Source organism: Marmota monax, unplaced genomic scaffold (genome assembly GCF_021218885.2).
Source record: "Marmota monax isolate L192 unplaced genomic scaffold, Marmota_monax_Labrador192_F-V1.1 WCK01_AAM20220418_F8-fsc00033, whole genome shotgun sequence".
NCBI lineage: Eukaryota > Metazoa > Chordata > Mammalia > Rodentia > Sciuridae > Marmota > Marmota monax.
This window is the reverse complement of record NW_026694282.1, coordinates 15,241,405-15,385,583: the sequence shown is the minus strand read 5'-3', so window position 1 is coordinate 15,385,583 and position 144,179 is coordinate 15,241,405.

Sequence of the window (144,179 nt, the reverse complement as noted above, 5' to 3'; positions counted from 1 at the left end):
TGTCAAAATCATTTCATTTCATAAAAAAAGTACAAACTAAAATTACACACCCAAGAAGTAGTGATTATGAAACAATACATAATGAAATCTATGGAATATATTCAAAGTAGTGTATAATGGAGTATTTTAAAAGCATGAAAGGAAAATTGGTAGTGAAATGAATATGATAATCCAGTTGAGCTCTATTCACCCATAACCTAACAAGATTTGCAAAAAAAATATAGAACAATGCCAGTCTTCTAATAAATTTTGGAAAATATAGGTAATTGTATAAAATATGCTGTTTGAATTAACAAGTTAATATAATGAATTAATAAAACCTCTTTAGTCTTAATTTCTAATAACTTGAATATAAAACTATCTTAAATAAATTTTTTTCTGAGTTCTTTGTAAGAATTTTTAAAGCTATTATGCTACTTTGAAACTAGATGTTTTGAGAACAGCTAGACTACCACTGCCAAATGCTTTAGAAACTCCTGTTTTAATGAGCAGGTAGTAGAGGTACTGTTCCTCTTTATGTTCCTAGGACTTCAAGCTTTTGAGGCCTCCTCTCTAATTTCCATTTTGATTTGGATGAAGATGACTTTCAAGAAGCACACATACAGACACATGCACATAAAAGTAATAATGGTAAAAGGATACACTCTCCTTGGAAAATAGGTTTATTAGTCCTTCAAAATAAATACACCTTGGGGCTGGGGTTGTGGTTCAGCGGTAGGCCCTGGGTTCGATCCTCAGCAACACATAAAAATAAATAAAATAAATGTATTGTGTCCAACTACAAATAAAAAATAAGCATTTTTTTAAAAAAATAAAAATAAATAAATAAATACACCAAAGTAAAACACTGATCATTTTTCTACTTTTGGTCCCTGGGAAGCCTGCTTCTTCTTATTTTTATAGAACATTACAACATTTTTAGGACATGCCATGATATAATGTAGAAGCAGAAAAGTTCACTCATCTCTCCTCCAAGTATAATTTATACAGTATTTTTATTGGTAATGAAATCAGACAAGACTACACACAAGGTTACATTGTTCAAACTAACAGCAACATTATTTTGCAGCAAATAAGTAATCAGACTTTGCTTGCAAAGCAATTTCTAAATGTTTCTTTTTTAAAAACTGTAATATTAAGAATCATTTATAGGGACATATATACTTAACTAATCCAACACTCTACATTTAGAAAATGTTAAATAAAATTTATACATTTTGGGTGAATTGTATACAATATAATGTTTTCTCTTAAACACTGCAAAAAATAATATGCAGAGTAAAAACGAGAAAAGATAATTTCATATTTCATGCAATATATATTCTAGCCAGAAAAAGACAACTACACATGATAAGTTTAAATATGTTTTCAAATGAAGAAAGTATCTTTTCTTCAGGAAATAAACATTATTGTTATCCCATGTAAGTGATGACAGGTTATATGTTGATATAGTCAATGATCTAACTTGGATTCATACATACACCAATGACGGTCTTCCCTGTACACAGGATAACATTTACAATTAAAAAATTATTAGCTGTTTTTCTACATATACTTATTCAGGAGAACAAATATGACTCCAGAAAGCTTCACAGGTTTTTTTGTTATTGTTGTTAATGGACACATTAATTAGTGTGCCTAGACGGCCAGACTTTCTTCCCTCATCTGTAAATTGGGGTAATATTATCACCTAAACCTTATGAAGTTGTGAAGATTGCCAGAGATGGACCAATTAAAGTGTGTAGAACAAGTACTTGATGCAAGTTAATTGTTACTTAGTTGCAATGTTGTTTGCAATTGTGTATTTACTTTTCTAGAATTTTATATCCTTAATTGTGGCAGTCTGGAGGGGGCAATAATAATACTTTATGTGTTGACCAATATAATGTGAAGGTGGAAAGATTACAACCATCAAAACCTAAAGGAAAAATTTTAAAGCAGGAGTAACATATCATATTTTACTATAATTGCAATAACTTTTGCAAAAAGGATACCAGTTATATAATATTCAGTTAATATTCACTACAGAATCTTTTGCTCATAAAAGACGTAAAGACATTTAGTCTCCTTCTGAAAATGTGCCATGTGCCAAGTCTCATTCCTCAGACTGAGATCACTGTCATATTTTACCTTACCAAGTCGTCCTAGGAAAGTTTCACTCTTCTGAAAAGCAGTAGAAGGTAATATGAAGAGGGAATTAAGTGTAGAAGATGTTCTCTCATATGTCAATGTCAGGTCAGTGGGTAAGAAGGAAAACAGTGCCCAAAACTTGACAGCAATAATCCAGAATTATGTGAAATCCGGAGAGATTCAACCAGAACATTAAGTAGCTTCAGATAGTCTAAGAGCAGAAGATTGCCATTTTAGTTTTGATTTTGCTGTTGCCATGATTTTCTTCACTGATGTAAGCTTTTATAGGACTTCTAAGGAGGGTGAGCGGTGGCTGCTGACTAGCCCGCTGCTTTCTATTGATTGTTTCAATCTGTGAATCTTTCCTGTATTGAGCCAACAAGGAGTGTAGCATTAAGATGCCATGTTTACCAAAATTGCTTCTCAGCAGTTTAAGACCCTGGTTTGAAAAGTCTGGTTTGAAAACTGACCTTGTGTAGTCCAGCACTATCCAAAGACTATCACAGGCAGCTCTTTAAAAGGAAAGAAAACCAAGATTGATTCTCCTATTAAAGAAAAAGGGTCTGTGCTATCTTAAAACCAGCACACAGCACATTTTTGATATAAAAAATTTCAGTGCTACTTGTTCAAACTTCATAGGGAAAAAGGAAGCTAAATGATTTCTAAAAAGAATCACACCAAGTATGCTTTAAATGTAACACAGAAAATATGAGGTTTTTCCAGTTTAGCACAATGAAATACCAGTCTCACTATTCTCAATGCAGGAAATTTTTTTTTTAAAAAAGCACACTTTCAAATAAAAAAAAAAAAGCATTTTTTCCATATCCTCACAAAATCCAAGAAGTTGCATGGATTTGTTTTACATTTTGTAATCTACAGAGGAATAATCAGAATATGTAACATTTGATACTCATATTTGAAATCTAGATTTTGTAGGACTGTTATTTCCCTTATCAAGATTTAGTTTCTTCATCTGTAATACTGAAATGGCAATGCCTATGTCAAAGTTTTCTCTTAACCAGGAAATGTAAAGCTAAATGTTAGAATAAATTTTCATTATAAGAAATACTAATATATATTCATGAAATTTTAATCTTAGAACAGTAACATAATCTTATGGCTTTTTAGAGACATTTGTTAGCATTTGATTTCCGGTTGTTTTATAGCATCCATATGCTGTGAATCTTAAATGTTGAATCTAACCTTATTGATTTTTTTAGTTGTCTACTGATACTTGCATGCATTGATGTACAGTGTACTGACAACTTGATGTCCAAGAATGTTCTCTCCTCTCATATACCATACAGTATTTATGAACTTGTGAGACTGCTGATTAGATAATATCTTATAAGAAATTATATAATGTATCATTTAACAAGAGCTCTGAAGCTTAGAAGAGTGCATAAAACTTTCTTCCCAAGTCTGTTGATAGGATAAAGTACTAGGCTATATATTAAATGCAATACTGAATTATAGAAGAATATATGAATATTTAGTCAATTATCATGTTGAAGAATTTAAATATCTGTCTCACCTTCTTTTTTTTAATTATAATGTGCCAGATTGGTTTATATACAGAATTCTTGATGAAGACTTCCAACTATGTCTCTTGACTAAAGGAAAATTGGCATTTAAAATAATCCAAGAAAAGTGCTAGCCATTGAGCATGCACTAGAAAATGTAAGAGAAACAAAAACTTAGCTTCTATTTGAATGACATTTAAGATAAGCAGATCACACTTGCCAAAGAATCAGAAGTATTGAAGAAATATATCGAACAATAGTAATGTTACTATTGCTGGATAGTGCAACTAGTGCTTTTGTGTGTGTGTGTGTGTGTGTGTGTGTTGCTTGTTTGTTTGTTTTGTTTTGTTTTTGTTTTACTGCAGTGAATCCAGTAACTTGAGCCTTCTAAGCAAGTTCTCTACCCCTGTGTACATCTCCATCCTCATCCTGGAAAGTGTTAGTTTGCAGACATGCTACTACCTATGCAAAACAATGACTGCAATTCAGGGAAATATATAATCAATTTTGCACTGGATTATAGACCAACAAAGGAATAGCCCCTAAACTAGCCCAAAGCAAGAATTAGGCAAACATGAAATTGAGGGGTAAGGAAAAAGGGATGATAGCTGAAAAGAGTTGTAGATTGACCAAATACTGCTGTTATTATTTTAATAAGAAGAGCAGGTTCATACATCATGTAGAAGTTTCACCCAAACTTAGAAACTTGTATTCCATATATGAATGGAGCATGTCCAGTGGAATTTGCTACACTTGAGTACAGTCTGTTAAAACTACTGGTTTTTTACAGATGGGAAAATTGGACTCAATATCAGGCAGAAAACTATTGATATGCCTGCAATAACCCTTTCAGGAAGAGGAGGAGACATATTGTGGCAAAGTTGTATAAATAAAGAATTTTTTATAGCCTTATTTTGCTGGGACTAGAAGATATAAGATCTCTCAATTTTCATAAAGTTTAGAAAAGGATGGAATTTAATTCACAAAATTCCATTACTAAACTGAAGAATATTTCATAAACATTTTTCTTTTGTACTGGGGATTGAACTCAGGAACTCTACTACTGAGCCACATCCCCAAGCCTACGTTATATTTTATTTCGAGACAGGGTCTCACCAAATTGCTTAGAGCCTTTCTAAATTTCTGAGGCTGACCTCAAATTTGCTATCTTTCAGCCTCAACCTCCTGAATGGCTGGAATTATAGGCAGGCATCACCACGCACTGCTTCATAAACATATTTAACATGAATAACCAAAGTAATATTAAGTAACTCAAATATTAAGTAAAATGATATCAAAGCAAAACAAATATCTCATAGTTTTAGACACTTGAGAACCTTGTTCATCTCAGAATATAAACCAAGTCAGACATGATGGATGGCACACGCTTGTGATCCCAGTGATTTAGGATGCTGAGGCAGGGGAACCCAAGTTTGAAGTCAGTCACAGCAACTAACCAAGGTCCTAAGTAACTTAGCAAGATCCTTATTGAAAATGAAAAAAAATAAAATAAAATAAAAAGGGCTGGGGATGTAGTTCAGTTGTACAGGGCCTCCAGGTTCATCCTCAGTACAAAAAAAAAAAAAAAGAATTCTTTGTTTTTTCCATTTGCCTACTAGAGAACATCAGCTGTGTTAATTGTTAATTGATATGATTAACCATTATTCATGATGCTCTCAGGAAAGAGATGACAAATTCTAACTAGGAATTTCACAAGAATATAACAAATGAATTATATGAATATAATCAGGGCCTAGAATCAATTATTGCTGGTGTCTAATCCTCACATGCAAAAGTAGGGAAGTGGGAGTCAAATTTTTTCTGTTCTAAATTCATCCAGAATGTGTGATTAATAATGTTAGCAAAAATACCTTCACTCATGTAGAATATTCAAAATTAAATTTTGCCATTGTCTTCAGCTCAAAATCACCTAGAGGTTTAACACTTGAGTGACAAAATCATGGACTCAAGAATTGTACACCTACTTAGCAATAACCCCACTTACTGGTCATATGACCTAAGCAAAGGCAATTGTGTGACACATAAGTCAACCTCTGCTTCCTTATGTATCTACTTGTAAACCTAATAGTCTTTCTATCATGAGGAGTACATAACACACTGTTTGTTTTTAGTGTAAGACTTGGCATAAAACTATTATTGGTATTACCTAGGATTTCCCACAGCTCAATAAAATATTATTTGTTTCTTCACTCAATGAATGACATAACCATTTCAATTGAATATATTAAGACATCAACTGAGTACTAATCCACAAAATATTTCAAGATATGATACTATGACAATTCATAGTGTGTGACTCAAGAAAAAAGAATAAAGCCTACTTGGTGCTTTTCAAGCAGTTGGTACTTACTGTGTTCAAGATGGAGTAAAGTATGATTGTGTCTATAAAATGCATGCTGCATAAGGTTTTTTTTTTTTTTTGTGTGTGTGTGTGTGTGTGTGTGGTGCTGGGGATTGAACCCAGGGCTTTTTGTATGGGAGGCAAGCACTCTACCAACTGAGCTACATCCCCTGCCCCAAACAGATGCAATTTAAATTGTAGCTTTGTTACCATGTGCAAAGTGCTTAAGCTATTCTCAACTGTTCTTCCATAAAGTAGAAAGAAAAAAAAATCTATTCAACAGGGTAGTTGTAGGAATAAAATATTCAATGCTTAGCACAAATAATAAGTGACATTCTTCTAGTTATTATCAATCCATTGTCATAGTTATTATCATCATAATTTTGTTGGAAAAAATATCAGGTTTTTTTTTTCCTAAAGAAACTAAAATTCTTTCATGATATTTTCTCCCAAATTGTAGGCATAACAGTGCCATTTCTTTCTCATGAATGTAAAAGCAGAGGTCAAAAGAGCAAGAAATTTGTGACACACTGGATGCATCCAAGTTTCCAGACAGGAAACCAGTGTCTTCTACTCAACTGACAAATGTGAGATTTTGTCTATATTTTTATTTTCCAATTCTATTATATAAGAGACTCCTTAAGTCATAAAGACATAATGCTAGAGATTTCCAGTGAAAAATGATTATAATATGTATTCACATGAACCCCTTTAAAACATGAGTTAATAGAAAATTATTTTAAAATATATTAGAAATAGGTAACTGCATCCTTCTCCCCTCAAAAGGCAAATATCTCCATTGATTAGAAACATGACAGAAATCATCAGGGAATATTGGACATAAATGCCTATGTCCTTTATATTCTAAGGACAGAAATAAGGTAAGTAATAAAAATTACAAAGCTTTAGGGTAGAATACTTCCCTTGGTGGAGTACTAGAGTTACTCACAGACCACAAGAGTCTGCTCTTGACATCAAGAAATCAAGCTGTTGGTCAGCATCCATACCCTAAATTCCCCACGGGCTTCAAGCCAACACCAGCATATAAATCCTTTCTTTGCTTTGAATCTCTGAATTCCACATCTCTGACCACTCGACTCATATTTAAAGGGCTCCTGAGATTAGTAAGGTACATCCACATAATTTCCTTATTTTAAGGGCAATTACTTTGTGATCTTAGTTACATTTGAAAAATCCCTTCACAGTATTACTGCCTATATTTCCCCTTCTTCAAAGTCAAGATTTGCTTTATTATGTATTTTTATAACTAAAAAAACCCCTCATGATTAGAAATTAATTCATAAAATTGTTTTTCCCATTCATTAACATTGTTTTTTTATTGGTTCATACTAATTATATAAAATAGTGGGTTTCAGTTGGGCATATTTGTACTTGTATATAACATAATTGATTAATTTTACCTCCCAATATATTGTGCCCCACTCTCCCCTAGACTCCTTTCCTGTACACTAATGATCTCCCTCTTACATCCATGAATTGTTTGAGTGAATAACTGGTAGAAATTATGCATATACCAGGTGTTAGGAATTTAGGGACCATTCTACCTACCACAGTTAGGTTAAAAGACAAAACCCTTAGCCAGGGCATGATGACTTTCCCCTATTATCCCAGGAACTCAGGAGGCTGAAGCAGGAGAATTGCAAGTTCAAGGCCAGCCTTAGCAACTTAGTGAGGCCCCAAGCAATTTAATAAGACCCTGTCTCAAAAAAATAGAAAGGACTGGGATGTCACTCAGTGGTTAAGAGCATCCCTTGATTTAATTACTGGTAAAACAAACAAAACAAAACAAAACAAAAAAAAACACTTAAACTCACATACACACATACATAGTCTACAAACAACATCCAAAGTTAATGAAAAGGACAATCCACTATTAAAGATATGTTCAAGAGAATAAAGGTAAAAATGTTCATAAGTGAGCCTGGAGACTGTGAAAATTATCAGAAAGATATTATGAAACAATATTACATAAAATGCTAGTTCTAAGTGGATACATGTTTACTTTTCATTATGTTAGGAATTGCTAAATATTTAAATATTATATAATAAATTCAAAGACAACATCTAGGAATTTATTGTACAATGCCCATTTTGCAAACATTTCTCTTTAGAGTCTTACTATTTTTAAAGAAGCTATAGAAATCTCATGAGTGAAAAACATATTTTTTTCCACTCTGCAAAATATAAGTGATAATGTCTAACTAAAAAAGCTCCGAAAATATATTTTAAAATATAGATATCTAAAGGTTAGTTGAAGGCCACTTCGGCATGTAGAATGTGCTTATTCTGCCGTTTTCTTTCTCTTCATTTTGAACTCTAGTATCATAAAGTATTTTCCTTTTTTTCTTTCTTTTGATGATTTTTATAGGTATCAAATGAACCTTAACAACTTATCAAACACCAATTCTTTAACTATATGTACATATGCATATATATGTATATTTATTTAGTCAAATGTATATATTTAATATAATATTAGATTATATTATTAATGGTTCTATCCATCAAATAGACTTTTTCCAAAAATTGTTCAGTACAAATATGCATTTATGCATTTGTGTTAATTTTAAACAAAGTAAAAATGAACTTTCTATGTTCAATTTCTTAAGAAAAATTTAATGTTATGTGATTACCATCTAGCTGTAAAACAAACCTAGATAAATTAAACTACTTTTTAAAAAATTCCTTTCCTTTCTGAATACTATGCTTATGCATTTATGTATACATCTATAAATTTATTAGCATATTTTCTGAATGTCTGAGCATTTATAATAATGGAGAATTGAGGGAGATCAGTTCAAAATTCAAAATTAGAATGATTTTAAAAGTAAACAGTAGTTAGCACCTGATACATATTTATACACACCATAGGTCCTCTACTGGCACATGTGGAGTCACTGATCTATTAATTAATTCATTCCAGTTTATTAATAGTCTTTACACCTTGGTACAATCATGAAGTTAAAATGAGATTATGAAGAAAAAATTATTCATGCTTCACTTAGTGTCATGTTTTATCTATTTTAGAGTCCTTAAATGCTATACAAATATGGTAAAATTGAAAACTATTCATGAAAATACAAAGTTAAAAAAAAATTATTACCTGAACTATAAGCAAAAAGGAAAAGAAGCCTATTATACCATGAGCCAAATTCTGTAGTAACTGTTGTTATGGGCTAAATAGTGTCACCCCAAAATTCAAATGTTAAAGAGCTATCTCCAGTAAAACCTATTTTTAGAGATGAGGCCTTTGGGAGATAAATGGGTTTAGATAAAGTCCTGAGAGTGAAGTCTTCCTGATGAGATTATTACCTTTGCCTAAAGAAAAGAAAGCTTGCAAGTTGTTTATCCTCTTTGTCTCTCTCTCACTCCCAGACTCTCTCCTGTCTCCTCTTTCTCTTTCTCTCTCTCTCTATTAGGTGAGGACACAAGGAGAAGAGTGCCATCTACAAGCTAGTGAGAAATCCCTCTCCAAGTATGGACCTTGCTGGCACTTTGATTATGACTTCTAATCTATGGAACTTAGAAAAAATAAATTCCTGCTGTTTGAGCCACCCAATCCAGGATATTTTGCTACGGATGCCCAAATAGACTAAGTTAACCCCATTTAATGAGAGAACTACAATGAGTGCATTCATCATCTAACAATTCAGTTCTGGGAACTAACCGATTGTCACAATATTGTGTTAATTGAAATATGAAGTTATAAATAATATTTTGTACTCAAATGTATGGACCTTAAAGTTCTCTCACTTTTTTTCATAATGTGCTTATAAAAATCAAACATAATGTATGTTTCTTTAATAAAATACTTGATGCACAAATCAAAATAAAAATACATTTGGGCTATTTAAAAAAATGTGCTATCTTGCAGATTTATCAACATAAATTAGAAAATGAATCACAGCATGAATGCAATGTAAGAAAAAAAAGTGTTAAGGTGATTTAGATAAGGTGATATAGAAATAAATTCAATTAATTGCAGAGATATAATCTTTATATTTTATAGGATTTAGTTATTGAAATTCTAAACATAGGGAATATTAAAATATGCTTAGTTGATACATCTGTTAAAAAATAAAACTATTTGTTAAAAATATCTCTAGTATAACTTCTCTGGGCAAATTTATAAACAGCTTGTTTCTACTATAATAAGTTGTATCACTAGTTGACAATGTTATATCCTTACCATATTTAAATAAAAATTTAATTTTAAATTTATAATTATTCATTAAAAAATTGAATCTTTAATACATTAAAAAACCTGAAACATATTTTAATATTATAAGTCATTTGATCCCATTCTGCTGTTTGCTGGCAGTCAGGCCATAAGCATTTACATAAGCTCTTTAAGCTTCAGCTTCCTCATGTATAATATTGGGACACCTAATGCAAGCTGTGTGTGTGTGTGTGTGTGTATGCATGCATCTCCTAGATCAAGATACATATTTATATGAACAACTGTGGAACTCTGCCTTTGTGGACCTTCTCTCTAACTAGAAGTATACACTATCATCTCTTCTGTCACCGTAAATTATGGTTGCCTTGTTTTGATCTTCATATAAATAGAATTATTTATTATTTTCTTTTTTTGAGGAGGTACCCTGGATGAACTCAGGGGCACTCACTCGACCACTGAGCCACATCCCCAACCCTATTTTGTATTTTATTTAGAGACAGGGTCTCACTGGGTTGCTCAGGGGCCACATTTTAGGCTGGCTTTGCACTCATGAGGGAACCTCCTGCCTCAACTTCCCAAGCTGCAATGATTAGTTTCATAGCTACATTCCTTTAAGTATTATTATAAATGTAAGATGATTTATGTGGTACAACCCCAATGACTTTTTATTTATTGCTTAGTAATATTCCATTGTTTGAGTATATTGAATATGCTTTCCCTCCTTCGGTAATGAACATGTGGCTTATTTCCAGGTATTGGCAGTTAATGATGAACTTGGTATGAACGTTCTCATATATGTCCTTGGTGGTCACCGACACTCATTCTTCTTGAGTATTTAGGAGTACAGCTGCTGCACCATGGGTAAGTATATTATTTCAGTGGTTGTGAGTTTAGGTTAACTTACTCTCACATGTTGCAGGAACAAATCTAAGAATGAAGTTTACAGAAATACTTTATTAGTGTTAAAATTGCAAATATGTCTCAAATATTTTTTTTCTACTACTAATAAGCCTTCCACGAAATAAAATAGATTCATATAATTAGAGGGAGGTAATAGTCATGTAAATAAGGATTTTTTTCCATAGGCATCTGCTTCTACCTTCACCTACTGAACTGTTCAATCTCTTATTTAATATTGTGCTATCAGATATCACAGGATTCTAGGACAGGTCTTTAAAAACCTAAGCTCTAGGTTTTATAAAGAAGATTGCAGATAATAACTATTATTTTATTTTCCCAGTCATAAACTCATTTACAGAGGGATTTTACTTGGTCCAAATACTGAATACTATTTTTGTGATTGAGGTAAAATCCATTATGTTGACAAATGGTTGTGTTCATATCATTCTGCCTTTAAGTGATCTTTTGAGTGTAGGGGAAAGGAAAGAATTATAAAAATACTTCATTTTATCTGAGTTTATATTCATTATATTCCAGTACTACATCTCTGAGTGAGGAAAGTAAAATTCATTGAAAGTCATCTAATTCACAAGCTTCCCACTCAGAGTTCCGAAGGGAAAGAGAAACAACATCTTTCTATTATAGAATTCTATTTCACAATATAGTAAAAGAGCTACTTGTTCTTACCTTGTACAGTGCCTACTGCCATTCATTAATTTATGTTAGACAGCAGGATATATGCTTCATCATTACCATTGTTTCAAACACAAACATCTATTACTGCAAAATTTATATTACTTTTCTTTAAAAGTTATCTTTAGATTTATTTTAGTTTTAAAGTCAAGTTTATTTTGTATTAATGGATAGTAAATTTCTGCTTTTATATGATAATATAATAATTTTTCACCATACTAGCAATTCCAAGTGTGGATCCTGCAATAGAAGATAGGTGTGCTTAAAAGAAAAAAAAGTAAAAATCAGTTAAAAATAAATTTACAAGATGCTTAATATTAGGATTCAATAATACCCACACTTAAAATATAATTTCATGATAATAAAGTGACTAATGTTATTACAAGGCATTCATTTAATACAGCACTTAAGTAAGTTAAGCAATTTGAAGTCTTCATGTTGGGAATGTTTCCTGAAAAGAATAGATTAGTACTTTATTAGAAATAAAGAATGAAATTTATTTGCCTGGATTTATTGTAGTATTAGGCATATCATCTTATAATATGTTCATAGACTTTTTTTAATATTTATTTTTTGGTTGTAGTTGGATACAATACCTTTATTTTATTTATTTATTTTTATGTGGTGCTGAGGATCAAACCCAAGGCCCCGCAGGTGCTAGGTGAGCGTTCTACCACTGAGCTACAACCCCAGCCCTGATATGTTCACAGTGTTAAGGTGTATCATAGTGAACAAGATCTAAGAAAGTTGTAAGAAATACCAAATGCTAATGCTGCTTTCTGACAACTCATACATATGTAATATTGAGGAAAAACTCCAGTAGAAAGTCCATTTACTTTCTCAAGATTTCTCCAAGTTCCCTAGGCTTCAATCTGTTTTTCCGCATGCTTCTCTCTGTTCTGCTTTGTGGGATATTCCTTTATCTCTAGGATAAACAAGAATATGGAAAGCAGCCCATTTTTTGATTTATAATACAAAAAAAACCCTTTCAAAATACATGCAGATTTTTCATGAATAGTATAATTTGTTTAAAATTTAGTAGAGGAATCTCTGGTTATTCTGCAACATTTCAAGTGATTTTAAAATATCATTCAACATTCACCCTTTTACAGTTTGTGTTCTCTTTTCGGGTGAAATGATATATTATGACTATGCTCTTTCTTGTTCCTCATTTCCTTATCCCCATACACACTCAAATTTCTACTTATCAAAAATACATATATAGCTGAAATATATATACACACACATATATGTTTATTGCCTCATAATTTATACTATCAGTGCATCTTTTAATCCAAGAAATATTTATGTTTTTCTAAAAAGAGTTTTTTTGCCATGATATTAATTATAAAGTGAGATATTTAAATAGTTTTCCTTATGCTGCTATAATTCTGTTTTTTATAACAATAAAATTTAAAGATAAGGGTCACATTTCAGTTCAAAAAACATGAAGATTGAACTAACCCTAAAAATGAAGAGGTAAAAGTGATAAAGTAGAAAATGTATAAACTGCATAAAATTACAATAAAAGAATAACAAAGCACAAGAGAATCTAGAAAATTTAGTGCGAAAGTTAGAGTAAAATTTTTAAAAACTATAAATTTTAAAAATTTGTTCTAATTCATTATACATGAGAGCAAAATGCATTTTGATTCATTGTACACAAATGGAGCACAACTTTTCATTTCTCTGATTGTACCTGATGTAGTCATACATGTACCTAGGGTAATGATGTCCATCTCATTCCATCATCTTTCCTGTTCCCATTCCCGCTTCCTTCCCCTAAAACTATAATATTATGGTATACTATTATACTGTAATATAGTATGGTATATGCAATGTGTTACAAAATATTTTGTGTAAAACATTCTTACAAGTGGTTGTTTTTTTTTCCTATTCAAAAATTTAATTTATTCTGTTAAGAGTAAATAAAAATGGAGATCAGGCCTGAAGAATCTCTGGATAGACAAACCTATCAGTCCTCATGACTGTGATCTTGCTTGATTTGCAATTACAAATGAAACTTACCATTATTTCTGTAAATGCCTATAAGAAAATCAGAAAGTACCCTTAAAAATCCAAAATAACCACCAATCTTATAAAACCAATGACTCTCCAAAAAGTTGACTATAATAAGGCAATGGTATATCTGAAATCTAACAAATATTTTCTTTGTTTCAGGTCTGTAGACTTAAAGAAACCTGTCCCCTTGGTGGAACTCCTAAACAACATCTTGCACAGAATGCTAGATTCATGAATAGTTGTTTGTTCAAATAAACTTTTTAAAACTTTTATTGCTTCAGTTTACTATCTAACAATTCTTAACAAGATAGGTGTTTGAGATGAAGTATAGGAATTCAACTTGTGTTGAATATCTTGATTTAAGTTGCATAGAATCTAAATAAAAATGCAATTACATTTTCTTTATTGTTTACTAAATAATGACAATTTCTTTCCAATTTGAAAACTTACAAAACATTATTTGAGGAGTGAATGTAAAAATATAAGAACTGAGTTCATAAACTTAACACCATTATCTGAACAAAAAATGCTGGAGATAAGACAGAGTGATTTTAATATACACAGATATTATAGAGAAATGTGAAAAAGTAAACCAGTGGATTCCATCTGGAATAAATAAGACATTTTAGAGTTCATATATTTAAATATTAACAATCCTGTTAATACATTTAATTGAACAACTGTAAAAAGTCAGACTATCTTGTTAAAATGTGTTTAGATACATTTCAAACATTAGTAGAAAAATATAATTTATTTTTTCTAAAGAGGATGCATCAATTAATTGTTTTGATTTGGAGAAGTTGGCTAATGATGAATATTGTACCTCTGTATAACCAAAAATTAAATTAAAAAAAAATTAAAATGTGTATTTGTAAATAAGTAATTATTTGGTTTGAATATCGAAATAGTTTTGATTATATTTTTTATGTAAATGATTTCAGTCATACAATGTGATCTACACAGCATGATGTGTCTTTAAATATTTTGTTAATATCCTGATATTCCTCTGAAATTCAATTTTTAAAATAATCTCTAGAGAAAAGAAATTTATTTTAGTTTCCTTTTTACTATTCATGAAAACTAGACTTTCTTCTAATACACACATATCACACACACACACACACACTCACACACACACATGCACATTTCAAGCACAAACACATCATTGAGTGTAGACATAAGCCCTTGGAAGCAGAGGTTATAACAGTCTCTGATATGTATTTACCTTCCTAGGAGAGCACTATCCTTTTAAAAGCACATTGTGGTTTTCAATAGAGATGAATCATTTGTGATAACTTATCCACAAGTGTCATGGAATCATTCAGTCATGTTTGAAAGTTTTAGTTCTCTCCACCAGTACATTTTATTTGTAATGTCATGTCAGCATTGCATATATTTCCCTACCTGTGGACAAATGTCAAAACTATGAGTATAACATTTTGTAGCTTCTGTTGAGGTCTGGCATTTCTTATTCTTCACAAATCCCCAGAAGCTGTTTGTAAGCAGGCAGAATTTGAGCAGATGGTAGTCAAACCATCAGTTAGTTTGCAAGTAAAATATACATGTAAAATGAGTTCAGCTATTAACTTTGTCACACCAGAACATAGAAGAATTTTAAATGGGTCAACAAAGCATCTCTGGAATATTTTAAATGCATTTTGAACACACTCTGCCTGACTCTTCTGCCACACATCCTCCAGAAGATAATAAATGTTGAAGAGTTATGGTGACAAATTGACTTTTAGTAACATTGAGTGTGCTTATAGTTAATAATACATATATATGATTTAGTCATATATATGTATTATATGTCTCTCTCTTTCTCTCAGAATGGTTTCTTCACCTCAGCATGCATAGCGACCTCAAAACAATTACGATTTAAAGGAGTTGATACATATCACAGATGTGGAGATTCTTAAGGTGGAATTTTATCCATATACATAACATTTTTTTGAAAAATGGTTGAGATGATTTCAAGTCATTTCACCTATGAAGCACATAATACTTTCTATAAGCCATTCAAACAATCACAAATTTATTCTGTAGCTGTAAAAACAAAGAAAAGAAAGGGGAAAAAAGTGAAAATCACATTTAAATAGTCTTATCTTCTTAGGTCCCTTTTGGCTATGACAATTACCCAGATTTTCCTTATTCTTGATGAAATTTCCTCATTCTGCCAACTTTGAATAGTAGTGATGAGAGATACATTGTAGAATGTCCCTCATGAGTAATGCTTTTCTGGAGATGAGGAAGGGATGATGTCATTTCAGGAGAAAGGTCACACAGGTAAACTGACATTTCCCTGACATCACATTTACCATAGATTCCGATTACATACTTTGTCACTTTGAACACCTGGCTGAGATGGCATTTTTCTGGGTTTCTCCATTGCAGTTTTCCTTTCTCCACCTTGTGCACTGCACTCCTTGATCCAGCTCTTGTTTAAGGCATGGAGAAGACTGCAAAATGCATTGAAACTATCTTTTCGACAAAAGTCATTTGAAATTCTGCAAGGGGGTTTTGTCTATTTCATCCTTTATTCATATTAGTGTGGATTCTGTAATATTTATTTTATTCCTTGAATTATAATTTAATAAAAATATATTTTATTGATGAAATTGTTTTAGTTTTGGCCATTAAGAGAACTTCCAGTTGTTTCCTATGCCCCTGTTACATTTAAATCATCATGAAATTTTTTGTAATTTTGGAGATTTTAATGTTTTATTAATTTATATTTTTATTGATAATTTAAATATTTTGCAACATTGTTAGTCTATAACTTACACAATTATATTTCAAAATAAAGTAAACTATTCTTATCTTCTTCACTTTTTAAATTTATTTTGCTCTTTTTTAATTTTACTGTGGCAAGAACTCTTTGGTCTACCTGTTGAACAAATTTTAAATGTTCAGTACAGTATTGAAAACTATGTAAAGAGTAAGATTGGGTCTCTATACTTATTCATCTTACACAATTGAGAGTTATGCCTATTAGAAAGTAATTTCCCATTTCTCTTCCTTCAACCTCTGGCAATGAACAATCTAGTCTTTGATTCTGAATTTGATTATTTCAGGTAGATGGAATCATAGAGTATTTTGTCATTCTGCGACTGGTCTATTTCACTTACATAATGACATCAAGGTTTATCTAGGTAGTTATATATTGTGGGATTTCCTACTTTTTTAATACTGAGTAACATTTGTTTTACATGTATACCACATTTTCTTTGTCCATTTATGTGTCAATGGAAATTTTGGTTGTTTCTACATCTTGGTTATTATGAACAATGTTTTAGTGAGCCTATGGGATCATCCAAATCTGTTGATGCACAACCTCACCAATGTTTTTTTTTTTTTTTTTTTTAACTTTTTAACATGAACCATCCTAATAGGTGTTAGGTGATAAGTCATTGTGTTTTTGTTTGCATCTTCCTGAAGATTAGTAACTTTGATCATATTTTTATACAGCTGGTGTTGGCTATCATAAGTTCTTATAGGAATGTCTATTCAAGTAATTACCCCAGTTTTTAATGTGATGTTATTCATTATTCTAGTAATTTACTTTCAGGAGTTCCTTATATTTTCAAAAATAACCTATTATCTGATATATGGTTTGCAAATTTTTTCTCTCACTGTGTAAGTTGTATTTTTACTCTATAATTATTTCCATTACTAGGTAAAAGCTTTTTAGTTTGATGTATTCCTATTTGTCTATTTTTCTTTTGTTGCTGTGCTGTTTATATTATACATATGAAATTATTGTTGAGATTAATAGCAAGAAGTCTTTTCCTATATTTTTTCCTAAGCATTTTAGTTTTAATCTTTACATTTAAAGTATAATCCATTTTGAGTTAATTTTATATATGTCATAAAGTTCAACTTCACTATTTTGCAATTGAATATCAAGTTTTCCCACTGCCATTTGTTGAAATGTCTGTCCTTTTCTCATTTTCTGTTCCTGTAAATCATTTGGTCATACATACATAGATTGATTTCTGGGCTTTCTGTTCAATTATATTGGTCTATAAATTTGTTTATGAAAGTGAAATATTATTTTAATTATTATATTTTGAAATATATTTATGGAATATATTTTGAAATCAGGGAGTCTGATATCTATAGATTTTCACTTCTTATAGTATTTTGGCTATTTGGAGCCTTTTTTGTTTATACAGAATTGTACTACGTGTGTGTGTGTGTGCATTTTTTTGTTTGTTTGTTTTTAATTAGTTCTGTAAAAAATTTAAGGAGTTTATCATTGTGGGTTGTTTGGTACTGGGATTGAATTGGAGGACACTTTACTGCTTAGCTCTATCTCTAATTCTTTTTGCTTTTTAATTTAAGACAGTGTCCCACCAAGTAGCCCAGGCTGGCCAGGAACCTCTGATCTTCCTGCCTCAGCTTCCCAAATCCCTGCATTTGCAGACATGTACCATTACATCCAGCTAAAAGAATTCTTTTACTTTATGACAGTTCCAAGTGTTCCAGGACCATTTATAAATTTAATGCCCACTTCCTAAAACTGGCCATTTCTCTAAGCAACCAGGTTTCCTTTTATTGGAATTTGATACTAGAATCCAAGTTCTCAGAGCTACCTCTTGCTCTTGAAGTGGTCTTGCTTCTAAGGTCTTCTCACTGACAGAATGAGGAAATTCAGGTGTGTATACTAACCCATGTATACTCATATACCTCTAACAATTTCTGTGTTTAAATATATATTTCTGCATTAAGCTAACATGAGTTCATATTTATGTCTCAAATTAATTCATTCCTACATGGGTAATTCTAACTTTCTCTATTTTCTCATCTGTAACCTACCACTCCACCAATGAGAAACATGCTGCCATTTATTTACTTGATTTTTCCATTCAATTGATGTGCACTGTATCAGAATTTTTAAGATGTACCCTATGAGAAAAAAAAAATTATCAACTATAGCACTAGTGTAGTTATTTATTTTTCCTTTAGTCATAGAGAGTCTACTCATTCTCAATTACTTAGGTGAGAAGCTTTTTGTCTCCCCTCTTTAGTGAAGTCATTCTGTAGATTTGTTAACAAGTTGCTTTGTCACATTCTACATTCAATCCTGGGATGTTAAATTTCAAATAACGAGGTTCATTTTCTACTCTTAAACTCATAAGTTTTGATGAATGCATAACGCTATACGTTCACCACCACAGAATCATGCAGAATAACTTCATTGCCTTAAATATCTCTTGTGCTTTGTCCATTAAAAGATCGCCTCTCCCTGAGTTCCTGGAAACCACTGATCACTTCATTATTTTCACATTTTTGCTTTTAACAAAATGTTATATAAATGGAATAATATATTATAAAGTCTTTTCAGATTTGTTTCTTTCATTTAACAATATACATTTATATTTTATCCCAGTCTTAGTTTATTCTGTTAATTGTACCCCTTTGGAGAGTATGGTGTCATAATTCAATGTATGAATTCCATGTGTAATTATAATAGCAGTTAGCATTTCCATCTTTTAAAATATTCCTTTAAATTTTTATTAACATAATAATTGTGCATATTCATGAGGAGTAGTGTGATAACTACTACTATATAAATTCATGTTTACAATGTATATTGATCAAATGTGGGTAATTAACATTTTCGTATCATTACTTTGTGACTACAGCCTTTATGTTTCTTTCTGCTAATAATGAAAAAGTATGTGATAAGTTATTGGGAACCTATTAATTAATGAATTAATTCATTCATTTGTAAAACTGGGGATTGAACCTAGGGCCTTGCACATGCTAGGGCATGCTCTACCACTAAGTTACATTCCCAGTCTTTTTTCTTTCTTTCTCTTCTTTTTTTTTCTTTAATGAGGTCTAAGTTTCCCCAACTGGCCTTCAATTTGTGCTTTTGCAACCGTCTTGCCTCAGTCTCTTGAATAATTGGGATTAATGGTATCTACCACTATGCCCTGTTTTATTATTTTTTTAAATCATTGAATAATATTCCATTGTTCCATATTTTATTCACCTGCTGAAATACATCTCCTTTACTTCCGGTTTTAGGTTACTATAAAAATAGCTTTTATAAACAATATGTAGGTTTTTACAAATTAATATATTTTCCATTAAGTTACACTAGGGGCAAGATTTAGGAGAATGATTGCTGGGTCGATAATATTATGTTGAGCTTTGTAAAACACAGCCAAATTGTCTTCCAAAGTATTATAACATTTTTATAGCATTTTGTCTTTCCAGAAGCAATAAATGACTCCATACTTTCATGAAGAAATATTATCAGGTATGTTTTGTTTTGTTTTGTTGTTTTATTTTGTTTCTTTTAGTTTGGTTTGCTTTGGTTTAACCATATTAATAGATAATTATTAGTCATATCTCCTTGTTTTAATTTGTAGGACCATATTTTGTATGGATCAAAGTATAAAATATTTTCTTGAAATGGTTCTGTGTATTTACTACTTTTTACACCTTTGACAAATTTTGAAACAAAGTGGTTGGAACAGAATGAATATAATCTCATGTTGTAGTTTAGGTGATATTAGGACCAAGCACACATTTCTGTTTCTGTGTTCAATAACACTAAGGGTAAAATATTAGATATATTTTCTAGAACATACTTATTTCCAAAGATTAGATTATCCCAATATCCCAATATTTTCTCTATGAGGATGAGTATGTGAAATAACTTTCTGCTTTACTTTCAGAGTAGATTTCATTTCTGATTTCTCATTATTTTATTTTGTGGTATGAATGTTGAATTGTATAGTTTAATGTTTTGTCCTTTGCAGTGGTAACTAATTTGTCTTCCATCAATAGAAAATTGAAAAAGAAAGAAATATATCAAACTCTTAAAGTTAAATTTAATATTAAGATTAATCTTTTTTGAGCAGGGGTGATGGGCAGGTATCAGGGACTGAACTCAGGGGCAGCTGAACACTGAGCCACATTGCAGCCCTACTTTTTTGTATTTTATTTGAAGACAGGGTCTCACTGAGTTGCTTAGCACCTTTCAGTTGCTGAGACTGGGTTTTGAACTCTTGATCATCCTGCTTCAGCCTCCAAAACTGCTGGGATTACAGGTGTGTGCCAAGGCACCTGGCTTATTGTTAATCTTAACGTTAAAGATGTTAAACTCTTAATTTTATGCTATAGTCATGTTTGATTTTTACCTTACTTTCCAGACAGAGTTTCATATTCTCAATTACAAATTATGGTTTAATGTAGTTTATCAGGTTTATGTCTGCTATACTTACTTCTTCACTAATAGTCTGCCATATGCCTCTTCCCACTTTCAGGGATGGCTGACTCCACTGCCTTCCTCTCCCTAGTTCCACGAACACTGCTCCATGAACATGGTTGTTCGTGCCCCCTTCTGGAATGACATAAGAAGTTAACTGTGAAGAATGATCCTTATTCAATTTTATTGTTGTTGATCTTTTAACTTTACTTTTAACTTTTACTTTTAACTGTTGTTGTTGATCTTTTAACTTTTAGTGAATTTAATATGGAATTCACTTTATTTCATCCACATTTACAGTTTTATATGTTTTTCCTCTATAATGAGTCAATTTTTTAACATCTCTAAAAATCTTTTCATTTTCTTGTTAATTTATGAGGTCAATCTTCACTTCTACTAATTTTCCATGCACATATAAATGTACCTTTACAGTTTTTACTCTGCTCCATGTCTGTTTCCCTGTGCTTGCTCTGCTTCAGCATCATTGCTATTGCTATGGCTTTACAATATATCTTAATATCCAGCACAAAAGTCAACTGGTATCATACTACTCATTTTCATTTTATAATCTGTTTTTAAGCTTCACTTAGCTATTTCTCTTCCTTATGTCTTCATAAAATCTTACTAGGTGTATTTTACTAATGCTAAGGTTTATTTTAATAAATAACATATATGTGCATTTTTCAGTATTGCCATTGTTTAATTTTTGCTTATATACACAATGCTAATATTTATATGAATGTTATACATATATACACAATGCAATATACACATATATATATACTCATATATATATTCAGTTCTAAATCATTATTATATGTAATAATATTATCATATCATAGTACAGAAAAGTGTCATCATTCCAGGTTATTATCTACAGTGTTTGAGGAGACAGTTAGGAACTGATTATCCCACTATAGTTTATTATCAATTCTTATTTTCTCAATGCTTTATGCCAGCAAGGTTTATTTTTTTTTCAATCCTTCCTATGCTGTTACCAACCTTGGTAATACACTTCAGTAAGGAAAAGCAATAATTGCCCAAACTAGGAGAAAAATAAGAGAAACTAAAATTTTATGTCAGCTCTTACTGCTGAATGTTGGTCATCATCTGCCCCAGGTTTAAACTTTTAACTAACTCCCATACCAAGTCTACATAGTATTCAATTTTCTAAAACTCTTAAACTAATCGTTAAATTTTTCTTTGTTGTTTTTGTTTTTTGTTCCGATTAAGTTTGATTGGTTATAGTTTGGTTGATCCTAAAATGATAATATAACTTGATTCTGTTGGTTTGTACATGATCAAAATTGGCAGTCTTCACCTTTTACTGACCAAATGACTAAATAATTCAATCAATTGAGTATTATCATATTTACCCTCCATCATTTCATTAAGTTTAAAATTGTTTATCTGAAGAACCAAATTTTTTATTTTGCTTCTGTGTTTTCATGTTCAAAGCATTAAAGTTCTCTCCTGAACTTCTTTATATTTACTTTTTCATGAAATAGAACTCCTGATTTTCAAGTGTTTCTTTTTATTGTTAAAAAGAAAGTTTCAGAAGACTTGTACATTGAAAGATTATTGGAAATTCAGCAGTTGAGAATAAGAAGGAGATAATATAATGCTCCCAATATCCATTAAAAATCAGGTAATTAGTTTAAACAAATTATGATTTTCAATGTCCTTTATTAATAATTGGCATAAAAAGGAGAATTAGTCTGAATTATGGCAGAGATAAGTGAAAGAAAATCTCATTTGTCACATAAGTGAGGTTACTTTTTTCTAAGGAAAAATTATAGAAAGAGCTATTACGTTACTTCACTTTCAACTGTTTCTTCTCTAGGTGTAATGCATAGAACTAGTGAAATTATCTTAATATCAGAAAGAAAGTAGAGTCAAATTGAGGAATGTACAGTGAAGATGCAGAGAACATTTTTGTAGCCAAGTCAGCGAAATCTAGAACTCAACTTATATCTGGAATTATTAGGAAAGTTCCTGTATGAAGAAAAAAAATTAATTGACTAGGATTGATTAGATATCTAAGATAAATCATTGAATTTAGGTACCAATGAAATGTCAGTTTTACCTTAAGGTTGAAATTTCTAACTGTGATTTGAAATGCTACAAGTCAGAAAATAAACCAGAAAAATTATTACAAATTTGAAATATTAAATCTTATGGGCAAATGTAAAAAGTAAAAATAATTCCAATGTAGTATTTAAGAAGAAAAAGTTCATAAAATTAAAAATGGCAATGCCCAATTTTTTCACCTAGAAAGAGAAAATAATATTTAGGAGTTGCCAGAAGAGAACTAGAATTTTCCAGTATGGCAGAACAAAAAATAAACACATTCTCAGAGGTATAGGACAGCTAAAAGTATTTAAATAATATCATAAAATGGAATTTACAAAAAAGTGATAGATTTTATTCAAGGCATGACAGAGACTCTTTGAAAGAACTTAAAATTTTGCATCTAACCTCTACTAATGGAAAATTTTGAGGATGATAAACACACTAAGAAGTACACACACACACACACACAAAAAAAAAAAAAAAAAACACAGATATCTAGGAATTTTTTTTCTTAGTCTTCTAAGAAAATCATAGTCATTTAAATTTTGATCCAGAAAAGAATTTTCCAGAAATATATTTTAAATGTATCAAATGTCTATTCTTAGGACAGGAAGATATAGAACTGACTACTGATCTGTTCAAAGGACACTCACTATATTCTATCCAACATCCTAATTTCTAAATTTAGATTTTCCTTCTGTTCTTGCATGCATTAGGTAAAGCCTTGCACTGCTGGGAATGTGAGTTGAATTTTACCTTAACAGATGGTTGCTGTTGAGGCAGATTGAAATTAGCAATATGCACTTGCTTTAACATGTTATTTTTATTTTAAGAGCACACCAGGAACCTAATAAACAAAAATTCCCTTGGGCTAACCTGATGAGTGTGCTGGTGTGTATTTGTGTGTGTCTCCTCTACATTTTTCTGGTGCTGCAAGTTCTGGAGCAAATACAAAATATTGATAATAATAATCATGTACTGAAACACACTGAGCATGTATTCCATTGGTCACCATGTTATCATTTGGACATGAGGTGTCTCCCAAAACATTCTGTGTCACTGAAGGAATAGTCAGGTGAACTGAAGATGATTGGAAGCCTTGGGTTACTGGAGGATTTCCCTGGAAGGGATTGCCTCCTTTATAACCACTTTCCCCTTTCTCCCCCGCGCCCTCCCTCCTGAAAGTCATTAGCAAAGCAGTGCTCCTCTACCAGGCCTTTCCACCATGATGTTCTGCTTCACCTTAGGCCCAGAGCAATGGAATTAGCTGACCATGGACTGAATGCCTGAAACTGTGAGACAAAATAAATGTTTTCTCCTCTAAATTTTTCTTGTCGAATATTTTGGTCACAGCAATAAAAACTAAACGCACACACACACATACACACACAAAAAAAATGGTAGCAAGAAGCAGGTTCTTTGTTGTAACTAACGTAGTTCAGAGGTCTTTTCAACCAGTTTGTAAGAGGATATTGAAAAAAGTTCAAAGATGCGTGCTAGTGGAGCATTAGATCATTGTATGTGGAGCTTAATGGGTGATTCTTACGGGCATTCAGAAGACCAGAATGCCAAGAGGATGTGGACACTAAAAGATTTTGCTCATGAGGCTTCAGGGGGTAAAAAAGATTCTATTTGGAATTAGGTTAGTGGCCATTCATGATATATTCTGCCAAAACTTATCTACATTTTGCCCTTATCCTGAGACTTTGTATGAGGTCAAGTTTAAAGATGATAAGCTTAATTTATGGAGAAAATTTCAAGGCAGCATGGTATTTAGGCAGTGGCATGGAGCTGTGGAAGTGAAAATGAAGTTGGAATAAAGACCCCAGTAATTAAGAGATCCAGTAACATGGATTGTCTGCCAAGAATGTTGCTTGATAGAGAGAGGGACAGATCATGAAAGAGGTTATGATACCCTCAACTAATAGGCCAAAGGGACAAGACTTCCCAAACACTTCAGAAATCACTGGGGGCCACAGAACTTGTTTGTCTAGCTGGGTTTTGGACTTGTTTTGATGCTAATTGCTTTTCTTTTCTTTCTCTTCTTTTCTTTTCTTTTTTTTTTTTTTTTTATACCAGAGATTGAACTCAGGGGCATTCAACCACTGAGCCACATCCTTAGCCATTTTTGTGTATTTTATTTAGAGACAGGATCTTACTGAGTTGCTTAGTGCCTTGCTTTTTGCTGAGGTTGGTTTTGAAATCATGATCTTCCTGCATCAGCCTCCTGAGCCTCTGGGATTACAGGTATATTGTACTGTATCCAGCTCCCATCTCATCTTTCTATTTATTTCCCTATTCCTCTACCTAGGAATGAGAATGGTTACTCTCTGTTATTGTATATTGGTTACATAGACAACTTGATTTTGATCATTACAGGTATTCACAGCCATGAGTTTGCCTTGATTCTCAGAAAAGACTTTAGACTTGGACTTTTGGGCTATATTGCAACATTAAGACTATGGAGACTCTTGGAGATGGGCTAAATGGGTTTTGCAGGTCCTTGAAATAGACATGGGTTTCTGAGGTCCAATGGTGTAATGTTATGGTTTGGTTAGATGTACTCCTAGTTTACTGAGTCAATGCAAGAATGTTCAGAAGTGAAATGCAGATAGAGTGTGGCTGGAGTGGTTGGACCACTGAGGGAATTCTCTGGACAACAATGGACTGAATCTTTGAAATCATGGGTCAAAATAAACTATTTCTTGTTTAAGCTGTTGTTCTAAGAGATGTTAGTCACAGAAAAAAAGAGAGAGAGAGAGAGACTAATACACAATAAAAAGAACTTTGGGTTAAGATGATATAAGAAGAAAGAGAGAAGTGTAGATAACAGAAGACAATAACTTCTTGAGATTCCAACATTTATGTAAGGGAGGAAATCAGAAACATATATGTGATTAAAAACACAGAATATGTAAATGAAGAAGAAATGACAGAGTCATGTCTCTAATGATCAAAATATGCTTGTGTGGTCAGCCTCCAAGCATTCATATTAATGTTTACATAGTTGATCTAAATCCTTTAGCAAAAGGAGATTGCAGAGACAATCTAAGTTAAAGCTATATCTACCATTCCATTTTCTTCCCACTACAATGTGAAAAGGTGGCCAGAGACTTTAGTTAAAACATAAAATATGCATGACCTTCATGAGATCAATTTAAAATCTACTCCTCTAGGTCTACATTTGAAGATACAAATAAATAACTTGCTAAGAAGTAAAAACACAACTTTATTGATATCTATTTTAGATTATAGTCTCTCCTTCTCTGTGGTTTTGTTTTCTATAGTTTCATTTACCCACAGTCAACTGTAGTGAGAAAAAGGGAGAGCACAGTACAAAAATATCATTTTCAGAGAGAAAAACAAAGAAATGGATAGACCACTTACACATAATTTTAAGGTATTGTCATGATTTTTCTTTTCTTTACTAGCTATTATTTATTCTCTTATTCTGTCTGATTTATAAATTAAACTTTATTTTCCAAAGGCAGCATGTATAAAAATTTGACACAATATCTACTGTTTTAGGCATCCCCTGGGGGTCTTTGAATATATCTCATGTGGCTAAGTGGGGTACTATGTAGTATTTTAATATAAATTAACATTTCTGAACTAGAAGGAAGAAACCTACAAGGCATGCTGCTGGTGCTTCTTCTTCTTCTTCTTCTTCTTCTTCTTCTTCTTCTTCTTCTTCTTCTTCTTCTTCTTCTTTTTTTGCACCTGGGAAAAGATGAATGGAAAAACCGTGGACTGAGCTTCTAATCTGACCTTAGTTCAACTCTATTATTTCCCAAGATAGGTATTATCCCATGATAAAGTATTCAAATATTAGTTTCTTCAGCTATAAATGTTGTATAAGAATAATAATGTGCCTTACAAGGTTGTTTTAATTAGCAAATAAAGAAAAACATATACAAAGAATCTACCTCAGTACTCAATGATGAATAGGTCTTCTATAAATTTTTTATGTGTTTATTTTTTTAGTTGTAGATGGACACAAAACCTTTATTTTTTATTTACTTTTTATGTGGTGCTTAGGATCAAACTCAGTGTGTCACACATGCTATGCAAGTGCTGTACCACTGAACTATAGCCCAGCTCCTCTTCTATAGATTTTGGATTTTTTTCTCTCATATATTATGAAGTGGTTAGTAACTAAATTGATTCCATATACTTAATTTCAAGTTTTCAGGTTGCTGTTGAATTAAAATAATATTAATATGATCATATTTGAGGGCATTCTGATTCAGGTATAATAATAGTGGGACTACCATACCACACTTGGAGCAGAAATTATTTTTAAATTAAAAAAAGAAAAATACCTAGATAAAAACACGTTGCATTTTATTTGTATGTTTACTACAAAGGTAGCTAGCACCCACAGTATATTGCTCCTTCATTTGTACTGTCTGAGCTGGTATAGTAAAAATTTTTCATCATGGAGAACATAAGCCTATATACAACCTAATACTGACTCTTCCCAGCAAATATTAATATCATGATTGGGAGAAGAACTAAGACAGATGATGAGCCCACCACTCCCTGTTCTATATTTATTTTTATATACTATTTGAATACCCATTTGATGTCCAATTTGAACATTGGTTTGATGCATTTAGTGAAGATAAATTGCATTTTCAGAACAAGTGGTCTCAATATTGCAATTTCATATATCTCTGTCTTTCTGTCTGTATCTCAAAGACAAGATTTGTAAATTATTCATAGATCAATATAAATATTGATAGACAATACATAACACAAACAGGTATATTTTCAAATGGACCTTGCTATAGTGTTCTGAAGAAAGAAAGAGATTGGTGTTTTTGTTTGTTTGTTTTTCTATACACTCTATGTTAAAGAGGAGATTCATAATATGACCTTGTCAAGGAAGATTCAGGTTATATAATGTATTTGAGAAGCTTTCTTAGACTCCTTTGGAAACATAATATTTCAATCTAAAATTGAAGTAAGTTCCCTGAGAACCAAGGCATAATTACAAACTACTTTGTATCACTCAAACCTAGTATAGACACAGACATGAACTAAAGATTCAGCCAACAACCACTGAACACTGGTCAAGAGTAGATTTGTGTAAGTTATGTTAGGCACATTGACATCATGGGAAGCAATTTAAAAAATCTTTAAATAAAATGCAAGTAAAATGAAATTTACTTTGACATTGTAGCAGAGCCTAATGACACATTTCTGCTGAGAAAATATAAGGAAAAGAATCATTTTTCTGGGTCATGAAGCAAACCAGCTATATTTTGTTCTATTGCTAGTATTGTAGAGACAGCTTTTATAGCTTTAATTTTTAAAGGACAATACATGTTCAACTCTGTTCCTGAGACATCAGTCAAATGATAAAGGATCAACTATTTCAAGTGTCCATGAAACCATTTTCATTAAATTTACAGATATCTTTAAACAGGGGTCATAAACCCAAATGCTACCAGATGCCGGGCTGGTAATGAAAGGAATGAAATAATTGGATTTAAGTCTATTGGGAATAGGAGAAACGGTGATTAACTAAAATCCATATGTTTATTATAAAGACATTCTTAGAAATTTTAACACTATGCATATAAAAATGTCAGTAGAATGAGTTCTTCCAACAATCTGATTGCCAATTTTCAACATTTTAAGAACTAATATTCTGTGTGGTAAACACTTATCTCTTCTCCAATTATTTCTTCATCTTTTCTTTAACCCATTTTTACTTAGTTAAATTAAAGTGCATTTAATATTTCATTAAAACTTTAAAGAGTTTTATTCCATTATTTTCTGCATGTTTTCTATATAAATTGACTTTCTCTTAAGGGTTTATACACAAAAATGACTAAATATTATATTTGCGCATTTTGGGGTGGAATATTTAAGACAATTATTTTCCTTTATTCATTAATTAATTTTTACCATATATACAGTGCTCATTTATTTATGCAACACATATTTATTATTAATTTGCTATTTATCAGTATTCAAGTCACTGTGAATGTAGTGACTGAGCACAGCATTTGAAAAGCTGTTTCCCCAAAATTTACATTTTGGTAACAAGAGATACAGGAAAAATAATAATGAGAAGGAAACTACTATGGATAATAAATACAAAGAGGAAATAAAGAAGAGCGGAGATAGAAAATATGGCAATTACAATTTTTTAGTTAGGTTTTAATGGCATAGGTCTAGTCATGAGGCATAATCACATCAGTTACAATAAGGAAAGAAATTACTATAAAGTATTACTTAACTAGTTAAAGAATGATCCAAAAAGATTAGCTGGAATCACTAAGGTATTATAGTGATAACAACTGTAGGAAATAACTACCTCCTTGCAGTGGTTGGAATAAAGATAAAAATTATTGAAACCAAGACATTTTCCAGAGGGAATTCTAAAATCCTGGAATATGGTTTAAGGAGAGGGAGATGCTGCCCCTTCTTTATTAATATTTCTGAGATTAGAGCAAAGATGGCTTAGACCTGCAAATCTGACTCCTGAGGATGAAGTTTCCCTTTAGGAGTTGGTTCTTTTCCCATGAGTACTGGGAAAAATGCAAGCTGGAATCAACTCTGCCTTCTGGATAGACTTACCGTCAGAATGAGGTGCTGCTGTAGTGCCACTGATAGAACTGGGAGTCTAAAGTGCAGAAAGGAATTAGGAGCAGAGAGCAACAGGAAAAGCGTTTTCCATCTCCCTCCCTTGGCTTCACTGTTACTGTACTCCCTGTCATGTAAAGGTCAAGGAAGAGCTGCCTGACAAAGAAGAAATACAATTGGTGGAGTTCTCCACCTGTACCCTCAAGCATAAAAAGTATAGGCTCAACATTGAGAGACAATATCTTCATAAGCCCCGGTTTCATTATATTTTTAAAAATCATATGGAATCGTTCACACACATTTTCTTATAAACACGAATGTACCAAAGGGATAAGAGGAAAATGAGAGAAAAACCACCTGGGTTAGTCTCTGGAATCTGGCTCATTGTCATAATATTCTCTTTATTATACCAATTTGCTCTAATCCAGGCAGTCCAAAATATACAAAATGATAGGTTGATAGCCCTTATTTATTTTCCATTCTGAAATAAATTGTCCTTTAAACTCTCTCTCTCTCTCTCAGTTAGGAGGCATAAGAATAAACATGGTCATTCCAATCTGGGAATGTTAGTCTAAAATGTATATGTCCTTACTTCCAGGCGTCTGACCAGACATCATTGCTACCTTCTGAGTTTCATTATATTTGCCCTTAGAAGTAAATTGGTTGATATGAAGAAATTCCTAAACCACTTAACATGGAGGAGGTGGATTCGTCTTATTTTTCTTTGTCACTGATTTATAGTATTTCACAATGATACATTTGTGTACTGTCAAGAAAAAAAAATTAGTGTATATGTGTGTTTATAATTGAATGAGACAGTTTACTTACCCAATCTTTAGCAATCTCTTAACTTTCTAAATTATATAAGAAAAGGAAAAGATACTATCAAATACAACATTCAACTTTAAAAAGATGCCATCTTTCCAACTTGCAACCAGTCACTAGAAAAATACCATCTCTCTATGCATAAAATTTTCAGTAAAATATTTAGCTCCCAAACCATGAATATTTGGAAATTAGGGAGTCACTGAATAAAAGTAAGAAAATGTGTCATTTAGCTAGATTAAACATAGCTTTACAGCATATGTATAGATCAAAACATCAAGTTACACAGCTTAAATATATAAAATATTTATTCGTCAATTATATCTCAATATACTGAAAAATCATTTATAATCTTATGTAACCAAATACAATGTCTTGCATATCAATATGAATATGTATTTGGGGAAAGTAATGGAAAAAACTCAGAAAAGTAAGAATGATGGAGAAGCCAGGAGAATAGAAGAAAGAAAAAATGGACAAATAAATGGTGAAATGAAGGATGAAAAATAAGCAGGAAAGCTAGGATAGGGAGAGAAGGAAGGAGAAAATGAATGGAGGGAATAGTGTAATATTTTAATTAAAATATTTTAATGAAATCACCAGACATAACAGTCAAAATATGATAGCCTAAGTACATAAAATGAGATAATAACAATTTATATATATATATATATATATATATATATATATATATATATATATATATATATATATATAGATATATAGATATATATTTTGTTGTTGTTGTTTCTAAAATATTTAAAAATTATTAGTTTTACTTCATTTTATGCACTAACAGATCATGAAATAGTTTTGGAGTGTTATTAAACAATTTTTTAAAAATTTCCTGGTTCATTTAAAGCTTAGCTTGAGCCCTAGGGAAGTTTAGTACTATTCCATTCATGTTTATCCAAGCATGTCTCAGTGACACAATATGAATGAAAAGATTTTGACTGAGGAGATCTTGCAATTAGAAACTTGAATTTTGTTTTCCTTTAATTGCTGAGCATCATTGGTGCTCCTCACATGAATACAAAATAAGTGAAATGTATGTTTATGATGAAAGAATGTACATTACAGCACCTGGGAAGATATATAACCTAAGTTCACTAGGTCTTTTCCTTTTTAAATGTCTGATGGGCATTTTTACACAGTAAAAAAATGGCATAGTTGGCATAGTTTTATGGGATTGTTTTAATTAATTTTTCAATTGTTATATCTAATAGCTTTAGAATTAGTTCTCAAAACTTTAAACTTATTGTAACTTAATAATTACCTAAAAAGTAAGATCAGTAATTTGACTTGATTTCAATTTATGTTCAACTTTATATTTCAGAGATTGAAATTGGTTTAAACATTTACCTCTATTTATGTATATGCTTAATTCAACAAGTTCACTTACCTGTCAATTTACAATCAACAATTTAATCTATCTGATTATATTGATCATTTCAAAGATTTCACAAGGCAAATCCACATACACACATACCAATATACTGAGCAAAATATTCCCATGCATTTAGACAACAATTGCATAAGCCACATTTGTAAATTTAATAACAATTAAGTTAAACCTTTGAATGAATTTTAAACAAACTATCTACACCCAATGCAATGATTCTATTATTGTTCTTAGATTATAAACATGAGGTGCATAAAATTTTCAATAATAGAATCATTTTGTTCAGCCCATACAAATGCATTTCTTTTTTGTTCGGTCCTGGCAATTAAAGTCAGGGGCACTCATCTACTGAGCCACATCTCTGACCTTATTTTGTATTTTATTTAAAGATAGGGTCTCACTGAGTTGCTTAGTACCTCACTGTTTCTGAGACTGGTTTTGAACTCAGTTCTCCTGCCTCAGCCTCCTGAGATGCTGGGATTACAGGAGTGTGCCAGGGAACTGGCACAAATGCATTTCTTAATGACTACCTCATGCTTGCTATGGCAAATTTGATTCTGCCATGGATTTAATGGCCCAGGACTCCGTCTCTGGGATCTCTGTAGATTTAAGGAAGATTCAACAAAATTTGATTTTACTGACAATTTTAATTGCTGAAATCTATAGTGATGCCTTTCCTTTAGCCTAGGTAATCCCAAACCTCTCATAAACTTATACATAGCATGCTCTTATAATCTCTTGTGTGTGTGTGTGTGTGTGTGTGTGTGAGAGAGAGAGAGAGAGAGAGAGAGAGAGAGAGAGAGAGAGAGAGAGAGAGAGATTGAGATTGAAGAGTAAAGGAGTGTCAAATAAAATCCATTTTCTTACACCAATATTTACCCAGTTTCTAAATTATACATGCAAAATTATAATAACATCATGAGAATTTAACCAAGTAAAACTTTAAATCTTGAGGATGCAATTTACCCACTGTGGAATTAACAGATGAAGAAACACAGTTCCATAGTTTTCACAGCTTCAGTGTTAATCTTTACATTGTTTTTAACCTTTTCATTACTTGATTTTAGCCATTTCCATTTTTGTTAACACAACTAGACATTGAACTGGTCACTTTCCATTAAGTGTAACAAAATTTAAGTACTAATTAAAATAAGATAAGCATACAGTTCTGATATGCCCATAATCAGCAATTTCTGTAAACACCTGAAATTCATTTGTATATGACAAAACTTTAAAACATTTTTCAGCATCATTATGGATTCATAGCTTTTCAAAGAATTATTATTTTCTCACTCAATTTTTAGAGGATCACTTTTTGTGCAGGGAAAGTACTTTAAGCTGCTTCTTTGCATCCCTGAAAGTGTTCTTACTGTCTAGCAACAGCTCAAGTTTCATGTCCCATATTTGTTTTCCTGTTTTAAGATGCAGACAGTTCTTTTGATGGAGAATAAAATTAGCCTCAGGAAATTGTACATAAATAAAAATTTGCAGTAATGGATACATCATTTGTTAAGCAAACTTGGAGAACTGTAAAATATTATTTATAAAGAACCTTAATTGATATCTTAAATTTAATTTACCATATGTATTTATTTGAATATGATGTTTTTAACCTAGTTTATCTTTCTTTTCTTCTTCTTCATTATATCTTTTCCCAAAATTTGTTAAATAAAATATCTGTTTAAATTATAGTATTACATAATTAATTACAATAGGAATGTACCTACTTAAGTTTCAGAATTTTTAATGCATGTCCAATTTTTCTTTCTTTTTTATAATGTTAATATATTTCATTGTTCATCATTCCATAGTTACCTATTGATATTTCATGAGCTCTGTGGGAAAAAAAAATTAATGGGGGTTTCAATTTCTGAAGTACAAGTGTCTATTTATATATATGTATATATATATGTATATGTATATACATATACATATATATATATATATGCATTGCTTAATTTCTTAGCCTAATGAATGTGGTTTTAGATGTTCTAGGGGATGTAGTACTCTATTCTCATTAGCATTTTTATTTGTCATTATTATTCATCAACTATAGAGCCACTTGTCATATAATGCTTTTCTTCATTTGTGTTTCTGCTGTGATAGGTTGATTGGCTGCAACATGCTGTTTTTAATTCCTCAAAATTCATTTTCTCGATGAATATTCAATGTTACAGAGAAATATATGTTTTTTACTAAATTATGTTGAAATTAGGCAGTTCTCTAGAGAGCCCAGTACATTTATCATAGAAGATATATTTACATGAATAAAATGGGCTATGTAGCCAAAATTCTACAGTTATTTAAATTACTTTAATCCATTTCTCTGTTTTCTTGTTTGTACAAATAAAAACAAGAAATGATACAATTAAAGCACCAGGAGGTTCAAGGTCCCAGAAAACCAGTTGGGACACAATGGCACACATAAATAAAACAAGTATATTACTGACATACCCAAAATTAGTAGTTTGAATAATTCCTTTCACCAGTTAAAAAATACAAAATATGAGGAAACACTTCATATGAGAAGCAGGGACCAGAGGCTATATATCCAGTACTATTACAGTCAGGGTTACATCTAATAATTCACTTGCATGTGATTACTGTGGTAAACTTTCTTTATTCTTCTTGTTATCAGTTCACAGACTGATAATCTGTAACCAGATACATTTACAGTAACCACATTTCATTATACAAATGAAAATAAAGACTATAAGGAAAAGTATTATTTTTACAACAACAAAAAAAATACATGGTTTTCACTGGTTTGCTTTGTCTTCATATTTTCTAAACCCCAAATATTGTATTTACAATAAATCACTAATCCCATTTTTCAAATCTTGAGGAGATTAGCCATCTGAAAGATTACACTCTGTCATCTCAAATCCATTAAAGAAATAAATGGATTAATTATCTTGAATGATCAGCTTCTCCTTTTTCTTGTAGTCATTATAAATATGGCTGTAATTTTATTGTAATAAGAGTTTGAGAGCACATATTCATGATATTTCTGGAAATAAGTAAGTGGCTTGATGAGAAATTTGATTATATCAGTAATTAAAACTGTAAGGAATTAAAAAGAGATTTTTTATAGTTTGGATTTTGTATTTCCACAAAGGTCATGTGTTGAAGCCTTGATCCCCACCCAGTTGGTGCCATTGGGAGATGGTGGAAACTTTTAAGACGTGGGACCAAATGGAAGAAAGTTGGATCACTGGGGTGTGCCCTTGAAGGTAGTAATTTGACTCTGGCCCCTTCTTTTCTTCTGGCTTTCTTTGGCTTCTGTGCCACCATGAAGTGACAAGAAATTTTCTCCACTATGTGCTCCCACCATGATGTACTAAGTCACCACGGGCCCAATGCAACAGGGCCAAGCCACCATCGCCTGAAAACATGAGCCAAAGTCACTCATTCTTCCCTTTAAGATTTTTATCTGAAGTATTTGCAACAATGACAGGAAACTGACTAATACAGAAGCACTTCATGAAAATAATTTTATTTACAACGATATTATGTAATGTATTTTTAAAATTCAATGTGTCCTGAGTATGTCGATTAAAATGTGTGTTTCATTAAAACATGTTTCATGAAAACATGTTTGTGAAAATAATTTCAGAAGAATTTCAGAAACCAATGTATAACTATATGTTTTAACACATTTTCTGAAATTAAACTGATTTAAAAAAAATATAATTAAAAAGTATAAGAAAAATTTAAGGAGGGGGCTGGGATTGTGGTTCAATGGTAGAGCACTTGCCTAGCATGGTCTGGACCCGGGTTCGATTCTCAGCACCACATAAAAATAAAGGCATTGTGCTGTGTCCATCTACACCTTAAAAAAGAGAGAGAGAAAAAAAAGACAAAAAAAGACTTAAAAAATTTTAAGAGAATATAAATTTTTTCTATTAATATTCTGAGACATAACTCAGACCATACATATTACAAATATTTTATTAAAATAAAAATAATCATAATAATAAACATTTATTGAATATTTAATATGTGCTAGAAACTGTCACATTTTTTACTTTATCTCAATATCTGATTTCCTTTTCAAACATTATGAGCACCCCACTATGATTTCAGACAATGAAAGTAAACCTTAAATTGTTATAAAGTGACACACTTCTTTTTTTTTCTCCTTACAACATCATACATGTATTCTGTATAACGATGAGGGTCTCCTTCAATCTTCTGTGCAAATCCCCTTCTCCCTCCTTTCCCCTCCCACCTCTCTTCCCTATTTAGTGGTAATCTTCTTCTCATGCCCTTCCTCCCTATCCCATTTTGAGTCACCCCCCCTTATATCAGAGAAGACATTCACATTTGTATTTTAGGGATTGGCTAACTTCACTTAGCATAATCTACTCTAATGCCATCCATTTCCCTGCAAATGCCATGATCTTATTATTTTTTAGTGCTGCGTAATATTCCATTGTGTATAAATGCCATATTTTTTTTATACATTCATATATTGAAGGGCATCTAGGTTGGTTTCAGTCTAGCTATTGTGAATTGTGCTGCTATAAACATTGATGTGGCTGTGTCCCTGTAGTATGCTCTTTTTATGTCTTTGGGGTATAGTCCGAGAAAGGGAATAGCTGGGTTAAATGGTGGTTCCATTCTACATTAGATTGGGTAGAAAGATGTGATGGGAGGGGAGGGGAGGGGAAGAGGGGATAGGAAGGGCAGCAGAATAAAACAGACATTATTATTGCTGTATGTATATAGGTGACTGTATGACCAATGTGATTCTGCAACCTGTACAATCATAAAAATGAGAAGTTATACCCCATTTGATTCAAATGTATGAATTGTCAAGATCATTGTACTGTAATTAAAAAAAAAAATTGGTAGCTTTGAGCTGGGCATGGTGGTGCATGCCTATAGTCCCAATGGCTCAGGAGGTTGAGGCAGGAGGATTGCAAGTTCCAGGACAGCCTTAGTAACTTAGCAAGGCCCTAAGCAACTTAGCGAGATCTTGTCTCAAAAAAGAAGAAAAATAAAGTGTTAGGAATGAGGTTCAGTGGTTGAGAGCCTCTGGGTTCGTCACCAGTACAAAAGAAGAAAAACAAATAATGAAGGGCAGCAGAATAAAATAGACATTAATTTTGCTGTATGTATATACGTGTCTGTATAACCAATGTGATTCTGCAACCTGTACACTCAGAAAAATGAGAAATTATACCCCATTTGATTCAAATGTATGATATGTCAAGATCATTGTATGTGCAACTAATAAAAAAATAAAATAAAATAAAATAAATGTTATAAAGTTTCCAAAGGTTCTATAACTAAGGGGCAGAACTATAATTTAAAATCACATAAAATCCCAGAGGCTTTAATTTTTACCATAACTACTACTTATGGCCCATTTTTATGAAATGCTTAGTTGTTCTGGAATCTTTTCTTTTCAATGTTTTCAATATTTTAATGGAAATATTCTGGAAAACTGCAAGAGATAGTCCTTTATTTAACATCCTCACTCGACCTTCAAATATCTTTGTTCTTATTCAAGCCATCAAAAGCCAAGGTATATCTCTCCCTCTATTTATATTAGTATTTATTTCATAAAATTGGGTTCTCTGATATTTGGGACATCTCTAATTACAATTGTTATATCTTCTCAATGAGTTGTTCCCATTATGAATATGTATTGACCTTCTTTGTGTCTTTAACTGATGTTGGTTTAAAGTATATTTTGTCAGACCTTAATGTGACTACACCATTTTGCTTCCAAATTCCATGTGTTTGGGATATTTTTTATACTTTCATCTTAATAATGTCTCTGTTTTTGCTGAGTTTTATTCAGGCATCTTATTTGGGGGTATTGATTTTATTCCAATCAGTTAGTCTATACTGGAGGATTTGACTGGAGGATTAATTGAATTAACAATGAGGATTTTTAGTAAAAGATATGTATTTGTTCTTTGTCATTTTGTTGATTTCCTTCTCGTTGTTTTGAATATGTTATGCTAATTTCTTCCCATATTCATCTTAGATATTTGACGGCTTACTACCTTGATATTGTTTCATTTTTTCTACTTATTATTTGTAGGTCTATTCTTTCAGTGAGATTTATTCTTTTAATGCTCTCATGATTGCGTTTATCTTTCTTTCTCTTCTGGGTATAGGATTCTCTTAAATATCTTGTATAATGCTGGTTTAGCAGACATGAATTCCCTCAGATTGTTTAACTTGGATTATATTTACTTCTACCTTGGGTATAGTTATCTTGACTGGCAGTTATTTTCTTTCAGAATTTAAAATACATCATTCCATGCCCTAGTGATCTTTATAGTTTCTACTGAGAAATCTGCTGTTCTTCCAATGGGTTTGTCTTTAATTTTGATTTGGTGCTTCTCTCTTACACCTTGTGTGTGTGTGTAAGTGTATGTGTGTGTCAATTTAACTATAATAGTTACGGAGAAGTTCTTTTCTGATCCTCCATATTTGAGATTCTAAATGCCTCCTGTGGCAGTATGTCCAGGTCTTTCCTAAGCTTTGGGAAATTTCTGCTATTATTTTATTTAATAGGTAATCTGTGTCCTCAGCATGAAGGTCTTCTCCCTTCAGGTGATTATGTAGATGTTTCAGCTCTTAATGGTGTCCTGTAGAAATATATGTTTTCTTCATTCTTTTATTCTTTATTTTTTATTTAATACTTCTCATATTCTTTCTTTTCCTTGATTTATACTGTTGTTGAGGCTTTCAATTGACTTTTAATTCTGACTTAATTGAGCTTCTAATTTCTAAGATATCCATTTGCTTCTTTTTCAAATTCTCTTTTTTTACTAAAAATGCTTAATTTTCTTCCTTAATCCATTCAACTGTTTATTTGTATTTTCTTGGATTTCAAAGAGCTTTTTCAAAAATAATTTTTTGAACTTTTGTCTGACATTTCATATATTTTGATATCTTTGAAATTTGTCACTATGAAGTTATAAATTATTAGGTATAATATTGTCTTGCTTATTCATATCTTTTGTGTTGTTCTGTTGAGATCTAGGCATCTATTTAGGATATATATTTCTTCCACAATTAAATGAGGGGGCCTTCTTATCAATTAGTCTTCTTTAATACCTGAAGTACCACTTTTTTCTGTAGGATTAAATTTTCCTGGTTTTTCTTTTGACTATAGTCTCCCTAATTCTTCTTTGTGATTAGTGGGTTTTGACATAATGCATACTATGACAGACACTGTGGGATCTGTTTTTCTGTAAGTCTCAAAACAGTGGAGTCCCTCTAGTAATTCAGCCAGGTGTAGTGTAGACAGCAGATTAAATGGGCTGCAGCCTTTGTGATTACTTCTACAATGAGAGTGGAAACCCTATCAGGTGATGTGGGGTTACTCAGGTATTGTTGATCTTGGTTCTCTTATTTGAAAGCAATTCTGGTACTGACTGCTACAACCATGGTTATATTCTCTGTTTAAACACTGGTTGAGATCATGGTGTTTCCTGGGGTATAAAAAGGTTCAAGGTCAGATCTCCCTTTCTGTGGCATTCACTTCCAGTAAATGTGCCATAGGATATGGCAACCAATGTTTAGAACCTTCATAGGTAGGATATCCATAAATTTATGTTATTTCTCATTGCTTTTTCTGTTGGGGTGAGTGTCTAGGGGCAGGCCATCAGATTCTTCCCCTACCCATACCACTTGGGGATGAGTCTTCAGCTGGGAGGTTTTTCTCTCCTTTTTTTCTTTGAAGTATCCACCAAGGTTTCCGTGGGACTAGATAGTAGCAAGGCAAAATTTCTCTAAGATGAGCTGGGAGTATAGTTCAGTGGCAGAGCACTTGTGCAACATATGCAAAGTCCTGGGTTTGACTCCCAGCACTGTGAAGAAAAATAAATTATTAAGAAGACTAAAATAGGGCTGGGGATGTGGCTCAAGTGGTAGCGCATTTGCCTGGCATGCGTGCTGCCGGGGTTTGATCCTCAGCACCACATTACAAACAAATGTTGTGTCCTCCGAAAAACTAAAAATTAAATATTAAAATTCTCAGTCTCTCTCTCTCTCTCTCTCTCTCTCTCTCTCTCTCTCTCTCTCTTAAAAAAAAGAAGACTAAAATAACAACAAAATCAATATCAAAAACTACACAAAATATAGGGAGGGAAGTGACATAGAACAAAATAAAAATTTACAAATACCATAGAAATAATCTTTTTTGATAAAAGGAAAAAAGAGAAAACAATTAAATGTTAAATAGAAGAAAAGAGAAAAATAGAAGAAAAGCAGATAGAAAGTAAAACAGGGATAAAAAGAAAGAGTAAATTTTAGAAAGAGGAGAGAGTAAAGGAAGACAGAAGGAAATAAACAAAAAAGCACCAACTAAAAATGTATTAGGGGGAAATGAAAATTCTAGCCCATTAAGGCTCTTGAAAGAAGGGATGAAAGTGCATGCTTACAACCTATTCTGATCAAAGCTCCTCTGTGGGTCTTCTTAGACTGGGCATCTAATGATCAGAGCAAAGGATGGGTTTTATTCATCCTTGTCTCCTTTTCTTTGTGGTGCTTCCCCCAGTGACTAGTAGAAGTTATTTATAGCTGTAGTTGGAATTCCTCTCTGATGCTTTTCTCACTATAATAAACTAGAGTGTAAAGTGGAGCTCCCCAGGTAAAGATTTTCTCTGGAGCTTTTTAGACTGTGCTCTGCAGTGGTGGAGAAACTGACCGTGCACCTGGAAAGCAAGAATGAAGGAAAAGCCTGCAGATTCTCTGGAGATTTTGATCTGTATGCTTTAAGGGTGCTGCTTACAACATCCTGGGGCTCATCAGAGTGATAGTGTGAAATGTGCAACTCCACAAAATTTTTCTCCAAAGCTTTTTGGGCTGTGCACTCTGAGGAAGGATGGGGTTAAGGCTGGTTCTGTGGCATACCCCCAAATGTCCCCAAGGGCAGTAAGAAGCAACAAAGTCACAAAATAATTGTGCTGATGTGGGGGTATTTGTGGAGGGGTCTGCATGATCCGCTTCCTACAATTTGGGTACTTCCAGAGTTGCCTCCCACAACAAATCAAAAGTAACTATTTCCTCCCCTTGATTTTCAGAGACAGATTCTCCAACCCAAGATTTAAAGGGAAGCACCTTCAGTTCCTCTCTGCATCACAGACTGGTTTCTTATCTCATATAATTCTGGGGAGTCACGGTCTTTTCCCAAGGCGCCAGACTGACTCTCTGGTGGAAGTCTGCTGAGTAAGTACAGTGTTATATCCTTGTGGGTTCCCAGCCCGGGAAAATGCAGAGGCCCCATTAACTTCCACAGCTACAAGCTCATGGGAAGTGCAGAGAACTTTAGAGCTAGTTCCCTATGCAAATTCCAGGCCCCTTATTCATTTAGTTTTCTTGTCTGTAGGGTAACATCCTGTCCTCTAGATTTCACTGGGACTCCCCCTATTTCACTGTCATTGCACTAAGTGGGTGTACTACCCTTGCTGTTCTGCTCTGCAGAAGGTCGGGGAGGGTTGTTTCTCCCACTGTTCCATCTTCCAATACTTCTCTGTCCACTACTGCATTGCCACCCCAGGTCAGCCTTCTCAATAAGCAGCCACATTCTTGCTTTAATTCTGTTTCCCATAGAACTGGACAAGTTCTGGGTGCCTCTAATCCTACTTCATGGAACTGCCTTTAGTTTTAAAGATTTTCATAAATTTGATTATATACGGGTTATTAAATATAAATAGGTATTCCTTCAGGAGGTTGGTAGATGGTTGTACCAAACCTGTTAAAGATAAAGCCTTGATACTGGGTGAAAATAAATATCTGAAGTTATTCCTTACCCTAAGAGATCAGCCAACAAAAATTTGGCAATGGGTATATCATGGAAATCATCAAATCCTACTAATTTTCTATTTAATAAACTTTTAAATGATAAAACATCGATTGTAGTTATAATTAACTAACAAATTTTTGTTGTTGTTAAAACACTGCATTAGAAACTTAAAGTGATTACAAGAGTTTGGAAAGTAAGGGAATGGGGGGACTCTGATCAATTTCTTGCTGCACAAATAAATTGGTATTCAGAGAAATTGGGGAGTGTTCAGAAAGATCATGGAAATATTTTATGGGCCAAAAAAAAATAAAATACACTGAGAAATGTTGAAGGATGTACAATTGTTTTAACTAAAGTGGAAATTTAGAAAATGACTTTGATAGTGGTCATCAATAATTTCAAGATTTCAGAGTTTGTATATCTACAGAAAGAAAGTTATTTATATTTTTGCCTTGGGTGTTTAAGAAGGAAGTTTCCTTAAAAGAAGTTTGAAAATTGAAAACTCTTAGTTAAAGTGAGAAGTTATAGCAATGCATTCTCTAGAGAATTATAATAAAAGAGAATAGGACGCTTTCTCATTTTTCTGGGGCAGTTTATAGAGAGCCGGGGACAAAATTCATGACCTTTCTTGTGCCCTTTCTAGCCTGGAGGTTCTAAGATGTTCAGTTTATTTAACCATGTGGACATTGGAAAGTTGATTTCATTTCTGTATCATCAACTGGGGAAATAACTATTACCTGATAGATTTTTCCCCCTCAAATTTGTTGTTTCCCAGGTGGTTCTCCAGTTTTATCCAATATTACTCTCTGAACCAATGCAACAATCCAGTAGATATTAGTTAAAATGGTTAAACTACAGGCTGACTTAATAAGCATGAGAACTATTTATTTTTATGGAGAAAAATCAGACATCAAAATTTAGAATTAAATTTTTTTCAATTTTCTCATTATCAATGTATATATTAACAGCGATATTAAGATAGTAATGCTATTTTCAGGGTTTCATTTTATACTTGCAACTTTTCACATACATTTTTTCATACCACACCACTTCTAAATATCATCTTAGTTGTTAGATGATAGTTGGGTTTTGCTTATAGCATAATAACTCAATCCCATTATATGATTTTCCGATTTTTTAACCTGAATATATTAATAGTGCATTTTTATACATAAATTTTCTTTTATACTTTGTAGAAAATTATTTTCATTTCTATTTTATATAATAATATAAGAAAAAAATGTTGAGTCATAAACCCTTAAAAATTCAGATTTTAATCAGATGCTGTGGTACACACCTGTAATCTCTGCTGCTCAGGAGGTTGTGTCAGGAGTACTGCAAGTCAAGGCCACCGTGGCAACTTGGTGGCATCCTCTCCCAATATAAAAAAGAAAAGGGCTTGGGATGTAGTTCAGTGGTCCAGAACCTGTGGATTCAGTCCCCAATGCCAAAAAATGAAAACAGACAAAGATAAAGAAACTTTTCAAATTCTCTGTTGTGGACATTTGAGGTAGTTTCATAACAGTATAATTACTTTTCCAGTGTCCATAACTTTCTTCAAATGTATAGAATATTCTCAAAAAAAAAACAAAGGTTTGCTGATTTTTAAAAGAAAAGTAGTGTATTGATTCATATTTCAGAGTATTAATGAAAAATAATCTGTTGGAAATTGATTACTTTTCAAAGAAAAACAGAATCACTAGCAAACCACACTTTTAAAATTAATTATAGAAGAATTATTCATATATTAATGTGAAATTTTATGTAGAAATTGCCAAGTGAGCTTCTAGGAATTATACTTCTATAAAACTGTTTTCTTAGGACTATATTGAGACATAGTAAGTAATGTAATTACAAGGAGTAATAGAATAAATTTATCATTCTCATATTGAAAGATAAGCATTTCACTGCAGAGAAAGGGAAAACCTAAACATAATTCAACAAAACAAAAAAGGTTCTTCTTTTCCAATGTAAAGGAATAAAGCATCCATCCAGTGCTGGTAGTCTTCTTTATGTGTCTTCTTATTCATTTAACTTGCTTTTCAGACATATGTAAAATCTCTTCATATTCACATGCTAGGTTTTTTTAAGCCTCTAGTTTTTACCTGTTTTCCTTATTCCAAGCTTACTTTATCCTCAAAGAAATTTTGCAGCATAGAACTTGTTTTCCTCGAACATGGAATTCCGTCAACTTGAGAGACTGAGGCAGGAGGACCACAAGGTCAAGGCCAACCTCAGCAGTTTAGCAAGACTCTGTCTCAAAGTAAAAAATAAAAAGGGCTGGGATGTGGCTCAGTAGGTAAGCACTGTTGTGGTGAGTCCCTGGTACCAAACAAACAAACCAAAAAAAAAAAAAAAAAAAAAAAAAAACTAAACCTTTATCCCAACCTTCTATATAAAAATTTTGAATTATGTTAATGTTCAATTCAAGGGACAGAAAACCAATTTGAAATAGATTAAAAAAACTGTATATATTGAGTTAAATGCCAAATTAAAAGAAGATGAAAGTGGGAATGCCTTTAGGAATACCTAAACATTAGGCTTTGACATCATCAAAATCATCATTGTTTTTCTTGCTCAAGCTTTGGTACTTTATTATGAAAGAAAGATGAGGCTGAAAAGGCAGTACATCCTAACTGATTCTCAAATTTTCATAGCTTTGCAAAAAGCAAAGCAAAATGTTTTGATTTCAATTCTTATTTGGAAAAATCTGTCCAGTTAATTATTTTTCATGAGAAAAAATGTTCTTTTTCTGAATTCCCTTACTTTTATTAAGGATATAATCATTTATATTACATTTTGCTTTATATATTTTATATTTTAATAATAAAATTATTTTTATGTATGTCTTTTACCTCTGAGATTTTGTCTTTTAGTTCATGTATCTTCGATACATCAACTAAACAGTTATTTTCAAGTGATTGCAAAAGTTTAAAACATGACTTCTATAAATGACGTCACACAACTAAAATCATATGCTTTCTAAATTTTCATGTTTTTTAATCCATCTACTCCTTTTCTTCACTTATTAACATTAATTTATACAAATGTGAATTAATTGTAATTGTGAAAATGCTTTATTTTTCTTACCTCATACTACCAATTCTTGAGTCAATTTTATATGTTATTACCAGATCAAACTCTGAAAATATAATTTAATCAGATTATTGCTTTGGTTAAGCTTCTTACCAAATTTGGCAGAAGCCTTTTCACCTTCTCTCCTAATATGTTCAATCTACTTTCTTACCTTCATTTCTCCAGCAGGCATACATTCCAGACCCTTCATTGAATCCCTTGTACTGTAACAGTAGGAAGCTAACAAAATTGTTTCAGTAAAACTACCAGTAAATTACAACTATACTCACTGATCCATGATTTTGTGTAGACTTTTCCCACACTTTTTTTGGGTTTGGGTGTGAAGTTTACTTTGGTCAATGAACATTAAAAAAAAATAGAAGAAGAAGCCATATATAACATATTAAGTCTTGCCCTCTATAGCTGCTGGAAACTATTCTGCTACCTTCTGAAAAATCCCACGTTAGCCTTTTTAAGGATAAGAAAATAAATGATTAGAGACCTTACTATCCCAAATATTCCAAGCATTCCAGCCCTAAAACATGTGTCCCAAATTCATGAAGAGCCAAGGAATTTCAAAAGCCTTAAAGTGGGAGCTTAATCCACTTGAACTCCATGGATGAAACTTAGTGAGAATAAGTCAAAAAGCAAGAGATAAGGTCAGAAAGATAGCAGCACCTTGGAAGCCATGACATGTACCTGGGTGGTGCTCTACAGGATAAGGGTAGCAAGTAAATGGCATTATCTGATATAGTTTAAAAGAATTATTTTCACTGCTAATCAGGGAAGAGCCTGTGACAGAATAAAAAGAAAAAAAAGTAAAAAGTTGAATTTAAAAGAAATTACATCAATTCAGGTGAGAGATAACAATGGTTTGGAGAATGAGGAAATGGTAAGGAGGTAAAAAATTTGAGTATCTCAGAGATATTTTGAAATTCAGGAAGACAGTGTTTGCTTCTGATTGAATCTGAGCTGTAAGAGAAGAGAGGTTATCTTATTTGTTAATGTGAGGTAAATTGGGATAACCGAAGATTAGTGGTTTGAGGAGAAGGTAAGTAAATCAGTACTTAGTTCTGAATATGTGATGGGGACATGTCTATTAAACAAAAAGGGGAGTAGGAAGATGTAAAGCCAGACTGAAGTAAGAGAACTATTTGAGATCTTACTTAGGAACCGCCGAATGCATGAAGGATTTATGACCAAGAACAAGGAAAGCTTTCTAGGGAGATTGTGTAGAAAGAGAAGAGGAAAGCTTTGCAGTCCAGCACTGGGACATTGCAAATCTGAGAAAATGTAAAGAAGAGAAGGAACCAGTTTTAGAGAGGAGGCTACAACTGTGTTTCATATTGTATTACATTCCCCATGGTTTAAATGCAAAATCATCATTCAATTCTCTATTTTAAAGATGGGAATAATCGAGATTTGGGAAAGTTAGTTTTTCTGATATCATAAATGAGCTAACAAAGATGAATTCCCTGATTTATTAAATTCCCAAGCCTCAGGTTTTAAACACAGATCCAATTATATGTAAAGAACTGAAACACATAGCTGTAGTTTTCTGTTCTTCTCTCTTGGAAATATTCACTGCAAATTACTAAAGTTTACTTGTCATACACAATGTTATTTGAGATTGAAAATCCCTGGTTGCTCCCTATTTTACTAACCACAAAACGTCTCACAGCTGGGATATGATCCATTATTACTTATTCACTACTATAGAAGATAGTTTATCCAGAGCATAAAAAGGAGTGAATAAGGCTGTTGGAAGAGAACGGTCGCGACACAACAATTCAGATTGCTTATTACTGCATCATTTCTCCCCTGTTGGTTGTATCCCTTCAATTGTGGAGCATTATCTCACACTTTAAGCATCCTTTATATTTGGAGGGACTGCAGAACATTTCATTAAAATTATCATAAAGCTGGCAACCAATGTCAACTGTAAATAATTTTACTCTGAAAGCCAAAGAGATATAAACATTTTCTAGTGTAATATAAATAGTTGATTGGGATGCATAGAGGAGTCTTATTGTTATAAACTCAGTTTACTCTGTTTTCTTCTTATTTTATATGGGAAGAAGGTGGAGAGAGAGAATGCACAGAGTTATTACTGTAATGGGAAGCTTTCAGTGCCCTTAGCTTACGTTAAATTAAACTTCATATGATTGAAAGAATGCTTATACTGACAAAACATCCAAGAGATTTACAATTATCAATATATGAGAACAATTTAGAATCAAAGACCAAACTAAGTCACCATCGATCCACTCGTAAATTAGTGTCTGGAGCCTCTACCAGTTAGACAGTAGACTTGAGAATGACCAGTTGGCCTCCCTACCTACAGCACTGGATTTTCTACACTTTGAACTATCTTTAGGGTTATTGTAATTTAGATTATCTTACTTCCATTCCCCCTTGCAAAGTTCTAAGATGCTTCTGTCTATAGTTACATGCAATCACTGGATGACTTCAGAGTCAAACTGGTTGCTTTAAATAAGCATGTATTTCCATGTTCTTTGTTTGTTTGCAGATACTTATCTAGTGAATACTGAATAGACCAAATAAGTTTTTATTTTTTCTGAGGCTTATTAGAAATTTCTGAAGCCTAGTGCATATTTTCCAAAGTAGTAGTTATACTCTGGAACTTGGCAGTGAATAGGGAGAGAATATTCTTTGAAATATTGAAGGCAATGTTAGATCTTCTATTTTGTCTATGTTTTTTTTGTTTTATACACCCATACACATAATCCTCCCTTGACTAAGTCTCCCGAGTAGATCCAAGGGAAGTAAAAATAATTCTTCTCTAGGAAGGAGTTGAAACCAGCACATATATGGTTTTGTTGTCTCTGGGGACATTGCTAAATATTGATATTAATGCCTGCTCAATTGCATGTATTGGAAGTTTGCATTTAACAGACTTAAATCACATAACTCTTTCCTAATGAAAAAAAATAGCAACACATAAAAACAAAAATTGCCAAACTGTAGATGACATCAATCATGTAAACTTTAGTGAACTGATAATTAATTCCATCTCAAAGCTTCCCTAGTTCAAGGGAAAACATTGATGTAATGTTTCATAAGAAATAAGCTTTATAATAGTATATTGCAAATAGCTTTTTGTATTGAGTATGAATAATAGTAAACTTCACTTATCTATATATTGCCTTTTTAAATTTGTATCATGTATTTCATCTTTACGGATATCATGCATATCATTCATTTCACTGTTTTTACTTCATTAATGTTATTTAATATTAAATAGGCAAATTACTGTACTCAATATATTATAAATAAACAATGATACATTTACAGGTAATATATTCAACTTTTTAAAAATAGGAGCAAAAATTTCTTTAAAAATGTTGAATATGCCTATGGAAGAAAAAAAGCCATACTCCTAGATAAGGTACAGACAGCTTCTCACCATTTGACCTTAAGCTATGTTGAAGGATATTCTCAGAACACTATTTCCTTCTTGTATCAATATGCAAAATACTATGCTAGAACTGTCACACTTGAGGGGAGAGATGAGCAGTCGAGAGTTCACTGAAGAGGGAGAGTCCTATGGTCTGGCCTCACACATTCTAAATCATTATGTCTGGGGTGTGTTTCAAAAATCTGCTCTCATAACAAGTGCCTTTTAAAAATCACTCCTCTAACCATATTCATTATTGGTTATTCCTCTTCTTCTGAACACTTATGTGTTCCATTTCCATGGTTAAGAGTGTTCTTTACCCATTTAGACAATTAACTCAGTGATTTTTAATGCCCATTATCAACATCTTTCTTCTATGTAACTACCTTTAAGCCATTAAGACTTAAACCTGAAAACTGAGTGTTTTAGTCAGCTTTTCTGCTGTTGTGACTAAAAGACCTGATAAAAACAATTAGAGGAAGAAAAGTTTATTTGAGGGCTCATGGTTTCAGAGATTTCAGTCCATAGACAACCAGCTCCTTTCCTCAAGGCTCAAGGTGAGGCAGAACATCATGGTGGAACAGTGTGGTTGGAGGGAAACAGATGAAGATGTGATGATCAAGCAGCATAAAGAGAGAATTCACTTGCCAGAAACAAAATATATACCCTAAGCCACACCCCCAATGTGTACCTTTTCCAGCCACTCTCTACTTGCTTTCAGTTACCACTCAGTTAGTCCTCATCAGGGGACTGATGCACTTGGGTAAAGACTCTCATAACCCAATCATTTCACTCCTCAATATTCTTGCATTGTGTCACACATAATCTTTGGGGGGAACACCTAATATCTAAACCATAACACTGAGGCTGTAATAATTTTGTTCCTATCTATGTTCCACTAGCATTCTGAATGCATCTCTATTTTATTTCATATCCACTACCTACAAAAATGCATAGGTCACAGATCATAAGTATTACCAGATTGTTATTAATGAAGAAACTCGGGCTCCACTCCACATTTACTGCAACAGATAACACTTTAAACAAGAACCCAAGTCAATTTGAAGTTTTAGAACCACTTTCACATTTCACCAATTCTTTTTCTTTCCTTTCCTTTCACTTATCCTCATCCCTTTTTCTTCCTTCTTTTTTTCCTGTCCTTTTTCTCTATTCTGTGACTCTCCCTCTCCCTCTCTGTCTTTTATAATAAAAAAAAAAAATTCTGAACTAGGATTGCATCTTAAAGAACATTTTTTCTTTAGCATTTAACAGAAAATCAAATATGCACTTATTAAGAATTTGTTAAAATGGCAATATGTTTGTGAAATAATTTGTTATTCTACAAAATAAAAAAAAAGAAATGTAGAGATACCAAGAAAAGAGAGAATAAGGATTAATACAAAAAGGGAATAAATGAGTATGTGAAAAATGTGAGATACAGAGAAATTCAAAATACTTCACTTTAAGCTGAAATGTTTTTTTATTTATTTCTGTAGCATAGCAACCTCATAAAAGCAATATTTAATACTGCTTGGTTAACTTGAAAATTGGTATTCTGTCTTACCTTGAGTTTTAATGTCAAAAAGGTGTTCCACTATATTATGAATGGCACAATCTATTGCCATAGAAACATTAACATGCCACTGGTATATCTTTAAAATAGTGATTTTAAAACACATTTGTAAAAGTTGCTTAAAAATCAAATGAGAAGTCTATATCTTTGATAATTCTTATTTATGAGTCATGGAGTATAGCTGCATTATTACCCTGATATCTGGAAGATACTGATGCATATCATTAGGGGGTAGTCAGGGAGGCTGAATATGCAATTAGGTTGAATTTTGTTTCTCTCTCAAAATGAAGTAAGTTAAACTCTTTACTGGTTAATTTATGTGCCAATTTGACTGGGCTAAGGAATGCACAGTCTAGTGAGCATTACCCAATTCACTGAAGGCCCAGTAAAACAAAACATGGAATGTCAGGAGCGGTGGCTGAATTAGGGTCCTTGAGCTGTCCTGCTACAGAGGCAATGCCTCTCCTGGGAACTTTCAGTGAGAATGTGCTAATTAAAGATTGCTCAGTTGCTATGGTGACACCCTGTTCAAAAGGAGGTTCTATGCCAGTCGTGGAGTTATAAGTTCTTGACTTTGAGGTTCAGATACAGCTGCTCTGGGGTAGAAATTTATGGGTGGAAGCTGACAATGATAATTGGGCTGCTCATTCTTATGACCTTGTTTCTGCTTGTTTTGAAGAAACTTTCTCACAATAACCCTTTTTATGATTATACCTGTATAATAAACATGCTGAGCTTGTTTTGGATCACTATCTCCCTTCTAGGGATTTTAGTGAACCACCAAGCCTCAGATTTATCTCTATTTGTGTGTCTGGTTGTTTTATCTTCATCTTCTTATCACCCCTCATCCAGTACCTGAATTAACAGCTGTTCACATCCTGGAAATAAAACAAGACCTAATTTCTCTCTCTTCTTGAGTTAGGATATTTTCTCCAGCCTTGGAACATGAGAGCTTTTCTTCCTCAAACCTTCAAACTCTACGACTTACACCAGCATTCCCAAGTACATAGGACTAGGACTGAGTTACACACAACACAGATTTCTCTGATTCTCCACAGTAGACAACATATGGGACTTGTGGTCTCCACAACCATATAAGCCAGTTCTTGTAATAATCTTTTATCTATTCATCCAATTGTTCATGTCTCTCTGATGAACCCTAATACAAAGGCCTAATCCTCCAGTCCTAGAAATGTGACTTTGTTTGAAAATACAATTGTCCTAGATGTAATTAGGTAAGATGATATCATACTGGAGTAGGGTAGGCCCTTAATCCAATATAAAGAGAGGGATACCTACCAGGAGAATGCCATGTAAAAAAGGAAGGCAGAGAACACAACTACCAATTAGCTATGCATTTACCATTTAAGAAATGCCAAGGACTGTAGCTGTCTGCAGAAGCCAGAGAGAGGCATGAAGTGTATTCTCTCAACACTGTGAGATAACTAATTTTATGGAATCTTAATTTTGGACTTCTAGCCTTCAAAAATGTAAGAGAGTAAGTTTTTGTCTTGTTTATTCACTCAATTTGTAGTCTGTTTTTATAGTAGTCTTAAGAAACTAACACATTCCTGATGCCTTAAAACAAGTTGAGTAGCTCTTGATTTTGTTGTCAGAGGTAGCAATTCTCACACTTGAGTGTACACCAACTATGACCACAATTGCTTAATGTTTTTTTTTTATTTTATTTTACATATTGAACACACACACACACACACACACACACTGACTGAACTGGGCCTCTGCTCCCTTCTGGCATAGCTAACCTGCAGATTACTCTTTAAGGATTGAGTTTGTTAGATGCAAACCTAAGAAGTATTTTCCATTGAATGTTAGTGAGTGAGGCCAATCACAATATACCATTAAATAGTTTTGAATGTCATAGAGGTCAATGAAATGAGACTTCATGACTATATCTTCCTAAATTCAAAGTTTATGCACTTTATTCGCTGTGGCAGAGCTTTATTTTGAAAGCCATTTGCAGCAGAAGTGGGGGTTAATTCCTTGGGTTGGTAAACAAAATTCATTTACAGAACTTTTCTTATGGAGTTTGTTGAAGCTGTAGAAATTTACTTCAGTAGAGGATGATCAGAATAGCTGAAGTAAACAATCTTTTGTGAAAGCCCTGAGTTTGGAGGCACATGTGTTAGGATCCTAGGTTAGAGTCCTTTGCCTTTCTTATACATAGGGTCTGCATCACTGTGGCAAGCAAAAGGGTATAGTAACTTGTGAGAATATCTGGAGGTAGCATTCTTGGCATGACATTGGCAATGCCATCAGGAGAACAAACAAAACTGGCTATAGATATTTTTAAATCAGCTTTCAAGAAATAAATACCAGCTCCATTTCTCATCAGTAATATCTAAACTCAAATGTTACTTCTACAGAGAAGTCAAACTGTGTTACTTTCTGAAATGAGCATGCAGCTCTACTATACCAATGAATCTTGTTTTATTTTCCTCATAACTCCCATGTGTCTTTCTGAATTTTTAATTTGTATTCATTTTTCTGTCTTATACAATATTAGCCTTCCATATTAGATAGAAGTTCTTTCAAATTATATGTATAAATATGGAACATTTAAAGCATATATATGTACACAAATACTTATGAATATACTTATGAATATATACTTATGAATTTTAAGTTATTAAAAAATAAAAACTGAAAGCAAGAACAAGAAATTAATACCAAAAGTAACTGATGCTACTAAGTGGAAATAACTTTTTTTTCATATTTTAAGAATTATCTAGAATAAGCACAAATTTAAGATCAGAAAAAATAGATACTTCAAAACTTTTAGTATTCCTCTCACTATACATTGAGAATGTGCAGTGAAATCCTTTGTTTTTATGGGCTCATGCTTGGGAATTCAAACAAGTAGATATTCATTAAACACACGGTATAGTTAATTACTCTGACAGAGGAAGTAGAAAATGTTATAGGGAGCACATAATATTTAACTAAAAGATACAGAATAAAGCAGAAATAAAAAAATTCCAAGAGCTAATGACGTTTAAGCTGAGATATAAAACAAGTAACAACTATACAAGTGAAGAACATAAGTATGTTATTTTGTGTCATGTGTGTACATTATGTGTATGTACATTTGCATGTGTTTATTTTATGGTTACGTCAGAGGTAGAGATGGTGAAAAACTAGAGATAATAGCAAGAAGTATTCACTCTTGATTGTTACTAAAGAAATGCTGATTCAAATATAAAATAAAATACATTTTTTTTCATTTATTTCATTATCAAAGATTACAATGTTTGACAATATCAAGTTTTATAGCAGACATGGGTTAAGATTATCTCATATATAGCAGGCATGGATGAAATTAGTACACCATTTTAAAAGTTATTATTATTTTATAAATTAATGTTCTCAAATACCTAGCAACTTACATTTTAGGTATGCAGTTCCATCTTGCTAAATGTGTGATATATGCACTGTAAAACAATTACAGATATTTTTATTGAAACAGCCCATGCAGAAAAGTTATAACAGTAAGTCATAGGAAGGGGATTATTATTAATTTAATTTTATGTAACTAAGGTCCTGTGAAAGAGGAAAATATTATGAAGGGACTTTTAATCATAGTGATAGACTGTATGATAATCTTGACTTAGAAGTAAAGGAAATAGAAATAATAGAAATTAGATCCAGTTATTCAGTAAAATTTCTAGGATTTGGTGACAGATTGTGGAGGGTGAGAAAGAAGAAAACAGGGTGATTCAAGTGGCTGACTCAGTTGAAGGTGGTGCCAATTATTGACATTATAAACACAGTAAATGAAGTAAATTTAGGAGGCAGAAAGAGAAGAGATATTGATTTCCTATTGAATAAGATAGCATCAACCACACCATTAGGTATTCTTTTGTATTCTGTGGCCATGTGCGTATTTAATATTTCTTTGGGTGTTTAATAGCCTTGTATACAGTAAAAATAGCATACTAACATATTATCCTGAGCTTTTATTTTCAAATTGTATTTAAAATTGAGGCATAGACAATACCATTATATCTCTTGCAACATGGCTCAATATTTATTTTGCAATATTAAAATAGATTTGTCTATCTACTTGTTACAAAATAAGAGGATTTGTTTTCTGCTGTTCTTGCCATTGTGTATTCATAGATCTCTTTTTTAAAGCTCTCTTATCATTCCAGACACTTCAAAAGAGGATTTTATCCCAAGTTGCACTTAATTTTATCTGCATATGGGTGGTTTGTTTTTCTCTTGTTGATCCTTGAAGACTTTCATTTGTCTTTTCCATATGGCGAAAATGGGTACATATTTTGTGAGCATCTGCAAGGCAACATTTAATACCCTTGCATTCCTAAGAAATTATGTTCAAGCTGACACATGTTTTCATAACCAATGTAGTTAAAATGTGTAATGTCACTCTGCCCGGACAGAATAAGAATCAGTTGTTAGTTTTGCTGAACATTAGGAAGGTTATTTGATGCTTTATAATGCACTTTGGAAAAAAACTCTGTATTAATTAATTTATTTTGCAAATTTATTTGGCCTTTCAATGTCTGTTTTTTCCCCTGTTTGATCCAAATGTTCACCAGAAAGAAAGAAAAAAATAATCAGAATGAAGGCTGATAACCCAAAGTAATATGTTATGATATCACAGATGATACCACAAGCTTTATGTTTATATGTCCTGCTCATACCAGATGTGACTGTTTTCTTGGGTATTACAATTGTGACATTTGAAATCTTGGTAAACAATACACTTTTTTCCCTGATGCTTCTTTTGTTCAAAATGTTTTTAACTGCCTTTTTGATATTACCTTAGAGTCAGATTACAGGTCATGAAAAGTAATAAATATCCGTGTTTCATATTTTCATACAGAAACTGTTGCTAGCTGTCAAAAGCATTATTCTGTAACATGAGCTCTAAAACAATGTTGGATGCTTCCAAAATTTAAACTTACCATTAAAGAACAAATCCATTTGTACTATTGAGGTACATAAATGCATGTGCCACAGAAGATAGCACTCCTTGAGATCTATAAATTCTCAAATTCTTTTCAAAATGTCAGTTGCATAGCACTAAATTCACATTTTCTATACCAAGTTACATATAATGCAGATGATATTTTCCCCAGGAAGTTTTTCTTACTGTAAATAATGCAGAGATTATTAAACATTGCTTTTAAATCTCCATCTTATTCCTCTAATTTAAAGGTCAACAATTTTTATTTTTCTGAGAAGTGCCAGATAGTAAATATTTTAGACTGTGTGGTTCATATAATCTTTATGGCAGCTATGCAATGCAATTACCATGGTTGCAAGAGAGCAGCAATAGACATAACTAAACAAATGAATAGCTCTATTTACGAAAGTGGGATGGAGTGTCTGTGAAACATAGCTTGCCAATTCTTCTGTAACCAATCATATTTACATATTGCATAGGTATAACGAGTATTTTACCCTGATTAAGAAATATTTAGTAAATGATGAAACTGAGCTTTAAGGAGAAATAACAAATATAATAAACATTGAGTAATATATCCACAAAGTTAAATAGTGTTTATGTAATGGAGAGAAGGTTTTAATTCATTTTTTCATTTATCCCACCAATATGTATTGAATGAATAACAAATATCAGCCTTAGTAATAAAAACAAAAGAAACAGTGATTGAAAAAGTAGACATGGTCCTTTTCTAAAAAGCCTGAATTTAATGCTTTCAGAAACACATCTGTGTACTTCAGAACCATGTCCTATACTCTTGGGAAAAACTTAAATAAAGAACACTTAGGTTGCTTTCTTCTATTCTTTTTGTTTCCATTTCAGGTCTCTATATTGTCACATATTCTATGTAACAGATTGAACTATTTATGATAAGAATAAACAAAAAGGTAACATGATAGAAGAGAATATTAATCACTTTGATAACAGAGTGGCATTTCCAAGAACTTACAGGATTTGATCAAAGTCATGCCTCAAGTAATGATGATAGAAACTCATAGTGCAATATGATTTCCCAAGAGAGTGCCATATTGCATATTTTTTCCTAGAAGAAGTTACAAATGATATGGATGAAAAAATAATTCTGAATCACTTATTATTTACTTAGGACAGTTCAACATGCTCTATAAGTCTTCTCCTTGATACTAAACCACAACTGTATTATGTGTTTTAAGTTACTTTCCTTGTTTCGCACTTGAAAAACCTTATCAACCAATAAGAGGCATATATGATTCAAGGTCCAATCAGAATTATCCTATCTGAAACAAAGTGTTGCTTAAACTTGATTATGCATAAGAGATATTAATAATTACATTGAAATGACTATAAATATTATTATAAGAGCAAGCATTCCCACTCATTAAATCATAACATTCAATTTAAACTGTGAACATCACATCTTTTCTCTCAGCTTTTAGAATTTGTTTTCAAGAAAATGTCTTATTTCGTGTGATGTTTCTATTTACCTGTACAGACAATCTGAATAACTATTTAGTTGCAGTAGTACCATATATATTTACTTTATAATTTTATAAATATCAACAGTAACTAATTGAGACTACCTAGAGAACAGTTTATTCAGATACAAATAGTCTGTCACTTACCTGCAATAGAATAGTTTTTTACCCTGGCTAGATGCCAAGTTGTATTAAAATAATGAATACTTATATAGAATAAAACATTCCTGATAGATATGAACTGGTCTACAAAAGGTGAATGTATTCATGTGATCTAAGAGGTTTCTCCAACACTTCTATTTCTAATCTTTGGTATACATTGAAAAAAAAAATCTAGAAATTTGAATATCTTCTAGTTGCAAATCTAAAGGAAAAATCAAATGCTCATAAATGTTATGCTTTAGTTGAAAAAGTTGTTTATATGGGCTAACATTCTGATATTCCTATGTGAGTATACTAATAATACACAATTAAGTAAATGTGGATGGTGTGAGACAGTTTTTTAATTGCTGCAATTGGAATTTACAAATCAATCAAGGGAAGAGTCTGAAATTATGTATCTGGTAATAGATTAGAGCCTCAGACATCAATGAAGCCACATTTACTTTAATAGAGATAGACATGGTTACACATATAAATATTTATATGTCTCAATCACAGGCAGGTAGCCTACATGCATGTCTATGTTGTTCTCTGATATCTTAGAAATAATGACAGCTCCCTAGAAGTGAGCCCCCCTAGCCTTCATATTTTGCTGTCTAATATTATTCTACAATGAAAGGAATCAGTGCTCCTTATAAGTAGCTAATTCTAGGACTGAGTCAGTTAATACACAAGATCAGTCTAGAATATCTCATAATGCCAGAAAATAAGAAAGTGCTTAAAAATAAATGAGTGAGGTAAGATGAACCAATTTTGCAAGCAGAAGAATGCTAAGTAATTTACAAAGATAGCCTTGAAGATCACTTAAATATTTCCCTATTTGATTTTCACCCTTCTTCACTGTTGAAGTGTTGATGCACCTAGTTACTTCATTCAAAAGAGTACAATATGGGAGGGTGGAGTGAAGTAAAACTGACAAACTACCTCATCCAGGTGACCCAGGGTAAATCTAATAAGTGACAAGTCTTATTGCCAGACTGTACTCTCAGTATAATATTATGGAAATGGCACTTTGTCCCTGTGGTCTTCTCTCCTGCATAACCTATAAACCTTCTATTATATCAGACACAGTACAACTGAGGGGAACTACAAAATATCCGACCAGTACCCCTCAAAGCTATCAAGTCATCAAAAAACAAGGAAACTCTGAAAAGCTGTTATGGCTATGAGGACCCCAGGGGAACAAGATGATTAAATGCAATATGGTATTCTGAATGAGATCCTGAATCATCAGAAAGACATAGGTAAAAACTTTGGAAATCATAGTAAGGTATTAGCATTTTCTCACAATAATTAATCTATATTTGTCCATTAATTATAGCAAAGACATCATCCTAATGTAAGATATTCATGATAGGAGAAACTTGGCCTGAGACCTGGGAACTCTACATGAACACTGCAGTTTTTCTATATTTCTGAAATTGTCTTATAATAAATTTTTATTTTAAAAATCCCTTTGGCTGACTCTCATGACATTTAGGTGATTCAGCTTTTCATACTAAATGAGAATGCACAGAGCAGGAATCACATGAAATAGGAGTTATTGAAGTTACACATTTAAATTGGTGTTTCTGTTACCTTCACTTCTCTGGGCCTCATATTAGTTTAAGTCAAAGAATAAAAATGAAAATTTAAGAGTATGAGAGAAATGGTTTAAATCTGGACTGACCTCTTTCAACTCTTGTGAATTTCAGTTAAGTAAATTATGTAAAGTCTCTAATCTTTACATTCCTCCTGTATAAAAAGCCCAAAGTTTAATGCAATAAAGTTGAGCTGAGTATTTTAACTTACACAAAGTCATGTGTTGATTTCTAAAAAAAATGCTAAACTGAAAAGAAAACAACAACACAACAAAAATATAGTAAACTGCCTACCATGCTATTGAATGAGAGATTTCTTTAAAATGATCATTATATGGCAACACGTGTTTGTGATACTGGTGTTTCATGATGTCTATATTTTTTGTAAAACAAGTCAACTACTTATTTGTACTTCTAGATATGATTATCCAACTAATATCAAAGCCATCAGCCTTAGTGGAGACGTTTTGTATTAATATCCCACTTTGGCACTTCCCCTAAGTCCTTTTGTAGAGAAATTTGACTTTACAAAATTTTCACTTTAATTTCCAATGAATTCTGTAGAAGAAATAATTTTATTGTGTCCACTTTAGCAACCTACAAGGATAAGTAAATGTTTAGAATTCAAAGAGAAAATACTTCTCTTGTACTTAGCATTAAATCCTAAGATTTAACAAGTGTTCAAACTCCATCCATTACTGAGAAAACAATACAAGCTACTCATAAGTATGTCTGTTATCTATACAAAAGGAGGGTAAAGTAGAAGAATCCTCATGTTTCTTTCATCATAAAAATTGAATAGTTTGATATTCTATTGCAGTTGTGTAAACAGCAGTGCTTAATAGTTCTTGTTTGTTTCAGTTCTGTCTTATATATGTATAATTTAAGATTATTTTGGTCACATTGCATTTTACCTTATTTAATATTTAGATAACTTCATTATTAAATATTATTTACCTGGATTGTATTTTTTTCTTTGCCTCTTTTTAACTTTAGTGAAGATTATACAGAGCATAGATCTGTTTTGTACTAAGGTCTGTATTGCCATAATGTATGCAAAATGTTCATGATTTAAAACTATCTTAGCATGGAATAAAATAAGGCATAATTTTAATATCATTGTTTTTTTCAGTGTTTGTAACAGCTTGTTACATATGTTATTTTCATCAAACGTAATTACAAATTCAGTTCTCTTTGTTGAGGTTTTATATACAAGGTTGGGTCTCATGCTTTCATGAGGATCTCTACAATTGATAGAGCATTTTAAGATCCTTTTCCAAGTGTAATGAATATTTTCCTATTCTAAAGTATTTTGCAATATATTACCCAAGGGAAAGGTTTATCTTCAGTTCTCCTATCATATTTCTCTGAGTGTACCTGTGAATGACAATGATATATTTTCAAGGTTTGACAAGCATCACTGACTGCCTTCTTGTAAGAGACCTATTATTTGTCTATTCTCTCATAAGGGACATAAGGGACGTTTAGTTCCCGGGGAACTGCTTTTTAAAAATGGTTAATTATCTCTATAAGTATAATGTTGATAATAATCAAACCAAAAATTTGACCTCTTTGCAAGAAGATTTCTGCTAGAGAAAATTCTGATATTCTTGTATGCTGGTTATTTTAAGGATGGTGGCAGAAGCAGTTCTGACATGCCATTGATTTGTGATGGATAATTGTAAACAATTTAAATCAGGTCAGCCAGTGCACTGCATATGAAACCAGAATTTCAATGATGGGAAGAATGATAAATATTCCAATCTCTCTCTTTTAGGGAAGTGGATTATAATCTCATGTGTAGGAGTTACTTTTTTTTCCCCGCTCATTCTTGCTCATATGTATTTTTTCTTTCCTTGCCTTGTATAGCCTCTAGATGATGTCAAAATATCATTGCAAATGTGATAGGTATGATTTGTCAAGGTAAGTCAGGTTCAACCAGTGTTCTCTCTTCTCTTTTCTAGGTCACCATATACACAGTGTGAAGTAACCTTTAAAAATGCCAATGTTCCAAATAACTCCCAAATACTTCTGTTTTTCCCTCTTACAAGGCTTCAAAACTATTGGTTTATAGTGCTATCCTCTTCTCCCCACCAAAATGCTTAGATATTTTCTGAGCTGCATATTTTTCCCTATAAAAGGTATAGATTACCATCTACTGCACATTAATCTGTATATTTCTGTAGTTGTAGGTAATATACTTCATACAAAGTATGGCACAAGGTGTCCATCTGTAATGCACTCCCTTTTTCAAAGCAAGGCTGAGGCATTTCCTTATTGTATAAACTAGTTATCTAGAAAATTGCCATTATTTCAGAAAAGTGCAATTTTTTCAAATTATGTAGGGATTATGTGCTCTTAAGGGTACTTTGAAAATGACGGGTTTTCCAAAGAAAGTCTTAAAAGCGTTTATGGGAGTCCAAAAAAAGTGCTTTCAGTAAGAGGAAAAACACTTTGATTCTGTTAAATAGATAACCCAAATTATTCTCTACACAGCATCTCTCTGGAAAGCCACATTTCCCCTAGTCCTTTTCATTTTCATTCCCATAATTGTCCTTCCTAAGATTATTATATGTAATGTAATTTTGATTATATTAATGGATTAGTTTATAGGAAGTATTCAAAAACAGAAATGTAATATAAAATGAAGAAGGAAGGCCAACTGGAAAATTCACCCTATTAGCAAATTTTAAGTATGAGGCTAGCTTTAGAATTTGCATTTATGATTAAATTATTTTTTGTAATTAATTCTCTAGCAGAAACTTGAAGATAAAGGCATAGTTTCAAAGCTGACTATCTTCACATTACAACAAAACAAAGGGTTGTCTTATAATTTATGAACAAAATTAATACATTTTACTCAGGTTTCTGTTATATAAACCTAGGGATATAAATAGAGACAATTAAATTCACAATACCAAGTTTACAAAAATAGTCAATGGAATTCAGAGGTCATTGGAGTCAACAGTATGAGTGTGTCTAAAGGAAGGACCAGGATGTCATTCCTTTGGTGTACATGCTTCAAAAAAAAGTATTAAAATATCTTCTGAACTGCATCGAATATGGTGTCATTTGCATGGACATAAGACAGAAATAGTAACATACCAAATAATGACTTTCAGAAAAGAAACATTTAAAATATTCAGTGGTAGTATAATCTTTTTATATTAACTAAGTCTTAAAATTTGATAAATCACATCTACACTTCTGATTATGTCTTTTTCAAACATTTAACTGTGGCCAGAAAAAAAAAAAGGAAGAACAGAAGAAAATCAAGATAAAGTGATGATTAAACTCTTCTTAAACCAAAAGTGTATTTCTGAAAACAGAACTATAAATACTGAAATTGTCTGTCACTGAGATTGTTTCACAAGTTGTTTACAATGATGTACCATGTTTTAAGAGTAAAAATGGCCACTGCTAACAGTATATTTAAGAGAATTCACTAATGTATTTTGAGATTTTAAAGTATTTTTCAGGATTTAAGAGCTATTTCATGCAATGTCTTAAAATGAGTGCCTGCTGTAAAGTGATGTATACTGAGCACTTTCAAATTAATATTAAGTTTCTAAAGGCAGATCAATTATGGCTGGTGCCAAAAACTTACATCAACTTACTAATGTGATTACTACAGTTTTTAGTGAAATGATTTTATTATAAATATTTAATAAATTTTCAAATATACTACATATTAATTCATTTTTCTATATATAGTTTTTTTTTCTCTTTTGCTTTTGCAACTTATATGGGTCAGTCTGGTGCAGAAGAAGTGTGTATAGCAGTTGTGTCCTACATTAGTGTTTTTTAATGAAATGAAAATAGCTGAAAGTATTTCATTTTTTATCTATAAAATTGAAACTATAATTTGTCAGGGTAATGTGTCAATGGTAAATGTGAGGATGAAATGATATTTACAATGATAAAAAGCAAAGTGTATGGTAGAGATTAACCTAGAATTATCCTGCTTCATGAACTAAAATACTGAAACATTTCAGAATATTTAATTTTCAATGTTCTCATATCTTTTCTCTGTTTAAACAACAACAAAAAATCATCTCAGAACTCGATATCTATTTAGACAGACATTAGATAAAGAAGACAACACAGATTAAACAGTAAACCCTGATCTTTGACCTTGGTGTCAATCTCAAGAGAGGTTTCTTTGCTTTTTCAAGGTGGTAAAAGACCCAGACTCCTTTAGAAAGCAAGAAAGAGAGAAAGAAAGAAAGAAAAGAAGGAAATAAATTAAGTCTGTTTTTAAATATCTAACTACTTCAAAACCATAGTCACTTGGCTGTCATCCAAAACCTGGATTTTTCAAAAGGTTTCTTTGAAACATAGATAATGGTAATTCAGTTCTATTTATAAAATCATCATAATGCTATTTGTAGCCAAGGCAGCTGAGTCATTTGCCCTACTCCAGAGTTTACAATGGTCATGCTTATTTGGGAATGGTTGCTAAAACTCATGAGTATCTAACTATATACAAGTTAACCTCTTAGAAACTAAACAACAACAACAAACTGGACAGCTTGGTAGCTATAGTCTTTCTAGAAAGATTAATCATAGCTGAAATAGCAATCACATGCATACTCCATGTTTTTAAATATTTGGGAAAAGTGATTTGTCTATTAAAATTAAAATCAGACTGAAAGAATTTATAAACTTAAACAAGTATTCTATATTCTTCCTCTGTGAATTTGTGAGTTATTATAATTCATGGAGGGAGGTCATCTGAAATCATATGGAATTTTTTTAACACCAAAGTTGTGGGTGTGACTCATGATAGACATAGTGAATTGAAGTAAACAGATGTGTCTGATTTGGTAATTCTTATAAATATTGGGTGTCAATTATATGTTCTCAAGGTGCTCTTTGGGAGAAAATTGATTATAAGTAGGGAAAATATTTGGGGTGTACTTAAATTATTTCCTAATGTATTCATTTTAGTGAATCATAGACATTTAAGATAATCAACTTATAGGGAGAAAAGAAATTACTGTAGCTTATGTTTTCATAGATTTCTATCCTCTGTCAATTGGCCCATTGTGTTTGGACCTGAGGCAAAGCAGTACAACATGGTAGAAGCCCAGAGAGTAACAAAGCAGCTCATCTCATCTTGGATGAGAAATGAAAAAGAGAAAAGAGTCAGGAGTCCCAAAGTTCCCTTCTAGAGTATGTCCCAATAACTTAATCTCTTTGTACTGGGCTCCAACTACCAAAGATTCCACTACTTCCCACAGCACCACAGGTTGTGGACCCAACTTTCCACATGTGAACCTTTCAGGGACTGTCAAGATCCAAATTATAAAAGAAAAATAATATAGCACATTGGAATAAATTCATGTTTCAAAATGAGAATTACAGTAGTAATTAGTCTACATGAAAGATGTGACAATTTTTTTTTCTATTTCTTCCCTTGACTCCATTTGAACCCTAGCAAAAATCAATGTCAATAATAATTGAAAAGTTTTGGTAATGTGACTCAAGGCAGAAGAATAGAGACTCTTTGAATACAAATGTGGAAGGATTATGCTAAGAATAAATGAAGATTTTTCTTGTCTTCTAACTTCTAGCCTACTAAAAAGAATGGAAAATACTTTCATAGTGAAATTTACTGAATTGGTCAAAAATCTAGCCATCCAAGCTGTAGTGGAGAAATGCTTGCATCTTCAAGTTAGACATTAAAAAACAAAACGAAGCGCGCGCACACACACACACATACACACACACGGAACAGAAGGATGCTGGAGGTTTAAATTGCCAAAAAAGTATACCCTTAGGATTGCATAAATTTGAATGAAAGCCCTAACTTCTCTTTTATTAAATTAATGGCTACTTAGCATTTGTGTTCCACTTGAAGATTAGATAAAATTAAATATAAGACATTAGTACTTGGTTTGGCCTGATACATTGTTATAAATTAAGCATGAAACCATTATGGCACAGAAAAATTCACATTTCTAAGGCCTCTGCTTTTCAGCATTTTGATGGTGAATATAGAATTATACTAAAAGTATGAGATAACCAAGTAACTGCTTAATATCAAAGATAGTCATTTCTGTATTTTTATTTCAAAATTTACCCAAACATTATCCAATCAAAAGTTTTGATGGTCTATGATAACTAAATGATGAACTCAGCCTTCCCTCTTTCTTTTAGGAACTTAGTTGTTTGAAATCTAGATTCCTTTCCATTATAATTTACTTAAAAAAAAACAAACACCAGCAATAAAAATGTTTCATTTAATGTTCAAAAAAATTCTCTATTTTGTTAATGTCATCTAGTATGGCGATCCCATCAATATGTCCACTAGGACTAATCCACTGCAGTTTAGTTAACTGCATGCATTGCAAGTTTATTTTATTTTATTTTTCCCAGCCATTTCTTTTTCTCCATTGGGAAGACTCCTTGTGCAGAGAAGGATATTCTGCCTTTATGATTTGTTTCTTTACTAATTTCTTTCTCATAGGCAAAATGTCTAATTTTCTTTTTATATCCAATTTACTTTTGTCTTAATGACCACACAGTCCCTTCCTTAAGTAGCAACTGCTAAGAGGTGAGTGTGGTCTCCCTTTCGTGGATTCTATTTCTTTAAGAGTCTGAAGAATCTAGTACTTGAGGCACTGTGTACAACAGGTCACAGTGGCTGGTTTTTCACGGAGATTCCAAGCCAGTGTCCACTGTATGGTTGAGAAAATTGTCCCATTTGAAACCCTATATATAACTGATAGTGTTTTAGCTTTGCTGAAAAAAAAATCCTCAAATTGTCTGTGTATGCTACCACACAAAAGTTGTTGAAATGTACATTTTCTTTTAACTCATGTGCAAAAATGTAGAAATGAAACTATATAATCACTATTATTGCTTTCTTTAAACAATAAAACATTTATTCCTTATACAAAATAATTAGCCAACTACATTAATCTTTTAATTTATTACTTATAGGATAACTGATTTCACCAAAATCCTCTTTGGTAAGTTAATAAGACAAAAGGAGATGTAAGTGGTTATTACACAATTATGAATATAATCTCAAATAAAAAGTTTACTTTTCATTTAACCATACCTATTTTTTTCTTATGTAATTGGATAGGTTTTTTCTTTTTGCATATTGAAGTATAAGAGCGTATTTTATACATAAGAAAATCACAAAAAACGGAAACTCTTTTAACTCTGTAGATGATGCAGAATTTCTAACGTAGCTCATTATTATGTTTTCAGAGCTGAAAATATCATTTTCCATTTTATTTGATCCTGTACTAGTTATCTTTGTCACAAACAAGAAAAAATGTATTTCGGTAATTATGTTGGAATTTTAAACATATTACCCACTAACTTTGAACGTTTTAATTTAGAAAATCAATCATTTAAAAAAAATATAGACGAATGTGGAAATAGGCTTGAATGTATGTCTAATAGCAGAGGTGAAGGTGCTAGAAAATGCCTGGGTCTGTGTCTGGCTTATCTGGCATCCTCAGAACCTCCCATTACTTGTATCTGAGGTCACAACCCTTTCTCCTATAAGATGTACATAGGTTTTAACAGAGTGTTTCAAGTTTCAATATAGAAGAAAGCATATTCATTTTAAAGTTCAGAGCCTAACATTTTTTTAATAAACTTAGATTTAATATTATTTTAATTCTAAGTTTAAACAATATTAATCATTTTAATAGTTCAAACTTTTCTAGGTGAATAGAGAACCCTGGAGACTTGTCAGTATCCTAAAGCCTATAATGCATTTTTAGCTTAAGAATAATCTTGGCTTAATTATATATTATATATAAAAAATGGATTAAGTTCTGATATTATTGATTATTGTAACAAGTTATTTAGAACTATTCGATCTCATTATCAAAGTGGCACTGTTTTCCTTCGTGTTAAACTGAAGCCCACTTTGAGAGATATGACAGAACAAAGAAGCAGTAAAAGAACAAATTGGTTCAATTCTTTGTATACTAGAGGATAAAAAAATAACAATTTTATTTTTAGCTGTTGTTAGAACTTTATTTATTTATTTATTTATTTATTTATTTATTTATTAATGTGAGACACTGTGTTCAATTGAGAATTGAACACAGTGTCTCACACATGCTAGGCAAGTGCTCTACCACTAAGCTAAAACCTCAGCCCCCACAAATAACAAATTTAATCCACATCTTTAGAAGCACTAAAGTGATATCTCAGTAATTGCATCCATTTCAAACGTTTCCTTTCCTTTCTTGATTTTCAACAAATCTCAACCAAAGAGGAAAAAATTTTAAATAATGAAATTCAGTCTCTCAACTGAAGGTATGGGATTTAATGTGTGAAAATGTGATAAGAAATATAACCTCTACACTGTTTTAATACAGACTTCATTTAACAAAAAAACATAAAAAATGAATAATAATATAAACATCATCAAGTTGAAAACTTTAAGGATTCTACAAAATTATTTTAAGTTGATTACAAACTAATCTCGTTAAAGATATGTGATGATCTATCACAATAAGCATATTTAAGCAAAAATTTCTTTAAACAGATAAGCCAGTCACAAAATGCTGAAATGGTATGCTATGGGTATCTTCTGAAAAAATTTATGCAATGTAAAACTGGTAAAATTTTATTTAAAGCATTTTCTTTTAAATGCAGGTAACATGATAAACAGCCAGCCCTTTCTCTTCATTGTCAATTTTGTACTGACTTTTCCTCTCCCTTAAGAAAAACATCACAACTCTGGTATGAAATTCAGTAGGCAAGATATTCAGGTTTACATTTAAAATTTGTTGATCATTGAAAAACAGATGTGTTCCCCTTGGTGCTGTTATACTAGTGATCTACACATTCATGTATAAATTAAGGTAATGATAGGAAATTGTGGAATGACATCCATTTTGATAATGAATTTCTGTATCTTTACCACTAATAGTTTTAGAATGTTTGTCTGTTTAAATCATTCTATAGGACAAGTATTCTCTCATTATTACAAATTTGCAGATTTTCCTATTTTTGACCATGCACTACTGCCTATTTTTTCTGTGAAATACAGAGAACATTTTCATTATCCTCATTAACCAAATTTTGCTAGATATCAAGCTGTTCACAGCCTCAAGTAATTTGTGTTTTCTTTTTCAAATGAAAGTATGGTCAACATGCTGATTTAAATTTGTTTCATTCATGTTATAGTTTTAGAACCATTGAAATATTTTTAGAATTCCAGTAATGACATCAGATGTTCTCTCAGAAAGTGTGTGAATTTGGATTTGTTTATTCATTTGGCTATTTGTTACTTTTTAATTATGGCAATGCTATGCATTGTCAATATATGTGAATGAGTCTATTAGCAGATCTGAAAGCTGCTAAAGTGTTGTTCTGCTCCAAATATCCCTGTGCTTCAGGCAAGGATTTCAATACTACATAAAAACTCACCCTTCTTCATAAATCAGAATTATTTTTAATATCAATCATGAAAAAAATGAATATTAATGATGACTGGAAGAGAAATGCAAAGAGATTTTGTTATTATTGAAAAAAAGTGTATGTGGGCATATGCTTTAAAATCATGAATGGTTACTAGTATACGAAGTATAAAAGAAGCTTATTGTAAATGCCACACAACCATAGCAGTGACATTTTGAAGACTATGTAAATTAAACAATAATTCTTAAAATGTATTTGTATAAGTACATTTGTGTCAAATATCATGCCAGTAAGATTTTTTTATATGAATTTCCTTGGTGCATTAATGTTATAAAATGTCTTTTATGTGCTTATTGGACATTCACATCTCCGTGTTTATCTCATTTATTTATTTGTTTTATTTATTCAATTTTCAGATAAGAATTGAAAATAGTTTTATAGTTCATCATAGACTTAGATGAAAAAGGAATATTCCCCATCTAAGTGCTGCTTTAATTTTCCAAAATTATTTTCTTCTGTAATCATTTTCTACTTTCTTCTGGCATAATCTCCTCCACCTAAACTCCAAATATTGAGTTCATTGGTTTTTTACTCCAATCATAATACTGTTCCAGGAGTGTTTGGCTGACACTTTGTTATTTTCTATATAGGGGTACAAATTCACAAAGATTGCTATGAACTTTCTAATTACTTATAATTGAATTAGTTCAGTATCTATAATCAGCATTTAGAATGGTTTGTGTCTGTGACAATTGAGCATTTGATCAATTACTTTAATTTCAAAAGCAGGGATTCAATTATATGGAAGACACTTTTATTCCATTTTCTCCTGAATCCAAAAAGCATTAGAAGAAGTAGCTTAGCAAAGACAGAGCATCTGGCATTACATGTTGTGTACTACAAATTTTCAAGATCTCTCTTCAAATCCTAATCTGATTAGAAATACCTAAATTATATTAGCATTTATTTAAACAGACTGAACTCTTTTGAGATATTTATTCACTCAGTCGATTTGTTATTACTTGTACTAAGATACTGTGGTACATGCAGCAATATACTGATAAACAAAAGGAGACTTATTCCTTGTCCCCAGTATCTTTGTAGGAGAGAAAATAATATTGTAACCATAAAACAAGAATAGCAGGAAAACAGTTGCTCTCATAGCTATCAGAGTAGGGACTATATTATTCTCATGAGGCCCCCTTATTGTATTATGATGAGACTTCTAAGAAAAATACACTAATTCTTATTTGAACAACCAGAAAATTCTATTTGAGGATTTTCTATAGTATTTTCTATAGTGACTATTTTGAGAAATGAGTGGAGGAGGGTTGAATCAGAACCACTTGGCCAAGAAAAAAATTTAATACTGTGGTAGTCAGGATGAGTGATTAATTTTCCTTAAGGATCCCAACATTCATCTGTGGCTTTGATAATGTAATACACTTGTATTAGCCTTGTTGTTTTTGTTTAGATGTTAGTTTAATAGCCCTTTTCTAATATCAATAATAGAGAAGTTAATAGAAGTGTCAGAATGCTCTCATGAGGCAAAGTTATGTTACTAGTCAGTTTGCTGGAGCTACAAATGTCAAATTATTATGTGCTGTGATTCCAAAGTTCATATTACAAGCATTCTATATATGTTTAGATTATATCTATTTCTGTCCATACGCATCTGTGTATCTATCCATCTGTCTACATATGTATCTATCTAACTAGATAAATCTGAAACCTTTAATTTCAATTATTTGGTACCATTCTTCCTTATGAAATTAAAGTAATTGATCAAATGCTCAATTATCACAGACACAAACCACCATTCTAAATGCTGATTATAGATACTGAACTAATCTTTGTGAATTTGTTCCTCTATATAGAAAATAACAAAGTGACAGCCAAACACCTCTGAATATAATTTCAAAAAATACCCTTCTGTTGATGAAATATATATTTTGCTTCATAAAAACACCCACAAAGCATCAAGAAACCAAAAGTTCATTACATAGATTTGGTCCTTGAGAATTTTCTAGGAGGAAATATTCAACATATTTGTGAGCAGTTTTAATACACAGAGCCCAAACTGTGGATTTCACTAAGTAAATTTGCCACAAACAGTAGCAGTATTGTAGATGTTCTTAAACTTTTTTGTTTCATAAATTCTAAATGTGTAGCTGGTAAAGCCAATAATTTCCCTTATTAGAACAATACTTTTAAAAACATATATATTCCACAGGATTACAAAATAAAGCAATTAAAAATTTAAATTTGTAATTCAATGGCACGTGTTATCCCAAAGCAAACTTCATGGATATGCACATCTTTTATTCAGGAACAGAGTGACACTTCCCTGGTAGAAAATGAGCCTCCACCTGAAGAGGGAGTCAGTGCTTATACTGGTTACACTGAAAGGTGACTTAATTAATGAGCCTATCAATTTGGGCACTCAGGAATTTAGGGTCTATGTTACTAATTAATGAGTTTGTCAGTTTGGGCATTCAGGAATTTGGGGTCTGTTTTACTGGGTGAGATGAGAAGGGGTCTAGGGTTGATACCTCCAGTTACCAGTGACAAGTTCTGCTTCCTCACATGTTGAAGTCTAACTTTAGAGAAACATGCCCAGGCAAGCATATAAAGCAGGGTTTATTTTAAAACAAAGGGGTAACATTGATTTTTTTTTTCCAAGAGGGAGAAGAGAGACACAGTTGCTATCCTGATATCCCAAGAAGTGACAGTGTCCTGCCTTTTTATATCTCATAGGTTTCCTTTGTTCTCCTGATCTCTTACCCTTATCTCTCTCCTTCTTGCATATGTGACTAGGCCCAGGAGATACTCTGTGAGATGGCCATAAGGTGAGAAGCAGAGGGGCCTAGATGGAGTGATCTGGGGAGAAAAGGGGCATAATCTCCAACATCCTGTAGGGAGGGACAATCCCTGGGACAGGTTATTTTAGCAACAGGTTGGAGCAGGGGCAGGTTATCTTGGTAATGGTGGAGGAAGAGCTCTGAAGGAATTAACATTTCAATCCCTCATTCTCTGAATCTGACCCTTGCCTATCTGCCTATCTAATTCTGGCTTTAGGGTCAGTTGTCAGTATCTGGGATATATCTTTACTGGGTCAGATGGAGGGCCTGGGGTCAGTGGTTAGTATCAGGATTTGTTTAGTAAAGATCAGTGCTTTTGGCCCCTGCCCAGAGACTGTCATTTCAGACTTGATGGATATCTTCTTGAGGCCTGCCTTGTCACTGGGAAATAATTTATTAAACAGAAAGGATCAATGTATTGCCATCTCCCTAGTTTCCTCTTTGCAGGCCACACTATTTTGAGGTTTGTCATTTTCCATATCCAACACGTGTCATAATCCCCAGTCCTAAATTTTATTTATTTTTCTGTTGTTGTTGACATTTTTTTTTTTTTATTTTTTAAAGATGATCCTATGAGACATTTACTGACCCTTATAGTTAACATGTCTATGTGTCTTATAACAGTTACACTCTTTAGGAAAGTTAAGAATTCTCACTTGAACTTTCCTGTTCTAAAAATAAATAAAGTAATTGGTTGTAGAGCATTTGAATGCAGCATAGCTATTCATATCATCACTGTGAGAATACATGTCATGAAGATTTAGTTGCTAAATATCTGGTAGGTGTGGAATTTTCACAGTTCTTGAAAGCTTTTATGTTAAATAAACATTTTCAGACAAGAAGACTAGATTTACTTGTGATCTGGGATTTGGCATAATAACTATGAAAGCCTCTTTAGTTATAAGCATAAATTATATGTACAATATCTCTATGTGGAATAGAAACAAACAAATTACATTTGCAGAAGCTTGACCATAGAATAGAAATATCTGTAATATTTTTAATGACTAAGTCATAGTCATTTTTAATAGTCTGTTTGGCAATCTATATTCATAAGAAATTAATGGAAAATTATTCATTTAATTGGCTATCACTAAAAATGAAAGTATGATTCCCCCCCCCCCCCGTGTTCAAGGTCTACCTAGATTCAGTATGTGAAATCTTGGGGAGATCTGATCAATGCCAAAAATAATGCAAGAGTAAGTGAAAAAAAATGCCAACTATTGAAATTTAGTAGGCTATCAGTATATTAGCAAATTTTGCTAGTTAAGGTATTAAATATTTTACTAAAATATGTATTTAATTTTCTTACATTCCACATTTGTCTAAAATTATAGTATTTATTTATATATTATTAGTGACAATACAAATGTCTTGAAAAATCTAGAACTACTGAAAAATAGAGAATAAGGTAAAGTCAAGTCAAAATTTAATTTAAGGTTTAATTAAATTATAAAGTAATTCACACAGATATTGTTAATTTATTAAATGCTACTATGCAAACAGCACTTTGTTAACCCAATGCATACAAAGATAAATGGGCTAAGCCTGAGTTTTGATACCCCCCCAATACTGATGATAAGTTCCATTTTCTGAGCAAAGAAAGCAAGTTTTAATTAAAAAAAAAAAAGTAACATAGTGTTTGGAATGGGCTTAACCTAATAAGGACCTTAGCCTAAGTTGACTCCATTTTAAATATAAATGCAAGTTTTCCCTCTTTTTCTATTTCATGAAGTTGTTTGAGAAGAATTGGTGTTAGTTCTTCTTTAAAGGTCTTGTAGAACTCAGTTGTTAATCTATCTGGTCCTGGACTTTTCTTGGTTGGTAGGCTTCTGATGGTGTCCTCTATTTCATTGCTTGAAGTTGATCTGTTTAAATGGTGTGTATTATCCTGATTTAGTTTGGGCATAACATGCATCTAGAAATATGTCTATTCCTTCTATATTTTCTATTTTATTTGAGTACAAATTTTCAAAATAATTTCTACTTATCTTCTGTATTTCTGTAATGTCCATTATAATATTTTTTTTTTCATCACAGATGTTGATAATTTGAGTTTTGTTTCCTCCTTCTCTTTGTTAGCATGGCTAACAATTTTATTTATTTATTTTTTCAAAGAACCAACTTTTTGTTCTGTCAGTTTTTTCAATTGTTTCTTTTGTTTAAATTTCACTGATTTTAATTTTGATTTTAATTATTTCCTGTCTCCTACTGCTTTGGGGGCTGATTTGATCTTCTTTTTCTAAATCTTTGAGATGTAATGTTAGGTCATTTATTTGTTGACTTTTTCTCCTTTGAAGGAATGAGCTCCATGCAATGTACTTTCCTCTTAGAACTGCCTTCATAGTGTCCCAGAGATTTCCATATGTTGTATTGGTGTTCTTATTTACCTCTAAGAATTTTTTAATCTCCTCCTTGATTTCTTTTGCAACCCATTGTCATTGAATAGCATATATTTAGTCTCCAGTTGTTGGAGTAGTTTTTATTTATTATTTTATTATTTATTTCTAATTTCATTCCATTGTGGTCTGATAGAACACTTCCAAGCGCATTCTATTGTTATGCTCGAATTTGGGACCCCCAAAAGACCACCAGAGACCAAGATTGATGTAAACAGCAAAGAGGTGTTTATTACGAGCTAGCTCGGTCCTCCTCACACACACACAGCAACTGGTGACACTGAGAGGCCCCAAGCCCAGGGTTTTAGCAGTTTTATACATTCTTTGGAGAAGGCAGGGACCCCCATATACATCATAGCATCTCTTAGCAAATCATCACACACCACAGGAAAATCAAATAACAACTCTAAAACATGATTAGCACTTTCACTGGCGGGAACAAGTTGGGTAAAGGTGATTGGTCAGTACAAAAGAGATATTCATTTGAACTGATTGGTTTAAGCCAAGAGGGGTGTTCGTGCTGAACTACATGGTTTCCCAAAACGTTATCAACCACCATAAACTACTGGGAGGGTCATCTGGCATCCCAGGTATTTCCCTGTCTCATGCTGATTGGTGGCTGCTAGGGGGTTGCTATGGCTCCCCACCTAAGCTGACTGAGTCAGGGACACCTGGCGCAGCAGATCTCTCCTGTTATTTGTAGATAAACAACTTAGCAGGGTGGGAATGTGCCTAGGAGTGCTCTGTGGGTCTTTTCATGGACAAAGGTCATGTCCCTTCCTTGGACAGGCTTTGCTCTAAGATAGATGCTGGTTTTTCACTATGTGGCCACTATCACCCTGATTTTCCCAAACCAGACAAAGATACATCAAAGAAAGAAAATTTCAGACCAATATCTCTAATGAATATAGATGCAAAAATTCTCAATAAAATTCTGGCAAATCAAATACAAAAACTTATCAAAAGATAGTACACCATGATCAAGTGGGGTTCATCCAAGGTTCAACATATGAAAATCAATAAATGTAATTCTTCACATAAATAAGATCAAAGATAAAAATTATATGATTATCTCAATAGATGCTGAGAAAGCATTTGATAAAATATGGCAACCTTTCATGTACAAAATGCTAGAAAAACTAGGAGTAAAAGAAACATATGTCAACATTGTAAAAGTTATCTATGCTAAGCCCCAGGCCAACATCTTTCAAAATGGACAAAAATTGAAGGCATTCCTTCTAAAAACTGGAAAAAAGACAGGGATTCCCTCTTTCAACTCTTCTATTTAGCATAATTGTTGAAACTCTAGCCAGAGCAATCAGATGAAAGAAATTAAAGGGATAAAGATAGGAAAATAAGATCTAAAATTATCACTATTTGCAGATGATATGATTCTATACCTAGAAGATGCAAAACATTTCACCAGAAGTCTCTTATAAATTATAAATGAATTCAGCAAAGTAGCTGTATATAAAATCAATACCAATAAATCAAAGGCATTTCAGTACAGCAGTAACAAATCTGTACAGCAGCAACAGAGAAACTAGGAAAATCACCCCATTTACCATAGCCTCAAATAGAAAATACTTTGGAATCAACTTAATGAAATAGGTGAAAGACTTCTACAATGAAAACTACAGAAGGCTAAAGAAAGAAATTAAAGAAGACATTAGAAAATGGAAAGATCTACCTTGTTCTTGAATAGGCAGAAATAATATTGTCAAAATGACCATACTACCAAAAGCACTATACAGATTCAATGTGATCCCAATCAAAATCCCAATGACATTCCTTATAGAAAAAGAAATCATGAAATTCATCTGGAAAAATAAGAGACCCAAAATAGCCAAAGCAGTCCTTAGCAAGAAGAGTAAAGCTGGTGGCATTACTATTTTAGACATTAAACTATACTACAGAGCAATAATAACAAAAACAGCAAGGTAGTGGCATCAAAATAGACCTGTAGACCAATGATATAGAATAGAGGACACGGAGACTAACCCACATAACTACAGTTATCTTATATTAGACAAAGAAGCGAAAAAAATGTACACTGGAGGAAAAATAGCCTCTTTAACAAATGGTACTGGGAAAACTGGAAATCTACATGCAACAAAATTAAATTAAACATCTATCTCTCACCTTGCACAAAACTCAACTCAAAGTGGAACAAGGACCTAAGATTTAAACCAGAGACCTTGTGCCTAATGGAAGTAAAAGGAGGCCCAAATCTTAATTATTTCAGATTAGGCCCTAACTTCCTTACCAAGACTACTATAACACAAGAATTAAAACCAAGAATAAGTGAATGGGATGGATTCAAACTAAAAAGCTTTTTCTCCACAAAAGAAACAATCAGTGAGGCGAATAGAGAGCCTACAGAATGGGAGCAAATCTTTACCACAAGCACATTGGAGAAAGCACTAACCTCTAGGATATATAAAGCACTCAAAAAACTTAACACCAAAAAAATAAGTAATCCAATCAATGGATGGGACAAGGAACTGAACAGACACTTCTCAGAAGAGGATATACAATCAATAAACAAACATATGAAAAAATGTTCAACATCTCTAGCAATTAGAGAAATGCAAATCAAAACTAAGATTTCATCTCTCTCCAGTCAGAATGGCAGCTATCAAGAATACAAACAACAATAAGTATTAATTAGGATGTGGGGGAAAATGCACACTCATACATTGCTGGTTTGACTGTAAATTGCTGCAACCACTCTGGAAAGCAGTATGGAGATTCCCTGGAAAATTGGGAATGCAACCACATTTGACATAGCTATCCCACTCCTCAGTTTATACCCATATTACTTAAAAACAGCATACTAAAGGGACACAGACATATCAATGTTTACAGCAGCACAATTCACAATAGCTAAAGTGTGGAACCAACCCAGATGCTCTTCAGAAGATGAATGTATAGGGAAACTTTGGTATATATACACAATGAAACAGTACTCAGCATTAAAAGAGAATAAAATTGTGGCATTTGCAGGTAAATGGGTGGAGCTGGAGAATATAATGCTAAGTGAAGCAAGCCAATCCCAAAAAAACAAAGTCTTTGATATGTGGATGCTGACTCATAATAACATGGGGGTGGGGGAGCATGGGAGGAATGGAGGAACTTTAGATAAGGCAAAGGGGAGGAGAAGGGAGAGGGCAAGGGGGTAGGAATGATGGTGAAATGAGTTAGACATCATTACCCTAAATACATGTATGAAGACACGAATGGTGTGAAAATGGTTTATGTACAATCAGTGACTTGAAAAATTATGCTCCATATGTGTAATATGAAATGAATTGCATCTTGCTATCATGTATAACAAATTAGAATAAATAAATAATTTAATTAAAAAAAAAAAACAAAAAACAAAATAAAACTGCAATCCCCACCAGGCAAGCCTAGAGAGCCCTCCAATATTGTCATCAGGCATAGCCTGATAAAATAAGTCAGTTTTCACAACCCTGATAAAACTTAGAGTGAAGTCACTGTCATTTGCCTTCACCCTGATAAAGTCAGAGGTGAGAGATCAGGGCAGAAACCACCAGAGCAGATGTCCTGACCCTAGAATGAAAGGCATCACTGAGAAACCTGGTAGCATCTGATAGGATTGAAAGGGCTAATAGAAGCCCCTAAATTTAGCATAAATGATGGAGCAAATGTCTATTCAGCCAGTTGACATTGATGTCCACATGCTGGAGAGCCTGATGAGAACCTGGACTGACATCCCAACTGTTCTCATCATCTGCATTGTCCTCATCACTTTCATAACTATAGCCACATCTTGACCCTGATGAGAAAGAGTGACTTCTCCTTATGACCTTCTCCTCAAAGGGCCATCACCTCCACCAGAGGAGAAGCCTCCATTGGTTCCTGTTCCTAACTGGGATCTGAGTGAGTATGATTCTGCTGGACATAAGGCCTAAGACTCCAGACTTTAGATTTGGCTCTTGATCTTAGCATGCAGAGGGAATATCTGTAATGAGTCTGCCATGATTAAGTGTGTTTGCAGTGCTTAGAATTAACTTAGAATTGTTTGCTGTGAATTGATTATGTCTACTGCAGTATCCAGCATTAAGGATTGTAATTTTCTTGACTAAAAACCTATAGAGTGGAATTATATTGAGTGATTTGAGTGAATACAGCATTGAAAAGGGAAGAAGCACGTGGACATTATTTATTTCTCCCCCTCCACTGCATAAGTTGCACCTTTGCCCTGAAAAACCAGCCTCTATCTCAGAGCAAAGCCTATCCAAGGAAGGGGGCGTGACCCTTGTCCTTGGAAAGAGCCACAGAACACTCCTAGGCACATACACACCCTGCTGAGTTGCTTATCTACAAATAACAGGAGAGATCTGCTGGGCCTGGTGTCCCTGACTCAGTCTGGCTAGGTGGGGAACCATGGCAACCCCCTAGCAGCCACCAATTAGCATGAGATGGGGAAAATACCTGGGATGCCATATGACCCTCCCAGTAGTTTATGGTGGTTGATAACCTGTTGGGAAACCTTGTAGTCTAAGGGTAAAAGAAATTGAAGTTAAAGCGTCTTTGGCTTGGATTAGTTTGGTTGGGTTGGCAGCGTGGCCGTCAGCCGAGAGTGTAAATTCTCCCTGGCAGTGGTGACAGACGTGTCCTAATCCACAGGCCACTCCTCTTAAGGGACGCCTTAGAGGATTGGGCGGGGCAAAAGTGCCCCCAGTTGGTAGAGGGACAAGAGTGCCCTCGTTTGTACTCTGCTGCCAACCCGTTTGGTTTCGCCGGCAATTCTTCTCAGATTGGATTCACAGTCTGTCTTTAATCTTTGCCTCTAAACTTGTGTTAACCGTTTACTGTTTGTCCTTGTCTCTGTGTCACGTTTGTATTGTCCCTGTCTCTGCCTGAGTAACTCCCAGTATGGGACAAAGCCATTCCATGCCTCTGTCCCTGAAGCCTTTCTTGGTCCCTGCCTCCACTCCGACCCCTTCCCCCAAGATCCTATCACTCAATCCTTCTGCTCCTCCCCCTTTTCCCTCCATTCTCCTTGAGTCACAAGATTGTAGATCTTGGGGTTGTGAACGAACGGGAGCTGCATGATGATCTTTGTGTGTCATTTTGTCTGTGTCTCTGTTAAGTGTGATGGCATTGTTTTACTTTGGACCGATGCAGAGTCCCAAATTCCAAATGGCCTTAGATGTGTGGAAGTAACTTTAGCTAAATTTTAACCTAATGCTTCTCCTGTGAGGGACCAAAACTCAATAGAACTGCCAGCTTTTCTGTTCTCACCTTTTACACCTCTCTTAGCTGTGTTTTAAAGAACTTTGATAAACTTTACCCCCCTTTGTTGAGCGAGATTAGGGAAGCAGTGTTTTCTTTTTTTCCCATAGTTGGCTTGAGCACGCCCACTGCAGAGGGAAATGCCTGGGGTCTAAAAACTTTGATATCTCGCTTAAACTTTTCTCAAACTCGAAACAACTGCAAGCAGAAGATGAACTTTGGGAAGCTGACTACTGAAAAGTTAGGAGATGTGAGAAATGCCTAGTGCCTGGGGTCAGACCAAGCCAGAGGAACTAATCCTATAAGTAAAAGGTGGAACTAAGGGGCTCCCAGCAGCTGCCAAAGCCATTTTGCTTTGGGGAGTCTCCTCCTTCCTTACCTGCACTTTAGGGATTACCCCACCTCTGTTTGCTTAACTAATGAGACAATAAATGCAGTAATGTATTGATGTTATAAATTGTTTCTTGGGGATGATCTTGGCTAAATGTGTATCTAAAAGATAATTTTTTTTTATTGTAACAATCTGGTATCTGAATGGGTTTCTAAAGCATTGCACTATCTTGCAGTTAAAAGTTGGGTTTAAGCAATTGTTTAGTTTGATTTCAGATAGTTCATGCTAGAAAACTTAAATACTTAGGGTAAAAAAAAAAATAGAAAGTTTCAATTTTGAACTGGGTAGCCTGAGAAAATTTCACTAGGTATTCCAGTGTATTAACTTGGGCAAAGATAATAAATTATGATATGATATCTGTTCCCCTCAGTGTGTAAGATTCAGGAGAAAAAAAAAGGGTGCTAAATTAAAACGTTGGTCTGGCTTATTGAAATGACATTAATTAGCAACAGTCTCGGAAATTTTTAAGGCTTAATTTTGGATATACATGATAAAACTTAATACTACTTTAGGAACTTCAGAACAAAGGAAGCAGCTTAATGATCCTGAGGAAATTTCCTCTGATGGTGGCCTTTATATTATCAGAAAAAGATCCTATTTTCAGTTTTGTGTGGGCAAGTGTTTCTAATATAAAGAGATATAAAGATATAAAATTTTGAGAATTGCATCTTAAACCTGAAAATTATGACTTATAGCTAAAATGCCTTAGGCATGAGGTTTCTGCTCAGAATTCCAGTTTTCCCAGTTCCTTCCAGACCTCAGCCAGGACTTAAGCTGATATGCAAATAGAAGAAGCTTGGGGCACTCAGCAGGAGACAGATTTCAGGCCCAAGGAAAAAAAAAAAAAGAGTTAAAGTGTCTTTTTACCTGAACTCAAACTAGACCCCAACCAAAAAGTAAATTATATGGTATTTACTAATTACTGGCCAGTCATCTTTTTTAGGACTCTTGCTTTTTCTTAGATTCTGTATTTTTTTTTTTTTTTGAGCTCATGATTTTAATCCCACAGACAGGTTAATGTTTCCTGATCAGTTCTATTTCTGATCAACTGTGGAGTTTTTAAACATTGCAATGGAGATTTCACCTGAAAAAGCTACTAGGGTGTTACACTTGTTATGTGTTGTATATCGGTATGTCTGTATGTGTGTATGTCCATATATCCTGCAGTGATATGACAATTGACAGATGAGGAGCGCTCATAAAAAAAATTTTAAAAATGGATCCAAATATCTTTGATTCACGTGATTCAAATGGTTCAATTTAAATTGGGTAAACAGATAAAATGTTGATGTCTATAAAATAATCTGCTTAAATTCAGAAATTTACAGATATTGTTTTAAAGTGTGAACAAAAGGAGGTTAACAGATGGGGGAAAAAAACTAGAAAGTTTTAGATATGGATTTAATAGAGGGAAAATGTGTTTCTGGATAAGAGAGTCTATGTGATTAAGTAATTAAGAAGGTTTAAGTAAGTGATAAAAAAGGTCTGTGTAAGTTGGTTATGTGTGTAAGTTTTTGAGCAAGTAATCTTAAAGAAATTAAAGATTATACAATTATTGTTAAACAACAGCTGTTATTTTTCAATATTGTAATGTTGTTACTTTAAAAGCTAACCTCGGTTAATATAAAAACATCAATGTAATTATGGTGCTGTTAATGTGTTCATATCTTCCAGGTATACAAGTCTGTAAGGTAGAAGCTTCAAAAGAACATTGTATCAAGCTGGTGTTTTAAAGTTGGTAATTTTAGGCTTAAAAAAACCATGTTGAAGATTTGTTTATATCATTTGTGTTCTACAATTGGACTTGTTATCAATAAGATATGTACGGTTCCATGTTACTTTCTACTCTGAGATACAATTTATGTATTTTTAAGTTAATGAGAGCCTAATCTGTGTGAAGGTTTTATTGTAAAACACCAAAGTACTTTGCTACTTTTCTACAAAAGGTTAAAAGCTTTCAGCCTTTAATTCATGTTTTAGGTGTGATATTATGTTGTGTTAGCTAATGTTCATGTAAACTTGAACAACAATTTATGTAAACTTTGTAAAATGATCAGCTTCAGAACTATAATACTTGAGATTTATAAAGAGCCCTGCCTTACTTGAGATAAGGCTCTGTCCCATCTCACTACATGTGAAAGTGGCTATGAAAGAAGTAAGCCAGATTTCAGTACAGTTAAAGTTGTGTCCAAAAGTAGGTTTTTGCCAAGATTACTAGGATCTCAAATAGGGAATTATGATGTATAACCCTGCCAGAATTCAAGGTAGCTATTATGTAAGCTAAATATGTTTTTACCCTAGTTAGTTTTGTTTTGTAGTTTGCTTATAGATGGTTTAAGGATTGCCTGTTAATGTTTTAAAGAGGTACTGCTTTAAGAACTCACAACCTGGGTCAACTTAAGATAAGGAGTTATCACCTACAGGATAGAGAGATAGACATTAAAGCCCAGTGCTCTTAATAGAAGGCTGTTAACTTATTTGCTGGATGTTTAAGATTAAGTTTTAAAATTAAAAAATTGGCTCTTGCCCTCTGAGTCAGTCTGAATCAGGGAATAGGGGACTTCTCCAAAGGGCTCTGCAACTCTAGGCCACATAACCTCCTGAGCAGAGAGATTAATGAGACAAGTGGAGGGCAGAAAGCCGATCGGTGCATTTACTGTAAAGAGGAGGGTCATCAGAAAGGGGAGACATCCCTGATGCTTCCGAGGGAAGCCACATGGTCAAGCAAGGCCTGGACCCATCCTAAGGTAAATGACACTAGCAGAACTGAGAAGCTGCAATGAAGTTCCCCGAGGACTCCCAGGGAAACTCAGCTGACTGTTGACAATAGATAAGAACAAAAGTCAGTTTGACTTGCTTCATCTTAAACACTTAGCAAAGATAGTTAAAGCCAAAGCACAGCTGTTCCTAGACATTTTAAATGATAATAATAATTAAATGTAACTTCCAAAAATAAGTAAACTGGAGGCTACAAAAGAGATTCTCAGACAGGAATGTCTGATAACTATTAAAAGGAACTGCCAGAGTAGTTTTTAGTTTAAGGCCCACAGATATTCCTAACCTACACAGGTAGGCTTGGTGTTTGCTAGTATGGTTATCCAGCCCTAAGTAGCAAAATTAAAGGTTTCTCTATTAGACTATATCTTAAAGGAAAAGGACATCTGTAAACCTAAATGTTAGTTGTTGTGTTTACATCCCCGACATTTCTGGCAAGGTGACAAAGGTCCTTAAAGATTTACATGCTCAGATAGAAGCCATGTCCTCAGCAACTCTGTCATGGAAACAATATCTTAGCTCCTGGTTCTTGGTACTTCCTGGTGAAAAACATTGTTAGTCTCTGTCTTGGCCATTATACTCATTGGCATATTCCTGTGCTGTGACATTTATTGCTGCATCAATATGGTTCCAGTAAATTAATGAATTCTTGTTTCTCTTATAGACCACCTATCACTAGAATGGCCCTCCAGCCTAATACTTCTCAATTGGACTTTTATCATGGACCACTCGATAGACCCGATATTTTTAAAGGGGGACTCCAAACTGCTTGCCCCACACCGTCCCTTTTCAGCCTGAAGAAGCCGGAAAGATTCTCTTCACCCCCCCTTCCTTACAGCAGTAAGGAGTTCCCAAATTAGAGGGGGAATTGAAGCCAGATTTTAAGTTAGGTAGTCAGTGTAGTTAGATAAATCGGGGTCTAATATCGAGTGGAATCTAAAATGGAGGCCATGCTGAAAATGATTCCAGGGAACGCAAACAACTCATGAAATGTGAAACCCTTCAATAATTGTGATGCATTACTTTTAAGATTAAAAGTAGTCAGAAAAAGGAGTGGGGAATGTAAGGGTAAAAGAAATTGAAGTTAAAGCGTAAAAGTTAAAGGGTAAAAGACCGGGTGTTGTAAAGTTTCTAAGCTGCAAGGTCTGAGTTAAAATGTAAAGGATTAGGTATTGTTAGGTTTCTATGCTACCTGCAAAACCTGAAATTTCTGTAGCTGTTAAGACAATGCTTGGAACTGCCCAGTAAATATTTCCCCTGACTATTTGAATTGTTTAATAAGGGCTCTGTGTGGTCACACATAGGCATTGCGGGGCCTGGACCAATCAGTTTAAATATAACCCCCTCCTTAGGAATGACCTATCACTCCAGCCTGACCTGTTCCCGCCAATGAATGAACCAATCATGTTTAGGAGTTGTTGTTCAATTTTCCCGTGCCTAATGATGATTTGTTCTGATGTATACAAAGCCCTCCGCCCTCCCCAAAAAGTGTACTTAAGCAGTGCTCAGCCCCTGCTCGGGGCTCTGAGCTGCTTTCCCTTCTTGAGTGGGCACGGAGACCCAGCATGCTGGTTCAATAAATCCCCCTTCTGCCAATTGCATGAGTGGTCACTTGGTGGCCTCTTTCTCCGACGTTTCACGGGACCCTTACAGTAGTTCAGCACGTACTCCCCTCGTGGCCTAAACCAATCAGTTCAAATGAATCCCCCTCTTTTACTAGCCAATCACCCCTACCCAACTTGTTCCCGCCAGTGACTTTGCTAATCATATTTTAGAGTTGTTTTATGATTTTCCCGTGGTGTGTGATGATTTGCTAAGAGATGCTATGAGGTATGTGAAGCCCCTGCCTTCCCCAAAGAGTGTATAAAATGCTGCAAACCCTGGGCTTGGGACCTCTCAGAATCACCAGTCACTGTGTGCACGCGGAGGACTGAGCTAGCTCGCAATAAACACCTCTTTGCTGCTTTCATCCATCTTGATCTCTGGTGGTCTTTTGGGGGTCCCGAATTCGAGCATAACAGCCCATGGAGACACATAGACTTCTCCCGGAAGAAGAAGGGGTCCATAGCTGCTACCCCCAAAATGGGTAAATTTTAGATTCTCTTTTTTCTCCTGACCTCTTCCCCCTTATCTGGCCCCATCCTGCTTAGGAGACCAGTAAGGGAGCTGGGAATGAACCAAAAGGCTGAAGCAAATGGGCAAGGGGGAAGAACCAAATGGTTCTTTCAGTGAGCTAACAGTCAGGAGGTATCAATTAACAACTGTCATCACTCCCCACAGGGAGGAACAATTTCTGGGGCAGGTTACCCTAGCAACAGGTTGGAGCTGGATCTGGGGGAAGGGCTTTGAAAGGGGAAAAGGATAGCATTTAATTTTCTTTCCAACCAGCCCCACCTTCCTGATTGAACCCAAGTGTTTATTACCTATATTGACTGCCTTTCTGCTCCCCAGCCTCAGTACCTCTCTGTACTTAATCCAAGGTCAGGTACCACATGACGATTTGAACAGATTAAGTAGAACTTTTGAGCTGAGACACAAAGGATAAGGGATAAGTTAGGTTTTTTTTTTTTTTTCCAGCTATTTAAAGCAAGGATATACATTTTAGAAAAATGGAATAATGCATGGATGACATAGAAAAAGAAAAGTTTATGGTGTTATCATGAATTAGCGACTACTGATGTTATAGCTTGAATGAATTTGCATCCCTCTGTAGCACATTTCTGTTGGAGAAGAATGACAACACTCTTTCTACAATATAAAGGAAATATAGAAGAAAAAACAGTACATAGTGGGAAGTATGTTTCTTCCTCTTCCAATAGTGTTTTGTGTTATCCTCATCACCAAGGAGAAAGATTTGGCTTAAACCTGAATGTCAAATAATTATATCACAAACACCTAATTCTGAGATTCACAAATATATTTTACTTTTAAATTTTCAAAACATTGTCTCATCAATTAAACAGATAAGGAAAAAACAGGAAGAGTTTAAACAGCTATTATAACAAGTGGGAATATCCACAATCAACTGACTTTTCTCTTTTCATTTAAGAACAGGCAATATTTTTTTCCCTACTTCACAATATTCAACCTGTGTTGCCCTTGAATTTGTAAAGGTAATAAGAAAGAAAAGATACAGGTTGCTCATTAAGAGCATATATGGTTTCTTGATCAGGATGGATCTTGGTAATTCCATTTTCTGCTGATGGCCTTGCATGGCAGACTAATTGCTGGCTATAAAGGTTGTACTCATTATGCTACACTTACCAACCCCTGGGGAAAAATGTTATTTTCCTAGCCACCATGCTGCCTAATACTGATTTTTTAAAACAGTCCCATTGATTCGTACAGATTTTGTAATTTGTGTCTTTCCTTTTTATACTCTCCACCTCTCTAGACTTTTAATGTGTGTTTTATGTCTTATCATTTAGTCAAGTCACGATCCTGGGAACTATTGGATGAGCTCAAGGTGTTTAATTGTTGACCTTGCTGAATCCTACTGTGTGAAATCTGGTTGTCAGAAGAATGAAATCACAGCAGTAGCAAAGAGAGTATAGATTATATACAACTGAAGTCAATTGCTTTCTGAGGAAAGAAATCTGAACTCTTAGGGCCCATAACATTGATTGAGACCTTCCTCCTAGAAGGGTGGTGTCATACCCATAAAAAAAACAGAGGATGAGTTGCATAAACTGTCGTCTCCTGTGAAGGGAAAAAGATTAGTCATTTCATTGTGGAGTGAAGAGAGTAGACTCTCAATTTTTCATATTATTTGAGAAAAGCTTAATGCTTTTTAGAATTGAATGTGTGAAAACAAAATGCATTTTCTACATACTAAAAGGCGCCTTCTTTCTCTGTGTGGTATTCAAATTAAACAAGAGACTGACGAATACTTTCAGACTGGTTATTCGCCAGAGTGATTTTCAGACTGGTTATTTGTCACAGTGATTATGAAATAGAGGAAGACAGGAGGGGCCAGATTCAGGAAAGGGAGCCAAGAGAAGAAACAATAGTGATACAGTTCAAAAAAATCATTGCATTACGAGTGTCCCTTGGAGTCCTCTTTGAGTTAAAATGTTTAGAAAAGTGTTGAACTGAATCTATTTGCACAATTATATATTTTAAATAGCATTTGAAAATCATGCTTTAGTTTTCCTATCGAGATTGTCCACTATTTCCTTACACTATTTATAAGATTTGCTCAGTGAAAATGGCACACATTCTTTTATTTAGGCAAGCTATTTGGTACAAAGATCTAAAACTGTATTTTTTTTACTTTATTATAATGCAAGGACCATTTCAAGTAAATTTTAGACCAATGTGAAAATAATAGTTCATAATTTCTTCTCAAAAATAGAATTTTAAAATAAGTCAGTTTGTGCTTAAAATAAATATGGAATCAATATTCTCAGACAAAACAACTAAATCCATGGAGTGTTATATTCAATAATGAACCACAATACATAAAAACAATAATTATGGAAGATATTGATTACAATGATGTATAGTAGAAATTTTTTTTCATTATATCATTAATTCTTATTAAAGAATACGATTTGGGTATAATTTCTATTGTTTAAGTAGCAATGTAACACTTCATCCCCATAGTTTTAAATGACAAGAGTTTAGAAACATTGGAGACTCTCAAAAGAAATCTTGATGTGAGATCTCCTTCTCAGAAGGTTTCATGCAGTAGATGTTCTGCAGAGAGGAGAGAAAGTGATTTTTCTGTCCTCCTCTAGTCAGTGACAAAAACCTGAGCAAGTGGTAAGCATTAGGTGCTCTCCCCAGCCTTCTGTTCTGCTCTGACATTTAGTTTACAAAGCCAGGCTTTCGAAATGCTTCATCATATGATGGAAACAGGCAAGTGGGGAATTTCAACTCTGCCATTCATTGTTTTGTTTGTTTAGAAAATAAATATCATTGATCAGGTTATGTGCTTGGTTCTGAGATTGCCAAAAGGAAAGCTCAGTAGCTTGTCTTCAAGAAACTCTGTCTACTTTTAGAAGAAAAAAATACTTTTAAAAAGTAACCTTAAACTGACAGATGGTATAAAAGAGCACATAGGATGGAAAGATGGATTAGAGGAGACATCCAGAGGACAGATGACAGATTTTTTTTTTTTTTTTTTGGTGTTGGAGATTGAATTCAGGGGTGCTTTACTACTACTGAACTATCCAACCCTTACTCACTAAGTTGCTGAGGCTGGCCTCCAACTTGTGATCCTCTGCCTCAGCCTACCAAATTGATGGGATTATGGTATATGCTACAGCCCCTGGCTTAGCAAGTATATTTGTTTTTACCGGGGGTTGGGGGTGGGGTGGGGGTGTGGATACTGGGAATTGAACTCAGGATCACTTGATCACTGAGCAACAACCAGAGCCCTGTTTTGTATTTTATGTAAAGCCAGGCTCTCACTGAGTTGCTTATTGCCTCACCTTTGCTGAGGTTGGCTTTGAACTCGTGACTCTTCTGGCTAACTCTATAACGTGTCTGTATTATGACAACAATTCCGTTATGGACTCTAATTCATTCTCCCTCTCTTCCTTCTGATTCATCCTAAAACCAGAAACATTAGTCTCCTTTAAATGATATTGATCTCATAGTACTAGCCTCACTTCAGTGGCTGCATAGTGAAATTTATCCAAACTCTTCTGTTTCAGCCTCTGAGATTACAGGCGTGTGCCACCACACCCAGCAATAGGTATGTTTAATAAAAAGATTGTTGACATTACTTAAGAACTCTTGTGGCACAAAAGGGAATATTAAAATATCATCATGGTAGCAATTAACCCCTCAGGCTAAGAAAACAAAAGGAAAAGGCTAAAATTATTATTCAAAAGCACAAAAGGAGGACTTTGTGGATCTGGAATTCTGATTTCCAAGGAGCAGGTAGGTACAGAAGACCTGCTACCAATGCCCCAGGAATTCAAAGGAAAGGGCATCATGGATATGGGATGCAGATTTGAAGAAGGGATGCCAAAAAGATGGTTCTAGTGTCCACAAGGGATCATAGAGAGGTTGGTTCTGGAGTTCTAGAAAAAAAAACAGATGCTAAAATCAACTGACATTACTAAAGTGAGTTATTAATGTGCAGGTCACAGTGCACTGACCCTTGAGTTCTCTCTAACTTGAGTTCTCTCTACTGCCCCTAGTGGCAGAAAACAGTGGAAAGACAACTAGCAAATCCAAAATATGGCTTGTAGAATCCTTGCTGAGCATAGAAGAGTAAGTTTTGATAAAAGGATCTGAGTAACAATACTTCATTATGTGGTACACTGGGTAGGTTTAAGAAAAGGAAGGGGAAGCCTAACAAGAGGGTTTCCTGAACTCAAGTTCAGAGAGTAAGAATTTTGTAGTATGGGGCAAGAAACTTGGTAAGAGCATGATGAAGGCTTTTGGAAAGGGGTGGTTCACAAGGAGAGAAAACTAGACTGTGACCTACCAAGAAAGATAGTACATATTTATACTTGAAGGAAAATGCAAATAAAACTTGGTAGCTAGAAATAAAACTTGAAACTAAAAATGCAGAAAATCAGACAAGTAATTTGGATAAATTTCACTATGCAGCCACTGAAGTGAGGCTAGTACTATGAGATCAATATCATTTAAAGAAGACTAATGTTTCTGGTTTTAGGATGAATCAGAAGGAAGAGAGGGAGAATGAATTAGAGTCCATAAAGGAATTATTGTCATAATACAGACACGTTATAGAGTTAGCCAATGCTGACAAATCCAAACCACTTATAAAAGAAAATTAACCTGACATTCAAATTGTTGAACATAAATGAAGAATAAGGACAGAGTCTTGCAGAGGGAACCATAGTGCACATAATTTTAAACTTAAGATGAATGAATACACTTACATTTGGGGGACTAAAGATGTAGCTTGTAGTCACCAACAAGTGAAGTGATCACTTTGATAATGAAAAATTAATAAATTCCCAAGTGTACATTTTGAAAGAAGAGTTCACATTAACAAAATGGTCAGATACTACAGAGATACCCTCTCAAGGTGGGAGAAGAAAAAGGAAAGTAAATCAAAGACTCAAAAGCCTTTTAAAAAGAAGTATCATGTGGAGCCAGAAGGAGGAGAGCATTTCAAACCAGGAAAGGCGGTTCAGTTTCTATAGTGGTGAACAACCACCAAAGAACATGAAAGAACATGAGGTCTAGAAATGCAATCTTTTTTGTCTAGGAGATGATGTAACCATTGAGAGATAAATTTCTATAGAATATCAGGTTCAGAATCCAAATTGTAAAGTATTGCATTAAAAGAGTCATGCCAAGTGAAAGAAGTCAGATGCAGAGGGTCAAGGGACAAATATTTTCTCTTATATGTGGAAGCTAGCAAGAAATAAGGAATTTAAAAGATGGGGGGTGGTAGAATCTCATGAAAATAGAAGGAAGAACACTAATTCTCCCGGGGGATCCCTTCCAGGAAAGGAATAGAGCAGGAAGTAGGAAGAAAGGAAAGAGGAAGAAAGTGGGAGGAAAATTGACCAAACTACATTATGTGCATGAATATATAACAGTGAATTTCACTTTTAGTTATAACTATAAAGCAACAATTTAAAACCTAAATTAATAGATGGAAGAACCAAATAGAGCAGAAGAAGGGGATCTGGCAGTGATTGCGGGGATAGTACTGAGGACTGAAATGGAGAATATTATGTTATATATATTTATGAATATGCCAAAATAAGTCACACAATTATGTATAACTGTAAAGATTTAATAAAAAGAGAAAAAAGGATAAAAAGATAAAAAATGGAAGATTTTGCAATCAAAAAGAAAATATGGCAACATTCAAGAAAGTAGCTTTCATATTTAGAATGCCATAGTTTTAGAATGGATTTATCTTCTTTGTATGTTGGACAATTAAAAATTTAAATACATATTAGCATTCACTTTTACAGAAATGTTATTAACTGCCCTATAAACTTGCCCTTAACACATAGCAAATACTATCTCATTTGAGCTTTATGTTTACAAATATATCTTATACTTCTTAAAACAACCAGGGCATGAGCTTTAAGAGCTAAAGTAACATAATTAGGGTAACAAATGTAATACATGTTAAAAAACATATATGTTTATGGACTCCACATATTTCATTCATTTTCTTTTCTATGATTTTGAAACTTTCCTTATGAGTTGACTTTTATTTATTTTATATTATCCTCCTTTATTTGTGCCAATATTATTTGAAGGTCCATATTAGGATTAATTTTTTTTTAAAAAAAACCTTCATATATTTACATTTTGAAAGGTATATTTTTTCAACTTTTTTTCAATCTATTTCTATTTTGACATCTCAAACTAATCTCTCTTAGATAACATACAGTCAGGAATACATGTTTTATTTTATCTGAAGATATCTATTTTTAATAGAACTATTAAATAAGAAAAAAGTTATCCATATTTAATACTATAGATTATATTTAGTGGAAGTACTGATGATATTTGATTTACAGAACCATCTAATTGTCATTTTTATGTTCTTTATTTCCTGCTTTCTTTCTTATAAATGAATTTAAAAAAAATATGTTCTGTTCTAATTCCTTTATTGGTGTTTTTAACTATATCTGTGTATTTTTAACTGATAATGTGAAAATTATATTTTTTCTTATCAGAATTAATGTAAGTTAATTCATTCTTCATGTAAAATATACAAATCTTGCATATCAATTTCCTTTAAAGTAACACAGTCTCTAGTTATACTCTTTTCAAATATTTTAAATCCATCTCTTATAAAACTCAGAACAATATAAGTTAAACTGTCAACAGACTTTAACATAAATTAAAAGAATCAAAAATTACATATTATTTTACACTAAATCACCCAGGAATATGTCCCTTTTAATGTGATTTTTTTTCTATAAATGTATATTTTCTTCCACTTAAGTGCAAAGAAATCCTTCTATATTTTCAAATATTCTAATTAGGCAGTTACAAATCTTGCCTGCTAATGTTTATATGAAAAAGTATTTTTTCTTCATTTTCAAAAAAATATCTTCACAGGACATTTAATACAAGCAGTTCTAACTTACATGTTTCTGATATGAATGGATTTGTTACCATAGTTAAATAATGTCATTCACATGAAATTTGATTCAAATTTCAGTTATCATAGTATATTAATTATAATTACATAAAGTACAAATTTCTTTGCTTTCCATCAGTCTACAAGGTACTAGGTGAATAATAGAGATATATCATGGTTATTGGCCAATCACATCACAGAGAGTACAGGGAGTAAATGCAGTAGTTGTATTGCCTTCTTGCCTCTCAGTGTTAAACTCATGACATTCTACAAAACTTGGTACTCAAGAAAGAAATTGGTCAACAAAGATGGAAGTTCATCAAAGAAGCCAAATGGTACAGTGTTTGAAATGAAATTTGAATTGAACATAAAAGGAAGGTGAAATAGAAAAAAAATAAGTGACTGACAGATTGTTGACATTATTATCATTCAAAGCCTCTAGATATGTAGCCAGTGAACAGACAAGATCTTCATTTACAGATATCTTAACATCAAAATTGATTCATTAAACTGTGAAAAGGTAGGGTGACTTCAAAGCCTTTCTTTATATTTGGAAATCAAAATTTCATCTAATAATTTTACAAAAGCTATAGAAAATATTTTAGAAAAATGCACATAATCTTCTACATACAGATTCGAGGACACATGTAAAAACCAAAGTCCAGTTAAAAAATATAAGAAAAAATGAAAAAAAAATCGAAAAATTTTCTTTTTTTTTTCTTTCATTTATCAGGCTAGCTACTTACATTCTTTTTTAAACATTGTGAACCTTCTTCAAAGAACTGTACACATACATCACATACATCAGAAAGTAAATTCACGTACAAAAGAAAAGTAAATTTTTAAAATTTCGACCAAGTGTAGATAAGCCACATTTAAAAAAATCATGATGGTTAAATATATAATTGGCATGAAAGTTGTGTACTTTTAGAAATACACATTTTCAACTGCTTCAAGGAACTCTTGGGTTACATGAGGGCTACTGTTCCTTCAGGAATCCTGCTTAAACGTAGCTGAAAATACTGGCCTCTTATGCCTTTTAAACCTGAGCATATCATGTACTTTAAACAGTGGGATCCCTGCTTCTATTTTAGTTGAATAAAGGCTATCAAAATAAATAAAATAATAATAATAATAATAATAATAATAATAATAATAATAAAATTGCAGTAGGAATGCAATGCAGATTCTATTCTTAATAACCAGAGAATACTTTAAAACATTAGACACCATCACACTGTGATGTGTTTGACTGTGATTATGAAATGGCTCAGCTGAATTCCACCTCTGCACTACCACCCACAGGCAATGAGAAGAGTACATGGACTAGGATGATTTATGTTACTTCTTAAATTGATAAACTCTGAGAGCTCATTCATTTCCAATTAGTATCCTTAAAGAAATCAGTAAGCTTCTCCTTAAGTAACCAGCAAGCAACAAGAATGAACTCAGCAATCAAGTCTCACAACTACATCATTTTGTCAGTTTTTAACCTACCTGATCAAATAAAATATGCTCTCTCTCCAGGATGTGCATGCCATTAACCACTGACTGTAATGCTGTTGAAAATGATCATGAAGCATAGCATTGGTACACTAATATAATCTGAAAGTCTATTTCATTATATGAAGTCCATCTTATCGAATTAGCATCATATCATAGTTAGCTGTTGTTTACCCTAATAGGAGAATTTGTTGAAATTAAATTTCCTCTTCATATTTATAAAAACAGATACAATTTGGGATAGCAAATTAACTCTTATAAAATAACTGAAAATGACTATTACAGGGAAAGTTCACAGGTTAATTTCCCCAGTCACTTTTTATAGGTTCAATTTTACTCTGCAGTGTGTGTGTGTGTGTGTGTGTGTGTGTCCTCACTGAATATGACAGAGAGACATAGAGATATAATTTCTCATTTTCTTTTGCATGTGTGTGTACATTGTATGATGTAGATATGTGCTGTCCTTCAAAAGCTCAGATGTGACACAGTGCAAGAAGGCTTAGAGGTAAAATGATTGGGTTATGAGAGCCTTAACCCAATCAGTGAATTAATTCCCCAATGGGAATTTACTGAGTGATAACTGAAGGCAAGCAAGGTGTGCTGGAAGAGATGGGCCTTTGGGGCCATGCTGTTGGGGTGGGTATTTTGTGCTGAGCTTCCTGATCATCATGTAAGCTGCTTCTCTCTACCACACTCTTTTACCATGATGTTCTGTCTCACCTCGAGTCTTGAGAAATAGAGCCAGCTGTCTATGGACTGAGACCACTGAAACTGTGAACACCCAAATTAACTGTAAAATTGTTCCTGTCCAGGCTTTTAATCACAGCAGCAAAAAAGGTGACTCAAACAATATGTATGTGTGTGTGTGTGCGTGTGTGTATACATATATAGTCACACATATATGCCTCCTTACTGCATGTGAATAAAGAGATTTATGTGTATACCCACACACATAAACAATTTTAACCCTTTATTTCTGATGCAAGAAAGTAGAGAATAAGCTATGCTTTGGGTTAATAAAATATGACTATGACATAGCCAAATTTTAAATCATTTTTTTTCATTTTTTTTCTTAGAAAACTTCATGTTTTACTAAAATACATTATATTCATAAAGTGTATTTGAGATATATATCTTTTAACTTTGAAAGCCATTCTGGGTATAAACTTTCTTAATCATCTAATTCAACATCCAATTATTTTTGAAAATCCCAATTTGCTTGTCACTTGATCATGAGATTTTGTTGTTGTTGTTGTTGCTTGTGCTGGAAATTGACCTCATGGCCTTGGCATGCTAGGCAAATAAGCACTGTACCAGTGAGCTACACCTCCAGCTCCCTAGGGAATTTTGTATTCTATTCCTTGAAATGTTTTAGACTGTAAGGTGTTGTACAACATTTAATCTTGCTTTGATTTATTTTTTCTAATAATGGGTACTTTATTACATGTTAAAACATGTATAATGCAATAACTATAAAACACACTTACTTATTGAATTGTAAGAAGTCTTTATATAATATGGGCACAAGTTCCTTGTCAGATATATTTACTGTGAATATTTTGCACCATTCTATGCCTTATTTTAATTTAATTTGTAGTACCTCTTAAAGAGCAAGTTTTTAATTTTCATAAACTTCCATTTATTATTTTTATAGTTTGTTCTTTTTGTGTCCCAAACCAATATTTGCTATTTGAAATCACAAAGATTGTTTTGTATGTTCTCATCTATAATCTTTACAATTTTAGTTCTACATTTAAATCTGTGATCCAGTTTGAATTTATTTTCAAGTATAATATGAAGTAAGAGTCTATGTTCATTTTATTCTGTATGGGAATTCAATGTTTTCAGCACTATTTGTCAAAGAAAGTTTCTTTTCTTTATTTCATGTGTTATTATGCATAAAAGCAACTGAAAACCCTACATGATTTGGAAAGCATGGACTGAGACCACTGAAACTGTGAACACCCAAATTAACTGTAAAATTGATGCATTTTTTAATTTATAAGTTTGTCGTATCTCTTACCATGAGTTGCTAGGTTTTGTTTGTTATAGCGCTTCGCTGGAATGAGATATGGTAGAAACCAAACTTGGAGGGTTAAAGTAAAAAAAAAAAAGTGGTCATTGGGTAAAGAGTATGGAGAATATTTGAGGTGGTAATTATTAATCATTGCATCAGTTTTCCTTATATGAACGGAATTCCTAAAACTTATGACCATTGGGATCCAAAGAACATAGATGACAAGCAGCAGATAGTAATTTGCCTAAGGAAATTTTAATGTCTACAAATTTCCAAGGAACTAATTGTGACTCATATACTATTTATCACTATTTAATTTACATCATCCATTACATGAGGAACATTGTGGACTGTATTTTTTACATAGGCTTGATATTTTGATGTTTCTAAACTGCCCCTAGTTCCATTTGTTATTTCTTGCTACAGTTGGCAGCTATACTTTTGATCTTTTTTACTTACTTCTGAGATTGGTAAAGGGTATCCTTCACCAGCCCTCACTTCCCTTACAAAAGAAAAAAAACAATAATTTCTCAGGGTCATCATATATAGAAATTCCGCCTCATTTTGAATAAATATTCACATAAGTTACTTATTTCACCAATTTTCTCAGTATTCATAGCTAATAGTCATACTATATGATAACAAAAATCGACTAAGACAAAAAGTTGCATTATAAAATTGTTTCCTGAAAAGGAGAAAGGGGAAATGATAGAATTAAAATTGAGTAATACTGTGATGAAATGATATAATGAATAAAAAAAAAGAATCATTTCTCTTATAAAAAGAGAATCGTGACAGAGTATTCATGGAACATATTCAGCAAACACGATGATACTATAGTAGTAAAAAACATCACTTTTTTCTTTTCTATTCTGAAAATTACTCCATTCACTACTTGATAATTGATATCCTATGGGACTCTTAGCTTGTATGTATAAATTTTTTTACTAAGGTTTCTACATATGTTAAGATCATATAAATGCAATCACTTTTCTCTTAAATGTGTTAAATGTTTTATCATGTATTCATGTAAAAAAAGCTCACTTCTTATAATTTCAATACACATAACTATTGTGTATTGTTTTATAGTTACTTTATATAGTTACATTTTATACAACAATATTTGTTATTAGTATATATACATACTTAGGTAAATTCTTATAATTCATAACATATTTACTACTTCGCATTCATAGGTGAGAAATCCAGCTGAGAGAAACTGATTTGTCCAAAATGATGACATAAGGCATAGATAAATTCAAACCCAAGACTACATAACTCAGTTTTCTGATTTAACCATTATTCACATTGTAATCTTAAAAATAATTCACATTAAATAGTCTCTTTTCTCCATCCAAATTTGAATTGACAGAGAAATGAAATAAGAAATAAAAGACAGGGGTTAGCATATCATCTTTACATACTAAAAAAAAAAATAGCAGAGAGGAGGAGCAGTTTCCTTGAGAACTGCCATCCCTGCTCTCTGAACCAGCTCTGATATCGCTTCATGGGTTGATGGTCCGGCTTAGCCACAGAAAACCCAGGGCCTCAGGAGAATCTCCATAGGCAAGGCCAGTTTTAGAAGCAGAAGAGACATTATTTCTTGTGAAGGTAAATAAGAGGTTAACCTCTATAAGTGCCTTCTCAGGGGCAGAGCATGTTGAGGAAAGCCCTGGGGGTGCATATAAAAAATCTCTCTTGATTGAAATCAGTAATGAGGAAAAGAAGTCCCATGTTAACACTTTACTCTGGGGAGTTTGAAATAAAAGAAAAATATTTCTTACCAAGGAAAAATATTTGTTCCTGAAAATTCTGTGTGAAATTCATTTAATGAAAGGAATATTCTTCATCCTAAGGGGCTTAAACCTCTGGAATGATGGTCCTCATGCAAACCTTATTGAGGGAAAAACATCCAGCTTCTAATTCTCTGAGAAAATATTGAGTAAGAACAATGAAAGGAAAATGAACTATATTAATTGCTTAAAGAACTATTGCTGCAGTCTGGCTGGGCACAAATCACGAGCCACTGAAGCAGGAACAAACTTTATTTTTGAACTGCAAGAAAACACTTCACACACGCTCCAAGGGAATTCTCTCCAATGCCACGCGGCTCCTCTAGGAACCCCCAGCCGGAAAAATTCTCTCCCGGAAATCCCTCCTCCTGCACTTCCCTAACCAATGGGAACTCTCGGAGGAATCCCCGGGAATCTCCAGGAGAACTCCAAAGTAGCAGCGAGGGGGATACTAATGCCTGGCCTGTCAACCAAAACTGTTGGCAAAATGCCAGGGGCCATACAGACTCCACCGTGGCTCTCAGCAAACTATGATATTTTTATTTGCTGTATATTACATTTTTTATATTTGTTTAGAGAAAATGAAATTTTTTAAAAAAAATAGTAAAAATCTTGAGATATCTTGAACTACTGCCATTTTTCTCAGAGCAAACATAAATTGCTGTTTTTGAGGGTGTTAAATTTTTTTCAGCAAGAACTATGTAAAACATTATGAAATAAAAATGAAGCTATAATGAAGTTTGTTTTAATATTGCTATTAATAATTCTTTTCCTTTCTTACCTTTACTCCTCTGGTATTGATATACTAAAAATTCTTCAGAAGGTCAAAAAAAGAAAACGCCTCCAAGGGGTAATCAGTACTAAATTCTTTCCTTTTACTGCCTACTATTGAGACTTTTCCTCACCACACATAAGCACCTCAAGTTTTTTTTTTCAGATATACATTTTTTTCCCTCATTTTAGTAGTTATCAAATTTGGATTCTAACCTATTTGTATTACAATTTATTCCACTCAACCCAAAGTCTTCATTTAATCAGCAAGTCTTTCCTATGGAGATCACAAGACACAGTGGAAATCAACGTGAAAATGAAGAAAATGAAAAGTAATTTGAACCACGAATCTATAATCACTCTATAGTCAATAATTATGCTGAATTTTAGGTGACTATTTAACAAGTAATGTACATCAGACTTTAAGTGAAACAAAGTCTTTATTCACCAGTAGTTAATATTAAATATCAGTTTTATTCAGTTTCTCTGTATCTAATGTCCTCTGTGTCAAAATTCAACAAACATCTAATAATATAAGGAATAAAATGGGGCAATAAGGATACACAATAGTGCTACTCTGGAGGCTGAGGCAGGAAGATGGCAAGTTCAAGGTCAACCTTGGAAACTTAATGAGACCCTGCCTCAAAATACAAAGGGCAGGAGGTGTACCTGAATGGTAGTGTGCTTGCCTGACATGTCCTCAGAGAGAAAATCCAGAGTTGTGTGAGCAAATGGTAACACTGAAACTGGTTTCCTTTCTCCCACACACACTTGGCAACGCTTATACAAATTAGCAGGAAAAGATATACAGGCAAGAACTCATAATAAAACTCAACACACACATGTACATTACATAAAGTTATAAAAATTTTAACATTGAACCATAATTTTTGATCGTCTTATTAAGATGGAGAGAAATAGTATAAACGCCCTCCTGTTCAATATTTTCCAAGCCTACCTTTTTTTAAACACCAGCAGCAGTGTTTTTCTCAAGCATATTTAATACATATTTTATACTGCCAAATATTAAATGGAAGTAGTTTTCTGGTATTTATATTTTAGATGACATTATACAGTCATGTCTTTCATTATTTCATCATTATTTGAAATTTATCCAGGTTGATGATAGTTGCTGCAACTCATTAAATTAAAATGATATTTTTTCATGTGAAATATTACTAGATTTTCTTAATGAACAATGATATTATAGTCACCACTAGACACATGTGTATCATAAAATTAAAATTAAAATTCAGTGCTCATTCACATTAACCACATTTCAAATGCTTTACAGGTACCTATTATACAATGGCTTTTATATCAAAAAAAGTGCATATATGAAACATAGTGAAATGTGTTGAAATAAGCTATGCTATGAAGTAATTTCCGCTTTCTACCTACTTAGACAGTTAGCAACCTCCATGGCCATCTGTCTTTCTCTTATGCTGCTAAATATCAGCACTATTGATTTACTACTCAGAAACTCATCTTCAAAATGAAGTGCAGGTGCCTAGTGTTTAATATCATCTTTGGGTATTTTGGATCTTCTGAAGATAAGTTCCTAGGAGCTCCTTGATTTGATATCGCAAGACACTTTATAGATCTCTAAGTCTTTTTACATATCTCTGAGTCTATACACATTTAGTATTCCCACTTAGCTCCTGATACTGACCAGGGCCTTACTGAAGCAACTACTGAACATGAGTGCTATCTGCATTAGGGCCACCCACCTGCATTAATGTTTCATATGAAGTCTCAGGTTTTCTTTTATTTTTGATGCAAGAACATGGTTAAATTATAAAAGACCATTGTCAATATGGTTTGTTTACATTTTGATTATTTTTGGGATCTACTATTATTTTTAATCTCATGTTCTAATTTTTCTCATATTTCCCAATTTACTTCTTTTTGCCAAAGGTAGTCATTATAGAGTCAGTTTAGTAAGGGTTTTTTGGTCTTAAGATATATTAATATTCCAATATTCACTATATTCAATAATAACTTACTTCATTTTGTATCTCTCTTTCTCTCTCTCTCTCTCTCCATATATATATATATATATATATATATATATATATATATATTCTTCTCAGTACTACATGAGTGTTTAGCTCAGTATAAATTTCTGAGTGGTCATGAGTGTTTTAGCAGTAAACCAAAGATACAGTAGCATCATTTGCGAGTATTGACTGAAGTAGCAAAGACATCTAATATCAGTTTAGTAACTGTTCCTCCACAAGTATATTCATTATGTAGATTTTTATTGTTTCTTTTTTCCTTGATGTTATGCTGTTTTACCACTATGGTAATGGACTGGATTACTTTTATTTATATTATCAATTATTCTGATTACTCTTTCAAAATAAGAACATTACAATTCTGAAAATAATGTTAGCTATCATTATCTTAACTAATACTTTTATACTGTTACCTGTTTTAGTTTCTTCTAGAACAAGTATAATTTAAAAACAGAGTCTTTCAATCAATCCCCAGGTTTCCAAACTATTGTTCGTGTTTGTGTTTGCATTGCCATTTTTCTCTCAGCTGATTTTTATGAATCGTGCAAACATTAATATCAAACATTATTCATGTTTCCAGTCTAAACTTTTTCTCTCATGTTGCATTTCAGTATTTCCTCTTTGAGATTTCTTATTTAATATTTCCTTTTCTGTTTTCCTTTTTTGTTTTACTTTAGAAGGTAATTCTTTTTAAAACTGGAAGTTATGCAACCATATTTCTCCAAATATTCTCACAATAAGTCTTTATAACAACTTTGTATAAAATTCACTTGAAGGGAAAGATTTTCATTCCACTTTACAATATTTTACCTATTTTTACATTGAACTATTTTAGATGTTTTGTGTTCTTAAGTGGAAATTGAAATTTGAGGAAGTTGGAATTTGCTCCATTCTGGGGTTGCTTCCTCAATTATTAGCAGTATTTCAGTTGTTTCCACTCAACCCTCCAGGCTCACAACCAAGAACCAAGTCTTCTGTAAACTTCCAATTCTCTACTCTGAGGTTGTGTAAGAAGCATGACAGCCACACTCATAAAGCAAGTCTATGATTGACCCAACTCCTGGTTGGGAGGCTTCTCTATCCTCTTCAACACTTCCTTGTGTTGAAGCTTCTCACCATCTGTAGACTCAGGCAATGAGTGGTGTCCTGTGTTTTATATCACCTTATTTTTTTTTAAAATTTCTCTTTCCATGTGCAATTTTGTGGAATATGTCCAGATCACATTTCTGGCTTCCTGTGGTTAGCTTGGCACAGGGTCTCCACTCTACCTGAAACTATTTTAGTACCATTTGCCCTGCAGGAGCTGTACTCCTGGCCAACACTGCCTTCTTTTAGACCTAGAGCTCAGTAAGCGTGCAGCTTCAGCCCAGCTCATTATTCTGTGTTTTTATTCTATTCCTGGTACACAGATTTTTTTTTTTACCTTTTATTTGAGCCCAGCTGTGCCTTTTAGGATTTCTTTTTTAATATTTTATCAATTGTTATTATGTGTTTAGAACAGAGAGGCTGATCAAAGTGTGAACTCCATGCTCCAATTTGACCTGAATGCTGGTGGCATTGATTTTTCACAAAACGGTATAGGTGCTCTATAGAATATTAGACCTACCAACGCTTTAAGCAGATCATATTGACCATATATATAAAGATAAAATTATAAATTATGTAGTGTACAGAGATAATAACAGAAACATAATGCTTTATCAGATAAAATATTTTACGTGGTATTAAGTTTGAATTTCCCAATGTACTCAACTTAATGAACAGATGCAACTTAGCTGTATTATTTTATATATCAACTTAGGTACTATAATTATTTTTCAAAAATGTATATCTGTGCTAATATTTCAAAGCATATTTCTATGATTATGGCATTAGTACAATGTATTTTTATACTACTATTTTTGAACTAAAAACATCATAGTTTTTTTTTTTTTTTTTTATCCTGGACATGATGTGTTTATTTACAATTGAAAGGGATGGCTCAAGGCTTTAAAATATTGGGTCTACAAAAAAGGTTGAGGACATCTTTTTTTTCCCCTCTCATTGATCTTTGAAGCTTTTTTTCATATATTAATTTTTGTCTTGCAATCTTTTTCAGATTCACAATGATGAACATAATTTAAAGCAGAACTATTTAGATTAAACCGAGATATATTGTTGCAGTATTGGCTTTTTCTTTTCAAGAAAGATTTGGTCATTGCCTCTCTTATAAGTTTAGGGGTGGAATAAAAATTTTAACTCCTTAGAATTTATATTTAATCCATAATTAAATGAATTTCCCTATCTCCATAGCTTCACCTGTGTATATACATTTTGTGTATAAATATACTAATGTATACAGTGCTATTATATATTATTGTCATCATGATGTTTAGCTTCTATTCAAAAGGTCTTGAAATGTAATACATTATTAAGTGCCAATTATTACAGCTTTGCAATAGAGACCTACAGAATACTTGTACTGCTTTATAACTCAAAATTTAACAGCAAATTCAGGATAATTTTATTTTATATACGAATGTAAGATTGAGAGCCTCATTCCTTGTTTTAAGCCAAAAGTATATTTTTCTTTAATTGCAGTAAAAGCAGTTAACATCCAACCTAATCTTTTTAGCAAATTCTAAGTGAACAACACAATCTTACTAACTATAAGCACAGTGTTGTACAGCAGATCTGGGACTCATTAATCTTGCAGAGTTTATTCACTATGTCTTATGTCCAAAATGAAAATGGCCATGGTGGCATCTTCTATCAGACAAAATATTGAAGTGAACATGCTTCTAGATGTCTTTCATTACGTTCGTGTTTCACATTGAATCCAAGTTTGGAGGAGAAGAATAAATATCTCAGAGATAGGCATTAGGCAATGAGAAGCAATGAGCTCTTCTGGGGCCTTGGAACTATCATAACCCTTCTGAGGGTTTCTTCACTTAATTTTTTTTTCTTCCTAGATCTAAACTAACACAGAATAGAGACCAGGATTGGAGCTTCAAATGAAACCCTTTAGATGCAGAAACAGTAGAAAAGCAAAGTAATGAAGTGCTATAGAAGGGGAGAGATGATTATAATCTTACATCTTCATGTATCTCCCCTTGGCAAAATATTCAAATGAATGATGCAGTGTAGAAATTGTTAACTTCCAAACTATTTGTTACATAGCCCTGACAGTTTTTGAAACTGGAGATGAATCTTCTAGGTCGTATTTATGTATAGTGAAAACTAAAGAGTAAATTTTTAAATCTTTTAAAAATTTATTTATATCATCTCCAGCTGATAAAATTCAGTGACTTTTCTTCACAGGTATGATGCACTAAAAATAAACTTCAGGAGAGCTTATTTACAATAAAGTGAAATTACTAAATTAAAATGTCAATTCAAAGTCTTGTTTTATTAAACAGTCATTCTTAAAACAAAATAAAAACATCATTTATCTCTTGAACATTCCATTGAATATGCATTTGGAAAAATTTCTGTAAAATCTTTTTTTAATTTATATGTTAGGTACTTAATATCGAACTTTTTAACATACATTACTTTTTGAAAGATATTTAATTTTAAAGATCAGGTTTGGAAAGTAAAAATCTCTGAAAAAGTAAATTGCAAATTTAGAAAGTTAAAAAATAAATTAAAATTTAACAAGGAATTTATAATAAACTAAATTGAGAATTTAATTATAAGTTAAATATAAACTTAAAATGATAGATTACAAGTAATTTGAAATAGTCATTTAAAAATGTCTAGATGTCCTTTATTTGTTTTCTGCCCAATTTTTATTTCTATATTCTTTTTTTTCTGATATTATGGATCTTACCATTCATTTTGACTTTACATCTTAATATTGCTACAAAAATAATTGAAATAGATGTCTTTTACCTCTTTCCTAAGATAAACTAAAATGGTAAATACATGTTTAAATAAGAAAGTAAATTGTTAAGTATAGACAAATCGTTTTCCCTAAGATCTAAAACAAAACAATGCTTTCCTAGGAGTATATACAATCATTCATTCATATATATATATATGAATCTTGCGTAATTAACTAATAGATATTTATATAAAATCAATGCTATTAATTAAATTATTTGAAGCAAAGGGAAACGCTATTTAGAATTAAACCAAAGATATTAAGAAAGTCATCATAGTAACATTTTAATGTTACATTTCAAAAATGGAGGTTTTCTTGAACAGTCTTCTTTCAAAATTCTTCACTGCTGTACATGATTTATCCCTTTTAGTTGATCCTCGTGTTTGACAGGCAAGCTCAGCTTTGTACAGTAGCCCTTTCTATTCCATTTTGTATACCATGATACCCAGAGCTACATCAGATGCTGTTTTTTCCCCCCACTCCCACCCCCTAGAATCTAACACAGGATGTGCACTTGAATTACTGGCAACTAGTCTCTCGTAAAGAGGCCTGAATGGATCATTACCTATATTTAATCAACATTTCAATATCTGAAATAAGTGTAAGTTTGGGAATATAAAACCTCAGTATTTTTACCCAGATTATTATGATACTTTTCTATTTGCTAATCATCTCTTTATATTTTTCCAAATGTCCCTTGTTCCAGTCTCCAATTGAACACTCCAAACTTCTGTTAACATTAGTTATATTAAGAAAATTCATTGTTTGTCTTTCCTCTTGGAAGCATTCAGCATGGTTCACATTCCCTACATTTCCCCTGTCTTCTTTTCTTTCCCAGCTAACCTCTGCTGAACACACAGCACTCTACCAAATTGCTTGTTTTTTGCAGTGACTGTCAGTGCCCTATACTTTTATATTTGCTTCTTAATGGTAGAATATTGCCATCATTATTCTTCTTCTCCTTCCCTCAAGGGAAGGTGGTGGATGTACCTTATTTGAATGCCTTGGTGGATGTGCCTTATTTGAATGCCTCCCGCAGTGAGTTCTACAGCTTATTCCTTCCATTTACACCTTGCACCAGTTGCTGCTATAGCAATTATCTCTGATTACAACAAACCTGCTTTTGTGTAAACCTTTGCCTATTTTGTGTGTGCTCAGCAATATAGTACTGTGCTTAGAAATACGTTCAAAGAAAAAATCACATTGAAGGCAGAGGCCAAGAAGAAATGGAACTTTTCAATAAAGGTAAAATAAGAGGAAATTCAGCCTTATTTGAAGATGATATAATGAAAACCATGAAAAAATAACCTACCTGGCCTCTCATCAACAAGTGTTTCCTGCAGTGCGTCATCACTGCCAACTTGACTTTATCTTTGCAGCCATAGATAGACCTCGAATATTTCAAAAATTGTCTCAGGAATTCTAGTCACTGGAACAATATTTTTTTAAAAATATTTTTATCCCAGTGCCTTTTTAAATCCTTGAAATTAAGCATCTTATTAAACCGTTATTTTTGATTAGTCATGTACCTTGCTAATACATCATAACTGCCTTATCATTTTTGTTAGGAGGGTTTTTTTCATAAAGATTTGGTTAATAAAATTTAAGGTCAGAAGCTGTAACAAAAAAGAATTAAATATGCCCCTTAATTATATTAGTGCAAAACTGTTTACTCTTTTAATGATTTAAATAAATTAATATTTGAAATTTTATTAAACATGGAATTCAGCTACGACAGTATTTGCACTTTAAATTTTTGCAATACTTAGATTTTTTTCAAATGTCTTTTCTAATAAAATATATTTTAAGTATAAAAGTTGTACTTTAAGTCCCCAGCTTGATAAAGAATAATCATTCTGGCTTTGAATGTAGGGCTCAAGTCATTGAAAAGCAGCTGTATTGAATGATAAGAAATAGTTATTGTAAAACCAGAAGTCTTGGTTTCCTTGCCTATTGAACAAATGTACTTTAACATTTCCCTCCACTTGACTCAAATTTGATAGTCTTTTTCCTGATTCGCGGCTCTGAGCTCACTCTTCTTGGAGCATTTAGTTGAGAAAACATATAATTGTAAATCTCTTCTCTGTCACTTCAAGTTATAAATCTTTAAAAACCTCCTACTAGTTTTACAATCCAGGAATACTTTTCTTGTGGTCCCATTAATGTTTCTTTGAGATATAATCACCCAGGAAGGTACTGCCCCTGTCCCAGGCTTGTGGAAGGGAGAAGCCTAAATTCCATAAGCAGTAGACACTCCAAGTTGCAAAAGTATCTGTTATCATGAAGATAAAAGAAAATTTACTTTTTTTTTCTGTGTAAAGACAGCTATCTAACACAAGTGATCTATGAGGTCCCCTACATCAACTCTTAAAAAACAATCTAACCCTTTCCTTCAGGAGAGTTGAGATCAGTCTTTCTCCCCTATTGCAGTATCCTCAAATAAAATCATCCTTGCCTGTTTAATATTGTCTAGTGCAGTTTTTGCTTTGCTGCTCTATAGTATAGTAACTTTAAGTGATTAATTCACTACTCCTAAAATAATAATTGCCTCCCTCTATCATGATACCACACTTAGATCTATATAATGTATCACCTACCTATAGAATAATATATACTAATAGCAATGCTAATGAAAATATTTTTCTACCATATTCTCATCTTTGAAGTATTTTTTAAAAGTATTACAATTTTCAGAAGAGCAATTCTATAAATGCCATTGATTATATATTTTATTATTTTAAGTAATAATACTTCACAGTGTATTAACAATAGCACCAACTGTGATATTCTGGTTTCCATTCTGGCATGTAATAAACCTGTAGATCATCATTACTATCATTCATGACATGAAAAATCTTAGCAAACTAAAAATTAGTAACTCCTAATTGAGGTCACAGAGCAAATTGAGGTCACAGAGCAAATTGCTGGCTCCCCCAAATTGAAGAGAGCCAAATAGAGAGAATCACAGTTTACAGGAACAGAAGTCAAACTGAAGTCACTATGCTGTTTTAAACCATCATTGACTGTCTCAAAAAAATAAAAAGGGCTGGGGATGTGGCTGAGTGGTTAAGTGCCCCTGGGTTCAACCCCTGGTACCAAAAAAAAGTAAACCAGCATTAAAAAATTGCTGAAGGTATAGCATGAACTAATTTGAGATTTAAAACTCAAAAGAGATCCAATCTGGAGAGGAAAGGCAGTGATGTCTTGAAGATTTTAGCTCCAAGAGTCCAGCCTGTTTTTAGGGTAAAAACTGGAGAAAAATTCTTTTGCACTACTTGCAGAGGAAGGGAAAAGTAATCATTCTATAATATGCCCAAGAGATCTCTGGTCTCCTTCAAAAGGCCTGCTCTCAAAGAAAACTATTTACCAGAGCCCATTCAACCCCAGGGAAGGGAAATACCCAATTCAGTCTTAGTAAAGACCTAATCGTAAGACACTAGATTGTTTCACCTCCCCTGACACTTTCCCACCACATGGATAAGGCTCCTATAAAGTATTTTTTTTAAAAGCTACAAATTTCATACCTTAATTTAAAAGTATCTAGAGGTATCCTAAGATAAAGGGGGGAATAAAAACAAGGTCATGGAAGGAAATGTTACCCTCTGATATTACACTTATAGGAAAGAGTAGGTGTTCACAGCACTATTAAAATTTTAAAAGAGATGATCATACCAAATCTTTGCAAAGATGCAGAATGATCTTCATTGTTGCAGGGAGAATAAAATGATAAAATAGCTTCAAAATTTGATTTGACAATTTATAATTGAAGTTAAAATTATACCTATGCTGGGAACCAGTAATTTTACTTTCTGATATGAAAAACATGTCTATAAAAAAACTTACACCAAACAGTCACAGCTTCTTTATTCATAATAACCAAGAAACAAAAAAATAAAAAACCAAAATGTCTATCAGCAGGAACACGGATTAAAATATTGTGACTAGTCTTACAATGGAATCATATTCAGCAATAAAAGGAACCATCTACAGATGTAAGCAAAAACCTGTATCAAAAGCAAAAGCTTCTAAGCCAGAGAAACAGAAAATAATGCATATTTTTCGAACACATTTAAGCCAAGTTCTAGAATAAGCCAAATTAATCTGTGGAGAAAGAAATAAAAATAATGAGTGATGAGTTTGAGTCAAGAGTAGTAAAGCAATGTCTGAAGTACTAAGACTATTTTGGGGGGTGATGGAGTATTCTGCATATTAATAGGGGTGTGGGATACATTTTTCTTGTTTAAATTTTTAAGTAATATATGTGTCTTTCACTACATGTAAACTATACGTCAATAAAAGATTATTTTTATTCTATTTATTTACTTATCTATTTCCTTTGCAGTCCTGGGAACCAAACCCATGGCTTTTGCCCATGCAAGGTAAGTGTCCCATCTCTGAACTACACCCCCAATCTTGAGAATAATTTCTAAAACTTCAAGAGAAGAATTAAAATTTGTAGCATAACTCTGACTGTTGATCAGGTCTGAGGCTTAGATAGGTAGGTTATTCATAGAGTTAGGGTTATTCATAAATGGCATAAGCATAGTACAATTCCTAGACCTCACCTAGAGTTACAGATTTTGATAGAATAAAATATCAGTAGTTTGCATCTTCTTATTATGTGATGACCTTGGGTAATCTGCACGTACCCTGTAAATCACCAACATCTTTGTTAATGAAATTAGAAAAAGTATGAGTCTAGATTTTATTTTGAGCTTTACATAATATAGTTAATGTGCTTAGCATAGGATTTGTATATTTTAAGTGCACAAAAGTGTCTACTTTAGTTATTAATATTGATTTGCACGATGCTGTGGTAGCCACATTATAGAAATCGTGTGAAATTAAGTACCTCCCATGTAAAAATTTTTGCTAAAATTGTCAGATATAGTACTTTTTATCCTGTAATTATTGGTAGTAGGTGAGACCATCTTTAAATTGAAGGTGGAGAAAAAGTTATTTCAGTACAATACTCTTCAAAAATTGGCTGTCACACAGTGATAAATCACGTAGAAAACTTTAAATATTCTTCATTTGAACTAAATGCAGCAAGACCAAGGTAAAGCCCTTTATTATTTGAATCACAACATTTTAGAAATAAGAATACATTTTTAACTTTTGGCAAATGAAGTGTTTTTAAGTATAAACCAGTAAAGATGACACTTTAGTGAATTGCTGGCAATTACTACATTAGCCTTTTGACTAAATACTTGAGGTTTTACTTAAAATTTTTTAAACATAGCTCATTTTCCCTGTCTCTTGTTTGTTGTCTTTTCTTTTTTCTTAGAATCTGTCTTTTCAATTAATTTAATGGGAATCTTCACTTTCTTCTTTACCTTACTCAAATTATAAAAATCCATTAAAACTATCATCTTCAATGAGTCAGATGCTAAAATGCTCATAATCAATATAAAAGAGTATAAACTTCCCCCATATCCCCAAATATCATATTCAGAGAAAGCAATTCTGGTATTTTCTGTCTTCAAGTTTTTTTTTTTTTATGGCTAAAAATTTTTCAAGAGATCAGTCATGATTTCCATGCAAAGCTTATGTTTATAAATGGCAATTCCATTTCCTAAATGTAGTAGAAATTGAAAAGAATTTGTGAAGAAATTTCCATCTAATTATAACCAGAATAGGATCCTATTCTACCAAGAACTTTGTTGCACTTTTGCCTTATTTATATTCTTCCCTTCAGTTGAACTAAGTTTTCTTCCCATGTCATCCAACCCATTCTTTGACTCAATTCAAATTTTCCTACCAAAAGTCTTGCAAGTAAGAATGTTTATCTCTTTACTCTGTCTCCCTGTCACATTTATTTTGTATGTCTCATACAACACTTTCCAAATATTTGTTTACATTTTGTTTTTTTTTCTTGCATATATTTGGGAGACACATGCTCATTAAATCTGTGGTTATATTATAGACCTGGGCACACAAAATTCTGCAATTAGTTTTGTTGTTGGTTTGTTTTTAATATTTTGTAGTTAGACATGGATGCAGTATCTTTATTTATCTTTATTTTTTTAATTTACTTTTATGTGGTGCTGAGAACAGAACCCAGTGCCTCAAACGTGGGAGGCACGTGCTCTACCGCTGAGCCACATCCCAGCTGCCAAAATCCTGTCATTCTTATCAATCATGTAATCTGTGCTGCTATGTTTCATCATTTAAAACTTTGCTTTAATTAATATTTATGTATTCCTTTTATACTCCCTACTTTAAACCACTTTAAAAGTAAACTGCATACAAGAGCAAAAATACCAGTAGCCCTTACTCACGAATGTCACATTTATTTATAAATTCAAATAACTGCAGAATAAAAAGAAAATCTGAAGCATTATAAGTTTAAATTTCCTTTATAATTGACCTAAATATTTCATCCATATTCCCCAAATGTAAAAACATTTCACAAAATTAATTTATACTAGACATTAGAGGTTATTTTTGAGAGGCACCAGCAAATTAGTACCAAATGTGGTATAAGTTCTTTAGTGATTGCCAACAAGAATAGTCAATTTCCAGCACTAATATCTAGGAATTTAATTTGATCACTCCTATTAGTATAATTAGTGGTAATATTGCTGGAAGGCAAGTAGCTTATTCTGTAACAGAAGAAGGGAAAGTCAAAACTACATAAATTTGCACACCAGTATTCTACATAAATTCTCTACTTTGCATTTTCCCTTGCAGTTGTAGGCAATTATGAAAACATGAGGCAGACATTCATGCATCTAAACTCAGAAAATAAAGGGAAGAAGGGATCATGTATGAAACTTGTTTTGGGGGTCACTTACCTCAAAGTTCTTTAATTGACTCATATGATAACACTATATAAGATGACATAAGAGAAGTACCAGTCCCATTGGAGTAAGAAAACCTACTTACAAATGATATGTAGGAAATGTGTCAGCCCCTCTGAGTGTTAGTTCCCTTCTCTGTAAAGTAAGGATACCAGTGCCCTTCTCACAGGGTGACTTGAGAAAGGTACAGATGTAGGACATCAAAAACTAAGAAATGAAGCAGAGAAATTTCTAATTTGGGGTAAATTCTAATCTTTTGACTTGCTTGATTCAAATTTCCAGAGACCAACATAATGAAAGACTAAGACCTATATCTGACTCTTAAGGAATTAAGTAATTTTTCTTTGAGCTCGCTTACTATTTGACTCTAAATAAATAATTCCCTGCTCATTCCCTCCATGCAGGAAAAAATAAATTGGCCTTTGATATATTTGTTTTTAAATAAATGCCAAGATTCTACTCCGTATTGCCACTTAATACCTAGTGACTATTAGATGCTTTTCTGTCTCAGATTCATGATGTAAAATAATAATACCCACTTCTTTGGATTGGCACAAAACCTCAAGAGTGAATGATTTATATTTAGTGCACTTTAAACAAGGTCTAGAAAATAGTAAACACTACCTTCCTTTTCTTAAGCATTGTTATATACTCTTTGCTTTAATTAATATCTATGTATTAATATATATGTATTAATATGTATTAATATTTATGTATTAATATATAATATATATTAACATAAGAAGAGGAGCCAGTGCCTCTTCTTATGTTGCATTTCCTTAGTCAGTCATTCACATTTGAATGAAATGATGTTAGAAGAAAACAAATAGCTCATAACAGATAGTAAATAAATCTATATTGTTTTCTTTCCTATTTATATATGCATACATCTCACTTCCTTAGTTTGTAATCACTTCATATTTTAAGAAAAATTCGGATGTTGGAAACATAAATAAGGAAGAAATTTATTGTGTCATAATGGATCTGAATGTGCTATAATCTTTGTGGATAGGCATCTTGGGATTTTAACTTTGTTTTTACACAAAGGTTAAAAAACATGATTATTGTGGTCAGGTTATAAAATTCAGACCATTTTTTCAAATTAAATTGCTTCATTTATATATCATATCAAACTCATTTCAATGGTGAGCACATTTACTGTGTGTGAAGCACTAATGAGATCACTCCATGGACTCTCACTTTTGCTTTCCTCAACTCTATTTGCTGCAGGTTGTTTGCAGGATGTTATTGTTTATAGGCCTGCATTCATCTGCATCAGTCTTACTATGAAATTTTCTCAACTCTCATTATGCCCACCCACCAAAATCCATAGCTTATTTTGTAAAGAAGGAGAAAAATTCAAGTTCCCACAAACATCAGGCACATAAAAACACCCCGTGCAGCGAATATTATGGCTAAAATGCTTTTGAATTAAGATGTATGTGCAATATAACTTTACTTTTTATAGTTGCAATCAATTTTTAATCATAGCTAAATACCATTTTAGACTATGACACATAACAAAATGCATAAAAACGACTGTAGCCGTTAAGTTGAAGCCATTTGTTTAGTTTGTAGTTTTGTGAGACAACTGAGCAGCTCTTCTGAGCTGTACTGATGTGGCTGAATATTGCATTCAGCCAGTCAGTACCTAGGATGTCATCACTTGATACTATTGGTAGTTGACAACCCAGTTGGTGTCAGGAGCCACAGTTGATTCAGCTTGATTCTTTTCCATGTGGTTTTACCTTCGAGGAGCCTAGATTAGACCTCTTCATATGAGTAGGATGTGTAAAATTTAATCTTCTCAAGATTCAAAAAACTAGGTTGATGAATATTTTGATATGTTAAATACACATAAACATTTTGAAAATTATTTGCCCAGCCTGTAGAACATGGTGACATCAATGCTGAATTCATAAAATACATCAATATTAATGGATTTGTCAGTGTTCAAATGCTACTCAGAAGTAATATAAGGAGAAAACTGATAGATTATCATTTAAATGTAAACTGTACTCTTTTGAGCAAGTAAAATTACCTTTAGGTACAATCCTAACTTAAAACACAAAATCTTTTAAACTATATCAGCCATGTTACAGGCAATGGCCAAGTATTATTGTGAAAACCATTCTTCTATGCCAAAACTGTTTCAAACTTAGGGTGAAAAACAAGTTTCTTAAAACAAATAGTCTATCAGGTTGCTTGCCTGGGCTTCATGTCCCTGTTTGGGCACCAATTGCCATGGCCCTGTCTCTCAGCTGGCCATTAATTCAGAGAGCACCCACAAGGGGCAATAGGGGATTGAGAAAAGAAAATAGAACACATAGAGAGCTGGGGCAAAGTGGGACATCAACTTCTGATGGAGGATGAATGTCTCAGATAGTACAGCACATTTATTATATAGATTTCATCAAAAGGTTATTTGTGGGAAAGTTTCAGCAAGCAGGCAATCTAAGGATGCAGGATTGTAGAGACATTTGAGTTATCTTGTTATGCTCAGAATTCTCTAACATTTGGGAGTTGATGAGGGAGCTCAAGATCCCTACTGATATGGTGCTGCACCTTTGCACAGAACCTCTTCAGGAGACTGTCACCATAGCAACTGGGCCATCTTGATGTGCACCTTTCCATAGAAAGTTGCCAGCACAATGCAGCCATGAGGATTCAGAGACACAAGGATTCAAGTCATTGCTCTCCACAGTTGCTATTCTAGCATTTGAGGGAGAGGCACTTTGTCTCCTTTTGTAACCCCATTTAGGTAGAAATTGAACTTTATCATGAAAAGTTACAAAACATGAAGTTTTAACTGAAAACTTTCAGTTACAAATCTGTGAATATTCATGACTTTCTTTCTTTATCTTTTTAAACAAATATTAATAACTGGTCCACAGTTCAATATTATCAAAGCATTGTGTCACCAGCTTATTTTTTTTTTTTAATTTCCTGTTAGGCTTTTTTTTTTTCCAACTGAAGTTTGAAACCTGTGACTTTTGTACAACCATGACTTTAGTGAAGGCAAAATAAAATCTATTCAGGACACACAATTTTCTTGCAGGATTTATCTGTGTTTTCCCTTCTTCTAGCAATATTAAACTGAAAATGGCATACACAGGGAAGTTAGCTGTTTTTAACACTCCTTAACCAAGTGTTTCTTGGGAAGTATAGTGGAGGTGTGGGGAAATCACCTGGACTGGAGGAGTTTGTAAATGAGCTGTTGTAATGAAGACTCAGGGAGAAATTAACTAGGTAGGTGAGACCCAAGTAGATGAAAACGAGTGAGTATCCAAAGGATCAGAGGTTATCAGTACATTTTAAGAAATTTTGGGTTTGGGGATGTGGCTCAAGCGGTAGCTAGCTAGCCTGGCATGCGTTCGGCCCGGGTTGGATCCTCAGCACCACATACAAAAACAAAGATGTTGTGTCCGTCAAAAACTAAAAAAAATAAATAAATAAATATTAAAATTCTCTCTCTCTCTCTCTCTCTCTCTCTCTCTCTCTCTCTCTCTTTAAAAAAAAGAAGTTTTTATTGAAATGTTAGAGAAGGTGAGCAGAATGATTAGGGGTTACATAATTGCATTCTGGTCATATGGACTCCTGAAAACAGAGCTTTTTGGATAACATGAGTGTCTGGTCAAAGGGATATTTTGATCACATTAGAGAACTGACTATATTGTGGGACTACTCACATGGAGTTAAGTTTCTTTGCACCAAGAGATCTATTGTTTCACATGGCCAAAACAGGTAGGATGACAATTATTTCTCCATTCTTTTCTTTACTTTGAAAAATTTATCTAGTTTACCTTAATTTCATGCTCTTCATTAAAGTAGATATCACCAAAACAAACAGCTTACCCAAAATTTGGCCTACAATTCACATTATTATTACCAAATTCATTTGAAAAAAAAAAAAACAACAACCAACCAACCAACCAACCAAACAAAAACCTCTAATGTAGAATCATTACATTGAATGAGCTATGGAAGTGATGTTTATTCTCCAGAGAACTTGTAATAGGGTTCTTAGTATTTTTATTACGGAATCTGTACTTGATTCAATGCTAATTTGAACAGTAATTCAAATTCCATTATATAACAATTTACACAGTTAAATCAACTCAGGTGTGGGTGGTGTTTTTTTTTTTTTTTTTTTTTTTGTGTGTGTGTGTGTGTCATTGTTTTGTTTTGTGTTGATTTGATTTTTTTTCCAAAATAATACACAGTAGCCAAGCTTGGAGATAAGTTACAGGCTAACAGTTTACCAGCCATATTTTATAAATATGATTACAATAACATTTCTCACCTATAAACTCTATTGCATTGCAGACTTTCTCTTTACCTGTCAAAAATTGCAACCTAAATCCAGCTTTTGTATCTCTGTAGACCTTAATGAGTTACCTGCAATCAACAGAGTGAGGCTAAAATGGCACAAGATGACTTTCTGAAACTAGTTTTTCATCCTCTGTCTCATAAGGGCTTGCTTTGTGTTCTCATCTGGAATTCCTCTTAATACTCAGCTGCTAAGCAGTGAAAGCCCAAACCCCATGTGAGGTCATGTGCAGGTGCTCTAATCAAAATCTTCATCTGAATCCAGCCTTTCAAGCTACATATACATCAGACACCTCATGGGAAAACCTTTGGAGATTCTAGCATAGGGCCACTTAAATCATTCCTGGCTGTTGGATTCTTCCCAACTGAGTCCCCAGACATGGTGGAGGAGGACATGCCATCTTCTCCTGGGTCTACACAAATTCTTGATCACATAAATCAGTTAATGTTATGGAAGTTTTTGTTTTATATCACTAAGTTGGCATAGGTTATTGTTCAGTAAGGAAAAAATTGGAACAAAATTTATTATCTCAAAATATAATACCAATAAAATAAAACAGAATATATTTAGCACTGGTTTAGAAACTGAGTCATAACCATAAACCTGAAATACAGTGACGTGGCTGTCAGTGAAGGGTTAAAAAATGCAAAATAAATATTACTCAGCTGCAAGAAACATAACCCTTTTTAAATAGTTGCCAAACATGGCCGGATTGCCACCTGGGGTAACATGAAAAATAGAAAATGTCTCCAAGAAACTAGTTGGATTTGCTAAGGATATTTTCATTCTGGATTTTGAAAATTCTAGAAGTTGTCTTTATGTACTGTAACAAAGAATTAGAGGAAATTAGCTAAACGGTTTTTTTAAAAGTTCATTTTTAAGACAAACCAGAGAAAATTTGAAAAATACAGGACTTGTATTCAAACTAGTAAAGGAATTCAGGGAAATATCAGATCTACATGTTGTCAGGAGAATATGGCCTCTGAGTAAAGATATGGCCAACAGTGTGATTGAAAATCTTTCCTTAAAAATCCTTCAAAACATTTTAAGTGATGCCTCATGGACTCTTTGACACAGGCAAAATGCCTTCTGTGTGTTCCAGAGCTGCTCTATCCTGAAGAATAGCCTTCTCGTAACCTTAAATGTGTCCCATAACGACCTCATAGGAAGTCCAAAGTTGAGAAAGCTTGTCACAAAGAAATTGGTAGATAATGCTTTCATTCAATGGAGTGGATTATAAATTGATATAGAAGAAAACTGTACATATATATACACACATGCGTGTGTGTATATATATATGTGCGTGTGTATGTGTATGAATATATATATATGAATATATGTGTGTGTATATATATATATATATATATATATTCTTAAAACAATAAAGGTAATACAAAATGAAAAGGCATTCAGAGCTGTCAACTTGTACCCAATGGACTACAAAAACACAATGGAACAGGAACTGGTGTGAACCTTTCCTTTCTCCTCTTTCTATGGTAGAATTTACTGTTTACTGTAAGGATTCCATACATGGTTTGTGCTAATGTGCTGGGTTGATGGAGGAAGATGACTTGTCTCTCTAGTTTTCAAGCATTTGGATGGTGATAAGCCACATTAGAAAACTGAACCCAAAGAGACACAAACTGTACCTGACTAATCGTCTTAATTCCAGACCTAGAACTGATGCTCATAGGATTAGTCTCTGGGGGTCTTTTGAAGTGAGTGAGTGTATTTTTTAAGTGGAGGACTATTAATTGTACCCTGAGGGCAGACTGAGACAAAGAATTTTCTCAAAATTACTCCAACAATATCTCCGGCACCACACACTCCTCTGTCACTCACCTATCAAGAGGAGCATTGAAATTATCCTGCACTTGTATCTAGCTGTAATTAGCAACTCACTTATCATTAATAAAAAGTAGTTAAAGTGAATCTGCACCATTCATAGCCCAGTTGTGCTAGGGTACTGGGCTGGGTTGTAAGTAACCAAGAAAATACCTGGAAATGGGGCAACAGAGACATAAGGTTTATTGGAAAATGTTTACTGGGAAGGGCCCATGGTGACCAACTGGACAGATGCACCTCCATTGCTCATGATTCCTATGGTGCTTCACATAGGCTTATAATAGTGTTCACCAGAAGATAGTATCTCTTACACCTTGTAACACTTTATCCAGTGGCTGTTTGTTAGATAAGCACCTGCAATTACCACAGGAAGAGGGGTTTTCTAAGTTAGGTTACAGAAGTAGTGACATCATTATTTTTTTTAGTATGCTTTGTTCTTTGTGCAGCATCCCAAGAAGCAGCTGTTCTGACTTGCTTCGCAGCTTTCTAGAGATAACACTAATTTGCTATAGTCCCAGCATATGTGAGAAAAGTCAGTGATTGTCCAGATAATATTTACCTAGGCATTCCTACCTGGTCAGGCTTTAATAGCTCCCTGAGCCTGGCTAAGCCCTTGGGAACTGAAAGGGACATTTCAGAACATGGTGCTGCTGTATTCCTTTAATTTAAGGCTGATACAGAATCTAAATGTCTTCCCAGGTTAGATAAGAAGAAGCCTATGAGTTTTGGTCTTGTTTTGAGAGTGCTTGCTCTGCACACTTTCAGAGTTTAGCTGCCAGGCTTTGAAAAACCAAAGCCTCAAGGAGAGACCATATGTATGTGCTCTAGTCTCTAGCCTCATCTGAGGTCAATCTTTAGGTCATCTCAACCTGGGCCCTCGCATATTAATGCAGAATCTTCCAAATGATTTCAAGATCCACACATTGAAGTCATCCTGGCTGTTTAAGTTCACCTAGATGTGGCCTCTGGAATTTGGAAGCAGAGAATCAGTCTGCCCTCCTATGCACATCACCCATAGAATTTTTGCTCTCAAAACTCATACACTTCATTAATTGATTATCATTTCATGCTCTAAGTTAAGGACATTTTGTAACATAGCATCTGGAATGTGATGACTGATTTTTTAAGAAACATTCTTACTCAACTGTTTCATAACTCCTATTTGATATTATGCTTGTTCGTTTGAGGATTGATTATTCCAAGTGAACATTGTCTTGAAACTATGCACTGACAAACTAAAGCTTAAGAATGACAGAAAAGAACCTCATAGGAAGTCAGAAGAGAAAAACTGGAGCTGACAACAATGTAGTTGAACCACAGGAATATATAGATTAAGGACTTAGCCGAGCAGTGCAAGCTGTCTTCAAATATGTGAAGGGCTGTCATGTGGAAGATGGATTAGACTTGTACCGTAGAGCTCTGGAGAGCAGAACTAATACTTCACATTGGTTGGTCCAAGGGAAGCAAATTTTATACCTAATAAAAAAAGCATTTTTCTATTATCAGAGCAATAAAGACTGGTTCTTGAGGAAACAAACTTCACTGTTGTTTTTTTTTTTTTTGAGGAGAATATGGATATTGTAATAATAGTAATTTTCTAGACAAAAATCCTTATTTATGTAATATGTAAGTATTCTAAAATATTCTAACCACAAGGTTGTAGGAATCTATAAAATACCCATATTTTTCTAATAATCTGTGTCCAAAATTTGGTTTGCTGTCTGCTTAGGAACCAAAGAAAATAATTAGAGGCAGATTTTCAGGGACTTGGTTTTTGTATTTGTTTTTTAATTACAACAAAATATCTCAAAATTACACAATGCTCAACAACAAATTTTCTAATAAATAAATCGAATAACTTAGTAAAACCTTTGTTATGCCTATATGGTAAAGCATAAGGACTCTAAAATTCTGTTTTATTTATATAATTCTATTTTATTTATAGATAATTCTATTTGACATACATGTATGTAAATATTACATGTGTATATGTGTATCTTTTTATATGTATTATCTCATTCTGCCAGAGTTTATTGAGCCTCTGTAGTTATAAACATAATAAAACAAAGGAGAAAAAGTAGAACACGAATAATTTAAATGAACAAAGTAATAGTCATTATAAGAAAGCTAATATGCATATATTCAGAATTTAAAATGTTATACAAATCATAGGCAAATGGAAATAGTGAATAGGAAGTGATCAAAAGAAGACTAAAATCATAATTATCATCATCATCATCACTATCAGATCATAATTTTCTTTATCACCATGTTTACATTGCCTGGTATTTATGGGTCATTTTTTAGTGCAACATAATCCTGAGCATATGTCTGATCTTTATAAAGAAGGGAACTAAGATCTGGAGAAAAATAGTTGGCATGATTATCTAGGTAAGTGGACAAGTTATGAGTTGAGCAGAGGCCTTTTATGATGATCAAGCCCATTTTATCAAGCTGCAGGCAATGTTTGTATACATGAGATCTGTGGTTTTTATGTTGTAGGCTTTAGTTGTTAAAAAAAAAAAAGAAAGAGGTGGATGTGTTATGTATAATAATTCCCCAAATATCTTTTATATTTTAGCTCCTATTTTCTGAAATTCCATAATTATGTACTTTCCGTTAGTGTTTGATTTAGTAGAAGCTCTAAGAGTTCCATAGTAATTTGTAAATAACATTGAGAGGGACCAGCCAATTCAATCGGCACATAGGTTAAGCAAAGATTTACCAGAATTTAGGGAGCAGGAAAAATGGATATTGCGAAGTGTCAAAAAGGAAGAAAAATCAAGAAATCCAAGAGGAAAGAAGAATTTTCTGGGCAAACATTGTCTATTTAATAATATTTCCTGCACAGAATACATGCAAGATAACTTCTAAGGAAATGAGGAATATAAGCTTGCCCATTTTTCTTTTAAAAACATTAAGTTTGGGGTTATCCATATTAGCAACACATGATTTTTATAGTAGGGATATGAATTTGTATCCCAAGAAAATGAGTAGGGTTGTAAAAATAAAAAGAATAACCATTATGAAGTTATTATTGAGCTTGTGAAAAGAGTCAAGGTACATAAAAGGAATTTTAGAATTTCAGTTGTGAATTGATTGAGTCATCATTAGACTATTTCAATGAGGACTGAAGGGTGTGTAGATTTAAGGCAGGAGGTAAGAAAGGTGAGGAGGCTGGAGCTAGAGAGAGAAAAAAATCATTTGGTATAGTCTTCTTGGGCTTGAAAGTTTTCCAAAGTGTTTTGTACATACACAACAAAATTCTCTTGATTGGAAGATAATGAAAATAAATCATACTTTTTGTTAGTTTTGTCTGACAGTTTTGAAAGAAATTTGAGCTGTTAATCAGAAAATGATATCATTATACAATCAAAAAATGGTATATGGAAGGAAGGTCTTCATGTGATTTGCCTAGCACAGTGAGTTCAACTTTATCTTTGAAGTTCAAATATCACAACTTAAAATTTATTTTGGATATTTTTCATAGTCTAAAAGAAGAGCCTTTCACATGTGGTTTAGATTTATAATGAAATACCTGATAGTTAAATAAAATCAAATATTAATATCTCATAGGTGGGAATGGATCTAATGTTCAAAAGCACTTATTCAGATATATTTAACTCCTTTTTCTCTTATTAATCCCTAATATTTAATTCATGACAAAACTTTAGTAAGGCTGCTTCAAACCCCATTCTCAACTAGGCCTCAATCCTGGTTAATAAAGACTTGAGCAAACACCAACACACTTTCTAACAACTCCAGGCCACAAAATTATGTCTCCAACCCTACCTGAAGTGTCTGTGGAAGAAAACTCAAGTCTTTCATAAGTATTTGCTTTTTATTTCTGCCAACATTAGAATCTCAATCTCCCAGTCTTATGCAAAGATAGAATCCCAATGGATAATTGACAGAAAACTCAGTTTGACTCTACTGAGCCCCCACTCACTGCTCTCCCTCCTCCCTGGTTCTCCTTTTAAAATGCCCATTCGTTTCTATACTCCTCAAGGTTGAGCTTGGTTTATGCTCACCTCTTTTCCCTAATGCAGTAGTTATTACTGATTAAAATCTATCCTTACTGTTTTATTCTGTGTCCACTTTTACTTATCTTTGCCATCTCTGCTTTCTTTCTCTATTGAAACAATATAGAATACACACGCATTTATAGAACTTGGCTAGTTGGGTAGATATGATTTCTTGGACCGCACAATTTTATATTTATACCAATACTTCCATCAGTGAGAATAACTCATATTTAAGATAACCATTTCACAGGGATGGTGATATGTGCTTTATATTCCTTCTCTCATTTAGTGCTTACAGGAAATCTGTAAGGCATTGAGTATTGACTTATACTATGTGCCAATGAAAAATAAAATTGAAGAAATTTAACTAAATCAAAGCTTTATTTTTATTTATTTTTTTATTGGATGCTCAAAACATTACAATGATCTTGACATATCATATTTCATACATTTGATTCAAGTGGGGTATGAATTCTTATTTTTACCACATGTACAGATTGCAGGATCACATTGGTTATACATCCACCTTTATACATACTGCCATACTAGTGTCTGTTGTATTCTGCTGTTTTTCCTATCCCCTTCCTATCCCCCCTCCCCTCCCCTCCCCACCCATCATCTTTCTCTATCCCATCTACTGTAATTCATTTCTCTCTTTTTGTTTTTTCCCCCTTTCCCCTCACATCTTCTTCTATGTAATTTTGTATAACAATGAGGGTCTCCTTCCATCTTCCATGCAATTCCCCTTCTCTCTCCCATTCCCTCCCACCTCTCATCTCTGCTTAATGGTGATCTTCTTGTCATGCTCTTCCTCCCTGCTCTGTTTTGAGTTGCCCTCCTTATAGCAAAGAAGACATTCGACATTTGTTTTTTAGGGATTGGCTAACTTCACTTAGCATAATCTGTTCTAATGCCATCCATTTTCCTGCAAATGCCATGATTTTGTTATTTTTTAGTGCTGAGTAATATTCCATTGTGTACAAATGCCACATTTTTTTTATCCATTCATCTATTGAAGGGCATCTAGGTTGTTTTCACATTCTAGCTATTGTGAATTATGCTGCTATGAACATTGATGTAGCTGTATCCCTATAGTATGCCCTTTTTAGGTCTTTGGGGAATAGTCTGAGAAGGGGAATAACTGGGTTGAATGGTGCTTTCCAAATTTGCTGCACCAATTTGCAGTCCCACCAGCAATGTACAAGTGTACCCTTTTCCCCACATCCTCACCAGCACTTGTTGTTGTTTGACTTCATAATATCTGCCATTCTTACTGAAGTGAGATGGTATCTTAGAGTGGTTTTAATTTGCGTTTCTCTGATTGCCAGAGATGGTGAGCATTTTTTCGTGTACTTGTTGATTGATTGTATGTCCTTCTCTGAGAAGTGTCTGTTCAGATCCTTGGCCCATTTGTTGATTGGATTATTTGTTTTCTTATTGTTTAATTTTTTGAGTTCTTTGTATACTCTGGATATTAGGGCTGTATCTGAAGTGTGAGGAGTAAAAATTTGTTCCCAGAGAAAAAACTTTTTTAGTTTGAATTCATCTCATTTGTTGATTCTTGATTTTAACTCTTGTGCTATAGGTGTCCTATTAAGGAATTTGGAGACCGACCCCACGGGATGGAGATTAGAGCCAACTTTTTCTTCTATTAGATGCAGAGTTTCTGGTTTGATTCCTAGCTCCTTGATCCATTTTGAGTTAACTTTTGTGCATGGTGAGAGAAAGGGATTTAGTTTCATTTTGTTGCATATAGATTTCCAGTTCTCCCAGCACCATTTGTTGAAGATGCTATCCTTTCTCCATTGCATGCTTTTAGCACCTTTGTCTAATATAAGGTAGTTGTAATTTTGTGGATTGGTCTCTGTGTCCTCTATTCTGTACCATTGGTCTACCCGCCTGCTTTGGTACCAGTATCAAGCTGTTTTTGTTACTATTGCTCTGTAGTATAGTTTAAAGTCAGGTATCGCTATATCGCCTGTTTCACTCTTCCTGCTTAGAATTGCTTTTGCTATTCTGGGTCTTTTATTTTTCCAGATGAATTTCATGATTGCTTTATCTATTTCTTCAAGAAATTCTGTTGGGATTTTGATTGGTATTGCATTAAACCTATAGAGTACTTTTGGTAATATTGCCATTTTAATGATATTAGTTCTGCCTATCCATGAACAGGGTATATCTTTCCATCTTCTAAGGTCTTCCTCTATTTCTCTCTTTAGGGTTCTGTAGTTTTCATTGTATAGGTCTTTCACCTCTTTTGTTAGGTTGATTCCCAAGTATTTTTTTTTTTTTGAGGATATTGTGAATGGTGTGGTTGTCTTCACTTAATGAAAAACAACAACCAAAACCAACGGTGGGAAGTACCCCAAAGCTTTTCTTTTTAAAATATCATCTCTCTGTAATGAATTGACAAGCCCAAAAAACTGAAGGTGAGCTATATCTATCTCAGGATAGAAAAATTAAAAATGTACTTCGGCTATTTAGTAAGCCCTTTACTTTTAAATATCGGCATACTTGTTTAAGGATGATCATGTATTCTTTCAATCAAATAATTCATAATCCTGATTTTAGAGAATATCACAGGTTCTAAATCTTCTTAGAACATGATTCTAAAAGTTATCTGTAAAATGCTAGAACCTGAAGGACATTTTTACATTCAATTATTTAATATTCTTAAATCCTTACAAAATTTCTGACTGAGATAACTTAATTAAGTGATTTTTTAAAATACAGTAAATATATCAAGCATTCACTGGATAGACTAAAAATAGGCACTGAAAACTTAAGGTACCTTAGCCTGAAGTTTCATTTACCTTACCCGTTACTACAAATCTATACTCTTGAGTCGATGTCAGAAATACATTTACTCACTCACTGCTGTGTAGTACATCTTTGAAAATTTATAGCAATCCCACAGTCATGTCGAATATTAGAAGTGCCCAACAAACTTCTTTTCTTTTAATCTCAGTCCCAGAATATATACATCTTCTTTTGAAAAGCACTTTGCTTTAGACAATGGTAACAGTTCATATTTATTGTTAATATTATAATAAAAATATCAAATATCTTATCATTGTTAATTTGTTCTTCACAATAAATAATAAAATATAGAAATACATAATTTATCAGCAGCCAATGGTAGAGCAGTGATTCAAGCTCAATTTAACTTCTTTCAATTAAAGGGCCCAGACAACCCTTCAGGACAGCCTCATGCTTGGGGGTTGTAGTTACTAATTTCTGATCTTCTAATTCCCATACCTATTTGTAGTGTTTTCTATTTTATTTCCCTCCCTCAGTCTTCCCACAGTGCATCCCCATAAAAGATCCTTGATATATTTAGTTTACTGAGCAAAAAAAATGAATTATACACACTCAAAAAAATTTATAATCAAGAGAATTCAGTTACTAGCAAGCTCCATTTTCAGATAATATGCAGCATAACATTAAGCCTGATATTGTATGTTTTGTTATTTCCAGAAATGATTCAAAATATGCAAGCTGTGTATTTAGACAAAATTCATTTTTCCCAAAATGGCAGTGACTGTAATGGAAATAATAATAAAAGCACTGTTCCCAAATGTTTTGGCCCTGTACCAATGGAAGATAAGGCTGAGTAAAATTGTTTTGTGTCACATTCTTTATGAAGAAAAATGCTCACAACTTCAAAGCAGTCATTTCATTCTGTATTTTGTAAATGTGGCAAAATATATCTAATATTTTTTCATGAGTAGAGAGATTTGGAATGAACAAATACCTTAAAAAGAAATAATATCACTTCTTTACATTGTGATGGAGAAATAGATACCAATAAATAATCACCAATTAGGTTTTAATTATATATTAAATCAAGCTTTGGAATACTAATTCTTCCTAGACCCAATATATCATGAAAATTTAGGTCTATTGAGCTTATACAGAGTTTTCTAAAATTGTCATTTCTACATAGCTTCCATTGGACTTGAGCTATGAGCAACTGTATTTTACCTTCTTATATTGTACCAGCTATTCCAATGTTTTCTTTTTATCTATTTTGCTTTATATTTATACATATTCATTAGGTTGTGATGGCTTTTCCATGACTTCAACAAATACCTATGATACCTTTCATTTCTTTAGAGCAAATACATGTGTATTATATCAAATAAAATTTTGCAGAAAGCTAAACAGGAAAAACAAAACCCAGACATTAGATTGGTGCTTATGCAGTTCATTCTTTATGTGTTTAATTTCTTAAATATGAAAATTTTAATCAATATTTTGATTATTAATATTGATTTAATTTATTCTATAGAGAAAATATAATTATAATTGTAATAGAAATTACTTATATGTTAGAAAATTATATAGAATATCTCTCAGATGTGTGCTGTGTGTTTGTGTAGAATATTCAAACCCAGAATTAAATTTTGGTGGTAATCCTGGAGATAATTCATTTCTTCATCACACACAAATATCTTGAGAGAGTTGACCACTTTTCTGCATAATAACATGTTACTACTTCCTTATCTTATTGCCGTCTGATTTCTTTTCCCATTACTGTCTTGAATTGGTAATTTTTAATTAATTGCTTAGAACCGAATATAATGATCCCACTTCTATTGTATTGTATAAAGTTACCTTGTCCAATACTCTCTTGAATTTCTGACTTCAAATCGTTCTGGAATGCTGTAGAGTTTTACTTGCCTTTCTGTAATTCTCTTGTTTCCTTCCCCATTCTGTTTTCAAATATGTTCTTCCAGTATTTTAATTTCAACCATTTTTGTTTAAATGTACATAAATACATTTCTTGGATTGCCCTGGCTTTTTTATGGCTTCAGCAAACACCTACAGCTGAACATTTCTACACCACTCAAAGTACAGGAAGACTTTAGTTGTGAAAGACAGAACTCTGAAATGACTGTATAAATATCCTACTGTTGATAGTTTTACAAACACACAGGTCCATGTACACATATTCCTAGGGCCATTTTTGTGGTCTAGGAAAAAGCCAGTGAACACAAATATTCCAGAAACAAGCTACATTTTACTTCATCAGGCATTTGCTTCTGTCTCTTTTTTTATGGAATATATATATATATATATATATATATATATATACACACACACACACATACATAATACATATATGTACACATTCCTTAAAGAATGTAAATTATGAAACTTTTAAACTATTAGCAAAGGATGGGCATTACCAGTCACATGAAGTCTAAGCAAACTGCAATTTTCTTCCAACATGTTAGTATTTATTTTCAAAGTACAAATTCAAATATTTGGACAGCACTCATTAGACATGACCAGGAATCTTGTTTTGTTTTCTTTTTTTTAATTTTCCTATATAGTATATATAAAATATTTCCTAAATTTATTTCTTTACATTTTATCATGTTAGTTATTTCTTTATGGTCTCCGTATAGTTGTTTATAGTTCTTCTTAATGTAAGAAGAAAAAAGAAGGCTTTATTTATGGATTATTTGGGGGTTCCACTCAACTTTGAATTAATTTAATTCAAGTGTACTATTGAAATAATTGCTCTCACAATGAAATTGGAATTTTGTTGATTATATTAGGTCTAAGTTCTATTTCCTATCATTAATGGAAAAAATAGTTTCTATCAAAAAATAGTTCTTTCAGAAAGAATTGGTTACTGCCTGAATAAACTGTACTACTGTATTAAATACAATAACTATAATCATGCAGTACTTAATTGAAAAAAAATAATAAAAGCTAAATTAAAAAAATTAGAAACACATATACTAAAGAAAGAATCAAAAAAATTAGTATTTTAGACAGATAAGATGAAATCTCAAAGATCAAATAAAAATAGAACAGGCATTCTCAAAGTTGAGAATATTCTAGGAGTACTCATACCACCTATTGTGTGATATTCCTTCTTAAGCTAACTTTCTTCCAGGAAAATAGGTCAGGTACAAGTGATCCACAGTACATACATATACAACGTAGTGAGGTTTAGAAAAGAGGGACTATTGTAATGATGTTATTGTTGCTTGTGTTAAATTGCTATAATATTACTAAGACATTGAGTGTATCTTTAACATCTCCCTAATTTTCAGAGTGAAAGAATTTTGCTTGCCAATATTAGAAGTCTAGTAGACATTACTACTGAGAAGGAAGATCAATAAATGTTCATAATGTCATTTGAGTTACCTTTAATTGCATAGTCCTCTACCCAGATTTGAGGTTAAGGAAAGAGCTGAGACATTCAGTTTCATCACTTTGCATTAGAATGAGGTGAAGAATGAGGCAAAGAGTCAGGATCAAGGCACACATTGAGAAATCATTCTAAATTGCAATTTCATTGTGAGTTACAGATGTGATAAAATACATTGTGCAATTTTTAAAATGTCACAGAAAACATTATAGCCTTTTGGACTATTAGGTCAGTAAAAATGTCTTCTACAAAATGGCCTCACTCTCCCACATTTGTATTGTATGTTGCAAGCCATTTGAAGATGAATCTATTTAAATGCAAATGTACAATCACAAAAGCAGAGAAACCAAATTATATGCAAACAAAGCTAGTTGAAGAAATTGAGTAGTTAAGCATTTTTCAATCAAACTCAAGAGCAGATTTGTTTCCTTTCAAAAAACAATACTTAGCAAAATTTAAATATGCCTTTTCCAGAATGGTTATTGAATTACATTATCAAATATGCGTATAGAAATATAGCCATGTAATCTCATGTACTGAGTATATTTGTCTTCCAGATTATTATTATTATTTTTTTTACAGTAGAAAGAGTGTTCTGGTAAATCCTTTTAATTGTGTAATACTTTAAGAATTGTGGACAGTGAAAAATGAGGAATTTGTGATACTTTGACTATATATATATATCTACCAATTTAAAGTAAGATACATTATTTTTTAAAGTGGTATTATACATTAAACAATATACAAAACAAGTCTCTAAAAATAAATGTAAAGAGTAATATTTTACACTGTGAGGAAATAAAGATATGGTATATATGAAAAGAGATATAATATTGTGGTCAATGGAAATAAATATAATGTAAAGTATATTAAATGAATAAGTATATCATTATTAGCTTTGAGCCTCCAAAGGTAGGATAAAAATATTTGATAAAGATATAAAAATAATACCAAATACTTAGCTAGATCTTAATTTTCTCAGAATTAAACTGTATTACACTTGTGGGATAAGTGAAAGATTAAACACATGAAGATGAGCAATATATATTGTGAAATTTACACTACAGGGTGACTATCATGGAATAATTTAACTATAAAGTAAATTTCTTTAGTAAATATATGACTATTCAGGTTATTCTCCTTGAATGAGCCATAATTGCTATCTTTCAAGGAGATTATCCATTTAGTTCAAGTTATAGCCAGGACTGACATGAAGTTTTCCCTATTATGCTTTTATACATTCAATATCTGTGGCAATTTAAAATACTTTGGATATAAACCAAGGAGTGGGATAGCTAAGTCAAGCTGGGTCCATTCCAAGTTTTCTAAGGAATCTTCATACTGCTTTCCATAATGGTTGCACCAGTTTTACAGTCCCACCAGCAATATATGAGTGTATCTTTTTTCCCACATGCCAATATTTGTTGTTGCTTGTATTCGTTTTTTTAAGTTAAATGGATATCATTTGTTGGATATTTTTTAAGAACTCAAAAAATTAAACAATAAGAAAACAAAAAACCCAATCAACAAATGGGCCAAAGACCTGAACAGACACTTCTCAGAGGAGGACATACAATCAATCAACAAGTACATGAAAAAATGCTCACCATCTCTAGCAGTCAGAGAAATGCAAATCAAAACCACCCTAAGATACCATCTCACTCCAGTAAGATTGGCAGCCATTATGAAGTCAAACAACAACAAGTGCTGGAGAGGATGTGGGGAAAAGGGTACTCTTGTACATTGCTGGTGGGACTGCAAACTGGTGCGGCCAATCTGGAAAACAGTATGGAGACTCCTGGGAAAGCTGGGAATGGAACCACCATTTGACCCAGCTATTGCCCTTCTTGGACTTTTCCCTGAAGACCTTAAAAGAGCGTACTACAGGGGTACTGCTACATCGATGTTCATAGCAGCACAATTCACAATTGCTAGACTGTGGAACCAACCCAGATGCCCTTCAATAGATGAATGGATAAAAAAAATGTGGCATTTATACACCATGGAGTATTACGCAGCACTAAAAAATGGCAAAATCATAGAATTTGCAGGGAAATGGATGGCACTAGAGCAGATTATGCTTAGTGAAGCTAGCCAATCCCTAAAAAACAAATACCAAATGTCTTCTTTGATATAATGAGAGCAACTAAGAACAGAGCAGGGAGGAAGAGCAGGAAGAAAAGATTAACATTAAACAGATACATGAGGTGGGATGGAAAGGGAGAGAAAAGGGAAATTGCATGGTAATGGAGGGAGACCCTCATTGTTATACAAAATTACATATAAGACGTTGTGAGGGGAATGGGAAAATAAACAAGGAGAGATATGAATTACAGTGGATGGGGTAGAGAGAGAAGATGGGAGGGGAGGGAGGGGGGATGGTAGAGGATAGGAAAGGTAGCAGAATACAACAGTTACTAATAGGGCATTATGTAAAAATGTGGATGTGTAACCGATGTGATTCTGCAATCTGTATTTGGGGTAAAATTGGGAGTTCATAACCAACTTGAATCTAATGTATGAAATATGATATGTCAAGAGCTTTATAATGTTTTGAACAACCAATAAAAAAAATTAAAAAAAAAATTTGAAATTAATGTACATTTGATTTTTTAAAAAATTTGCTGTAGATTAACACAAAACAGATTTACATACAACCATACATTGAAGAAAATACAAAGAAGTTTCCATGTGATACTAACAAAGGAACTCTTTGATGTGCCCTTCAACAGATGAATGGAAAATAAAAATGTGGTATATATGCACAGTGAAAATATTACTCAGTCTTAAAGAATGAACTGATGATATATGCTGGTAAATGGATAGAGCTGGGAATATCATGCTAAGTGAAATAAACCAATTCCCCAAAACCAAAGGCTGAATGTTTTCTCTGATATGCAAATGCTAATTCACAGTAAAGGAGGGGGAGCTAGGGAAGAATAATTACTTTGAATCAGGCAGAGGGGAGTGAAGGGAGGCGAGGGAGAATAAAGGTAGGAAGGATAGTAGAATAAATCAGACATTAATGCCCTATGTGTATATATGACGATATGAAGGTGTGATTCCACATCATGTACATCCAGAAGAATGAGAAGTTATACTCCATTTATGGAATGTGTCAAAGTGCCTTCCACTGTCATGTATAATTAATTAGAAAAAATAAAAAAAAATATTTTTCAAAGTTGCACAATCTTAAAAAAAAAAAAAATCCCTGGCAATTGTTGTAATGTCCCTTCATAATTTTTGACTTCAGTAATGTGTGTCTTTTTTCTCACACTTTCCTATAATCAGTTTGTGAATGTCTTCCAACTTGTTGTTTCATTTATTTTCTTTATTGTGTTTCTCCTTTTAATTTCAATTGATTCAGTTTTTGTTTACCTGTTTCTACTATCTTTTAGTTTATTTTAGTGTTTTTTTTTTGTTGTTGTTGTTGTTGCTGTTTTGGTTTCTTCAGACAGATTCTTAGATCACTCTTTTGAGATTTCAACTACTAAGACAAAGTTTTATATATTTTCTGATCACCATTTAAGCTCTATTCATAAATATTGATAGGACATTTTTATCCTCATTTAATTAAATACAATTTCTATTTGTCTTTGTGATTTCTTTTTTAGTTCGTATCTTGTTCAGTAGTATGTTGTTTAATTTCAAATTTAGGGGAATTTTTTTTTAGATATTATACTGTATTTCCAATTTATATTTTCATGCCAATCTTTTACATTTATTGGAATGATGTTATGATAAAGAATGTGGTATAACTTGCGGAAAGATGCCTGATCCTGAAAAAGAACATGCATTATTGTTTAATGGGGTATTTTTAACTGTGAGGTCATGTTTGTTGATAATGTTGTTTGAGTCTCGACATCCTTACTTATTTCTATCTACTTATTCTTTGTAACTGAAAGAGGTTTGTTAAATATGCTCCTATAATTGATAATTTACTCATTCCTCCTGTAGATCTCTTAGTTTTTATGTCACTTTTTGAAAGTTATCTGGTTCACTTCACATTCATTTAGAATATTTATTATTAATAACTACTTAGGAGAAGAAAGCTAAGAGAAACCTTACATAAATACTCCTCATGAACTAAAGCAAAACATTGTTTAAAAGGTTTTAGCAAATTAAATCTAACCATATCTAAAAAAACTATATCTCATAATCAAATTAGATTTAATCTCAAGAATGTAAGATTGGTTACCTTATAAAGATAATCTTGTCATTGATGATTATTCTTAGGATAAAAATTTTAAAAAATATTCTTATCTCAATATAAAAAAAATCAACAAAAATGGAATTCCCTTTTACCAGTTAAACTCTTCGCAAACTTGAAATAATAGGTCTACCTTAACCAAAGAAAGGGCAGCTATCTGTGCTACCAATTACCTATACTAATAAAGTACTTATCTATATGTTTAACTTCATTAGACACCACTCTTCTGTTGTCTGAAGGAGCTCAACCATGCTGGGTTCTCAGTCTCAAATATGAAAGATCCGATTGTTCCACGTCCTTGCTAACTGAATATTGTGAGCTCATTTTATCTTAGCTATTCTATTCTGTGTAGCAATACGTCACTACTGCTCTTTGTAAACAAATTCTTTTATATATATATATATATATATATATATATATATATATATATTTAGAATATTTTATGCAGTCTTTGTTTGATTAACAGTAGCTTTGGATGAGGAAAATAGAGTTTTTCTTTGTATGGTTATTGTCTGTTGTTGTTGTTTTGTTTTGTTTTGCATGTACTATCTGAAAAAATTTGCCTCACAAAAGATCAAAAATATTTTATGATACCTTCTATCAGTTGTATCATTTTTGGCTGTTATGTTGAGCACTATGAACATTTCAATTTAATTTCTTATGGGGTCAGAGTTTATTTTTTAAATGTTAATGTGTAATTTTATGGTACCATATATTGAAAATGTTGTCCTTTCTCTGTTAAGTTGTCCTTGCACCTTTTCTGGAAGTTAATAAACCATACATGGATGTCTATTTCAGGAATCTTTTCTTTTCCATCCTTTCACTAATACTACACTGTTTTGACTGATGTACATCAATGTAAGTCTTGAAATCACAGAATATGTTTTCGGTTTTGTCTTGATTTCCAAAATTTCCTGCCTATTATAGCAATTTGCATTTACACATATATTTCAGGATTATCTTGTTAATCTTTACAAAAATATTACCTGAGATTTAATGAGTTTTCCCTTGTGTATGTAGAATAATTTATGGAGGGTTCACATTTGAAAAACACTGAATGTTCTGATTCACAAACATCTCTCTTTATTTGCTTTTAAAATGTCTCTCAGCATTATATTTTAGTTTTCATTGCATAGCTTTCACACATTTCATTAAATATTTCACTTATTTGATAAAATTGTAAAAATGTTCTGATTAATTTGGTCAATCAAATACAGGTACTAGCTGGGTACAGTGGCATATGCCTGTAATCCCAGCACCTCAGGAGACTCAGGCAGGAGGATCTCAAATTCAAAGCCAGCCTGAGCAATTTATCGAGATCCTGTCTCAAAATATAACAACAGAATGGGCTGGGGATGTGGCTCAGTTGTTAAGTGCTCCTGAGTTCAATCCCCAGTACCAGAAAAATTTAAGAAATAAATAAAAATAAATACAGATGGTAAATTTAAATTCTATAAAAACATAACTCAAAGTCAGCCTTTGGCTCTTATTGGAATAAGAAATGAAGCACAGCTCTTGTACTAAGTTGTAGGATTTTTTGTAAATAACATGCATTCTTTATCATTACATAATTATTGGCTCATCAATGTTCTGGATAAAACATAAAGAATAAATATCTTCCAGTAACCAGGTATATATGATTGTTGACATCTTTTTACAGAGCCATGATTTAGCTAAATTAATCAACTCTCTAGGAATATTATCATTCCCCAATTGTGGGAAAATCTCGCTTAGTCTAAGGCCCCTCTTTTGTCAGTTTCTCATATAGTGTTGTCAGATAACCCAGCTCTGTCCAATAGGAGTGAAAGATTTACATAGGAATAGTGAGTGTCTGAAATAATGCTGCTTTATTTTCAACAGAGAAGTATTTTTTTTTTTTTTTATTTCTTCAACTGTTTCTGTGTTTTCATGCGATGCTTGGAAAGATCACAGGAGTAGTAAAATATGGCAGGAAGATGAAATGGAAGGACAATGGGTTGTTGGCTCTGTCACATCACTGAGCCAGTTAATTCATCATATTGAAGCTTGAGTACCTTGGATTTAATGTTAGGTGAGAGGAGATTTACTGTTTAAACACCTTGGAAATGAATTATCTATTATTGGTTGAATAAAAGCATCCTACCTGATACAGCATCAAACATAACACGAACAAGGAGAAGAAAATGGATGGAAATTGATGGCCCCAATCAAGACATTAATTTTTCTGCCACAGTTTGAAATTGGAAAAAAAAAGTTCCTTCAAATATTTAACAATAACCTCAAAATAAACCTGGCCATTATTAATATGAAAATTAAATGTACTGACTGATTTACCTGGTGTCATGTTGCATTGGTTACTGAGCAAGGAAGGGATTCCAGGGTTTTGAAGATCTATTATTATTTTTCCTTTCCCCACTGTTGTATTACAATAATTGTGGTTGCACATTCACTGAATTAAAGACAAGAGTTCTATCTTTGCTTATGATCAACATGAATTTTATTATGTCTAATTTTCCTTATTATATTTGCTTCCTATATTATAGATAATTGTATAAAATTAAATTTCTAAGAAACATACCAATACTGAAATAGTGATTGTCTTTTCTTTCAAAATAGCCATTTCAAGAGAATTTTAGACACTGTTCAAATATTGTGACAGTGCTTAAATTTTTTTCAATCTTCCTTTGGAATTGCAAGCAGTCCTAGTCTTTAAGTCACAGACACACAAATCACTCATATTACCTTTCAGTCACACTTCAATTTGATCAAAAACAGTTTTTCCCACCTAGAGTTTTTCACCTAACTCACCATATTTGGTACTAACCTGGGTCCTACTGTTCTGTAAATCAAATTCATCACTAAATGGAGGAAAATTTTCTATCGGTATAGGTATATTATTTTTAAAGAAACATTCCCTGGGATCTGTAGAAAATTTTAGCAGAAAAGTATAAAAGTTTTTGGTCAAATTAAGTGTCACTGATATGTTTTCTAAAACATGAGTAAATTGAAGTGTACAGAACTAAGAAATTTTATAATTTTCCGCATTTAAAAAATTGTAACATAGGTTTTTTTATTGTAAACAGTCTCGACATTGGCTTGATCTCTCAAGTGAAATTTTTCTATACAGTTTAGAGTTTTTGACTTTCAATGTCTAATTTCTTCTATTTTGCTAGCATTGGTTTATACTAAGTTCAATTTACTAAACAAAGAGAGCAAAACTTTTTTTTAACCAAGCATTTTTGTAATTCTTATATTATAATTTGGAATTCAGACATACACATAAAAATTATTTCATTTTCCTTAGATTAGTCCTATCCTCCCAGAGTGAATCAAGTCACTAGTACATACACGATATTATCCCTATGTAACTAGTATAGTCTTCTTTAGATTGATATAAGAATGAAAAGTACCTGAAATCCTGGAGACCAAGTCCATAGGCTTCCAAAGTGGAAGAGGTTATCAACAAATCCCACCCAATATTTATTCTGGATTTCATACATGTTGAAACTTACTTCCACACTTACACATGATCTTAGCATTCTTGTTTTAATTTTCCCTTTTCTTCCCACTCCTAGCAAGGAATTTATATCCATTCCACCCTTGCCTCATTCCTTACATAAAATGTGATGTTTGTACTAGTCACTAATGTATTTCCTAACATTTAGACAAGTTCTTTTTTATTACTTTTCAATCTTCATCAGACCTGCCATAAAGATGCACTCTAGATAGAACATATTATTTGATGATTCTAATTCTTGTCCTACTTTGCTCACATAAAGCACCACTAGAATCTGATGACAGTTGAACTAACAAGGATTTGAGAATGTATCTAGTTCAAATCTCATTTATGTATAACATACCTGAAAGAGCAATTTTAAAATATAATTTGGACTTTAAAAATATAATTTCAAATAAGATTTCTCTCCTAGTGTAGTGGAATAAATGTGGATTTTGAAGTCAAGGAAACACAAAATGTGAAACTTGAACCTATCAATCATTGGAACATGGATAAAAAGTTTTACTTCCTTAACACTCTTCTTTGACTTACGTAATGGAAATAAAAATGGCAACTCTTATGCATCTTGTCAGTATTTAATAAACTATCATACTGAGCAAGTTTAAAGTTCCTTTAAAAAAAAAAAAAAAACAAAGATACTGAATAAAAAGTTACCACATGGCCTATTTTCTAATTGGTGTGTGTGTGTGTGTGTGTGTGTGTGTGTGTATGGTGGGGGAAGCAGACAACATATATAGATGATATCTAGTGGACATTGCTATCCAATTTCATCATTTGGAACAATTAGTAATCATAGACTTCATTCAATACATATTTATTTTCTTGATTATTCTTGATTTCTTGAATTTCTGATTAATTAGCTTCCTAGCCCCATCATTATACCAGACATAGACAATAGTTAAGTTTCTACTCTAAATATTATATTTAGTACTAGTTGAGCGAAGGAATTTTTCTGAACCTCTAGAAAAGACATTCCATTTCACTTCCAGAGCTGGTAGAATATAACCTATGAAAACACATAATATTGATTACTGAATCCAGCCAGGAGGATATAACTTAATTGATATAAGACAACTGATAGTTTGTAGATGTTTTCTAAGTAACAATTATTCATTTTGGTAATAGATGTTTCCAGTAATTAAGGATATAAAAACTGTATCCTTTAAATCTGAAACAATGTTAGAGATACACCAAATCGATATTATAAATATACCTCTGGCATTTAAAAATTCTGAGCACCAAAGAAACCTTTTAAAACTCTCTCCATGGTTACATTCTTAGGAACTTATCTTCCCCGGCATTGTGTACTATTATTTGTCATGTGCCCCCAAATCAAATTTCAATGTCCACAGACCTTGATCCTCATAATAAAACTGTCAACATACATGCCAATTAATGCCAATTGGGATGTGAACGCCTATTCACTAGGAACTGGACTGAAACCACCATCTAATTTCACATCGGCCATTGAACAATAATGACTTTCCATCACTTACAGCCTGAGCTACTTTCAAACTAGTGACCCAGAAAAGAAAGGTGTGTATCCCATTATCATTTCCCTGGAAAACACTGTTCCCTTGAGTTCGCTTACTCCTAAACAGTTCTAAAATGCTTTATTGGCTTTAACAGATTGCATTAGTGAGGCAGAAAAAAAAATCAGAATTTCATTAAAAATTGTGTTTGAAACCTTTTAAAGCAATAGCCTGAATTTCTGTGGGTGATAATAGAAGTGATGAAAAGTAAAATTTACTCTGACACACAGGAGACAGCAATGGTGTCAACTTTAATAAACACTTTTCTCTAATATCATCTACCCTTCCAACTAAATGTCCATTTAAAATAATTAGGTAACATCATTTTATAAAATTTGAACAATTACATGGAGGTAATTGCAGCTACATCCAGAAGGGAATGTGTGTGTGTGTGTGTGTGTGTGTGTGTGTACATAAGGGACTACATGAATTTTATGTTACTAAAGATCTTATTACTTACAGAAAATATGAATTTATGGTGAAATCTACAATTTAAGCACAGTAATAATTGCCTATATTTTATAGTATATTTGGAATAATTATTTATCTAGCTCCTGATTTCATGATGGTTAATGAACAATTATATCTTCACTTATCCTCTTTATTTGAAAGATGCACTAATTTAGAAGCCAGTCTGACAACAATAAATGCCTCTTGTGTGTGATCTGAGGCTCTACTCACCCATTAATTCTATTGAAAAAATTAGTTCAGTCTCTTTGTTTCTTACTTTTACAATTATGAGATGTTGAATCAAATCGACGTCAGGGTGATTCGATTTTTGCCATGTTTCATTGGGAAAATCCTGGACTTTGGGGTCATAAAAGAGATTGGAATCCTGGCACATTTGTTCACTAGCAGCTTTAATATTGTAATGCTTACTTAATTTCTCTATACCTCAGTTTTCTTATCTGAAAGAATTAAAAATAATGTATGTGTTTCTGGAATGCTGTAATTAGTAAATGACTTAATGCTAGTGTTACAAAATGGATAAATGACTCTGAGTAAATACAGATTAATTTTTCAATATTCTTGAAATATTATTTTTGTTATTACTGTCAATAGGATGTATTTAGCTTTAAATAATAAAGTATTACCCAAATAACTATGTTAATTTAAGTAGTTCATTTTATGTAGAAATTTGGTCCAGTGAGCTTATCAGTGGGTTCACAATGTCGAGCTATAAAGCTTCTTGTTATCTTTCCATTTCTAAGCTCTTCTCCTAAAATACATGCTGGAGCCCCCAGACTTCACACCCTTAGTCAAAATTATTCCAGAAGGAAGGAAAGGGAACAGGGCAAAAGACATTAGCCAAGCAAAGAGAGACTGTGGTAAAAATGGAAGAAGAGGTACTGGCTATTAAATAGGCAGTTGGGTTCACTATTCTCCCATAACACATTATTTCTCACTTAATAGGTATTACATTTATAATTACAAATATATTTGTGTGGGTAATTAATTAACTTGTGTTTAATTCACTGGGCTCTTAGCTTTTACAGAAACAATTGTTTCTTTTTTCAATTCCCTTTGCCTGAATGTTTGCCATGGTTCAGCCATTGATGGATATGTGAATGCACGTGTAAAACTTTCCCAAAATGCCAAATATTTTTTTTGTCTCCCAATTGAAATGATACTAACTCATGAGAGATTGTTCTCTTTGTGTGTGTGTATGTGTGTGTAAATTAGAGAATATATGAATTATTGTCCCAGTTTTGTGCAGTTTACTTCCTTGTCACATCTATCTCATACTCTTGTCTAAAGTAACACTGAATAAATGTTTTGCAATTTATAACTTGAACAGTTATATCAACAATTTGTATTAATTATTTTTAAATATTATTTTCTAGCCTCATACCCAGGATTTGATAGGTATATGTTACATATTTCAGTACACTTAGTAATTATATTTTAAATTGCTTAGGCACAGGCATAATACTCTTCTAATCTGACCCCCTTCCCACCCGCCATGTCCATGACAGTATCACAACCTGAAAACCTGCTACACAGAAGGGTGACTAATTGTATATAAAAACACATAAAATTGTTTTTCTGCTGATATAACTAAATAATTCTTACATTGTGTATCATCAATGATGCTTTCCTTTTATGGATTTTTTTGTCATAGTTATAGCAATTACTTCATCCTGGAAAAACTATAAAAGATCATAATCCTATAATTCATCGTGCTTAATTTAACTATTAAAATAATATTTTAAAACAAAAAATTTGCTCTGCCCTTGTGGTGATGGAAATGTCAACATCTTGATTGAATCATGCCAAAATCGTGTTTGCTATATTTTAGTATAATTTTGTAAGAAGTTACAATTAGGGTGTTTTAGTCAGTTTTTCTTACTGCTGTGACCAAAAGACTTAACAAGAACAAATTTAGAGGAAGAGAAGTTTATCTGGGACTCACAGATTCAGAGGTCTCAACCCACAGACAGAGGACCCCATGGTTCTGGGTCTGAGGTCAGACAGGACATCATGAAGGAAGAGTGTGTTGGAGGAAAGCAGATCAGGATATGGCCATCAAGAGGCAGAGAAAGACTCTCCTTATTAGATACAAAATATAAACTCCAGAGGCATGTCTCCAATGATGCACCTCCTTTAGCTGCACTCCACCTGCCTACAATCACCACCTAGTTAATCCCTGTCAGTAGATTAATGCACAGATTAGTTTAAAGCTCATTACCCCATTGTTTCACCTCTGAACTTTCTTGCATTTTTCCCCACATGTGAGTCTTTGGGGGACACATCATATCTAAACAATAAAATGGGAAAAAAAATAGGTAAAAAAGTACATGGGGTCTCTATTTACAGATTTTAATAATGGCATTATGAATCTTCAATATATCAAAATTAATTTTTTTAAAAATGCTTCTTTCATGAAATATTCATTGTATTGATTGAGTATATAAATAACAACATGAAATAAATATATTTTAACAATTGTCAACACGAATATATTTTAAAAATCGGTGAATAAATGTACTATGGTTGGTAAAAATAGAGAAAGCAGTCTGTTTAAAAGGTTCATTTAAGTGCAGTTGTCAGGAACGACTCTCTGATAAAATCAATTTAAAGAGGGAAATGAAGGGATGAACCCATCATATGTCTAAAGGAAAAGATGTTCAGTCAAAGGGTCCAGTAATGCAAAGGTTCTGGAGTAGCAGAAAGAGGAAGAGTAAAAAGGTCAGAGTGACTACAGAACCCTGAACATGAGAAGGATAGAAGTAAATGAGGTCAGAGGGATAGCCAGGAACCAGCTCATCTTAACACCTTTAGTAAGGACTTTGAGTTTTGTCAAGATTGAGATGGAAATCTCATATAAGTAATATGATATAAGTAATACCAACAATTTAATAATAGCAGTACAGTGCATACAAATTATCACAGAGCTGTAGTGGGAATTGTTACTTCTGATTGGGGGGGGGGTTCTTCATAAGATTTCATAGCAGAGAGGATCTGGTATTGATCTTAAAGAATGTTACAGAGTTTGCCACACAATGAAATAAAAGAGAGGAAATGGAAAAGAACTTCCCCACTGGAAACATTTTTTTTTAATTATTTTTTTCCACTATCATCCTAAGGAGGATTTCTTATAAAGAAAGAGTTGCCATAGACATCACAACGGGAAGTGGAGTACATGCAGTGCACATTTCACTAAATACTTTTACCTTCTTAGCTATAATTTTCCATTTTGGGAAACCATCTCTTTTATGATGGCAAGGATGAAAGTATGTAATTTTTTATTTCTGATTTTTCTTTTTATGTTCTATTTCTCTTTCCACAGATTATTCCTTATTCCAATATTTCTCCTGATTTTCTAACTGAACTTTTCAAAGGGACTACAAGATAACATTCGATCTTCTTCCAGAGATTCTATGGAGAACCTATAGTTTGAGTGTCTTTCATAAATCTCCATTTGATCAATCCTGCCATTTCAATCATGTGATTCATACATTATATAAAATATTCCTGGTGAGTCCAAATTTATGCAACAGGCAATTAGAGACCAAAACAAGTTTTGAAGAAGGAAAGCGATTCAAATAAAGTGGATAATTCAGAGTGATCCCTTTGGCTACAGTATGAATCAGAGACTGGGTTGAATAGAGATTAAAGGCAAAGTGTTTAATTAGAGGGGTTTAGAAACAATGGGATGATAAATACAATGAAAGATAAATAAAAAGTACAAAATAAATGAAATAAAAAAGGAAAATGAAGTTGTAGTATCAGAAAGGTCATGCAGAGAAAAGAAAAATAAATCTTTGTGACTTAAAAGAGATATGAGTAAATAAATAACTTCTCATTAACAAAAATATTTGTTCCCCAGGAATTTAACCTTTATCTACAAGGAACTACGTGACTTTAGAGGGACACATAAGAGTCCAGTTGTACTAATCTCAACATGTGGAATCTCACCTAAGAAATAATTAAGTCAATAGCTTGGGATTGAAACGTATAAACAATGGAAAATAACCAACATTGCAGCCTCAAAGGCTATTGGAATGTGCCATTTTAAATTTAAATTTTCCTCAAATACTGCCAAATTCACAAGCTTCAACTTTTCCTATTTACCCTCTCCCTGACCCCAGAAACTACCAAGCTTCTTTCTCTATTTGCCTTTTCTAATAATTTCACATAAACAGAATTAATTAGTATGTGATCTTTTGTGCATAGTGTTTCCCCTGCTTTTTGGATGAGGCTTTACAAATTATGTAGCCAGATCTGGTTGGAAATATTAATGATCAAAACTGACTCTAAATGAGTCTGCCATGTAAAAGGGATATCATTATTTATAATAGGCAGAGATTAAATATCTGGGCTGCACTATTTTGATTAATAAAGGAAGGAGGAAATTCCTTGAAATTTTTATGGTTAGGAAGTTTTATGAGACAAAATGCTAATTTACTGAATACGCCCTTTTTTTAAGTCAAAGCTGATCTGAAATTGAGTAGAAGTGGGTATATTCCAATGAAGAAAACAATTAAGGCAGTATAATTGGAGACTCCATTTCTCAAAAATATGTTGGGAGACTGAAGATCTTAGAGTTTCTACTTGCTGGTTTAAAGGAAAGACTTTTGAGGATAAGAGTGTCTAATATTTAATTGTGTTTTATTTTACTATAATGCATCATTTAAAATATTGCTTTACCTTGTTATCAACCTGAATATTTTGCATTTTAAGTTTTGAAAAAAAAATCAAAGAAATTTTATTCTTAGTACACAGAAGCCACGCTTCATATTAAATCAGAATTTCAGAGAATGCAGTAAATTGCCTCAAGAAACAAACAGCTATAGCCCTAGAGATTTAAATAAATATCGACAAAAGCATTCTACTTTCAAAAGAATATGTTAATGTTTTGAATATAAAGGAACAGTGTCGGATTGTATAACTTTCTCCTTTAGTCTGTTTTATACTTAATTCTATTTTATTTTTATTTCCATGATAATGACTTTTGTTTTGATGGTAACTGCTTCCTTGTTAGTTTTCAGCATATTTAAATTTAAACCAGAGAAGTATTTTCAAAGCTTTATTAATGTCCTTGTCTTTCACAACATTAGCTATCATGTTGATGATGATGATGATGGTGGTGATGATGAAGACTATAATGTTGCATTTCCCTACCATGGTAATTAGGCCTAAGTATTACAGGTTAATAATATCAATCAGAAATAATATTAATGGTAGATTCTTCTATGATGATCATCATAAATTGTTCCTGTTCATTTTTTCAGCAAATCATCATAATATATTAAATAGGATAGTGGTAAAATATTGAGCTTAAATAAAATTTAAGGGAGCTATCTTTTCAAATTTTCCCAATTAAACTCTCAGTATAATAATAATACTTTTCATTTTTTACTGGCACATAATAATTGTACATATTTATAAAGTACAGTGTGACATTAAACTATATGTTTGAATCTTGACTCTACCACATAAGTCATAATATCTTAACCAAGTTACTTAATCTACCCTTACCTTATCTTGATATCTTCATTTGTAAATTGAGAAATTTTGGAATTACTGCATAAATTTGTGTCATTTAATCCTTTTGACTGAGCATAATTCGAGGGATAAGACAGAAAAAGTTCTGTAATTAGTTTCTACTATTGGCCACATTTGCCAATTGAAGGAAGAAAACCTTAGAAGGCTAATATACATGAATTATGTATACCAAATTACATGCATTCTTGCCTTTAAATTTGTCAATGATTTGTTCTACTTCATTAATGATTTGGCACATTTCATTGTTCTAATTGCCGGGGGGAAAGAAGCTCCAGGTTATTGAATCTGATTACCGTTTTCTTTTTTTTCCTTCAGATGATCCGTACTCAGTAAATAATATCTTGAAGCCTTGAAACTTAACAAATAGCTTTAGTTTAAATTAAATATAAAAGAATCTATAGAGTTTGCAAATCTCAACATTGAACTTCCACTACAGGAACTCTCATTAGAGGAATGATTCTTATTTTTCATGGATACATAATAATTGTAAGAATTTAGAGAGTACACTGCAGTGCTTCCACATATGTATGCAATGTGGTACTGATCAAGTTTTGGCAATTAGCATGTTCATCACTATAAGCACTTATCATTTTTTTGTGGTGAGTTTGTACAATGGATATAAAATTACAGAGAACGAATACGTTCTGGTTTCTTTAGCACAGTAATTGTACTTTATGGGACATAGTCAAGAATCTAGTGGGATCTGAAAAAAATGAAGTCTTTTTGATGTGGAAATCTGTTTAGGTAATTTAATGTATAATAAAATGTATAATAATGTTAATGTATAATAAAAGAGTATTGATTTAAAATTAGATTTGAGTTCTACACTAAGAAATAAGAAGTCGTTGATTTTGCAACAAATATTGCTTCTCAGATTCATTTTATTTTTGATGGTAAAATGAATTTGCATGAAGGTAATGAAGTAGTGTTGATAAAATTATTTATAAGCCACAGAATATGAAACTAAATTTATTAGAATATAGCTAAATATTGGTGACTTTGATGGGTCCCCAAATCATTTAAGCAAAATCCTGACATCTTACCCATTAGATAAAATAAATGAAGTTCAATGTTTAGTAGTTTGCTAAACATCATGGAAATTATTGACAATAACTATCTGTATTGTTCTCCTCATAAAAGTTTACTATACTTTAATATATTTATTATGTAACTGTAGTGTTTATGTTAATCATCCTTGAAAAAATTAATATTATGATTACAGAGTGTTTTCTCACAATAAAATATTGTATCGTGATGTTACCTTCTAATGTAATTAGCATTATGTTATCAGACACAATCAGACAACATGAAAGTCATTTGTTAATTTTGACTATGCTGTATTCTGTTATTTCACTATTGGTAGATGTAACCTTCATCTTTCATTTTTCCATCTCAAAGTTTAAGGATTTTTAAATTTTACTATTAATTAATCCAATTGACTCTCCAATTGTGTGAAGCTCTATTATTACCATAAGTGTGAAGCTCTATTATTACCTTGAATTATGGGGAAATGAAATTTCTCTTTTGTATGGTCTCACCCATTTTGTAGGTTGGCTAGTTCTTTGTTCTAACTGCCCTCATTAGTACTCAGACTTTAATATGTCTTTGCATTTATTGCATACAAGATGTTGTACATTGGTTTTATTCAAAGAAAGCACATTTCAATGACAACCTTCTGGAAGAGCTACCTGAGTTACTCTCTCTTTGACTGAAAGGAACTAACTGTAAAGTGCTAAAGTGCATCAAATCAGAGTTGAGTAAAAAGGACAATCCTCACAGGGAATGGCAGTGTAGAAAGTCATCAGTAACACAAGCATTGTTTGATCCAATGTATCTGCTCTGTTATTTACTCTTTCATACAACCCACATTTTCTGTTTTTCTCAGCACAGGGTGGAAGGGGAAAATTTTGGCCTTAAGGGCCTTAGGCTTAAGTGTTCAAAGGCCAAGATGAATCAACAGCTTGTATTTTTTGTTATACATTTATTTTTTTGGTAAAATAAGGTAGAACATGAAAAGCAGACTAGTGTAGGAGACACATGACTTCAGGGTACTTCCCCTGTGTGGATTGTAATTGGTATAGAAATTCTTAGAATAAACCAAATACCTCCAATTTTCTAACATAAGAATGTCTTCTGTGAACTCTCCAAATGATCGTACACACCAAAAAAAAAAAAAAAATCTGGATTTTTGATTCCTGAATGAAAAGTAGGAACTTATATTGTTTAGTAGCATCTAAAAATTCAAAATGATGATATGATATTCCTAATATTTAAAGGACAGAATTGGTACTATAAGACATTTAAGCAATATCAAGTCCTCCAAAGAATGAAAACTGTTAGGGTCTGTAAACATGTCAGGATGGCGCCTGGCATTTTGCCAGAGGGAGTGGTTTGTGAAGTAACTCCAGGGAGCCATTAAGTGTGGAGATTCCTTATTGGTTGACTGCTGTATCTAGTTTATGTTAATTAAGATAAGCTGTGTGGAATGTATATATACCCCTCCTGTCCTACAATAAACGGCTCCCACTCCTGCTGTATCAATCTACACAAGTTGCTCCTCACCCCCCAGTTTATTTTGCTGCAGCTGGACTGTGGCAGAAAACAGAATATTTTTCCATCTGTTGGTGTCTTGTTTAATTTCTTTTATTGTTTTTTTGTGTATGCAATTTATTTCTTAGGTTTTTTTGGCAAACATTAAACTATATACTAAAAAATAAGTTATTTACATGGAATTGAACTTCTGCAAAAGTCCTCAGCAGTTCTGCTCTCCTCTCTTCAGTTTTTTAATTGTTTATTTTTTCTAATTAGTTTACATTATAGCAGAATGCATTTTGATTCATTGTATACAAATGGAGCACAACTTTTCATTTCTCTGGTTATACACAGTGTAGAGATGGCCAATATGTGCAGTCATACATGAACCTAGTGTAATGAGTCTATCTCATTCCACCATCTTTCCTGCCCCCATGCCCTCTCTCTTCCCCTCCCTCACCTTTGCCCAAAGTTTCTCCATTCTTCCCATGCCCCCTCCCCCATTATGAATCAGCATCCACTTATTAGAGAAAACATTCAGCCTTTGTTTTTTTTAGGATTGACTTACTTCACTTAACATGATATTCTCCAACTCCATCCATTTACCTGTGAATGCCATAACTTCATTTTTCTTTAAGGCTGAATAATATTCCATTTTGTATATATACCACATTTTCTTTATCCATTTATCTACTGAAGAACATCTAAGTTGGTTCCACAGTTTGGGTATTGTGAATTGGGATTCTATAAATATTGATGTAGCTGCATCATTATAGTATGCTGATTTTAAGTCCTTTGGGTATAGACCAAGGATTAGGATAGCTGGGTCAAATGACTGTTCCATTCCAAGTTTTCTAAGGAATCTCTATACTGCTTTCCAGATTGGTTGCACCAGTTTGCAATGCCACCAACAATTTATGGGTGGATCTTTCCCCCACATCCTCGAAAACAGTTATTATTGCTTTGTATTCTTGATAACTGTCATTGTGACTGAAGTGAGATGAAATCTTAGAGTAGTTTTGATTTGCATTTCTCTAATTACTAGAGAAGTTGATCAATAATATATCTTCTTCTGAAGCGTATCTGTTCAGTTCCTTAGCCCATTTTTTACTGATTTTTTTTTTTTTTTTTGGTGTTAAGTTTTT